The 138,380-nt window shown below is 44.5% G+C and overlaps 1 protein-coding gene across 8 annotated transcripts; it reads left to right on the top strand.

Moving 5' to 3' along the window:
* Nucleotides 1-19,144: 19,144 nt before the first annotated feature.
* On the top strand, nt 19,145-78,323 carry FAM53C (family with sequence similarity 53 member C). Of its 8 annotated transcripts, none has more exons than XM_069764321.1 (5): nt 19,206-19,306; nt 20,138-20,329; nt 60,811-60,868; nt 74,998-75,755; nt 75,855-78,323. In XM_069764321.1, exons 2-5 carry the CDS (start codon nt 20,252-20,254, stop codon nt 76,080-76,082), a joined length of 1,122 nt encoding a protein of 373 aa, XP_069620422.1. In that variant the 5' UTR covers nt 19,206-19,306; nt 20,138-20,251; the 3' UTR covers nt 76,083-78,323. The 8 variants fall into 8 exon arrangements, with proteins under 8 accessions (XP_069620425.1, XP_069620422.1, XP_069620428.1 ...); XM_069764323.1 differs by lacking the exon at nt 19,206-19,306 and adding an exon at nt 19,359-19,459; XM_069764322.1 differs by lacking the exon at nt 19,206-19,306 and adding an exon at nt 19,587-19,896.
* Nucleotides 78,324-138,380: the final 60,057 nt, after the last annotated feature.

Raw genomic sequence — 138,380 nt, 5'->3', positions numbered from 1 at the left:
ATACCTCTATTTCATCCTGACCCTGACACAGAGCCAGCAAATTCTTCTCTGCCTGATCCACAGAATTAGGCTCATCGTACAGCAATCCGAGCGCCAGGAAAAATGCATCGATATTACTTAATGCAGGATCTCCTGACGCAAGATAAAATGCCCAGTCCTGAGGATCGCCACGCAAAAAAGAAATAACGATCCTAACTTGTTGAACTGGGTCACCAGAGGAGCGAGGTTTCAAAGCCAGAAATAGTTTACAATTATTTTTGAAACTCAGAAATTTAGTTCTATCTCCAAAAAACAAATCAGGAATAGGAATTCTCGGTTCTAACATAGAATTCTGAACCACAAAGTCTTGAATACTTTGTACTCTTGCCGTGAGCTGATCCACACATGAAGACAGACCTTTAATGTCCATTGCTACACCTGTGTCCTGAACCACCCAAATGTCTAGGGGAAAAAAAAGGCAAAACACAGTGCAAAGAAAAAAAAATGGTCTCAGAACTTCTTTTTTCCCTCTATTGGGAATCATTAGTACTTTGGGCCTCCAGTACTGTTATGAAAGGTAATTCAGTACCACAATGGACATAGAGGTCAGCGCACATACAGTGACCTGGCAATAACCCAAAAAACAAGAACGAGCTCTGAGACGTGGGAACTCTGTTGACCGCAATCCCTAATCCTCTCCAACCACACTAAAGGCAGCCGTGGATTGCGCCTAACGCTCCCTATGCAACTCGGCACGGCCTGAGAAACTAGCTAGCCTGAAGATAGAAAATAAGCCTACCTTGCCTCAGAGAAATACCCCAAAGGAAAAGGCAGCCCCCACATATAATGACTGTGAGTTAAGATGAAAAGACAAACGTAGAGATGAAATAGATTTAGCAAAGTGAGGCCCAACTTTCTGAACAGAGCGAGGATAGGAAATGTAACTTTGTGGTCAACACAAAACCCTACAAAAACCATGCAAAGGGGGCAAAAAGACCCTCCGTACCGAACTAACGGCACGGAGGTACACCCTCTGCGTCCCAGAGCTTCCAGCAAGCAGTAAAAAACAAATTGACAAGCTGGACAGAAAAAAACAGCAAACAATAGCAAAGAGGAACTTAGCTATGCAGAGCAGCAGGCCACAGGAACGATCCAGGAGGAAACAGGTCCAATACTAGAACATTGACTGGAGGCCAGGATCAAAGCACTAGGTGGAGTTAAATAGAGCAGCACCTAACGACTTCACCACATCACCTGAGGAAGGAAACTCAGAAGCCGCAGTACCACTTTCCTCCACCAACGGAAGCTCACAGAGAGAACCAGCCGAAGTACCACTTGTAACCACAGGAGGGAGCTCTGCCACAGAATTCACAACAGTTTACCCTGGTTACCATCGTTAAAGAAAAAAAAACAAACACTACATGCTTACCTACCGCTGTCTGTTCCCGGCGCTGTGCTTCTCTGCTCTGGCGGTGAGCGCCGGGTAGCCGGAAAGCAGAGCGGTGACGTCACCGCTCTGCTTTCCGGCCGCTGTGCTCACAGCCAGTACAGAGAAGCACAGCGCCGGAGGACAGATAGCGGTAGGTAAGTATGTAGTGGTTGTTTTTTTTTCTTTAACGATGGTAACCAGGGTAAACATCGGGTTACTAAGCGCGGCCCTGCGCTTAGTAACCCGATGTTTACCCTGGTTACCGGCATCGTTGGTCGCTGGAGAGCGGTCTGTGTGACAGCTCTCCAGCGACCAAACAGCGACGCTGCAGCGATCCGGATCGTTGTCGGTATCGCTGCAGCGTCGCTTAGTGTGACGGTACCTTAAGATTTGTATTGGGCTTACATCGAGGGAATTGAGAGTGCATGTTCGGGAGCATGTGCGGGACATGTTATGAACTGGTGATTCAGAACCACAACAGACCTGGTGGTTAAGAGCACACAAAGTGACCTGATAGTTACTAATAACATAGGACGAGCTCTGAGACGTGGGAACTCTGCTGACCGCAATCCCTAATCCTATCACACCACACTAGAGGTAGCCGTGGAGCGCTCCTGACCAGACCTAGGCGTCTCGGGCACAGCCTGAGAAACTAGCTAGCCCTGAAGATAGAAAAATAAGCCTACCTTGCCTCAGAGAAATTCCCCAAAGGAAAAGGCAGCCCCCCACATATAATGACTGTGAGTAAAGATGAAAATACAAACACAGAGATGAAATAGATTTAAGCAAAGTGAGGCCCGACTTACTGAACAGACCGAGGATAGGAAAGATAGCTTTGCGGTCAGCACAAAAACCTACAAACAACCACGCAGAGGGCGCAAAAAGACCCTCCGCACCGACTAACGGTACGGAGGTGCTTCCTCTGCGTCCCAGAGCTTCCAGCAAGCAAGACAAACCAATATAGCAAGCTGGACAGAAAAAATAGCAAACAAAAAGTAACACAAGCAGAACTTAGCTTATGCAGGGCAGACAGGCCACAAGAACGATCCAGGAGAGAGCAAGACCAACACTGGAACATTGACTGGAGGCCAGGAACAAAGAACTAAGTGGAGTTAAATAGAGCAGCACCTAACGACTTAACCTCGTCACCTGAGGAAGGAGACTCAGAAGCCGCAGCCCCACTCACATCCACCAAAGGAAGCTCATGGACAGAACCAGCCGAAGTACCACTCATGACCACAGGATGGAGCTTGACCACAGAATTCACAACAGTACCCCCCCCTTGAGGAGGGGTCACCAAACCCTCACCAGAGCCCCCAGGCCGACCAGGATGAGCCAAATGAAAGGCACGAACCAGATCGGCAGCATAAACATCAGAGGCAAAGACCCAGGAATTATCTTCCTGACCATAACCCTTCCACTTAACCAGGTACTGGAGTTTCCGTCTCGAAATACGAGAATCCAAAATATTCTCCACTATATACTCCAACTCCCCCTCAACCAAGACCGGAGCAGGAGGATCAACGGATGGAACCACGGGTGCCATGTATCTCCGCAACAATGACCTATGGAATACATTATGAATGGAAAAAGAAGCTGGAAGGATCAAACGAAAAGACACAGGATTAAGAACCTCAGAAATCCTATACGGACCAATGAAACGAGGCTTAAACTTAGGAGAGGAAACTTTCATAGGAATATAACGAGACGACAACCAAACCAAATCCCCAACACGAAGTCGGGGACCCACACAGCGCCTGCGGTTAGCGAAACGTTGAGCCTTCTCCTGGGACAATGTCAAATTGTCCACTACATGAGTCCAAATCTGCTGCAACCTATCCACCACAGTATCCACACCAGGACAGTCCGAAGACTCAACCTGCCCTGAAGATAAACGAGGGTGGAAACCAGAATTGCAGAAAAACGGCGAAACCAAAGTAGCCGAGCTGGCCCGATTATTAAGGGCGAACTCAGCCAAAGGCAAAAAGGACACCCAATCATCCTGATCAGCAGAAACAAAGCATCTCAGATATGTTTCCAAGGTCTGATTGGTTCGTTCGGTTTGGCCATTTGTCTGAGGATGGAAAGCCGAGGAAAAAGACAAATCAATGCCCATCCTAGCACAAAAGGCTCGCCAAAACCTCGAAACAAACTGGGAACCTCTGTCCGAAACGATGTTCTCTGGAATGCCATGTAAACGAACCACATGCTGGAAAAACAATGGCAGCAAATCAGAGGAGGAAGGCAATTTAGACAAAGGTACCAAATGGACCTTCTTAGAGAAGCGATCACAAACCACCCAAATGACCGACATCTTTTGAGAGATGGGGAGATCCGAAATAAAATCCATAGAGATATGTGTCCAGGGCCTCTTCGGGACCGGCAAGGGCAAAAGCAACCCACTGGCACGAGAACAGCAGGGCTTAGTCCGAGCACAAATCTCACAGGACTGCACATACGAACGCACATCCCGCGACAGAGACGGCCACCAAAAGGATCTAGCCACCAAATCTCTGGTACCAAAGATTCCAGGATGACCAGCCAACACCGAACAATGAACCTCAGAGATAACTCTACTCGTCCATTTATCAGGGACAAACAGTTTCTCCGTTGGGCAACGGTCAGGTCTATTAGCCTGAAATTTTTGCAGCACCCGCCGCAAATCAGGGGAGATGGCAGACAAAATTACCCCCTCTTTGAGAATACCCACCGGCTCAGGCAAACCCGGAGAGTCGGGCACAAAACTCCTAGACAGGGCATCCGCCTTCACATTTTTAGAGCCCGGAAGGTACGAAACCACAAAGTCAAAACGGGAGAAAAACAGCGACCAACGAGCCTGTCTAGGATTCAACCGTTTGGCAGACTCGAGATAAGTCAAGTTCTTGTGATCAGTCAAGACCACCACGCGATGCTTAGCTCCTTCAAGCCAATGACGCCACTCCTCGAATGCCCACTTCATGGCCAGCAACTCTCGATTGCCAACATCATAATTACGCTCAGCAGGCGAAAACTTCCTGGAAAAGAAGGCGCATGGTTTCATCACCGAGCCATCAGAACTTCTTTGCGACAAAACAGCCCCTGCTCCAATTTCAGAAGCATCCACCTCGACCTGGAACGGGAGCGAAACATCTGGCTGGCACAACACAGGGGCAGAAGAAAAACGACGCTTCAACTCTTGAAAAGCCTCCACAGCAGCAGAAGACCAATTGACCACATCAGCACCCTTCTTGGTTAAATCAGTCAACGGTTTAGCAACACTAGAAAAATTATTGATGAAGCGACGATAAAAATTAGCAAAGCCCAGGAACTTTTGCAGACTCTTCAGAGATGTCGGCTGAGTCCAATCATAAATGGCCTGAACTTTAACAGGGTCCATCTCGATAGTAGAAGGGGAAAAAATGAAACCCAAAAATGAAACCTTCTGAACACCAAAGAGACACTTAGACCCATTCACAAACAAAGAATTCGCACGAAGGACCCTGAACACCATTCGGAACTGCTTCACATGAGACTCCCAATCATCCGAGAAGACCAAAATATCATCCAAGTATACAATCAGGAATTTATCCAGGTACTCTCGGAAGATGTCATGCATAAAGGACTGAAATACTGATGGAGCATTGGAAAGCCCGAATGGCATAACCAGGTACTCAAAATGGCCCTCGGGCGTATTAAATGCTGTTTTCCATTCATAGCCCTGTTTAATACGCACAAGATTATACGCACCACGAAGATCTATCCTGGTGAACCAACTAGCCCCCTTAATCCGAGCAAACAAATCAGACAGCAGCGGCAAGGGGTACTGAAATTTGACTGTGATTTTATTTAGAAGGCGGTAATCAATACAAGGTCTCAACGAACCATCCTTCTTGGCCACAAAAAAGAACCCTGCCCCCAATGGCGACGACGACGGGCGAATATGACCCTTCTCCAAGGATTCCTTTACGTAACTCCGCATAGCGGCGTGCTCAGGTACAGACAAATTAAACAGTCGACCCTTAGGAAACTTACTACCAGGAATCATATTGATAGCACAATCACAATCCCTATGCGGAGGTAGGGCATTGGACTTGGGCTCATCAAATACATATCTTGTAATCTTTCAAGAACTCTGGGACCTCAGAAGGGGTGGATGATGAAATAGACAGAAATGGAACATCACCATGTACCCCCTGACAACCCCAGCTGGACACAGACATAGATTTCCAATTCAATACTGGGTTATGGACTTGTAACCATGGCAACCCCAACACGACCACATCATGCAGATTCTGCAACACCAAAAAGCGAATATCCTCCTGATGCGCAGGAGCCATGCACATGGTCAGTTGGGTCCAATACTGAGGCTTATTCTTGGCCAAAGGCGTAGCATCAATTCCTCTCAATGGAATAGGATGCTGCAAGGGCTCCAAGAAAAACCCACAGCGCCTAGCAAACTCCAAGTCCATCAAATTCAGGGCAGCGCCTGAATCCACAAATGCCATGACAGAATAGGATGACAAAGAGCAGATCAAAGTAACGGACAAAAGAAATTTCGACTGTACCGTACCAATGGTGGCAGACCCAGCGAAACGCCTAGTGCGCTTAGGACAATCAGAGATAGCATGAGTGGAATCACCACAGTAAAAACACAGCCCATTCCGACGTCTGTGTTCTTCCCGTTCAGCTCTGGTCAAAGTCCTATTACATTGCATAGGCTCAGGTTTATGCTCAGATAATACCGCCAAATGGTGCACAGTTTTACGCTCACGTAAGCGTCGATCGATCTGAATGGCCAAAGACATAGACTCATTCAGACCAGCAGGCATAGGAAATCCCACCATGACATCCTTAAGGGCTTCAGAGAGACCCTTTCTGAAAATTGCTGCCAGAGCACATTCATTCCATTGAGTGAGCACAGACCACTTCCTAAACTTCTGACAATATATCTCTACCTCATCCTGACCCTGACACAGAGGCAGCAAGATTTTCTCTGCCTGATCCACTGAATTAGGTTCATCATAAAGTAACCCGAGCGCCAGAAAAAAACGCATCAATATCACATAATGCAGGATCTCCTGGCGCAAGGGAAAATGCCCAGTCCTGAGGGTCGCCACGTAATAAAGAAATAATGATCTTTACTTGTTGAACTGGGTCACCAGAGGAGCGGGGTTTCAAAGCCAGAAATAGTTTACAATTATTTTTGAAATTCAGAAACTTAGCTCTATCTCCAAAAATAACTCAGGAATAGGAATTTTAGGTTCTAACATAGGATTCTGAACCACTAAATCTTGAATGTTCTGTACACTTATAGCGAGATTATCCATCAAAGAGGACAGACCCTGAATGTCCATGTTTACACCTGTGTTCTGAACCACCCTGATGTAAAGGGGAAAGGAAAGACAAAACACAGTGCAAAGAAAAAAAAATGGTCTCAGAACCTTTCTTTTCCCTCTATTGAGAAGCATTGGTACTTTGGGCCTCCAGTACTGTTATGAACTGGTGATTCAGAACCACAATAGACCTGGTGGTTAAGAGCACACAAAGTGACCTGATAGTTACTAATAACATAGGACGAGCTCTGAGACGTGGGAACTCTGCTGACCACAATCCCTAATCCTATCACACCACACTAGAGGTAGCCGTGGAGCGCTCCTGACCAGACCTAGGCGCCTCGGGCACAGCCTGAGAAACTAGCTAGCCCTGAAGATAGAAAAATAAGCCTACCTTGCCTCAGAGAAATTCCCCAAAGGAAAAGGCAGCCCCCCACATATAATGACTGTGAGTAAAGATGAAAATACAAACACAAAGATGAAAAAGATTTAAGCAAAGTGAGGCCCGACTTACTGAACAGACCGAGGATAGGAAAGATAGCTTTGCGGTCAGCACAAAAACCTACAAACAACCACGCAGAGGGCGCAAAAAGACCCTCCGCACCGACTAACGGTACGGAGGTGCTTCCTCTGTGTCCCAGAGCTTCCAGCAAGCAAGAGAAACCAATATAGCAAGCTGGACAGAAAAAATAGCAAACAAAAAGTAACACAAGCAGAACTTAGCTTATGCAGGGCAGACAGGCCACAAGAACGATCCAGGAGAGAGCAAGACCAACACTGGAACATTGACTGGAGGCCAGGAACAAAGAACTAGGTGGAGTTAAATAGAGCAGCACCTAACGACTTAACCTCGTCACCTGAGGAAGGAGACTCAGAAGCCGCAGCCCCACTCACATCCACCAAAGGAAGCTCATGGACTGAACCAGCCGAAGTACCACTCATGACCACAGGAGGGAGCTTGACCACAGAATTCACAACAGGGACATTTGTGCGGCCAAGACAGTGACCGACCCTTACCTCCATAAATCTATTCGACGCCATTTTTGGCAATACCATGTGTGTGAACCATCTACATTTATGGTGAGAGGGATTGATGCCATCCACTTAGGGATCAGAGATGGCAATTATAAGAAGATTTTGGCACAAACAGAAGCAAAATGGATCGTGATGTTGGATACCATGACCCCTAAGGGGTTGAATGAATCCTTGTCATTTGCATCTTTTCTTTGATCTATTTTCCTTCCGTATGCTTGCATTTCTGATTTCCACATATAACCGTTTCTGGATACTATTTTGCATACATGTACAATTATTTTGCTTCTGTCCTCTATATACCCCTGTCCTTTTTTGTAGGGGTTCTTCTGTGGTTTTAATTTTTTATTTTTAATAGATTTTAATTAATTTTCACTTGTATATATTAGCTTTTCAGCAGGACTTTTTTTGGTCCCCCTATCCCTAATGTATGTTTATGACTGATGGCTGCAAGTCTCAACCTACTACTGGATATGCCCACTTATCAACGCTGGCTTCCTGCTGTATATATATATATATATATACATATGTACTGTCTCTTTATACTGTATGCTACCTGTGTTGGTTTATCTGTAATGTATATTTACCTGTTAAATATGACCTTATATATGTATATTTTATGTAAATAGTCCGATGTATGGTAATAGGGACTTTAATATAACAGTGGATGTGCCTATTCTCTTCTGATACAGTCATGGCCAAAAGTATTCACACCCCTGCAATCCTGTCAGATAATACTCAGTTTCTTCCTGAAAATGATTGCAAACAAAAATTATTTGGTATTATTATCTTCATTTAATTTGTCTTAAATTAAAAAACACAAAAGAGAATGAAGCAAAAAGCAAAACATTGATCATTTCACACAAAACTCCAAAAATGGACCAGACAAAAGTATTGGCACCCTCAGCCTAATACTAGGTTGCACAACCTTTAGCCAAAATAACTGCGACCAACCGCTTCTGGTAACCATCAATGAGTTTCTTAAAATGCTCTGCTGAAATTTTAGACCATTCTTCTTTGGCAAACTGCTCCAGGTCCCTGATATTTGAAGGGTGCCTTCTCCAAACTGCCATTTTTAGATCTCTCCACAGGTGTTCTATGGGATTCAGGTCTGGACTCATTGCTGGCCACCTTAGAAGTCTCCAGTGCTTTCTCTCAAACCATTTTCTAGTGCTTTTTGAAGTGTGTTTTGGGTCATTGTCCTGCTGGAAGACCCATGACCTCTGAGAAAGACCCAGCTTTCTCACACTGGGCCCTACATTATGCTGCAAAATTTGTTGGTAGTCTTCAGACTTCATAATGCCATGCACACGGTCAAGCAGTCCAGTGCCAGAGGCAGCAAAGCAACCCCAAAACATCAGGGAACCTCCACCATGTTTGACTGTAGGGACCGTTTTCTTTTCTTTGAATGCCTCTTTTTTTCTCCTGTAAACTCTATGTTGATGCCTTTGCACAAAAAGCTCTACTTTTATCTCATCTGACCAGAGAACATTCTTCCGAAACGTTTTAGGCCTTTTCAGGTAAGTTTTGGCAAACTCCAGCCTGGCATTTTTATGTCTCGGGGTAAGACGTGGGGTCTTCCTGGGTCTCCTACCATACAGTCCCTTTTCATTCAGATGCCGACGGATAGTACGGGTTGACACTGTTGTACCCTCGGACTGCAGGGCAGCTTGAACTTGTTTGGATGTTAGTCGATGTTCTTTATCCAACATCCGCACAATCTTGTGTTGAAATCTCTTGTCAATTTTTCTTTTCCGTCCACATCTAGGGAGGTTAGCCACAGTGCCATGGGCTTTAAACTTCTTGATGACACTGCGCACAGTAGACACAGGAACATTCAGGTCTTTGGAGATGGACTTGTAGCCTTGATATTGCTCATGCTTCCTCACAATTTGGTTCCTCAAGTCCTCAGACAGTTCTTTGGTCTACTTTCTTTTCTCCATGCTCGATGTGGTACACACAAGGACACAGGACAGAGGTTGAGTCAACTTTAATCCATGTCAACTGGCTGCAAGTGTGATTTAGTTATTGCCAACACCTGTTAGGTGCCACAGGTAAGTTACAGGTACTGTTAATTACACAAATTAGAGAAGCATCACATGATTTTTCGAACAGTGCCAATACTTTTATCCATCCCCTTTTTATGTTTGGTGTGGAATTATATCCAATTTGGCTTTAGGACAATTATTTTTGTGTTTTTTTCATTTAAGACAAATTAAATGAAGATAATAATACCAAATATTTTGTGTTTGCAATCATTTTCAGGAAGAAACTGAGTATAATCTGACAGAATTGCAGGGGTATGAAAAACACCAAAAAAGGACACATTCAAGAAAAAACACCAAAAACAGGCAAAGATGCTTACCTGTCTAAATAGGCCTCAATACAAATGCACAAGCAGGGTGCAGCGGACCCAAACAAAATAGCAAATGCACAGGTGCAATACCTAATGAAACAGCCAGCCTTCAATTAGGGTTTGGCCGTGTGGAACACCAATGCACCAAGATAAAATACTCTGTATGTGGCGTGTTCACACAAGGAATACAAAGCATCTGGCTACAGCCTATTAATAACGCCCTATGGCGGGCTGCCCAGTGCTAAAATGTATCCCGTGTGAACAGAGGCCACAGTGTACAGAACAATTTGGGCCCAGCTGCACCCTGCAAAAAATATACGTGCAAAAAAAAAAACCATATAAATATATGTAAGGTATTAGTTGATATTAGGGCCATAGTATGGAAGCTGGCAACCCACGCCAAGGGTCCTTACGTATTGCCAGTCCTACTCTAACATGAAAAACACCAAAAAAGGACACATTCAAGAAAAAAACACCAAAAACAGGCAAAGATGCTTACCTGTCTAAATAGGCCTCAATACAAATGCACAAGCAGGGTGCAGCGGACCCAAACAAAATAGCAAATATCTTAGTGCATTGGTGTACCACACGGCCAAACCCTTATTGAAGGCTGGCTGTTTCATTAGGTATTGCACCTATGCATTTGCTATTTTGTTTGGGTCCGCTGCACCCTGCATGTGCTAAATGTAGAGTGCATGTGCTGTGAGAAATCAGAAGCTGCAGTCACTTATATTGACTGCAGACTTTCATCTCCAACCTGGAGGCACCCTTTAATTATAAAATGAAGCCCTATAGCATGCCAATACTAACAGCATGTAATATCCTCACTGTCAGGATCCAGCTGTGCAAGTTCCAACAGTCATCACATGGCCGCGTCACTCATGCAATTTTCATACTTAACGCTCACATGACAACTAACTTCTCTTCCTGCTTCTATTGTTCACTGAATTAGGAAGAGCAGCTCATCGGCATGTGACTAAGTGTACACATCCCATATGTGCTGTGTGTGGGGGGGAGGGGTCACCAAAATCAGTTCTTGCCCCGGGTGCCAGAAAGCCTAGACAGTGGCGTAGGAAGGGGGGTGCGGGGGGCGGGCCGCCCCGGGCGGCACAATGCGGGGGGCGGCCGGCGCTGCAGGAGGAGGAAGAAAAAAAAAAAAAAAAAGACGCGGGCACTTTAACCCCTTCGCGACACGCGCCGTACTAGTACTGCGCTGCCGGCACTGCATTAGTGCCAGCAGCAGTACTAGTACGGCGCACCGATCACCGCGGTCTCGCGCTGAGCGCCGCGGTGATCGGGTGCGGGTGTCAGCTGTATATGACAGCTGACACCCCGCAGCAATGCCCACGATCGGCGCTATCGCCGATCGCGGGCATTTAACCCCTCTGATGCCGCTGTCAGTAGTGACAGCGGCATAGAGGGGGATCGCGCAGGGACGGGGGCTCCCTGCGCTCTCCCACCGGAGCAACGCAATGAGATCGCGTTGCTCCGGTGACCCGGAAGGAGTCCCCGGATCCAAGATGGCCGCCGGACTCCTTCCGGGTCATGAAGTGACCTGGCTAGCCGGCGCCTGCTGAGAGCAGGCGCTGGAAAGCCACCTAAACTGCCTGTCAGATCGTTGATCTGACAGTGTGCTATGCACAGTGTCAGATCAACGATCTGATCTAATACAGTGATGTCCCACCCTGGGACAATGTTAGAAAGTAAAAAAAAAAAAAAAAATAGAATGTGTAAAAAAAAATAAAAAAAAATCCCCAAATAAAAAAAAAACATTTCCCAATAAATCCATTTATTTATGTAAAAAAAAAAAAAAAAACAATAAATGTACACATATTTGGTATCGCCGCGTCCATAACGACCCGCTCTATAAAACTATCCCACTAGTTAACCCCTTCACTGTACACCGCAAAAAAAAAAAAAAAAACAAGGCAAAAAACAACGCTTTATTATCATACAGGCGAACAAAAAGTGGAATAACACGCGATCAAAACGACGGATATAAATAACCATGGTACCGCTGAAAACGTCATCTTGTCCCGCAAAAAAAAAGCCGCCATACAGCATCATCAGCAGAAAAATAAAAAAGTTATAGCTCTCAGAATAATGCGATGCAAAAACAATTATTTTTTTATATAAAATAGTTTTTATTGTGTAAAAGCGCCAAAACATAAAAAAAATTACATAAATGAGGTATCGCTGTAATCGTACTGACCCGAAGAATAAAACTGCTTTATCCATTTTACCACACGTGGAACGGTATAAACGCCCCCCCTAAAAGAAATTCAGGAATTGCTGGTTTTTGTTCATTCCGCCTCCCAAAAATGGGAATAAAAAGCGATCAAAAAATGTCATCTGCCCGAAAATGTTACCAATAAAAACGTCAACTCGTCCCGCAAAAAACAAGACCTCATATGACTCTGTGGGCCAAAATATGGATAAATTATAGCTCTCAAAATGTGGTGATGCAAAAACTATTTTTTGCAATAAAAAGCGTCTTTTAGTGTGTGACAGCTGCCAATCATAAAAATCCGCCAAAAAAACGCTATAAAAGTAAATCAAACCCCCCTTCATCACCCCCTTAGTTAGGGAAAAATAATAAAATGTAAAAAAATGTATTTATTTCCATTTTCCCATTAGTGCTAGGGTTAGGGCTAGGGTTAGGGCTAGGGTTAGGGCTAGGGTTAGGGTTAGGGCTAGGGTTAGGGCTAGGGTTAGGGTTAGGGTTAGGGTTTCAGTTATAATTGGGGGTTTCCACTGTTTAGGCACATCAGGGGCTCTCCAAACGCGACATGGCGTCCGATCTCAATTCCAGCCAATTCTGCTTTGAAAAAGTAAAACAGGGCTCCTTCCCTTCCGAGTTCTCCTGTGTGCCCAAACAGTGGTTCCCCCCAACATATGGGGTATCAGCGTTCTCAGGAAAAGTTGGACAACAACTTTTGGGGTCCAATTTGTCCTGTTACCCTTGGGAAAATAAAAACATAGGGGATAAAATATCATTTTCGTGGAAAAAAAATATTTTTTATTTTCACGGCTCTGCGATATAAACTGTAGTGAAACACTTGTTGGTTCAAAGCTCTCACAACACATCTAGATAAGTTCCTTGGGAGGTCTAGTTTCCAATATGGGGTCACTTGTGGGGGGTTTCTACTGTTTAGGTACATCAGGGGCTCTGCAAATGCAACATGACGCCTGCAGACCAATCCATCTAAGTCTGCATTTCAAATGGCGCTCCTTCCCTTTCGAGCTCTGCCGTGCACCCAAACAGTGGTTCCCCCCAACATATGGGGTATCAGCGTTCTCAGGACAAGTTGGACAACAACTTTTGGGGTCCAATTTGTCCTGTTACCCTTGGGAAAATAAAAACATAGGGGATAAAATATCATTTTCGTGGAAAAAAATTTTTTTTTATTTTCACGGCTCTGCGTTATAAACTGTAGTGAAACACTTGTTGGTTCAAAGCTCTCACAACACATCTAGATAAGTTCCTTGGGGGGTCTAGTTTCCAATATGGGGTCACTTGTGGGGGGTTTCTACTGTTTAGGTACATCAGGGGCTCTGCAAATGCAACATGACGCCTGCAGTCCATTCCATCTAAGTCTGCATTTCAAACGGTGCTCCTTCCCTTCCGAGCTCTGCCATGCACTCAAACGGTGGTTCCCCCCCACATGTGGGGTATCAGCGTACTCAGGACAAATTGGACAATAACATTTGTGGTCCAATTTCTCCTGTTACCCTTGGGAAAAAAAAAATTGCGGGCTAAAACATCATTTTGTGGAAAGAAAAAATGATTTTTTAATTTTCACAATGCTACATTCTAAACTTTAGTGAAACAATTGGGGGTTAAAAGTGCTCACCACACATCTAGATAAGTTCCTTAGGGGGTCTTCTTTCCAAAATGGGGTCACTTGTGGGGGGTTTCCACTGTTAAGGCACGTCAGGGGCTCTCCAAATGCGACATGGCGTCCGATCTCAATTCCAGCCAATTTTGCATTGAAAAGTCAAATGGCACTCCTTCCCTTCCGAGCTCTGCCATGCGCTCAAACAGAGGTTTATCCCCATATATGAAGTATCGACGTACTCAGGACAAATTGCACAACAACTTTTGGGGTCCAATTTATCCTTTTACCCTTGGGAAAATAAAAAATTTGGGGCAAAAAATAATTTTTTGTGAAAATTAATTAAAAATTTTTTTTTACGGCTCTACATTATAAACTTCTGTGAAGCACTTGGAGGTTCAAAGTGCTCACCACACATCTAGATTAGTTCCTTAGGGGGTCTACTTTCCAAAATGGTGTCACCTGTGGGGGTTTCCACTGTTTAGGCACATCAGGGGCTCTCCAATCGTGACATGGGCTCCGATCTCAATTCCAGCAAATCTTGCATTGAAAAGTCAAATAGCGCTCGTTCCCTTCCGAGCTCTGCCATGTGCCCAAACAGTGGTTTACCCCCACATATGGGGTATCGGCGTACTCAGGACAAATTGTACAACGACTTTTGTGGTCCAATTTCTCCTGTTACCCTTGGTAAAATGAAACAAATTGGACCTGAAGTAAAAATTTTGTGAAAAAAAAGTTAAATGTTCAATTTTTTTAAACATTCAAAAAATTCCTGTGAAGCACCTGAAGGGTTAATAAACTTTTTGAATGTGGTTTTGAGTACCTTGAGGGGTGCAGTTTTTAGAATGGTGTCACTTTTGGGCATTTTCTGTCATATAGACCCCTCAAAGTCACTTCAAGTGTGAGGTGGTCCGTAAAAAAATGGTTTTGCAAATTTTGTTGCAAAAATGAGAAATCGCTGGTCAACTTTTAACCCTTATAACGTCCTAACAAAAAAAAATTATGTTTCCAAAATTGTGCTGATGTAAAGCAGACATGTGGGAAATGTTGTTTATTAACTATATTATGTGATATAACTCTCTAATTTAAGGGCATAAAAACTAAGAGTTTGAAAATTGCTAAATTTTCACAATTTCCGACAAATTTTTGTTTTTTTCACAAATAAATGCAAGTCATATCGAAGAAGTTTTACCACTATCATGAAGTACAATATGTCACGAGAAAACAGTGTCAGAATCACCAGGATCCGTTGAAGCGTTTCGGAGTTATAACCTCATAAAGTGACAGTGGTCAGAATTGTAAAAATTGGCCCTGTCACTTAGGTGAAAACAGCCTTTGGGGTGAAGGGGTTAAATCTTCGGGCGGCGCTGTCCGCCGCCAAGACCAGGCTCCCCCCACCCCCGGCCCCCGCTCTAATACTCACCTCTCCTGGTTCCTGCGGCAGCTGCAGCGTCTTCAGCGCCCTCTGACTCTGCGACGTCTCAGGGCAGAGGGCGCGATGACGTCATCACTGTGCGCGCCGCTCAGCCTCTCTGTCCTGAGCGTTGCAGAGCTGGAGAGACGCTGACTGCACCGGACCTGCGCTAGGAACGGGAGAGGTGAGGATTTTTTTTTTTTTCTTTATATCTGACTCTGGGGGCAATGCTGGAGACACTGGGGCAATACTGGAGACCATGGGGCAGATTGCTGGACACACCGGGGCAATACTGGAGACCATGGGGCAGATTGCTGGACACACTGGGGCAATACTGGAGACCATGGGGCAGAATGCTGGACACACTGGGGCAATACAGGAGACCATGGGGCAGATTGCTGGACACACTGGGGCAATACTGGAGACCCTGGGGCAGATTTCTGGACATACTGGGGCAATGCTGGAGACCCTGGGGCAGATTTCTGGACACTGGGGCAGATTGCTGGACACGCTGGGGCAATGCTGTGCACGCTGGGGCAGATTGCTGTGCACGTTGGGGCAGATTGCTGTGCACGCTGGGGCAGATTGCTGTGCACGCTGGGGCAGATTGCTGTGCACGCTGGGGCAGATTGCTGTGCACGCTGGGGCAGATTGCTGTGCACGCTGGGGCAGATTGCTGTGCACACTGGGGGCAATGCTGGAGACCCTGGGGCAGATTTCTGGACACACTGGGGCAATGCTGGACACTGGGGCAGATTGCTGGACACTGGGGCAGATTGCTGGACACACTGGGGGCAATGCTGGACACACTGGGGCAATGCTGGACACACTGGGGCAATACTGGAGACCCTGGGACAGATTTCTGGACACATTGAGGCAATGCTGGAGACCCTGGGGCAGATTTCTGGACACACTGGGGCAGATTTCTGGATATACTGGGGCAATGCTGGAGACCCTGGGGCAGATTTCTGGACACTGGGGCAATACTGGACACTGGGGCAGATTGCTGGACACGCTGGGGCAATGCTGGACACTGTGGCAGATTGCTGTGCACACTGGGGCAGATTGCTGTGCACACTGGGGCAATGCTGGAGACCCTGGGGCAGATTTCTGGACATACTGGGGCAATGCTGGACACTGGGGCAGATTGCTGGACACACTGGGGGTAATATGCTGGACACACTGGGGCAATGCTGGACAACATGGGGGTAATATGCTGGACACACTGGGGGCAGGACTTGAGGCATGGGCAGAATGTAGATACGGGGCATGATTGGAGACACGGGGCAGGATTGGATCATGGGGCAGGATTGGATGATGGGGCAGGACGGATACGATGGAGGCTGGTGGGGCAGGATGGGGAGATCATATGGGGTAGAATGGATACTCATGAGGGCAGGATGCGAGAACATATGGCTGGAGCCAGGAATGAGATAAACGGGGCCAGGATGGGGAATATTATTACCATAGGGGGTAATTAAGGGATATTATTACTGCAGTGATGTATTTATTTTATTTTTTGAGTATACTGTTTTAAATGAGGGGGCGGTCCTGTTACTGTGCAGAGTGACACTATGTCACCTTTTTTTCTTCATGTGGTGTAATGTAGAAGTTGTGAAAAATTAAGTAATGTGTTCTGCAAGCGGAGCTCGAGATAACTGTGTTATTTCCTGCAGAAACGAGTCCTGGCTGGAAGGAATGATGGCGGTCTGTGCTGGATGAAAGATGAAGGACTTCACCTAGAGACGTCACTGGTGAGTCAGTGTTACCTATACACTGACACTATACACTGTATACTATATACAGAGCTCCTGTGTACAATGTCACCAGTGATCACTGTATTACCTCTACACAGACACTGCATACTAAGTACAGATCTCCTTTGAATACTGGCACTTATGGTGATAGTATTGTTTTTTTTTTTTTATTACTTATCAGTATTGTAGTATTCAGTCACTATGTGGTGGTAATATGTGGTCTGGAAATGGTGCGGTGGTATTTGTCCCTTGTATGTAGTATTATTCGGTCACTATGTGGTCTGGTCATGGTGTGGTGGTATTAAAGGGAACCTGTCACCTGAATTTGGCGGGACTGGTTTTGGGTCATATGGGCGGAGTTTTCGGGTGTTTGATTCACCCTTTCCTTACCCGCTGGCTGCATGCTGGCTGCAATATTGGATTGATGTTCATTCTCTGTCCTCCATAGTACACGCCTGCGCAAAGCAATCTTCCCCTGTGCAGGCGTGTACTATGGAGGACAGAGAATGAACATCAATCCAATATTGCAGCCAGCATGCAGCCAGCGGGTAAGGAAAGGGTGAATCAAACACCCGAAAACTCCGCCCATATGACCCAAAACCAGTCCCGCCAAATGCAGGTGACAGGTTCCCTTTAAGTCACAGGTTTGGCATGTGGGGGTGACACCATTAGGCCCTGTTTAAGTTCTACAAAACAGGAAAACCATTTTTGGTAACCTTTGTGTGTATTGAGCCGGGGGAGGGGGCGCCAAACTCGGGAACAGCCCTGGGCAGCAAAAGCTCTAGCTACGCCTCTGAGCCTAGATACACCTCTGGTCCCAGGATGGGACATCAGCGTATAGTGACAGATTGCTGATGTGATACTCTCCAATGTTTCTGCACTGCAGCGCATTGGATCAGCGTCTAACAGGCAGCTCGAGCTCTTAGCAGGCACTGACAAGCTATCTCACCTGAAGGACCCCGTGGCCATCTTGCAGCCGTGTTCACCATGGAGACCGTCGACACAACTTAATCGCATCACGTTGTCCTGATGGAAAAACACAGGGAGCTCACTCCATGTGCAATCTCCTGGATGTCACTATCACTATTGACAGTGGCATCAGAGGGGTTGAACGCTAGGACCAATCGTGAGCATTGCTTCAGGGTGTCAGCTATGACACAGAGCAGACACACGCACCCGATCGCTCAGCGTGAGCCCCTGCCATCGTGGCGCCGTTCATGTACTGATCTGTGGGAATTCAGTGCCATCTATGTACGGCGCATGTCAGGAACGGGCTAAAAATGAGATTCATACAAATCCCTGAGCGCCATAGACTGCAATGACGGCTTCCGGTAATGAGAACCTGTCAGTAGGATCGACCCTCCCAAGTCGTCTATATGGCATAGGGCATAGGAAGCTGAATAACATGATAACTGCGGTCTCCCACTGGTAACTCACCCTATTATAGGAGACTGATTCTCAGGAAGATCTATGTCTGGCCCGTAGATCTTAACAGCTCATTTACATATAGGACAATGAGGATTCTCTGGAATAAGACATCCAGGTCTCATGTTATTCAGCGTCCTGTCACCTACATGCCAGATAGACGGCTTAGGGGGGCTGATCCTACTGACAGTTTCTCTTTAAGTGAACCTTTTTTTTGGGGGGGGGGGAAGTGTCCGGTCTGTTCAGGTGGGCACACAAATATTGCACACCACACTTCTCTGCCCACCTGAGAAAAAAGACTTTCAGAAAATAAACACTGAGTTCACTAGAGCGGTGTGTGACTGGGAGCTCCTGCAGGCAGAGAGTCAGTGTGAGCAGGACCTTAGCACATCAGTGTGAGCAGGACCTTAGCACATCAATGTGAGCAGGACCTTAGCACATCACTATAGACGCTGCCGGCGGTCACCTCACACCGTGCACCCGGCAGCAGCTCAGGCCTGCAGCAGCCGCATACACAGGATAGCACGGCAGAGGACTACACTTCCCAGCAGCAGTAGCACGTCCCGCTCTCTCTCGCACGGACCCAGACGGCCGGTGGGGGAGTGTTCCTGGCCTGTGATGTGAGCGGCCAATCCCAGCATGCCGCACAGCCCGCGCTCCCCGCTACCGAGCCCGGGGCCGCTGCGCTGAGCTGTGGTGACAGCACCCGCCCGCTGACCGCGGTAGCAGCCAGGTGCAGGCTGACCGGAGACGGGGCGTCTATAGTGTAAGATGGTTTGTTCCGCACTGGGGACCAGGGCAGCCGACTAGTGTGTGGGGGACACGGAGACGGTCACGGCGCGTGTCTCCTGCCGCAGGATCGCCTTTACGCTTCAGACACCTGCCCGGGGCTGAGCAGCCATTCAGCCGAGCCCGCCCGGTACAAGATACAGAGGTTTCACGTCCCTTTGTACCTTGCTTTGTCGCTCCTTGACCCGGCCGATCTCCCTATAAAAGTGGTTCGGTCCAGACGGTATTTAAGGGCGCTGCAGGGCCGCTGGTGGCTCAGAGCTGCTCTGGGTCGTAGGGAGGGTCGTTGTCGGGGCAGGTAACGGTAGAGCAGGTGGGGGCGGCGGAGACAAGGTGAAGAGGAGGCGGCCTGAGGTGGGAGGCCTCGGCGGTGCGAGCGCTGTAGGATGCGGCCCGGGGAAGGCGCCATCTCCTGAGGAGGGAGATAAACAAGCCTTTAACTCTTCATGCTCCAGCGCTGCAGTCACTGGGGGCCTGTCACCGCTGCCCTCGGCGCAGCATCCTCTTCATGTGCGGGCAGAAGATGTCGCTGGGCACACAGGCCCGCCCCGCCGCCGCTCGGAGGTGGTGAGAGATGCTCAATAACCCGAGCCTGGGGCCCATAAGGTCAGCATGCCAGGCTGCCCCGTGGTGGTCATTGGTGGGCCCCAATCAGTGAGGTGGTGACTGGGATGCTCTGCAGGCCTTCTCCCACCAAGCGTGTGGGGTGGCGGGTAACCACTAGTTGAGCCACCATTGCCATCCAGATGTAATGTGTAGCTGCCATGTCTGATGCCGGGTGGAATGACTGTATGTTTATTTCATGCAGGATGGGGTCCTACTGATACCACCCTTGTTGGGCCCAGTGAAGGCTGGCACTGAGGTTGCCATCATGTCCCATACTTGTTACTGAGAAGACAAGTGCGACGCTGACCTAAGCATCATGATCTCCATGATTACGGAACAATTACAAAAACAAAGTCTGGAGGACCTGAAATGCAAATCGTTCAGTATAAGTCTGGTAAGGGCTTCCAAGCGTGGCGAGTTGGGTGGTTTTGTTATGCTGAGTCTGTATGTTGTGGGCCTACCAGCTAGACGTCGTGCCCGTCAGTGCATCGGGAGGACTGACAAGGGAACGTTCACGGACCTGGTGGTAAGGTGCCACAAACTTGGAATTCTCAAGGAAGCAGTGATCTTCCATGTGAAGGTTATTGATCCATACTATTTAGTAACGCCTTTTACATATACGTAGGAAAAACGGATGTGGTCTGTCATCCATGTGTCAATAAATAACACAAAAAAATGTAATCGTTGCGCTAGGCATCCTTCACTGTGCACCATTTAAAGTCTGAGTGAAATGATGAGATGAAGGCCTCCTTCAGTGGCTTTTCATTTGTAAAGTTTCTTTGCAAGTTTTGGTTGTGGGAACAAAATTATATATACTATTTTTTTTTTTTTTTTAATAATAATAATAAAATTATACATTTTTTCCCTATGCCCTCTGTAAATATTTTTGGGTGCCTCTGTATTGATGGCATATTATTAGGCTCTCTGTGTCTGGGCATTTCACTATCGGCATCCTGACTGTTCGCTGTTTCAAAGTGCCCCAGCACTTCGGCAAGCGGCATCATTGCTTTTACCTGCGTGACACACTTGGTAGCCACTGGGCTGGGTATTGTCGGCTCCTCTTATTCAAATAAAAGGCCGTAAATACATATTGAGCCCAGAAAAGCAATTTAATAAAAAAAAAAAATAAGCCCAAAACAGAGAAAATGTAAAAGGGGTGTGTATTATTAATTGTTATAGCGCCATTTATTCCATGGTGCTTTACATGTGAGGAGGGGTATACATAATAAAAACAAGTACAATAATCTTAAACAATACAAGTCATAACTGGTACAGGAGGAGAGAGGACCCTGCCCGCGAGGGCTCACAATCTACAAGGGATGGGTGAGGATACAGAAGGCGAGGGTAGTCGCTGGTCATGCAGCGGTTTGGTCGATCGGTGATTACTGCAGGTTATAGGCTTGTCGGAAGAGGTGGGTCTTCAGGCTCTTTTTGAAGGTTTTGATGGTAGGTGAGAGTCTAATATGTTGTGGTAGAGGGTTCCAGAGTAGGGGTGATGCGCGAGAGAAATCTTGTATACGATTGTGGGAAGAGGAGATAAGAGGGGAGTAGAGAAGGAGATCTTGTGAGGATCGGAGGTTGCGTGTAGGTAAGTACTGGGAGACGACGTCACAGATGGCTTTGTACGTCATGGTTAGGTTTTTGTACTGGAGTCTCTGGGCAACGGGGAGCCAGTGAGGGGAGAAGCTGGGGAATAGCGGGGGGACAGGTGGATTAGGCGAGCAGCAGAGTTTAGAGTAGATTGGAGGGGTGCGAAAGTGTTTGAGTGGAGGCCACAGAGCAGTAGGTTGCAGTAGACAAGGCGAGAGATGATGAGGGAATGGACTAGGGTTTTTGCAGATTCTTGGTTGAGGAATGAACGGATTCGTGAAATATTTTTGAGTTGAAGTCTGCAGGAAGTGGAAAGGGCTTGGATATGTGGTTTGAAGGAGAGATCAGCGTCAAGGATTACCCTGAGGCTGCGAGCTTGTGGGACTGGGGAGAGTGGGCAGCCATTTACTGTAATGGAAAGGTTCGTTGGGGGGGGTCGCGTGAGATGGGGGAAAGATGATGAATTCTGTTTTGTCCATGTTAAGTTTCAGAAATCTAGCGGAGAAGGATGAAATAGTGGACAGACATTGAGGGATTCTGGTTAGTACGGAGGTGATATCTGGTCCAGAGATGTAGATCTGTGTGTCATCAGCATAGAGATGATACTGAAAGCCATGAGATTCTATGAGCTGTCCCAGGCCAAAGGTGTAAATGGAGAAGAGCAGGGGCCCTAGGACTGAACCTTGTGGGTCTCCGACAGATGGGGGGCGAGGTGAGGAGGTGGTGTGTGAGTGGGAGACGCTGAATGTCCGGTCTGTTGGGTATGATGAGATCCAGGATAGGGCCAAGTCTGTGATGCCAAGGGATGAGAGGATCTGTAATAATAGGGAATGGTCCACTGTGTCAAAGGCAGCCGACAGGTCCAGGAGGAGGAGGAGGACAGAGTACTGTCGCTTGCTCTTGGTGGTTAAGAGGTCATTGGTGACCTTAGTTAGGGCAGTTTCAGTGGAGTGGTGTGGCCAGAAGCCAGATTGTAAGCGGTCGAAGAGGGAGCAAGAAGAGAGATGGGAGGACAGTTCAAGGTAGACGTGTTGTTCCAGTAGCTTGGAGGCATAGGGAAAAAGTGATATAGCGCGATAGCTAGATACAGAGGATCAGTCAAGAGAGGGCTTTTTGAGGATAGGTGTGATGGAGGCATGTTCAAAGCTTGAGCGGAAAACACCAGTTGTTAGTGATAGGTTGAAGAGATGGGTTAGGGTTGAGATGAAGACTGTGGTGAGGTTTGGGATGAAGTGGGATGGGATCAGGTCAAGTGCACAGGTGGTGAGATGTGATCTTGAGAGTAGAGTGGAGAGTCGATCTTCTGTAATGGTGGAGAAGTTGGTTTTGGAGGTGGAGGGCTGGGAAGTCGGGAGGAAGGGCTCTGGGGGTTGTTGACCAAAACTGTCTCTGATGTTATCAATCTTCTGCTTGAAAAATGAGGCAAAGTCTTCAGCTGAGATGAGTGGGGAGGGAGGAGGTGCTGGGGGACAGAGGAGAGAGTTGAAGGTGTTGAATAACTGTTTAGGGTTGTGAGACAGGGAGGAGATGAGATATTAGACTTCCCACCTCTGCTTGCTGTTTCATCTGCTGCAATAGATTCTTATGGTATAACTTCCCATGCTTGCTGTCTGCTGTGTCATCATCTGCTTTACCATCTAGAAAGCTATTTTAATCTGTCTGCTAATTCATTGGTAAAATTCATTTGGTGCATTGTACTTAAAACTCACTGTTGCATATCAACGACTGGGATCAGTGTAGATCTTATCTGGTGGAAGGTGTCAAAATAGGTGTTGCCAGGCTGAATGTCTTTGATCATCTAAAAAAAACAAAAATCCCTGGTGTGCTGGCCCCAGCTGCCAAATTATCCTCAACCAGTTCCCACAATCCTTCTCTTCTGACCCAGCAGTCTGGACTATAAATTTAGAACCATCCTTAGGGGTGCACACATGTGTGGGGTGCACGCGTCCCAGAAGCAAAGCGTCACGGAGCTAAGTGTCGTGATACAGCAGTTATTCTATGGCATTTAGTCAGGGCAGGAGTCAGGTAACCCACACTCTGCACTCCCCTCTATCCATGTGCTTTATTCCTATCCTCCTATGTTCCCTTGCAATCCACTTTCACCGCCCAATCCCCCCTCCTTCACGACTCATATACATGAGCTCCTCACTCCTTCCCTCTCCCATGTACAGCTCCCATGCACTTCTCACCTTTCTGAAAAACCTCAGCCCATCTTGCCCAAACTCTCTGCACAAAAAACTTCATACAATTCCAAAAACGACCTGCTTGTTATCTTCCTACTTCTACTGATTTCAGGGGACATCTCCCCCAACCCCGGTCCACTATCCACCAACCTCAACCCATACCCTACCTCACATAGAAACCTTAATAATCTTACTAATATTACTTGCACTCCTTCATCTCCTTTTAATTGTGCCCTTTGGAATCCACGGTCTGTATGCAACAAGCTTCCTTTCCTACACAATTACTTTCTGAAAAACTCTGAATCTGCTGGCCCTCACGGAAACCTGGATTCAGGATTCTGACACGGTCTCTCCTGCTGCCATTTCCCATGGTGGCTTACAATTCTCACATTCCCCGAGACTAACAAACAGACATGGTGGTGGAGTTGGCATACTTCTCTCCCCACAATGCACCTTCCAGGTCACCCCCCCAGCTCCATCACTCTCATTCCCTTCTTTTGAGGTCCACACCATCAGGCTCTTTCGTCCCCTCTCCCTCAGAGTAGCGGTCATATACCGGCCCCCAGGCTCACCCACCCACTTCCTCGACCATTTCTCTGCCTGGCTGCCGCACTTCATGTCCTCAGAACCACCAACCCTTATCCTGGGAGACTTCAACATCCCCATAAACAGCCCCACTTCCACATCTGCATCCCAGCTTCTATCACTAACCACTTCTCTAGGCCTCACAGCTCTCAACCTCTGAGACATACAAGGACGGTAACACCCTTGACCTGGTCTTCGCCCGGCTCTGCTCAATCTCCTACCTAGATAACTCGCCGCTTCCCCTCTGACCACACTCTCCTTCACACTCACAAATCCTCGCCCACCCCAGCACACTCCTACCTACCGCATATTCAGAAATCTACATGCCATTAACCCTCATACACTTTCAGACTCCCTACACTCATCATTGTCCCCAATCTCCTCTTTTTCCTGATCTGGCTGTACATCACTTCAATGACACTCTTAGAAGCACCTTTGACAAAGTAGCGCCCCTCACCCTCAGAACTTCCAAACACAGAGTGAAACAGCCCTGCATTTCCCCTGGCTCACTCTCCACATTCAATCCCATCACAGAAGAAGTCGTCTCCAAGCTCCTCTCTTCTTCTTGTCCGACTACATGCACCACTGACCCCATTCCCTCACACCTCCAGTCTCTCTCTCCAGCCATCACAACTCGTCTAACTACAATCTTTAATCTCTCCCTCTCCTCTGGCATTTTCCCCTCCTCTTTCAAACACTATCATTACTCCATTATTAAAGAAACCTGCTATTGACCCATCCTGCTCAAATAACTACAGTCCAGTCTCCAATCTCCCCTTCATCTCTAAACTCTTGGAGCGCCTGATATACTTCCGCCTTACCCGTTACCTCTCCACTCACTCCCTCCTAGACCGTTCAGTCTGGTTTCCGCCCCCTACATTCGACTGAAACTGCACTCATCAAAGTCACCAATGACCTGACAGCAAAACGTACGGTAACTGTGACCACTCTGCTCATTCTTCTTGACATTTCTGCAGCTTTCACCACTGTTGACCACCCTCTTCTACTCTCTAGGCTCCAGTCACTAGGCATTAGGGGCACTGCTCTCTCCTGGTTCTCTTCCTACCTTTCTGACCGCTCCTCTTCCTCTCACTGTCGGGGTACCTCAGGGCTCAGTCCATGGCCCCCTTCTCTTCTCCCTCTACATGGCCCCAATTGGACAGACCATCAGCAGATTTGGCTTTCAGTATAATCTTTATGCTGATGATACACGTCATCCCCTGACCTTACCCCAGCTGTACTACAGAACGCCACTGACTGTCTGCAGTCTCCAACATCATGTTTGCTCTCTATCTGAAACTCAACCTCTCCAAAACTGAACTTCTTCTGCTCCCGCCATCTACTAACCTCCCTAAATCTGACATTTCCCTCTCCGTGGGTGGCACCATAATAACACCCCGGCGCGCTGTCTGGGTGTTATGTTTGACTCTGATCTCTCCTTCACATCCCATATACAATCTCTTGCCCGCTCGTGCTGCTTACACCTAAAGAAAATCTCTAGAATCCGCCCTTTTCTCACCATGGAAACAAAACCCTCGCTGTCGCCCTGATCCACTCCCATCTGGACTACTGTAATGCTCTATTACCGTATATACTCGAGTATAAGCCGACCCGAGTATAAGCCGACCCCCCTAATTTTGCCACAAAAAACTGGGAAAACTTATTGACTCGAGTATAAGCCTAGGGTGGAAATGCAGCAACTACCGGTGAATTTCAAAAATAAAAATAGATCATTATTTCCCCATAGCTGTGCCATATAGTGCTCTGCACCGTTCATATTTCCCCATAGGTGTGAACCATATAGTGCTCTGCACCGTTCATTGTGCCCCCTAGCTGTGCCATATACGGTGCTCTGCACCGTTCATTGTGCCCCATAGATGTGCCATATATGGTGCTCTGCACCGTTCACTGTGCCCCATAGCTGTGCCATATACGGTGCTCTGCACCGTTCACTGTGCCCCATAGCTGTGCCATATACGGTGCTCTGCACCGTTCACTGTGCCCCATAGCTGTGCTGTGCCATATACGGTGCTCTGCACCGTTCACTGTGCCCCATAGCTGTGCTGTGCCATATACGGTGCTCTGCACCGTTCACTGTGCCCCATAGCTGTGCCATATACGGTGCTCTGCACCGTTCACTGTGCCCCATAGCTGTGCCATATACGGTGCTCTGCACCGTTCACTGTGCCCCATAGCTGTGCTGTGCCATATACGGTGCTCTGCACCGTTCACTGTGCCCCATAGCTGTGCTGTGCCATATCCGGTGCTCTGCACCGTTCACTGTGCCCCATAGCTGTGCTGTGCCATATCCGGTGCTCTGCACCGTTCACTGTGCCCCATAGCTGTGCTGTGCCATATACGGTGCTCTGCACCGTTCACTGTGCCCCATAGCTGTGCTGTGCCATATACGGTGCTCTGCACCGTTCACTGTGCCCCATAGCTGTGCTGTGCCATATACGGTGCTCTGCACCGTTCACTGTGCCCCATAGCTGTGCTGTGCCATATACGGTGCTCTGCACCGTTCACTGTGCCCCATAGCTGTGCTGTGCCATATCCGGTGCTCTGCACCGTTCACTGTACCCCATAGCTGTGCTGTGCCATATACGGTGCTCTGCACCGTTCACTGTGCCCCATAGCTGTGCTGTGCCATATACGGTGCTCTGCACCGTTCACTGTACCCCATAGCTGTGCTGTGCCATATACGGTGCTCTGCACCGTTCACTGTGCCCCATAGCTGTGCTGTGCCATATACGGTGCTCTGCACCGTTCACTGTACCCCATAGCTGTGCTGTGCCATATACGGTGCTCTGCACCGTTCACTGTGCCCCATAGCTGTGCTGTGCCATATACGGTGCTCTGCACCGTTCACTGTGCCCCATAGATGTTCCACATAAATTTGTGCCGCCGCTGCCGCAATAAAGAAAAAAAAACACATACTCACCTCCCTTGATTGCAGCTCCCGGCGTCTCGTTCCGGCGCCTCCATCTTCCCGGCGTCTCTGCTCTGACTGATCAGGCAGAAGGCGCCGCGCACACTATATGCGTCATCGCGCCCTCTGCCTGAACAGTCAGAGAGCAGAGACGCCGGGAAGATGGAGGCGCCGGCCGGGAAGATGGATCGGCGCCCGGCGGCTGGAACGAGGACAGGTGAATATGCTATACTCACCTAGTCCTGGCGATCCTCGCGCTGTCCCCTCCTGTCTTCGGCGCTGCAGCTTCTTTCTCTATCAGCGGTCACCGGCACCGCTGATTAGAGAAATGAATAAGCGGCTCCGCCTCTATGGGAGGTGGAGCCGCTTATTCATTTCTGTAATGAGCGGTCCCACGTGACCGCTGAAGAGAGGAAGAAACTGCAGCGCCGAAGCCCGTGGGACGGCAGGGACAGCGCGAGGATCGCTGGGACTAGGTAAGTATACCTCAGCGCCCTCACCCCCTCACCCGCCGACCCCACCGCTACCGTGACTCGAGTATAAGCCGAGGGGGGCACTTTCAGCCCAAAAATTTGGGCTGAAAATCTCGGCTTATACTCGAGTATATACGGTAATTGGCCTCCCCATCGCAACTTTCCCCTCTCCAGTCCATCCTTAATGCAGCAGCCAGGGTTGTCCATCTGGCTAATCGTTACTCGGAAGCGTCCGCTCTTCGCCAGTCATTGCACTGGCTGCCCATTCATTACAGGATACAATTCAAAGTACTTGTTCTCACCCACAAAGCTCTCCACAGTGCAGCACCCCCTTACATCTCCTCCCTCATTTCTGTCTATCAGCCTAACCGACAGCTGCGCTCTGCAAATGACTTTCGACTAACCTCTGCGCTAATCCGTACCTCCCGACTCCAAGACTTCTCCCGTGCTGCACCAATCCTCTGGAATGCTCTACCCCAAGATATTAGGACCATCCACAATTTGCATAGTTTTAGGCGCTGGCTCAAACACATTTGTTCAGAGCGGCCTACCACGGTCACTAATCAAACTCATTTTATGTTTGTGTGTGTGTGGCTCACTCACTATCCCCATCTATCCCCCACCCTCTGAAGATGGCTGGACCATCATTGTAAATACATCATTGTAAATACACACCTGTGCTTTGTATCTCCCCCATCTCATTGTAGATTGTAAGCTCTCACAAGCAGGGTCGTTTTATTTCGCTTCAATTATTGTATTGTTAACATTGTTACTTATGTCTGTTGTTTGATACTGTTAAAGGGACACTGTCACCTGAATTTGGAGGGAACAATCTTCAGCCATAGAGGCGGGGTTTTCGGGTGTTTGATTCACCCTTTCCTTACCCGCTGGCTGCATGCTGGCTGCAATATTGGATTGAAGGTCATTCTCTGTCCTCTGTAGTACATGCCTGCACAAGGCAATCGTGCCTTGCGCAGGCGTGTACTATGGAGGACAGAGAATGAACTTCAATCCAATATTGCAGCCAGCATGCAGCCAGCGGGTAAGGAAAGGGTGGATCAAAGACCCGAAAACCCCGCCTCTATGGCTGAAGATTGTTCCCTCCAAATTCAGGTGACAGTGTCCCTTTAAAGGGAACCTGTCACCCCGTTTTTTCAATATGAGCTAAAAATAGGGTTAAATAGGGCCTGAGCTGTGCATTACAATAGTGCCTTTATTGTCCCCAGAATCCCCACCTTTGCTGCCAAAATACCTTTAGTAAAATCGCCGTTTTCGCCTGTCAATTACGCTGGTCTGGTCAAATGGGCATTGTGAAATCACTGTTTCTCCCCCCACTCCTCGGCGTGTCTGACGTAAGTCGATCTGTGAATCGCACAGATTGCGCTTTTTTTTTTTTTTTTTTTTTTTTTTAAGTTACGCAGTGCATTCGGCTCTTGCGCCTGCGCAGTATGGTTTGCCCAACTGCGGGCAAAGCCGAAAACCATTAGTGCGCATGCGCCGTCGCAATATGTCCCGGAAGTATTTTGCTGTGTTGCGCAGGCGCAAGAGCCGAATGCACTGCGTAACTTAAAAAAAAAAACGCGATCTGTGTGATTCACAGATCGACTTGCGTCAGACACGCCGAGGAGTGGGAGGAGAAACGGTGATTTCACAACGCCCATTTGACCAGACCAGCGTGATTGACAGGCGAAAACGGCGACTTTACTAAGGTATTTTGGCAGCAAAGGTGGGGATTCTGGGGACAATAAAAGCACTACTGTAACGCACAGCTCAGGCCCTATTTAACCCTATTTTTAGCTCCTATTAAAAAAACAGGGTGACAAGTTCCCTTTAAACTGTAAAGCGCTGCGGAATATGTTGGCGCTATATAAATAAAGATTATTATAATGAGAAGTAGGTTTGTTTAGCTGTGGCGAGTGTGGTCTTGAAAGTAGTGAGGGACTGTTTGAATGCGATGAAGTGCTCGTTGGAGTAGGATCTTTTCCATCTGCACTCAGCAGCCCTGGAAGCTCGCCTCAGTTCTTTGGTCAGGCTGGTGTGCCAGGGCTGTCTGTTGATTTTGCGAGCTTTGGTATGTGTAAGTGGGGCAGCAGATTCCAAAGCTACAGCTATTGTGGTGTTATATAGAGCGGCAGCGTCATCCACTTTGTGTAAGGAACTTACCGTATATCTGTGAGAGGGAGGAGAGATTCAGAGAATGAGTGTAGGTCAAGATGTTTAAGATTTCTGCGAGGGTGTGAAAGTTTGTGGTGTGGGGATTGTAGACATGGAGTGGAGAGGGAAGAGAATGTGAGAAGGTTGTGGTCAGAGAGAGGAAGAGGTGAGTTAGAGAGGTTAGATAGGAAGCAGAGGCGGCTGAAGATGAGGTCGTTGTGGGTGGCTGCAGAACACCATTGAGTGAGGCCGAAGGAGGAAGTGAGAGATAGAAGTTTAGTGGCAGCTGAGAGGGAAGTGTCAATGGGGATGTTGAAGTCACCCATGATGATAGTAGGGATATCCGCGGAAAGGAAATAAGGTAGCCAGGTGGTGAAGTGGTCAAAGAAGGTGGTGGCAGGCGGTAGATGACAGCCAGTTGGAAGGGGAGTAGATGCGCACGGAGTACTCCTGAAAGGAATGGAGGGTGGCAGTGGGATTGGGGTAAAGGAGCAGATATCTGACAGGAGAAAACCAACTCCAACGCCATGTTTGCTGCTGGGGCGGGGAGTGTGAGAAAGGTGGAAGCCACCATACGAAAGTGCAGCAGGAGAGGCCGTGTCAGAAGGGGTGAGCCAGGTTTCGGTGATGGCGAGGAAGGAAAGTTTGGTAGTAACAAAAAGATCAAGGATGTAGGAAAGCTTGTTGCAGACAGAACGAGCGATCCACAGAGCACCTGTTAGTGGGACTGGGGAAGCGGGGGTTGGGCGAATGGGCATAAGGTTAGAGATGTTACAGAAGGTTGTGATAGAGCATGGATGGGAGGTAGAAATGACTGTGGGAATGTGGTGAGGAGGACCAGGATTTGGAGGGATATCACCAGCAGTGAGAAGGAGCAGAGAAAGTGTTAGCATGTGGGAGCAGGAGAGGGCATGAGGGGGCTGTCTGTGTTTGGAGATAGAGGATGGTAGGTTAAGGAACAGTTCTGAGGAGGAGGTGAGATTGATGGGGAGGATTCAAGAATAGATGAACAGTTCCTTACTTGGTGTAGGGATCAGGGGAGTTAGCAGAAAGTGAAGTATTATAGGGTTGAAAGTGAAAACACACAAACATTGTTTACAGTGTATATCTAATTTATTTTTTGTAAACGCTCCTCTTTTGTCGTAAATGCTGACTGCTGAGCCAATTGGTGTGGAACACTTGCTGTAGACTCCATTTTGGTTCTTAAATTCCAATGTAACAATCTTTTTGAACACGTGTGCTGCACAGGACCGGGTGTAGCACAGCCTATTTTGTGAAACATTTAATATTGGGTGAAAATGAGGCCCGTAAGGCTCCTTCTCTTTCTTTAGGACTTCATTTTAGGCTGTGTTCTCATCTATTCTAATAGCATCCTTTATAAACTGAATCTAAATGCTAATTTACAATAAAAAGAATATAGCAGCACAGCTGGTTATGATTCTCTCCAGTTATTTTCAACCCTATTCATTTTTTTATTTTTTACAAATATCTGGCAATAGTATAAAAAAGGAGTAATACTCTGCTTATCAATGTCTGCTGCTCTCATGTCAACATTTCTCTAGTCTGTTTACCAGGCTTCCTCGATGGTGACATGGCATCAACTGACCGCCTTAATTTATCACTTGCTGTGGCATTGACATCAGTGATTAGCTGCAGCGGTCACATCTTGACACACCAGACATTATGATTGGAGCTGGTTGAATGGAAACTAGCAGAAGGCCACAGAGGCCTCTGCTCAGGGCCACAGAATATGGTAGGATATTACTCTTTATGTTTGTATTTTACACTATTGTCAGGTATTTGTGGAAAAATAAACCATGGGGGTGGGAAACCCTCATTTCTTGGTCAACTGCAAAAGGCTTCCTATGGACTGCAAGCTTAAAACTGGCTCTATAGTGTTATAAAGTGATCCTGTAATGCAGTGAGACTTGAGTCTTACCTTGCATTACAACCCAGAGCTTCATTCATAATTCTGCTAGTTAACATTGAAAACAGCACACAAGTTGTTTTTTTTTTTGTTTTTTTTTTTTGTTTTAAAACCGAAAATGACAGTAGATTCATGTTGCCTGAACCACTGATTATCGGCACACACGTTTTACTCTGAAATGATTTTGCTATTCAGAGGAAACATACATTGAAATAATGTGACTTGTCCAAGGCACAACCCAGACAGCTTCTCCCTGTCCCACTCCTCTAGATTCATGCGTCGCTCCTTGTGTATGTGTCATACATACATACATGGTATAAAAAAAAAAAAAAGGAGAAACGGGAGCATATAGTACGTATATAAAACGAACAATCTTTATTGATACAAAAAGATTAAAATCGGTTATAGAACATCAATACGCGTAACAGTGTTAACCATGACATAACATGAAAAGGGGGAGAAAAACACCCCACATCCTGCCACCCCCACGTGGAGTAATTAGATGGTCGTGATGTGGCAATAAATGGTGAGCACCTATACAGGCGAGTATATAGGGACAGAATGAATGGGGTCACAATAGTGACTAGGTCCCACAAAAAGCGAGGACCAAATGCGCACTGGCAATAAAGGAAACCCCTGCAGCGGTGGTGATGCCTGACTCATAAGTAGTTAACCGTATGCAGAGCCTAGCAACGTGTCTATAATAACATGCATGGTAATCCCTATCACACCAATATGAACACAGCGTACCATATAGTGGGAGTACTATGGTGTGAGAGGGAGTCACCGCTGCACTAGCACCTAATGCAGAGTGTACAGCCAGTGTGCATGAGGGACCAAAACAGCCCCAATACCAACAGTACAAATTACATGATATGCTCACCTAATGCCCGTGGAGGGGGAGAGAGATGAGGGGGTCCCGCCGGTGAGTACGCCTTGGCGGGACCCCCTCATCTCTCTCCCCCTCCACGGGCATTAGGTGAGCATATCATGTAATTTGTACTGTTGGTATTGGTGCTGTTTTGGTCACTCATGCACACTGGCTGTACACTCTGCATTAGGTGCTAGTGCAGCGGTGACTCCCTCTCACACCATAGTACTCCCACTATATCAGTGGTCCCCAACTCCAGGCCTCGAGGGCCGCCAACAGTGCAGGTTTTCAGGATTTCCTTAGTATTGCATTGGTGGTAATGTGATCATCTGCACAGGTGATGATTCCAACCCCTGTGCAATACTAAGGAAATCCTGAAAACCTGCACTGTTGGCGGCCCTCGAGGCCTGGAGTTGGGGACCACTGCACTATATGGTACGCTGTGTTCATATTGGTGTGATAGGGATTACCATGCATGTTATTATAGACACGTTGCTAGGCTCTGCATACGGTTAACTACTTATGAGTCAGGCATCACCACCGCTGCAGGGGTTTCCTTTATTGCCAGTGCGCATTTGGTCCTCGCTTTTTGTGGGACCTAGTCACTATTGTGACCCCATTCATTCTGTCCCTATATACTCGCCTGTATAGGTGCTCACCATTTATTGCCACATCACGACCATCTAATTACTCCACGTGGGGGTGGCGAGATGTGGGGTGTTTTTATTCAGTCGCCATGACAGCACAACGAGAGAGGGGATCCGCCCTTCAGGGACAGGAAACCTCAGACATAAAAGGGCGGCACCTCACTCACCCGCCAGTTGGTTTCCTGTCCCTGACAGTGGAACCTCTTCAGACAGGCCCAGAGAAGAGGGTTGAAGATAGAAGCTATCCCACTCCTGACAGGCCGATGCAGGTAGCGGGGGTCCCCTACCTCGGCCTGATCAGGGGGATGGAAGCACCACACGGCAGGGGGACTGTCTGTGTAGGTGACAGCAGGAGGAAGCAGCCCTAAGCGGGGGGCTTGACTTCTGTGGTGCCGCTGTTCACCTGGTACGTGAGGCCCAATGGTGCGCATCTGCCGGAGCTCCTGGGGTCGGTCCGCCGCTGCTGCTGGGGTCTGCGGTGGCTAGGTGAGCGCTGCCGTCCTTGTTCGGCGCGTCTGCTCTCAGCGCCGCGGCCGCGTCCGGAAGGGGCGTGTCCTGATGACGCGGGTGCGGCGCGGGGCGATGACACGGCCGCGCATGCGCGATAGCGTCTTATCCTGGCTAATGGCGGCGCCCGGCGTCGCAGGGGGGGATTTTGGCCTCAGGGTGTCTGGCGCTCTACGGGCGCTAGCGGGGGCAGTACCAATTAGCGGTGCACCGAGGGATGTCCCTGCTGACCCCCCATCCGGGGGTGGTACCCAGGGGGATAGATTTAAACGCTGCACTGAGGCCTCAACATTGTTCCTGTCCACCATCTTGGAATGGAGTCTCTGGAAGCAACACCGCAGCTGGGCGGTGAGCAGCAGCAGTTACCTGAACAACCTTTGAGCAGCTCCCAGCGGCGTTCTAGTGGCAGTAGTCGCGCTGGTAGAGCCAAAGAAACTCAGAAGTCAACTAAGTCCTCTGGCCGTAAGGAATCTCCGGCTAAGAAGGACCCCCCGATCACGGTACCATTCACTGCAGGGATGGGTAAGTGAGCTTCGTGAAAGTACATTTCTGATAGCTGTCCCTCCTTGTATTCCCTCTCTCCTTATTAGGGGAGGAAATCTGTGTCCAAATCCAAACATAGAGAGTGTGCCATCTGTACGGAACCTCTTCCGGATGGACATAAAAAGAAATTGTGCAGCATCTGCATTCAACAATTAATGGAGGACGAGACCCCTGACCTTACGTCTACTCTTAGGGATCTGGTTAGACAGGAGGTCAGAGATTCCATAAGGTCTCAGAAGACAGTTTAAAAAAAGAGGAAGGAGATATTATCCCCAGCCTCGGATGTGGATTCAGACACGAGTGGTGTGAGTTCGGATTCTCATCCGTCATCATCATCAGAGGACGTGGAATCTAGTCGAACCTGTCTATCACTGGACAGGGTTAACCGCTTAGTCAAAGCTGTCAATAGCACTATGGGCATTGAAGAGACCCAGGCGGAATGTTCCATCCAGGATATAATGTTTAAAGGCATAGATCGCAAATCCAGAAGAGTATTTCCCGTAGTTGATAAAGTTAAGTCTCTGATTACGAGAGAATGGAAAAAACCCGAAAGGAAGGGGTCTCTCCCACCAGCGTTCAAAAGAAGATATCCCTTTGAGGAAGAAGCTTCTTCCTCCTGGGACAAGGTCCCGAAACTGGATGCGGCGGTGGCTAAAGCATGTAAAAAGACGTCTCTTCCGTTTGAGGATCTGGGGAGCCTAAAAGACCCGCTTGATAGGAAAGCTGAGGTATTCCTTAAAGGAGCTTGGGAAACATCAGCGGGTTCCCTGAGACCAGCGATTGCGGCCACCTGCACTGCCCGGTCGTTGATGGTATGGCTGGGTAATCTAGAAGACCAGCTCAAGGATAAGGTTCCTAGGAGCGAGATCCTATCATCTATGTCTATGATTCAGGATGCAGCAGCCTTCCTTGCGGATGCGTCAGCCGATTCTGTTAGGCTAGCGGCAAGGTCATCAGCACTGTCCAATGCGGCCCGTAGGGCTCTTTGGATAAAATGCTGGCCAGGAGACTTGCAGGCCAGATCAAAACTATGTGGCATCCCCTGTGAGGGGGTTCATTTGTTTGGCCCAGTGCTGGATGAGCTTCTAGAAAAAGCAGGTGACAGTAAGAAGCGATTCCCTCTCCTAACAAGACCCTTCTATAGACGGGACTATAATAGAGGAGGGCCATATCGCCGAAGATCGGACAGGGATTCAAATAGAGAATCGACCAGATACAACTCTTACAGGAGAAGAGGTAGAGGTTACATGTTTAACTCTTCTAGAGACTCTAAAAAGCATCAATGACTGGCGGCCCAGGTGGGCGGTAGGCTTTTGGCCTTCTACCCAGCCTGGGTAAAAATCACCAATAGTCCATGGATACTCAGTATCATTAAAGAGGGGCTAAAGTTCCAATTCCACCATACCCCCCTGGAAAAATTCAAATTAACTCCTATCCGTTCTTCTCCCGCAGAACAGTTGGCGTTGGAGTCAGAGGTTCGAGATCTCCAAAAAAAAAGGGGGTTCTCGTTAAAGTACCTACGGAGGAACAAGGTACGGGGTTTTACTCCCCTTTATTCCTGGTAAAGAAGCCAGATGGATCTTATCGTACCATCATCAATCTGAAGGGCCTGAATGTATTCCTGCTGGTCCCATCCTTTAAAATGGAATCTGTGAAGTCGGCAATAAAGCTTCTTTTTCACAATTGCTTCATGGTTGTCTTAGATCTGAAAGACGCCTATTATCATGTCCCGATACATGCAACTCATCAGCGCTTTCTCAGGGTGGCGATTTCTCTTGCCGGCACAGTGGAGCACTTTCAATATCGGGCACTCCCCTTTGGTGTTGCAGTCGCACCTCGGGTGTTCACTAAGATTATGGTGGAGGTTATGGCACACCTTCATGAGCAAAATATACTAATAATTCCCTATCTGGATGATTTATTGATCGTTGGGCGCTCAGAGGTACACTGTAAAGAACAGTTGGGGAAAGTGATGGCGGCGTTACACAACTTAGGATGGATTATCAATCTCAAAAAGTCGCGTCTTCAGCCCTCAACATCACAGCAGTTCTTGGGTCTTACTGTGGATTCAGCTCAGCAGGAATGTCGCCTGCCAGACTCAAAAGTTGATACTATTCACCGGCTGGCCTCCAGAGCAATTAGTAATCCCGTAGTTTCCCTAAGAAGAGCTATGTCACTCTTAGGTTCACTTACTTCTTGTTTTCCGGCAGTGATGTGGGCACAGTTTCACTCCAGGGCTCTGCAATGGGATGTTCTGCATAATTTTCGGCGTCTGGGCGCTAACCTTGACAAAAAATTTTCCCTATCTGTAGAGGCCACGGGTTCACTAAGGTGGTGGACACACATCCCTAATCTGCGTAAAGGGGTACCTTGGACATATCAGATATCACGGGTAATAACAACGGATGCTAGCCCCACGGGGTGGGGAGCACACTGGGAGGGCAATTGCATTCAGGGTCTGTGGTCCCATTCTGAGCGAGACACGTCCTCCAATCTGAAGGAATTGATGGCGGTGGAACGCGCCTTAGATAGGTTCCTTATACCTCTGCAGGGTAGACATGTTAGGATACTCTCTGACAACCAGGTGACCGATGCTTATGTGAACCACCAAGGAGGTACACGGTCTAGGTCATTAATGAACGTTACAAATCATATCTTTCAGATGGCCGAAAATCACCTGCTCTCCCTTACGGCCCTTCATATAAAGGGAAATCTAAATACCATGGCCGATTACTTAAGCCGCAACGAGCTCAAACAAGGGGACTGGTCTCTAAAACCGGCTGTCTTCAATCAGATCGTGCGGTTGTGGGGATGTCCAGAGATAGATCTGTTTGCCAGTCGAGGAAACAAGAAACTCCATCAATTCTGTTCCCTAGACCCAAGGGACAACCCGTACGCAGTCGACGCTCTTCTGATCCCCTGGAATTTCAATCTCGCCTACGCTTTCCCTCCTCTGAATCTCATTCCTATAGTTCTGAGGAAAATTCGCGAAGACGGAGCCCGAGTGGTTTTAATAGCCCCATTCTGGCCCAGAAGGTCTTGGTTCCCATGGTTGAGAAGCATGTCCATTTCCCAACCATGGATCCTCCCAGAAATACCGGACCTCCTTTCCCAGGGTCCAGTCTTCCATCCACGAGTAACCAACTTGCACCTGACAGCGTGGAACTTGAGAGGTCACTTCTGAAAGGAAAGGGATTCTCCCAGAATCTTGTAAATACTCTACTTAAAAGTAGGAAAGCCTCCACGACTAGCATTTATGTTAGGGTATGGAGGAAGTTCCTATCAAGTTCAGGAGCACAAATCGATCAAAAACCTGATATTGCTCAGATCCTAGAATTTTTACAGAAGGGCCTAGAGTTAGGCTTAGCCACCAGCACCCTTAGAGTTCAGGTTTCAGCTCTAGGGGCACTATATAATTCCAACATAGCCAGTAATCACTGGATAACAAGGTTTTTCAAAGCGGTCACCAGATCCAGGCCGGTTGTTAAACAGAGAATAGTTCCATGGGACCTAAATCTTGTGCTCTCAGCTCTAACATAAGCTCCGTTCGAGCCTATTGACTCTGTCCCGATCAAGATCCTGTCGGTCAAAACAGCCCTCTTAGTTGCTCTTACATCTGCAAGAAGGGTTAGTGATCTTCAGGCATTATCCAGGCAACGTCCATATATGCAATTTTTGGAAGATAGAGTGGTGATGAGGCCTGACCCTCTTTATCTTCCAAAGGTTGCCTCAAAATTTCATAGATCCCAGGAGGTGATCCTACCTTCATTTTGTCCTAATCCCTCTAACAATAAGGAGCAGAGATTTCATTGTTTGGACGTACGTAGGTGCCTTCTTAAATACATTTCAGTAACAGACACCTGGAAAAAAGACCACGCATTATTTTTATCCTACCAGGGGGTTAGGAAGGGACTTAGAGTATCAAAAAATACCCTAGCCAGATGGATTAGGGAGGCGATATCTCTTGCTTATACCGCAGGTGGCGTGGAGATTCCAGAAGGTATAAAGGCTCACTCCACTCGTGCGGTAGCCACATCCTGGGCTGAGAGAGCAGAAGTATCGATTGAGGACATCTGTAAGGCGGCCACATGGTCTTCTCCATCCACCTTTCTTAGACACTATAGATTAGATCTAGGTGGCTCCTCCGACCTCACGTTTGGGAGAAGGGTGCTGGAAGCTATTATCCCTCCCTAGTCACCTTTTCACTTCTCTGAAAGTCTCTCGTTGTGCTGTCATGGCGACTGAATAAATACGTACGCTACTCACCTGGTAGCAGTGTTTTTTCAGGAGCCATGACAGCACCCTTATATTCCCTACCCTCTTTGCTTATGGGTTCAACACTTCCTTTAGAAAATTCCTAAGTTTATTCACTGGGTGAATTGTACCATATATTAATATTGTTTATGTGCTACTAACCTAGAAGGTCCTTTCATACTCTGTAAACCAACTGGCGGGTGAGTGAGGTGCCGCCCTTTTATGTCTGAGGTTTCCTGTCCCTGAAGGGCGGATCCCCTCTCTCGTTGTGCTGTCATGGCTCCTGAAAAAACACTGCTACCAGGTGAGTAGCGTACGTATTTCTCCCCCTTTTCATGTTATGTCATGGTTTACACTGTTACGCATATTGATGTTCTACAACCGATTTTAAATCTTTTTGTATCAATTAAGATTGTTCGTTTTATATATGTACTATATGCTCCAGTTTCTCTTTTTTTTTTTTTTTTATATCTAGTATTTGGAGCAATTATATAGAATCTGGGGGACCACCATATATAGTTCGCTTTTCCCAGATTTCTGTTAATATGCAAACTGTATCCTGGTTGACATACATACATACATACATACATACATACATACATACATACATACATACATACATACATACATACATACATGTACATTCAGTGCCTTGCCTTGCGAAAGTATTCGGCTCCCTTTGAACTTTTCAACTTTTCCCACATATCAAAGATAAAGATACCAAATGTAAATTTTTGGTGTGAAGAATCAACAAGTGGAGCACAATTGTGAAGTTGAATGAAATTTATTGGTTATTTTCAATTTTTGTGGAAATTCTAAAACTGAAAAGTGGGGCGTGCAATATTATTCGGCCCCTTTACTTTCAGTGCAGCAAACTCACTCCAGAAGTTCATTGTGGATCTCTGAATGATCCAATGTTGTCCTAAATGCCTAATGATTATTAATATAATCCACCTGTGTGTAGTCAAGTCTTCGTATAAATGCACCTGCTCTGTGATGGTCTCAAGGTTCTATTTGAAGCACAGAGAGCATCATGAATACCAAGGAACACAACAGGCAGGTCCGTGATACTATTGTGGAGAAGTTTAAAGCTGGATTTGGATACAAAATGATTTCCAAAACTTTAAACATCCCAATGAGCACTGTGCAAGCGATCATATCAAAATGGAAGGAGTATAATACCACTACAAATCTACCAAGACCCGGCCGGCCCTCTAAACTTTCATCTCAAACAAGGAGAAGACTGATCAGAGATGCAGCCAAGAGGCCCATGATCACTCTGGATGAACTGCAGAGATCTACAGCTGAGGTGGGGCAGTCTGTCCATAGGACAACAATCAGTTGTACCCTGCACAAATCTGGCCTTTATGGAAGAGTGGCAAGAAGAAAGCCATTTATCAAAGATATCCATAAAAAGTGTTGTTTAAAGTTTGCAACAAGCCAGCTGGGAGACACACCAAACATGTGGAAGAAGGTGCTCTGGTCAGACGAAACCAAAATCGAACCCTTGGCAACAATGCCAAACGATATGTTTGGTGTCAAGGCAACACAGCTCATCACCCTGAACACACCATCCCCACTGTGACACATGGTGGTGGAAGCATAATGGTTTGGGCCTGCTTTTCTTCAGCAGGGACAGGGAAGATGTTTAAAATTGATGGGAAGATGGATGGAGCCAAATACAGGACCATTCTTGAACAAAACCTGTTGGAGTCTGCAAAAGACCTGAGACTGGGACGGAGATATGTCTTCCAACAAGACAATGATCCCAAGCAAAATCTACAATGGAATGGTTCACAAATAAACGTATCCGGGTGTTAGAATTGCCCAGTTAAAGTCCAGACCTCAATCCAATCGAGAATCTGTGGAAAGAGCTGAAAACTGGTGTTCACAAACGATCTCCATCAAACCTCACCGAGCTCGAGCTGTTTGCCAAGGAAGAATGGGCAAGAATTTCAGTCTCTCGATGTACAAAACTGATAGAGACATACCCCAAACGACTTGCAGGTGTAATCGCAGCAAAAGGCGGCCCAACAAAGTATTAAGTTAAAGGGGCCGAATAATATTGTACGCCCCACTTTTCAGTTTTTGAATTTCCACAAAAATTTTAAATAACCAATAAATTTTGTTCAACTTCACAATTTGTGTTCCACTTGTTGATTCTTCACCAAAAATTACATTTGGTATCCTTGTTTGAAGCATGATATGTGGGAAAAGGTTGAAAAGTTTCAGGGGGCCGAATACTTTCGCAAGGCACTGCATACATACATACTTGAGTATAAGCCGACCCCCCCCCCCCCACCACCTAATATTGCCACACAAAAAAAATGGGAAAACTTACTGACTCGAGTATAAGCCTAAAATGCAGCGGTTTACATTCCGCAGCATGTCAATTCTTTGTGCGGAATCCGCAGCTCCATAATAGAAAACCGCAGGTGTAAAACCGCAGTGGAATCCACACAAAAACCGCGGTAAATCCGCAGTAAAAAGGCACTGTTTTTGCCCTGCGGATTTATCAAATCCGCTGCAGAAAAATCTGCAGTGAACCATTCTACGTGTGCACATACCCTAAATGCATACATGCTTTCCACTAAGGCTTCGTCTTGGCTCCAGACGAAGCCTTAGGGTACCGTCACACTAAGCGACGCTGCAGCGATACCGACAACGATGTCGATCGCTGCAGCGTCGCTGTTTGGTCGCTGGAGAGCTGTCACACAGACAGCTCTCCAGCGACCAACGATCCCGAGGTCCCCGGTAACCAGGGTAAACATCGGGTTACTAAGCGCAGGGCCGCGCTTAGTAACCCGATGTTTACCCTGGTTACCAGCGTAAACGTTAAAAAAACAAACACTACATACTTACCTTCAGCTGTCTGTCCTCCGGCGCTCTGCTTTCCTCTGCACTGTCAGCGCCGGTCAGCCGGAAAGCAGAGCGGTGACGTCACCGCTCTGCTTTCCGGCTGGCCGGCGCTGACACAGGATGCAGGAGGAGTGCAGAGAAGCAGAGCGCCGGGGACAGAAAGCTGAAGTTAAGTATGTAGTGTTTGTTTTTTTATCGTTTAGCCCCCAGTTTTGTATTTTCCCGAGGGTAGCAGGAGAAATTGGACCCCAAAAGTTGTTGTCCAATTTGTCCTGAGTGCGCTGATACCCCATATGTGGGTTTGGACACATGGAAGGGCTCGGAAAGGAAGGAGCGCCATTTGGAATGCAGACTTAGATGGAATGGTGTGCAGGCGTCACATTGTGTTTGCAGAGCCCCTAATGTACCTAAACAGTAGAAACCCCAAGTGACCCCATTTTGGAAACTAGACCCCCCAAGGAACTTATCTAGATGTGTTGTAAGAACTTTGAACCCCCAAGTGTTTCACTACAGTTTATAACGCAGAACCGTGAAAATAAAAAATCTTTTTTTTCCCACAAAAATTTTTTAGCCCCCAGTTTTGTATTTTCCCAAGGGTAACAGGAGAAATTGGACCCCAAATGTTGTTGTCCTATTTGTCCTGAGTACGCTGATACCCCATATGTTGGGGTAAACCACTGTTTGGGCACACGGGAGAGCTCGGAAGGGAAAGAGCACTGTTTTACTTTTTCAACGCAGAATTGGCTGGAATTGAGATCAGACGCCATGTCGCGTTTGGAGCGCCCCTGATGTGCCTAAACAGTGGAAACCCCTCAATCATAACTGAAACCCTAATCCAAACACACCCCTAACCCTAATCCCAACAGTAACCCTAACCACACCTCTAACCCTGACACACCCCTAACCCCAATCCCAACCCTATTCCCAACCGTAAATGTAATCTAAACCCTAACCGTAACTTTAGCCCCAACCCTAACCCTAATGAGAAAATGGAAATAAATACATTTTTTTTATTTTTCCCCTAACTAAGGGGGTGATGAAGGGGGGTTTGATTTACTTTTATAGCGGGTTTTTTAGTGGATTTTTATGATTGGCAGCCGTCACACACTGAAAGACTCTTTTTATTGCAAAAAATATTTTTTGCGTTACCACATTTTGAGAGCTATAAATTTTCCATATTTTGGTCCACAGAGTCATGTGAGGTCTTGTTTTTTGCGGGACGAGTTGACGTTTTATTGGTAACATTTTTGGGCACGTCACATTTTTTGATCGCTTTTTATTCCGATTTTTGTGAGGCAGAATGACCAAAAACCAGCTATTCATGAATTTCTTTTGGGGGAGGCGTTTATACCTTTCTGCGTTTGGTAAAATTGATGAAGCAGTTTTATTCTTCGGGTCAGTACAATTACAGCGATACCTCATTTATATTTTTTTTTTATGTTTTGGCGGTTTTATACGATAAAAACTATTTTATAGAAAAAATAATTATTTTTGCATCGCTTTATTCTGAGGACTATACCTTTTTAATTTTTTTGCTGATCATGCTGTATGGCGGCTCGTTTTTTGCGGGACAAGATGACGGTTTCAGCGGTACCATGGTTATTTATATCTGTCTTTTTGATCGCGTGTTATTCCACTTTTTGTTCAGCGGTATGATAATAAAGTGGTGTTTTTTGCCTAGTTTTTTTTTTTTTTTTTTTTTGTTACGGTGTTTACTGAAGGGGTTAACTAGTGGGCCACTTTTATAGGTCGGGTCGTTACGGACGCGGCGATACTAAATGTGTACTTTTTATTTTTATTTTTATTTTTTTTATTTATTTATTTTTTTAAAGAAATGTATTTATGGGAATTTTTTTTTTTTTCATTATTTTGGAATTTTTTTTTTTTTTACTTTGCCCCAGGGGGGGACATCACAGATCGATGATCTGACAGTTTGCACAGCACTCTGTCAGATCACCGATCTGATAGAAGTGCAGGCTGCTTCACAGTGCCTGCTCTGAGCAGGCTCTGTGAAGCCACCTCCCTCCCACCTCCCTCCCTGCAGGACCCGGATGCCGCGGCCATATTAAATCCGGGTCTGGAGCAGGCAGGGAGGGAGGTAAGACCCTCGCAGCAACGCGATCACATCACGTTGCTGCCGGGGGCTCAGGGAAGCCCGCAGGGAGCCCCCTCCCTGCGGGAAGCTTCCCTATACCGCCGGCACATCGCGATCAGGTTTGATCGCTGTGTGCCGGGGGTTAATGTGCCGGGAGCAGTCCGTGACCGCTCCTGGCACATAGTGCCGGATGTCAGCTGCGATAGGCAGCTGACACTCAGCCGCGCTCCCCCCGTGAGCGCGGCCGATCGCATATGACGTACTATCCCGTCACTGGGAATTAAGTCCCAGGGCACCTCGACGGGATAGTACGTCATATGGGATTAAGGGGTTAAAATTCTGACCACTGACCCATTATGAGGTAATAACTCTGGAACGCTTGCATGGATCCCGGTGATTCTGACATTGTTTTCTCTTGATATATTGTTCTTCATGTTGGTGGCAAAATTTCCTTGACATTACTTGCGTTTATTTGAGAAAGAAACAGAAATTTGGCGAAAATTTCGCAATCCTTAAATCACAGAGATATGTCACACAAAATACTTAATAAGTAACATTTCCCACATGTCTACTTTACATCAGCACAATGTTGGAACTAAAATTTTTTTTTCTTTGTTAGGGAGTTATAAGGGTTAAAAGTTTGACCAGCAATTTCTCATTTTTACAACCCCCTTTTTTTTTTGGTGACAATTCTAAAAACTGCACCCCCTGCAACTGGTGCTGAAGCCGCCATTCATATCTTCTCTCCAGCAGCGTTCGCTAGAGAGAAGATATGAAAAATCCTTTTTTTTTCGTGTTTAACCCCTTTCTGCCAGCTGACGGAATAGTACGTCAGCTGGCAGATCCCCCGCTTTGAGGTGGGCTCCGGCGGTGAGCCCACCTCAAAGCCGCGACATGTCAGCTGTTTTGCACAGCTGACATGTGCGCGCGAGCGGAATCTCGATCCGCCCGTTAACTAGTTAAATGCCGCCGTCAAGCGCTGACAGCGGCATTTAACTAGCGCTCGCGGCCGGAAGTGCCCGCACCGCTGACCCCCGTCACATGATCGGGGGTTAGCGGTGCATTGCCATAACAACCAGAGGTCTCCTTGAGACCTCTATGGTTGTTGATGGCCGTTTGCTTTGATCGCCACCCTGTGGTCGGCGTTCAAAGTACACCTGCCTTTCTGCTACATAGAGGTGATCTGTACTTCACCTCTATTTAGCAGCCGATCGTGTTCTGCAGTGGTCCCCAACTCCAGGCCTCTAGTGCCGCCAACAGTGCAGGTTTTCAGGATTTCCTAAAGGTACCGTCACACATAGCGACGCTGCAGCGATACCGACAACGATCCGGATCGCTGCAGCGTCGCTGTTTGGTCGCTGGAGAGCTGTCACACAGACAGCTCTCCAGCGACCAACGATCCCGAGGTCCCCGGTAACCAGGGTAAACATCGGGTAACTAAGCGCAGGGCCGCGCTTAGTAACCCGATGTTTACCCTGGTTACCATCCTAAAAAGTAAAAAAACAAACGCTACATACTTACCTACCGCTGTCTGTCCTCGGCGCTCTGCTTCTCTGGTCTGGCTGTGAGCGCCGGGCAGCCAGAAAGCAGAGCGGTGACGTCACCGCTCTGCTTTCCGGCTGACCGACGCTCACAGCCAGAGCAGGAGGAGTGCAGAGCACAGCGCTGGAGGACAGACGGCTGTAGGTAAGTATGTACTGTTTGTTTTTTTACTTTTAGGATGGTAACCAGGGTAAACATCGGGTTACTAAGCGCGGCCCTGCGCTTAGTTACCCGATGTTTACCCTGGTTACCAGCAAAGACATCGCTGAATCGGTGTCACACACGCCGATTCAGCGATGTCTACGGGGAGTCCAGCGACGAAATAAAGTTCTGGACTTTCTTCCCCGACCAGCGATCTCCCAGCAGGGGCCTGATCGCTGCTGCCTGTCACACTGGACGATATCGCTAGCGAGGACGCTGCAACGTCACGGATCGCTAGCGATATCGTCTAGTGTGACAGTACCTTTAGTATTGCACAGGCGTTGGAATCATCACCTGTGCAGATGATCACATTACCACCGATGCAATACTAAAGAAATCCTGAAAACCTGCACTGTTGGCGGCCCTCGAGGCCTGGAGTTGGGGACCCCTGGTGTAGTGCATGCTTCTAGCCTCCTATGGAGGCTATTGAAGCATGCCAAAATTAAAAAAAAAGTGTTTAAAAATATATAAAAGTTCAAATCGCCCCCTTTCGTCCCAATCAAAATAAAACAAAAAAATCAAAAATACACATATTTGGTATCGCCGCGTTCAGAATCGCCCGATCAATAAAAACAAAGGATTAACCTGATTGCTAAATGGCATAGCGAAAAAAAAATCAAAACGCGAAAATTACGTTTTTTTTTGTCGCCGCAACATTGCATTAAAATGCAGTAACAGGCGATCAAAAGAACGTATCTTCACCAAAATGGTATCATTAAAAACGCCAGCTCGGCACGCAAAAAATAAGCCCTCACCTGACCCCAGATCACGAAAATTGGAGACGCTACGGGTATCAGAAAATCGCGCAAATTTTTTTTTTTTTTTTTAGCAAACTTTGGAATTTTTTTTTCACCAATTAGATAAAAAAAAATCTAGACATGTTAGGTGTCTATGAACTCGTAATACATTTCAAAAACCTGACCGGCACATCCAAACATAGACTAAGTGTGAACAGGTGCTAAACCTAGAGTCGCCAACTCGTATATAGTTAAGTAAATAAGGCAGCACACTGCAGTGCTGAAACATGCAAACTTGAAACACGAAATTTCAACTGCATTACTGCACTAGAAATATGAAAAATGAGAGTGTTTAGCGCATAAAAATGGCCAATTTTATGTGTACCTGGTAGCCCCTTTACGGCATCTCTCTTATACCAGGTCCTACACTTGCCTTACCTCGCTGAGAATAAACGTCTCCATCTGAATGGGTACATGTTTGGATGTGCCGGTCAGGTTTTTGAAATGTATTATTTAGCCTTCTGATCGTGCACTCCGCCTCCTAGCCACAGGTGTTTTAATTACAGCAGGTCCAATACCCCTCCATAGAGAGAGAGAATTTGTCTAGGAAGAGGTTTCACATGTACCCATTCAGATGGAGACGTTTATTCTCAGCGAGGTAAGGCAAGTGTAGGACCTGGTATAAGAGAGATGCCGTAAAGGGGCTACCAGGTACACATAAAATTGGCCATTTTTATGCGCTAAACACTCTCATTTTTCATATTTCTAGTGCAGTAATGCAGTTCAAATTTCGTGTTTCAAGTTTGCATGTTTCAGCGCTGCAGTGTGCTGCCTTATTTACTTAACTATGAACTCATAATGACCTGGAGAATCATAATGGCAGGTCAGTTTTAGCATTTGGTGAACCTAGCAAAAAAGCCAAACAAAAAACAAGTGTGATATTGCACTTTTTTTGCAATTTCATCACACTTGGAATTTTTTTCCCGTTTTCTGTTACACGGCATGGTAAAACCAATGATGTCGTTCAAAAGTACAACTCGCCCTGCAAAAAATAAGCCCTCACATGGCCATATTGACGGAAAAATAAAAAAGTTATGGCTCTGGGAAGGAGGGGAGCGAAAAACTAAAAAAGCTCCGGGTGTGAAGGGGTTAAAATGAAGATCCCTGTCCCCACCCCCTGTGCGCCCGGCCGCTGTTACTAAAATACTCACCCGGCTCCCTCGAAGCGTCCTCTCCGCGCCGCACCTTCTCCTGTATGAGCGGTCACGTGGTGCCGCCCATTAGTCATGAATGTGCGGCTCCACCCTGTAAAGCTGCAGTAGCTTCGTACGCAGTGAAGAAGCGGTGACCCACAAATTCAAACACAAAAGTCCCTTTTCATGTGTTTCTTCACAGCATTAAAGTCCACTTCACATAAATGCATATAACTTCAGTGATCAGTTTACACCAGTTCAAAGTAATGCATATCACATGGCTTTAGATTTGCGGTCCCTAAACAGGCCAGACTTCCCTTGTCCAGTTTCCCTGGGCGACCGCACGCCATCTCAGTTTCTATACGTCTCCATACACACAGCCTCATATGTTGCAGACACTACACACGCCAGCTCTCCTCTGACTAGTTCTCGTGGGTGTCCTGCATCGCTGTATCACAGTCTCTTTACAGACTCTTTACTCACACAGTCGTACACAGTTCAGGATATCCTCAGGATAGCAGCCGGGCACCATATCCACCTGTTTGCAATCTTTGCACATGCTAGTCCTCTTTCGGGTACAGGACATCCACCTCCGGGCATAGGACTGTCCACATCCGAGACCAGTACCATGGACGACTTGCATCTGTGTACGCTGCGGGTGCCAGGCTATTCAGCTGCCCTGGGTGCTGGCTCTGCTGGCCTCCATGCACTCTGCAGATCAGCACACACCAGACTGACACTGACGTGCCCCTCGCACACCTGGCCAGACACCTGACACACCCATACCCCTTACTGCAGGGCTTTTAAATACACACAAACCTGTGGCCTTCAGCCACCTGGAAAACCCGGACCGGAAATCCATGACTCTCATGCACACCTATGGACTTCATCCATCTGCATACACATTCTGGGGAGAACAAACAGCGCCCCCTAGCTGTATCAGAGGCCACAGCCTCACAACCCTTATGGGAGGTGGAGCCGCATATTCATGACTGTAATCGGCGGCACCATGTGACCGCTCATACAGGAGAAGCTGGCGCTGAGGACGCTGCGAGGGAGCCGGGTGAGTATTTTATTAACAGCGGGCGTGCGCACAGGGGGTGGGAGGGGGGAGGGGACAGGGATCTTTATTTTAAACACGAGAAAAAAAAAAAAAAGGATTTTTTCATATCTTCTCTCCAGTGAACGCTGCTGGAAAGAAGATATGAATGGCGGCTTCAGCACCACGCTGGGGGGACAGCGCTTACTGTAGCTCTGTCTCCTGCACGGCACACGGACTGCACACGGACAGCGTCCGTGTGCGGTACGTGTTTTACACGGACTCATTGACTTTAATGGGTCCGTGTAATCCGTGCGCTCCCACGAACACTGACATGTCTCCGTGTTTTGCACATGGACACACGGTCCGTGAAAATACGCTGACGTGCAGAGACACATTGATTTCAATGTGTCTACGTGAGTCAGTGTCTCCGGAACGTGAGGAAACTGTCACCTCACGTACCGGAGCCACTGACGTGTGAAATCGGCCTAAACAGTACAAACCCCCAACAAGTGACCCCATATTGGAAACTAGACTCCCTAAGGAACTTATCTAGATATGTTGTGAGAACTTTGAGTCCCCAAGTGTTTCACTACAGTTTATAACACAGAGCCGTGAAAATAAAAAAAAAATAATTTTTTCCCCCCACACAAATTATTTTTTTTTAGCCCCCAAATTTTTATTTTTGCAAGGGTGACAAGAGAAATTGGACCCCAAAAGTTGTTGTCCAATTTGTCCTGAGTATGCTGATATCCTATTTGTTGGAGTAAGCCCCTGCTTGGGTGTACCGCAGAGCTCGGAAGGGAAGGAGCACTGTTTGACTTTTTCAACGCAGAATTGGCTGGAATTGAGATTGGACGCCATGTTGCATTTGGAGAGGCCCTGATGTGCCTAAACAGTGGAAACCCCCAATTCTAACCCTAATCGCAACCACACCCCTAACCAGAACACACCCCTAATCCCAACCACACCACTAATCCCAACCGTAAATGTAATCCAAACCCTAATTTTAGCCCTAACAGGAAAATAGAAATAAATACATTTTTTTTAATTTTATTATGTTTCCTTAACTAGGGGGGTGATGAAGGGGGGTTTGATTTACTTTTATAGCGGGTTTTTTAGCGGATTTTTACGATTGTCAGCCGTCACACACTGAAAGACTCTTTTTTATTGCAAAAAAAATAGTTTTTGCATTACCACATTTTGAGAGCTATAATTTTTCCATATTTTGGTCTACAGAGTCATGTGAGGTCTTGTTTTTTGCGGGACGAGTTGACGTTTTTATTGGTACCATTTTTGTGCACCTGACATTTTTTGATCGCTTTTTATTCCAATTTTTGATAGGCAGAATGACCAAAAACCAGCTATTCATTAATTTCTTTTGGGGGGAGGTGTTTTATACCGTTCCGCATTTGGTAAAATTGATAAAGCAGTTTTAACCCCTTAGTGACAGAGCCAATTTGGTACTTAATGACCAGGCCAATTTTTGCAATTCTGACCACTGTCACTTTATGAGGTTATAACTCTGGAACGCTTCAACGGATCCCGCTGATTCTGAGATTGTTTTTTCATGACATATTGTACTTCATGTTAGTGGTAACATTTCTTCGATATTACTTGCGATTATTTATGAAAAAAACGGAAATATGGCAAATTTTTAAAATTTTGCAATTTTCAAACTTTGTATTTTTATGCCCTTAAATCAGAGAGATATGTCATAAAAAATAGTTAATAAATAACATTTCCCACATGTCTACTTTACATCAGCACACTTTTGGAAACAAAATTTTTTTTTGTTAGGGAGTTATAAGGGTTAAAAGTTGACCAGCAATTTCTCATTTTTACAACACCATTTTTTTTTAGGGACCACATCACATTTGAAGTCATTTTGAGGGGTCTATATGATAGAAAATAATGAAGTGTGACACCATTCTAAAAACTACACCCCTCAAGGTTCTCAAAACCACATTCAAGAAGTTTATTAACCCTTTACGTGCTTCACAGGAACTGAAACAATGTGGAAGGAAAAAATGAACATTTAACTTTTTTTTGCAAACATCTTAATTCAGAACCATTTTTTTTATTTTCACAAGTGTAAAAACAGAAATGTAACCATAAATTTTGTTATGCAATTTCTCCTGAATACGCCAATACCCCATATGTGGGGGTAAACCACTGTTAGGGCGCACCGCAGAGCTTGGAAGTGAAGGAGCGCCGTTTGACTTTTTCAATGCAGAATTGGCTGGAATTGAGATCAGACGCCATGTCACGTTTCGAGAGCCCCTGATGTACCTAAACAGTGGAAACTCCCCACAAGTGACACCATTTTGGAAACTAGACCCCTTAAGGAACTTATCTAGATGTGTGGTGAGCACTTTGAACCCCCAAGTGCTTCACAGAAGTTTATAACGTAGAGCCGTGAAAAAAAAAATTGCATTTTTTCTACAAAAATTATCTTTTTGCCCACAAATTTTTATTTTCACAAGGGTAACAGGAGAAATTAGACCACAAAAGTTGTTGTGCAATTTCTCCTGAGTACGTCGATACCCAATATGTGGGGGTAAACCACTGTTTGGGCGCACCGCAGAGCTTGGAAGAGAAAGAGTGCCGTTTTACTTTTTCAATGTAGAATTGGCTGGAATTGAGATCGGACGCCATGTCGCGTTTGGAGAGCCCCTGATGTGCCTAAACAGTAGAAATCCCCCACAAGTGACCCCATTTTGGAAACTAGACCCCCCATGGAACTTATCTAGATGTGTGGTGAGAACCTTGAATGCCCAAGTGCTTCACAGAAGTTTATAATGCAGAGCCGTGAAAATAAAAAATATTTTTTTTTTTTCCACAAAAAAGATATTGTAACCCCCAAGTTTTTATTTTCGCAAGGGTAACAGGAGAAATTGGACTGCAATAGTTGTTGTCCAATTTATCCCGAGTACGCTGATGCGCCATATGTGGCGGTAAACCACTGTTTGGGCGCACGGCAGAGCTCGGAAGAGAAGGAGCGCCTTTTTGGAATGCAGACTTTGATAGAATGGTCTGTGGGCATTATGTTGCGATTGCAGAGCCCCTGATGTACCTAAACTGTAGTAACCCCCCACAAGTGACCCCATTTTGGAAACTAGACCCCCCAAGGAACTTATCTAGATGTGTGGTGAGAACTTTGAATGCCCAAGTGCTTCACAGAAGTTTAGAATGCAGAGTCGTGAAAATAAAAAATATTTTTTTTTTCACAAAAAAGATTTTGTAGCCCCCAAGTTTTTATTTTCACAAGGGTAACAAGAGAAATTGGACCCCAGAAGTTGTTGTCCAATTTATCCCGAGTACGCTGATGCCCCATATGTGGGGGTAACCCACTGTTTGGGCGCACGGCAGAGCTCAGAAGGGAGGGAGCACCATTTGACTTTTTGAGCGCAAAATTGGCTGTCGTGTTTGGAGACCCCCTGATGTACCTAAACAGTGGAAACCCCCCAATTCTAGCTCCAACCCTAACCCCAACACACCCCTAACCCTAATCCCAACCTCATCCATAATCCTAATCACTAACCCTAACCATAATCACAACCCTTACCCCAAAACAACCCTAATGTCAACCCTAACCATAACCCTAATCAAAACCCTAAATCCAACACACCCCTAATCCTAATCTCAACCCTAACCTCAAACCTAACCCTAATCCCAATACACCCCTAATCACAACCCTAACCTTAACCCTAATCACAACCCTAACCTTAACCCTAATCCCAAACCTAACCCTAATGCCAACCCTAACCCTAATACGAACCCTAATCCAAACCCTAACCCTAATCCCAGCTCTAACCCTAACTTTAGCCCCAACCCTAGCCCTAGCTTTAGCCCCAACCCTAACCCTAGCCCTAGGGCTACTTTCACACTTGCGTCGTTTGGCATTCCGTCGCAATCCGTCGTTTTGGACAAGAAACGGATCCTGCAAATGTGCCCGCAGGATGCGTTTTTTGCCCATAGACTTGTATTGCCGATGGATCGTGACGGATGGCCACACGTCGCGTCCGTCGTGCACTGGATCAGTTGTGTTTTGGCGGAGCGTCGGCACAAAAAAACGTTCAATGAAACGTTTTTTTGTACGTCGCATCCGCCATTTCTGACCGCGCATGCGTGGCCGTAACTCCGCCCCCTCCTCCCCAGGACATAGATTGGGCAGCGGATGTGTTGAAAAACTACAGCTGCTGCCCACGTTGTGCACAATTTTCACAACGTGCGTCGGTATGTCGGGCCGACGCATTGCGACGGCCCCGTACCGACGTAAGTGTGAAAGAAGCCTAACCCTAAGTTTAGCCCCAACCCTAACCCTAAATTTAGCCCCAACCCTAACCCTAAATTTAGCCCCAACCCTAGCCCTAACCCTACCCCTAACCCTACCCCTAACCTACCCCTAACCTACCCCTAACCCTACCCCTAACCCTACCCCTAACCCTACCCCTAACCTAACCCTAACCCTACCCCTAACCTAACCCTACCCCTAACCCTAACCCTACCCCTAATTTTAGCCCCAACTGCTGTTCTCCTGCCGGCCGGCAGATGGAGACAGATGGCGGGCGCACTGGGCATGCGTCCGCCATGTTCTGCTGCCGGCGGCCAGGAGGAGCAGCAAGAGGATCCAGGGACCTAGGTGAGTATGCTAGGGTCCCCGAATCCCCCTATTTCTCTGTCCTCTGATGTGCGATCACATCAGAGGACAGAGAATTACACTTTACTTTTTTTTTTTTTGCGGTCGCCGGTAAACAGTTAATTACCGGCGATCGCAAAACAGGGGTCGGTAATACCGACCCCGATCGTGCTCTTTGGGGTCTTGGCTACCCCCGGCAGCCGAGACCCCAAAGATTCTCCCGGTGCCGGCCGGCGGGCGCACTGCGCATGCGCCCGCCATTTTGAAGATGGCGGCGCCCACCGGGAGACACGAGGAGCATCGGGGGAGCTAGGTGAGTATTGGGGGGCCACCTGGGACCCCTTTTCTCTGTCCTCCGATGTGCGATCACATCGGAGGACAGAGAAATTAAAAAGAGATCGCTTTTTTTTTTTTTTTTTTTTTGCGATCGCCGGTAAACGGTTAATTAACGGCGATCGCAAATGCGGGGAGGGTTAAAAACCCCCCGAATCATGTTCTCTGGGGTCTCGGCTACCCTCGGCAGCCGAGACCCCGGAGAAAATCGGCCTCTGGGGGGCGCTATGGACTTTTTCCACAGCGCCGTTAATTAACGGCGCTGTGGTTTAAGTACCCTTAGCGGCCGCCGTTAAAAGGCGTATCGGCGGTCGCTAAGGGGTTAATCTTCTTGTCAGTACGATTACAGCGATACCTCATTTAAAACATTTCTTTTTTAAATGTTTTGGCGCCTTTATACAATTAAAACTATTTTATAGAAATAATTATTTTTGTATCGCTTTATTCTGAGGGCTATAACTTTTTTTTATTTTTTTCGCTAATGATGCTGTATGGTGGTTCGTTTTTTGCGGGACAAGATGATGATTTTAGCGGTACCGTGGTTATTTAGATCCGTCTTTTTGATCGCGTGTTATTCCACTTTTTGTTCGTCGGTATGATGATAAAGCATTGCTTTTTTTGCCTCGTGTGTGTGTTTTTTTTTTTTTTTTTTTTTAAATTTTTTTTTATTTAGCCTTAAGGTACCGTCACATTTAGCGACGCTGCAGCCATATAGACAACGATGCCGATCGCTGTTTAGGTCGCTAGGAGACGTCAATCAAAGCAGCTCCAGAACGATGCAGGAGCGATCCAGTGACGTACTTATCGTTCTCGCTGGTTGTTCGCTCCATTAAAAACCATTGCAGGCATCGTTGCTTTTGCTGTCAAACGTGACGAATCACGCCGACCTGACGACCAAATAAAGTTCCAGACTTTCAGCAACGACCAGCGATGTCACAGCAGGATCCTGATCGCTGCTGCGTGTCAAACACAACGAGATCGCTATCCAGGACGCTGCAACGTCATGGATCGTTGTCGTTCTCGTTGTAAAGTTGCTCAGTGTGAAGGTACCTTTATTGTGGATGCCTTGAGATAATAGCTGGCTGACTGTCTACTGCCCCTTAGGACTATGTAATCTGAGGGCAACATGATGTAGCGACTGCACCTAAAGGTACCTTCACACTGAGCGACTTCTGAACGATAACGATAGCGATCCGTGATGTTGCAGCGTCCTGGATAGCGATATCGTTGTTTGACACGCAGCAGCGATCAGGATCCTGCTGTGACATCGCTGGTCGGAGCTAGAAGGCCAGAACTTTATTTCATCGCTGGATCACCCGCTGACATCGCTGAATCGGCGTGTGTGACGCCGATTCAGCGATGTCTTCACTTGTAACCAGGGTAAACATCGGGTTACTAAGCGCAGGGCCGCGCTTAGTAACCCGATATTTACTCTGGTTACCTAAAAAAAAAAAAAACACTACATACTTACATTCCGGTGTCTGTCGCGTCCCTCGCAGTCAGCTTCCCGCACTGACTGTGAGCGCCGGCCGGCCGTAAAGCACAGCGGTGACGTCACCGCTGTGCTCTGCTTTACGGCCGGCCGGCGCTCACAGTCAATCCGGGAAGCTGACTGCGAGGGGCGCGACAGACACCGGAATGTAAGTATGTAGTGTTTTTTTTTTTTTTTTTTTTTTTAGGTAACCAGAGTAAACATCGGGTTACTAGGCGCGGCCCTGCACTTAGTAACCCGATGTTTACCCTGGTTACCCGGGGACCTCGTCATCGTTGGTCGCTGGAGAGCTGTCTGTGTGACAGCTCTCCAGCGACCACACAGCGATGCTGCAGTGATTGGCATCGTTGTCTATATCGCTGCAGCGTCGCTTAATGTGACGGTACCCTAAGTGACACATCGCTGAAATCAGTGTCTGTGTGCTGTTGTTTCAATACAATGAGTGTTTTATCAGCAGCAGAAGATTATTACTGACAGATTAGCTCCTGCCTGCCAAGTGGTCTATCTCCACCACCACTGATTAGCAGCTTACTGTCTCTATAAAATGTACCCAAAAGCTATGTTGTGTACGGGATTAGCTTTCTCCACTCTGCTTCGTGCTACATCTAAAAACTCCTATTGTTGAATAGCTGCATCACTTGTGCTATATTGTTGGAATCGGGGTCTCTTTCCCTACATTGTGCTGCTCTCAGATGAGGTAGCAAAACCCTGGTGACAGATTCCCTTTATCCAGTTAATAATGTAGTGGTATTTGTGATCTGACATCACAATACTGTATTTTGCCTAGTGCAGAAGCTACACCTTCAGGATTGCCAATCATTTGAGCAAACTTTGTTCAGATGTTGTGACTGTAAGGAATGCTGGGTGATCTCCGCTCTGACGTCTGAAGAATTGTTAATGCAGTTCTGGGCTGTAAGACAGGCTGTAACCCATGCGGTTCTTCCAAAGTGGAGGGGCTCTTGGAACCTGTCAGGTGAACGTGTGTTTGAGACCGTTTACCTTTTAAATGAGAAGCCATGTGCCCCAGAAAAGTTTAGGAGCATTTCCGAATTAGGAGTTCATGAGTTAGTAATGCCCGTGTGTACGATTATTGTCAAATCTTGGTGTGCTATAACAGGGGCTGATTAGTAATTTTCAATTTGTAGACTAGCTGGACACCAAACCAAAGGATTTCAAACAATACATTGGTGGCTTTAGTAAATGAAATACATATGGTGGAAGGAAAGTGACCTAATCTTACACACACCTCTGCTCTTGATGTCATTTCTTTATTTAACTCTTTTATAAAGTGCCATTAATTCCGCAGCACTTTGCTGACATCATCACTGTCCCCATTGGGGCTCACAATCTTAATTCCCTATCGGTATGTCTTTGGGAGAATGGGAAAAAACCAAAGTACCTAGAGAGAACCCCCCACAGTGATGGGGAGAACATACAAACTCCTTGCAGATGTTGTCCTTGGGGGGGATTTGAACTCGGGCCCCGAGTGCTGTAAGCCATCGTGCTGCCCACTAAATGGCTTCATGTGTAAACATCACTTTGTTTTTGTTGCTTGTTGAACAAATACCGTACATATAACTGCTATATAACCGAACATGTTACATGTCCAATAGTTCTCAGATCATTGTTCAAGTAGGTAGCACTTGAGGTTGGAGAGATCAGTATGAAGGAAAATCTATTCAATAGTACAGTCATGGACAAAAATTTTGAGAATGAGACAAATATTAATTTTTCCAAAGTCTACTGCTTCATTTTTTCTAATGGTAATTTGCATATACTCCTGAATGTCAGAGTGATCAGCTTAACTGCAATTACTGTACTTGCAAAGTCAATATTTGCCCAGAAAATGAACTTTAACCCTCAAAACACATTTCAACATCATTGCAGTCCTGCCTTAAAAGGAGCAGCTAACATCGTTTTAGTGATTGATCCATTAACACAGGTGTGGGTGTTGATGAGGACAGGGCTGGCGATCAATCAGTCATGATTAAGTAAGAATGACATCACTGGACACTTTAAAAGGAGGCTGGTGCTTGGTATCATTGTTTCTCTTCAGTTAACCATGGTTATCTCTAAAGAAACACGTGCAGCCATCATTGCACTGCACAAAAATGGCCTAACAGGGAAGAGTATCGCAGCTACAAAGATTGCACTTCAGTCAACAATCTATCGCATCATCAAGAACTTCAAGGAGAGAGCTTCCATTGTTGTCAAAAAGGCTCCAGGGCACCCAAGAAAGACCAGCAAGCGCCAGGACCGTATCAGACCCGTTTCAGCTGCGGGATCAGACTACCAGCAGTGCCGAGCTTGCTCAGGAATGGCAGCAGGCTGGTGTGAGTGCTTCTGCACGCACTGTGAGGCGGAGACTCTTTGAGCAAGGCCTGGGCAGCAAAGAAGCCACTTCTCTCCAGAAAAAACATCAGGGACCGACTGATATTCTGCAAAAGGTACAGGGAGTGGACTGCTGAGGACTGGGGCAAAGTCATTTTCTCTGATGAATCCCCTTTTTGATTGTTTGGGACATCTGGAAAACAGCTTATTCGGAGAAGAAGAGGTGAGCGCTACCACCAGTCTTGTCTCATGCCAACTGTAAAGCATCCTGAAACCATTCATGTGTGGGGTTGCTTCTCAGCCAAGGGAATCGGCTCACTCATAGTCTTGCCTAAAAACACAGCCATGCATAAAGAATGGTACCAGAATGTCCTCCAAGAGCAACTTCTCCCAGCGGTCCAAGAGCAGTTTGGCGCCCAACAATGCCTTTTCCAGCATGATGGAGCACCTTGCCATAAAGCAAAGGTGATAACTAAATGGCTCATGGAACAAAACATAGAGATTTTGGGTCCATGGCCTGGAAACTCCCCAGATCTTAATCCCATTGAGAACTTGTGGTCAATCATCAAGAGACGGGTGGACAAACAAAAACCAACAAATTCTGGCAAAATGCAAGCATAGATTATGCAAGAATGGACTGCTATCATTCAGGATTTGGTCCAGAAGTTGATTGAGAGCATGTCAGGGAGAATTGCAGAGATCTTGAAGAAGGGTCAACACTGCAAATATTGACTTGCTGCATTAACTCATTCTAACTGTCAATATAACCTATTGGTACTCATAATATGATTGCAATTATATTTCTGTATGTGATATAAACATCAGACAAACACTAATAAAAACCAGAGGGCAGCAGATCATGTGAAAATATAATTTTGGTGTCATTCTAAAAACTTTTGGCCATGACTGTATATAGGCTCCTGAATTCTGTCAGCAATGAGAAAACACTTGTGCTCATGGCACCTACATGTAGTGTTTTTTAGATGGACAGGTGAAGTACTTGCCGTAGTTTGTTTTGCCTGTTTAAAGTAGCACTCCTCCTCCCATCAAAGTTTTGTCCTATTAATATATTATAATGATCATATTATAAAGCACTGTGTAGTTACAATTGCTCATTTTGCCTTTCTGCCCATTAATTCTTATGTTTTCCATTAGTTTTATGACCTCACGTGATTAAATACTGACTAGCTTGAATCCTTCTAAGCTCTATGCCGAAATAAGAGGTCAATTTTTGCCTTCATGAATCTTCATCAGGGAAGAGTCAGATGGCCATATAACTCTGACAAGAATCGCAACGCAATTCTCAGACTGGCCGGCGGCTCTCGCAACCAAAGTGTGACGGCATTCATTTCTATGCAGCTATCTTTCTAGGGTCAGGAAAGCCGCCAGCCTTTCTAAGCATTGCGTTGCGATCCCTTTTCGACTTATACAGCCGTCGGATTCTTTTCTTAGAATTCCAATTCTACATCGCTGCTAAGTCCTTGGCAGCCCTGCTTCATCCCCTCTTCAACTCCTGAACCAGGTACTCCGCTCCTCGCGCCTATGAAGGACTTTGCAATGATGTAGAATTGTAGTTCTAATGATTACTCATGCAGGGTAAAGAGACTTCCTGTTCCCACCTCTTACCTGCCAGTATCTGTAGCCTTTTTTTTTTTTCTTTTTTATCAGTAGGCCTTGCACTATATCAGTTGGGGTGTGACACACAAGTAATTATGCATTAGGTCGGCTACTCAAATGAGAAGCTGCAGGTAAGGTGCTGTTCTCACAGCTAGGCCGGGATCACACATGCGAGAAATATGTCCGTGTCTCGCATGTGAAATCCAAGCTCTGGCACCGGCACTCCAGAGCGGAGCGTTCGGCTCCATGTGTTACTATGCGGCCGCACGCTCCGCTCTGGAGTGCCGGCGCCAGAGCTTTGTTTCCACATGCGAGACACGGACGTGTTTCTCGCATGTGTGATCCCGGCCCTACTGTCATGTCAGTAAATCAGCCTGCGCTCATTGATTCGCACCAACCATAGTGATAAATATTCATTAGGGAGTGTGTAAGGGCCGCCCTAGAGCTCTCACTGTTCTCCCCCCTTCTAAATGCTTGCCTAATTCGCCTAGCCTAATTATTTTTTAATGTTCCTAAAATGAATAGTTGTCAGCAGTAGGCGATATTTTCCAGTGTGAATACTAGAAGTTTCTGTGATTGTTCCCGATCATCTGAATGTTACTCTTCCCAGTCAGATGGCTAGTTGATTTTCAACTACAGAATACCGCCCTAATGGAAAGGCTGAAGTGGGCTCACTCCAGGAGCCATGTGCCATCACCAGCTGATTATTTTTTTTTTTCCGTGTGCATGAAGCAATATTTTGAAGTTGTTATTGATCTCATTAATTCTTCAGTGTATCCTCAAAACTTTCTGTTCAGCTTCTGATCCAAAAAGTTGTTTGAACATTACAGCCAAGTACATCGCTCTGTCTCACTGACAAAACGCTGTGTTGGATAACTATTCTAACATGCTTTGTTTAATGGCCATTTTAGCTGCAAAATTTACACGTATGAAATGCAGAATTTACTGCCAACTTCACCCTGGCAATGAATGGGGTGAAAATCTGCAACTGAGATTAAAATGCTGACTATTTTTTATGTTGCACACAGAAATTTTTTTTAAAAAAATGGTTTTCAGATAGGATTTGTGAGGATCTCCTTCACATGATGGGTGCTGTAATCTGATTTTTTTATTGTATATCTATTTTACCTTAAATTTGGTAGGTGGAAGTAGGTAATGGATTTTTATTTTCAGGAATAAAGAAATTCTAATATTTATGTACTGCTGTTGCCTTTTTAATGGATCAGGATACAATGGTCCAATACTTTAAGGGGTTCTCGTTTTTTGTGTTCATTTACGTCTGTTGCTACAAGGGTTAAAAGACATGGGGATCTGTTATGTACTGTGAGTAATCAAGATGATTCTCGAAGGGCTTATTCAGACGTCCGCTTTTCTCGTTTGAGTTCTATCAATGTTTTTTATGGACCCTTGATAGTCTATGGGGAAGTTCACATGTCTGTATTTGTGTTGTGGGTTTTTTTTTTTGTCTTTTTTTTTTTTTTTTTTTTGTTTGTCGTTTTTTTTTTTTTTTTTTTTTTTTTTCTCTTTGTACCAAGTGGTCTGCACAAACCATTGAAGATCTATTGATAAGGGTGTCTCAAATTGGCTAATGCAAGTCTATGACTCCCTGAAAAAAAACTAAACCAAAAAACTGACAGCATCTGACAGATGCCATCCGTGTGTTGTCCGTTTTACGTGGACTGTTTGATTGGAAGTGCTTGAGAACCCTCCGTCAGTGGTGTTTTTTTTTGTTTGTTTGTTTTTTTTTTGTTTTTGTTTTTTTCTGAGAAAAACTGATGAAACTCTCATGAACCTAACCTAGAGCTTTTTTTTTTTTTTTTTGTTCGGGGATGAGTCTCTTGACGTGTGAAAGAGCCCTTAGGATCTAGGAATATGTCAAGCTTGCACATGTCTGCAGGCCTAGAGGGGAAGAGCCTGTTAACCCTGTGGATAGTAGTACATGTCTGATAATGATGTGCCAGCCGTGTCATGACCAGATCTTTGCTTTAGAACTGGATGTGATATAGGACGGCGCCTGAAAACGATCCTATAACCCCCAGTTGTAGGAGAATCCCTTTTAATACATTGTGGAGACGCGTTTGGATTGTGAAAACTTTGCAACAGCTCTCACTTATGTTTGTGTCTCTCGTAGCCACTGCCTGATCATCCAGACCCTGAGGGGTGCAGCAGTCCGTACCATTTTGTGACAGGTAAATGAATGTTTGTGACGGTGCAGTGGGCGTTCCTTTCATTTGCCACTTTCCATGAATGATTGTACTATCACAGTGGGCAGATGTTTGCATGTGCTCCCCCGAAGAATGGCTGATCTAATTACTGGGCCTCTAAATGGAAAGATTACTTTGGACTGTATGTAAAATACCCCACAAGGTGCAGGCTGCACTCCCCTCACACTGCATAATATTGGAGATGGGGGGCAAATCCCACTGGAGCTGATCTCCACTGTCCAGGCACTATATATGTTTCAAGCACTCAGTTTTCTTTATCCACGGTTCTCACAACATTTAGATGGCATACACTTGAGAGCAGTGATATTTTGGGTACTTGACCCTTCATTAGGTAATTTAACGTTATGAAGAATCCAAGGTTAAGGGTTGGGTTTCCCAACGGCAGACCATCCGGTTGGTGTTACCGTTCTGTCAGCCGGTGTTCCCGACTGTCCAATGACTGGTAAAGGGTCAGTTTCCTAAAGCGTCACAGTAGTCAAGTGTATGACATCTAAATGTGAAGCGAACTTGAGGTATGAAAAATCATTCAGAAAACTGAGTGTTTGAAGCACATCAGTGCTAATTAGTGTGCAGTTCCTTTTTGAAAAGTATTGAGTTTTGAATGTCAAGTATGACTTCTAGTCTTTTTTTTTTTTTACATTAGTAAATAGAATCCAAAAATAATAGGGCAAAAATCCTATTAATTGCCACTCCAGGTTATATCAGTCTGCATGGATGTATCCTGATGCACAACGCCCCCTTCAGTGTTCCTGTTGATTTGTGTGTGCCATTCTGCAGCTTTTACTTTAGTGTATGTATGGACATCTAATCATATAGATGTGAATTTATACTATGTGTGACAGAAGGTAGTTACTGTCTGATATGTGGCCATTTCTGAAGCTTTTCATATTAAAAGGAACCTGTCACCCAGAAATTCGCGGGTGAGGTAAGCTCACCGTCATCAGGGGCTTATCTGCAGCATTCTGTAATGCTGTAGATAAGCCCCCGATGTTACCTGAAAAAGGAGAAAAAGACGTTATTTTATACTCACCCAGGGGCGGTCCCGCTGCTGGTCCGGTCAAACGGGCGTCTCTGGTCCGCTGCGGCGCCTCCCATCTTCGTTACAAGACGTCCTCTTCTGATCTTCAGCTCCGGCTCCGGCGTACTTTGCTCTGCCCCCCCCCCCCCCATGTTGTGATGATATTGCATTTATTTAACTTTTTGCTAAATTTCTACAGAACTATGCAATTTAGCAAAAAATAAGCTGCGCAACCCCCCCACCAAGGTGTATAATTAGTATTGCATATATCTGCTGTACGAGAGGCTTCCTCTCCATACTAAAGACTGGGAAGAGGATGGGCCAATAAAGATTGGTTGCCAAGACGTAGTAAATTAAAAAAAAAATAATGTAAAAAGTACTTGAAGGTGGTTGTCAAGGGCTTGGCTATTGATGACCCATCTCAAGAATAGGTCATCAATGTCAGATCGCTGCAGTCTAGCCCCTCAGCAGTTTAAAGCTCCCGCGAAGGCTGGATGTACTCATTTAAAACCTACAGAAAAAGGCAATAATAAATGCTAGAAATAAATTTCATGGCACCAAAGCATGTGTACGACAACCAAACCAAATAGAATCTATGATTCTATTCTCCTTCAATTGAAGTCTTCAAACAGAGGCTGGACAGACATCTGTCTGAGATGGGTTAGTGAATCCTGCATTGAGCAGGGGGTTGGACACATGACCCTGGAGGCCCCTTCCAATTCTAACATCCTATGATTCAAACCGATACCATTTAACCTGTACTCGGTAATAAACACAACAGGTAACGTGATGTCATGTGTCGTGCCACAACATTGACGTTGTACCAATAAAAAGGAAAGTTGTGGATGCCAGAAGGTAGGAGTCTATCCTCAGGACTACTATCCAGCAACCAGTCAGTAGTGACCTGGCCACTGGACTGGATACTGCAAATCCGTTTGCACCAACTCTATCAGTAGTACATTATACCAACCCAGCTTATGGTTTAAACCTCAGAAATGTTATGGGATAAATATATATTGATGATATATTTGAACCAAATCCATCCAATAATGGATAAAAATACGTATCTGGTAGCATATGTCGAATGCAACCAGCAGTGTGTGCTGTTAATATAGAAAAAGCATGGTGCTTGGTAACTAAGGACAGGACTTACGGACAAGCTGTGAGGCTGGATACTCAAGAGGCCCAAGGTCAAAAACCAAGATGATGCTTCATAGAGGGGTGAAATAAAGGTGTAGTCGGGAAACAGTCCGAGGTCAGAATTCCAAGAAGGTCGCAGATCACGACAAAAGGGCCAAGCAAATTGATGGTCAAGACGAATTCAAGGTCAAGCAGCAAAGATCAGAATACCAGACCGCTCGCAGAGCAAACACACACCTCTTCAGCAAAGCTACAATTGACAATGACCTAACATTACAAGCCAGTTAAATAGCCTTGGAATTTTCTGGAAAGGAAAACACCTGGAAGAAACCCGAACACTACACTGACAGCCTTAGACACCCTTGCTAGTCATAGGGTGCCCTAGATGTCACTCACAGCATCCCTAGGACACCATAAGTGGCGGGATCATGACAGCCAGAACATTACTGACCTAGGTTAATTGTGTCATTAGGAAGTACTCCTGCCGCCCATACTTAGATGCAGATCAGAGCCATATTGGAAGGGCTTTGTTCAATATACAAATCCCTTATTGATGAGTTTGGTTTGATATTATTATTATTAATAATCATAAATCTTCTGACATGTACGAACTAATTTGCTGTGGGATAGATGGAGATCTATATATGTATATATTTTTCCCATTGATGGTCATACATATCACATTTCCATTGTTTTTTTTACTTTGTGTCTTTTGTATGTCTTCAAATGTCTGTGTAACCATTTATATAGATGGAACGATTTATCTATTTTACCAGTGTAATTACCGTATATACTCGAGTATAAGCCGACCCCCCCCCCCCCTAAGTTTGCCACAAAAAAACTGGGAAAACTTAATGACTCCAGTATAAGCCTAGGGTGGGAAATGCAGCAGCTACCGGTAAATGTCAAAAGTAAAAATGGATACCAATAAAATTAATTGAGACATCAGTAGGTTAAGTGTTTTTGAATATCCATATTGAATCAGGAGCCCCATATAATGCTCCATAAAGTTTATGATGGCCCCATAAGATGCTCCATATTAAAATATGCCCCATATAATCCTGCATAAAGGTTAATAATGGCCCCATAAGATGCTCCATAGACACATTTGCCCCATATAACGCTGCACAAATGCTGATTATGGCCCCATAAGATGCTCCATAAAGATATTTGCCCCATATAGTGCTGCCCAAACGTTGATTATGGCCCCATACAGACACTTGCCCCATATAGTGCTGCACAAACGTTATGGCCCCATACAGTGCTGCACAAACGTTATGGCCCCATATAGACACTTGCCCCATACAGTGCTGCACAAACGTTATGGCCCCATATAGACACTTGCTCCATACAGTGCTGCACAAACGTTATGGCCCCATACAGTGCTGCACAAACGTTATGGCCCCATATAGACACTTGCCCCATACAGTGCTGCACAAACGTTATGGCCCCATACAGTGCTGCACAAACGTTATGGCCCCATATAGACACTTGCTCCATACAGTGCTGCACAAACGTTATGGCCCCATACAGTGCTGCACAAACGTTATGGCCCCATATAGACACTTGCCCCATACAGTGCTGCACAAACGTTATGGCCCCATACAGTGCTGCACAAACGTTATGGTCCCATAGATGCTCCATACAGACACTTGCCCCATTTGCTGTGATAAAAAAATCACATGCTCACCTCTCCGTCGCTCAGGCCGCTGGCACTTTCAATATTCACGTGCTCCTCGTTCCGGCGCCACTCCATCTTCAGCACTGGCGTTCAGGCAGAGGGCGTGCACTAATCACGTCACCGCGCCCTCTGACCTGAGCGCCACTGCTGAAGATGGAGCGGCGCCGAAACGAGGAGCAGGTGAGTATCGCACAGCGCTCCCCCTCCCCTTTATACATACCTGCTCCTGGTGCTGTGCAGTCCCTTCTTCCCCGGCACTGCAGCTTCTTTCTGTAGTGAGCGGTCACCGTTACCGCTCATTACAGTAATGAATATGCGGCTCCACCTCTATGGGAGGTGGAGCCACATATTCATTACTGTAATGAGCGGTACCATGCGACCGCTCAGTACAAGAGGAAGCTGGCGGCGCCGAGAAGCCAGGGATCTGCAGGGACCGCGCCAGGAGCAGGTAAGTATAATTAGACAGCCCCCGCTCCCCCTCACCTGCTGACCCCCTGGGTATGACTCGAGTTTAAGCCGAGAGGGGGACTTTCAGCCCAAAAAAGTGGGCTGAAAATCTCGGCTTATACTCGAGTATATATGGTACTTAGCTTGTGCACATATCCTTACTATCTTATTTGCTGCAGACATTGTGTGCAGACACCCAGCTTCCCTTCGTAACCGGACATGCGGTGCGTCTTTCCAGACTGCAGCATGTCTAATTATCTTGCGGAAAAGCTTTGTCTCCACAAGATAAATAACCCAGTCTATGAATACGATGCGGTGATTCCGGAAGTGTTCATTGAACACTTCCGCAATCACCACGCAAACAGGGGGCGGAGCGGGGTATCTGCTGTGTCCAAAGTGCAGGGAATCCTGACCGTGGAAACATACCCTTAGGATGGGTGAAAACCGCTGATAGAACTGACATGCTTCAGGTTTTCAATAATGGGCAACATGTGCGTGAGGTTTCAGAAATCTCATTCACTTTGCTGGGACCGTAAAATGCTGCATCTTTCGCAGCATAAAAACTGACGTGTGAACATGCCCTAATGCAGTGTTCCTTAACTCCAGTCCTCAAGAGCCATCAACAGGTCATGTTTTCAGGTTTTCCCTAATATGGCCCAGGTGATGGAATTATTGCCTGTGCAGATGATGCAATTATCTCACCTATGCAATTATCACCTAAGGAAATCCTGAAAATGTGACCTGATGGGGAACACTGCCCAAATGGTAAATTGTGCGCATGCAAATGGCTGCCCAGGTACAGGGCTGGAACTGCACAGCTCCATGCACTGGAAGGGCTGTTTTTTTGAGAGCTTCCATTCATCTGTCATTGAACTTAGTCAGCTGAGTTGCAGTACCTGAGAATAGCCACTAGTCAGGAGAACGATGCACAGATGCTGTTACTGCTTTCTTTTTAATTGGAAATGTCAGGTGTTTAACTAAAAAGGGTGCAAAGGTATCATTATCACCTGGACCTGGTGCCTTTTGCATTGGGGATGAGGAGCTTGAAGTTGCCATTTTATAGTCCGGTATTAGCCATAAGGCCCAGACTTGCTCTTTGGTCTCCTGACGTGAACTTACTCTTAAGATCAGGAGACCCTTCATGAGTTCAAGCATTGCAGTTAGATTGTAAAATGCGTCTGTCTGAACTTCTCCTTATTCCTCTGGTCTTTTGTGCTCTTTTTCTTGATTGACAGCTCCAGTGGTCTTCTGTTTCATATCTCATCTTATCCAGCAGGAGTCTGCTGGAGCTGTAAATCAAGTACAGGTGGATAGGCTGTGAAAGATATGCACCCAAGAATAAAATGGGCGGACTTTAACTTCTAAAATATATTACAAATTGGGTACACCAGTTAAATGCAGGATGTGCTATAAAAAAATGTTTTCACAATTTGGGAAAGTTATGAAATGTCCTATAAATGTCTGCTCTGTTCCTGATCTAATGATCTTGGCTTTTAGTTGAGATGAATCTGTGCTGCACTTTATGCACATGCTCAGTAGTGACCAGTGCTGTGGAGTCTGAGTCAGGGAAATTGAGGAGTCGGAGGTTTGGCTTACACAGCCCTGGTTACCAACACCTTTTGTGCTATCAGTAAGGTTGAGTCCCCCTAGATTTCTATTAATAGATGATAGACTTGAGTAGGGTCTTGGTTTTTGGTGAGTTGAAGCTTTTATTGGTAGCATTTTGGGGTACATCATAATTTGGATGACTTTTTTTTAAGATCCTGTTGACATTTATTTTGTTCTCTACGTTGAGCACTTACATTGGGATCACCATATAAAGCTCCAAAACACGTGATTCAGACAGAACTATTCACTATAATATGGCAGGCAGAGTTACTCAGCACTCCGGCCTCTGTTCAGCGGTGTCTGTCTTTTCAGTGGTGCATAAGAGTGATTGACCCTGATTTTTGTGCATAGCTTTAGGCTAGGTTCAGATTGTGTTAGTGCAATCCGTTTAGCGCCTAGCGCTAGCGGATTGCGCTAACGCAATGTTTTAAAAGGGGTCGCGTTAAACGTCCCCGCTCTCGCAGAGCGGGGAACGGACCTCGGGCGCGCCTCGGACGCTGCAAGCAGCGTCCGCGGCGCGCCACAAAACACCGGCACATCGCTAGCGCGTGACGAAAATGGCACGCGCTAGTGATGCGCGTCCCCATTGCTGGGAATGGGCACACTAACGGACGCGTTGCACGGCGTTAATTTCGCCGTGCAACGCTGTGCGTTAGCGCGATCCCATTAATGCAATGGGAACCTAGCCTAAAAGATGGGCACCACTAGATGGAGCCAAAAGTGTAGCAATCTATCTCCTTACAATGAATCTTCCATCGGTGGCTTAGTCTTGCCACAAACTGTGTGTGTGTGTGTATATATATATATATATATATATATATATATATATATAATATATATATATATATATATATATATATATATATATATATATATATGCCCCGTATATACTCGAGTATAAGCTGAGATTTTCATCCCCCAAAAAAATGGGCTGAAAGTTCCCCTCTCGGCTTATACTCGAGTCATGGAAGGCGGGAGGGTCGGCGGGTGAGGGGGAGCGACGTCTGTCAAATACTCACCTGCTCCTGGCGCGGTCCCCGCATGTCCCACGGTCTTCGGGCGTGGCAGCTTCTTCCCCTGTTCAGCGGTCACTGGTACCGCTCATTAAAGTTATGAATATGGACTCCACTCCCGTAGGGGTGGTGCTGCATATTCATTACTGTAATGAGCAGTGCCACATGACCGCTCATTACAGGAAGAAGCTCCCGGAGACATGGGACATGCAGGGACCGCGTCAGAAGCGCCGGAAGCAGATGAGTATTTCATATTCACCTTTCCTTGTTCCACCGCTGCCCTGTCTTCCGCATCCTCTGCAGGGACTGTTCAGGTCAGAGGACGCGATGACGTGTTAGTGTGCGCGCTGCCCTCTGCCTGAACAGTTAGTGCGGAGAGAAGGAACGTTGAGGAGCAGCGACGAGAGGCGAGTATGATATATATATATTTAGTGCAGCAGCAGCCTTACACGTGGCACAATGCTATATGGAGCATCTATGGGGCCATAAAGAACTGCATGGAGCATTCTATGGGGCCATAAAGAACTGCATGGAGCATTATATGGGGCATCTATGGGGCCATAATGAACTGCATGGAGCATTACATGGGGCCATAAAGAACTGCATGGAGCATATTATGGGGCCATAATGAACTGCATGGAGCATTATATGGGGCATAAAGAACTGCATGGAGCATTATATGGGGCATATCTGTATATGGAGCATCTTATGGGGCCGTAATGAACTGTATGGAGCATTATATGGGGCCATAAAGAACTGCATGGAGCATATTATGGGGCATCTATGGGGCCATAATGAACTGCATGGAGCATTACATGGGGCCATAAAGAACTGCATGGAGCATATTATGGGGCATCTATGGGGCCATAATGAAATGCGTGGAGCATTACATTGGGCCATAAAGACCTGCATGGATCATTATATGGAGCATCTATGGGGCCATAAAGAACTGCATGGAGCATATTATGGGGCATCTATGGGGCCATAATGAACTGCGTGGAGCATTACATTGGGCCATAAAGACATGCATGGATCATTATATGGAGCATCTATGGGGCCATAAAGAACTGCATGGAGCATTATATGGGGCATCTATGAGGCCATAAAGAACTGCATGGAGCATTATATGGGGCATAAAGAACTGCATGGAGCATTATATGGGGCATATCTGTATATGGAGCATCTTATGGGGCCATAATGAACTGTATGGAGCATTACATGGGGCTCCTGATTCAATATGGATATTCAAAAACACTTAACCTACTGATGTCTCAATTAATTTTACTTTTATTGGTATCTATTTTTATTTTTGACATTTACCGGTAGCTGCTGCATTTTCCACCCTAGGCTTATACTCGAGTCAATAAGTTTTCCCAGTTTTTTTGTTGCAAAATTAAGGGGGTCGGCTTATACTCGAGTATATATACCGCTTATAACATCAGAGCAATTACATAATAGCAAATTTCAGTTTTCCTTCTTTTACACATGACCCTATGTCATGGGTTTACTGCAACAGAGAGGAGCCAGAAGACCAAAGTGTCTGATTCCACATACTCCTGCACTGATTAGAAGCACTTCACCATCATATTAAACAGTGCAGCAGCGCAGGAGTTAAATCTGTTCAGTTGAGTCTGACTCTTTCCTGCCTTGATTCAGCTGTTCAGTGATGGCTACTCCCTTTACTATATACAGTGTATGTGTATATATGTGTGTGTATATATACATACATACATACATACATACATACATACATACATACATACATACATACATACATACATACATGGGTTGGACTAAATAATAAAAACGTCAACAAAAGTTAGTTTAATATGGTGTAGGTCCACCTTTTGCGGCGATTACAGTCTCAATTCCCCGAGGTATGGATTCATACAAGGTGTGAATTTTTTCCATAGGAATTTTAGCCCATTCTGCAGTTAAAATCGGCCATAAATGATCAATAATGTTGAGGTCTGGGGATTGTGGGGGCCAGATGAGATGCTCAACTTCATTAGAATGTTCCTCGTGCCATGCTTTAACGATTCTAGCTGTATGAATTGGTGCATTATCATCCTGAAAGATGGCATTCCCCTCCGGCAACAGTGCTTCAACCATTGGATGCACTTGGTCGCCCAAAATACCTAAATAATCTCGGCTGTTAATTCTTCCATGAAGGGTATCATTGGTCCGGTGGATCTCCACGAAATAGCACCCCAGATCATCACAGAACCTCCACCATGTTTTAAGGTTGGGAGAAGGCAGTCTGGATGGAATGCTTCTTTCGGCTGTCTCCAAACGTACAGCCAGCTGGAGGTCGGAAATAGGGTAAATGATGATTCGTCTGAGAATCACGTGTTTCCACTGCTCGAGGGACCAATTCTGGAGGTTTCTACACCACTCTAAACGCTTGGAAACATTTGTCATTGAAAGCAGCGGTTTTCTAATTGCAGTTCCCCGACGAACAGTTTTCGTGGAAACTGAGTTCTGTAGGTGTTCATTGAGCTCAGCAGTGATTTTCGGAGCCGTGGTCTTGCGATCCTCTCACAATTTGCTTTAGAGTCCGACGGTGTCTCTGTCAACTTCGACTTTCGGCCGGACCAGTGCTTTGCTGCGGAAGTTTTTCCTTCTTTCAAATGCAGTCATTACTTTGGAGACAGTACCTCTTGACACGCCAAGCATTCGGGCACTTTGTTACACTAGCGCCTGCCATACGAGCACCAACAATTTGGCCTCTTAGAAAATCCGAGAGGTCTGCCATTGGTATCATGTTATCATCAATGTTCTTACAATTCTGCAAAACAAACAGTTAATTTACATACACATATCACATAACACAAATAATCAACTACAAAACATTACCATATGTCACGGTTTGCATGTTTATAAGATGTTCGAAGATTATGATGCCAAAACGTTAGGTGTTTCCATTATTTTGTCCAACCCCTGTATATACATGTACACATATATGCACATTCTCTCCCCAGCATTCAGAATTGCCAGTGTTAGTTTTATACTGCCTGGTGTGGAATTAGAGATGTTTGTTGGGAGTGTTGTTCTAAAGCAGGGATGGGGAACCTCAGGGCCATTTACGGCCGTTGATTACCTTTGCAGGCCCCGAACAGATTCTTAAGGACCGCATTCTTGGGCAGGGAGCTGTATTTTGATTACAACCAGCTCATTAATTTCTTGCCTTGTTAGCACACACACAGTGTCTTCTACTGAACACTGAAGGGCATGCAATGAAAGATTACATCCTGAAACCAGTGCCAGTCAGGATGTACTTTGTGGGCAGAGTTTGTACAGCCCTCCGAAGGATGGAATAAATATCCAAATGGCCCTTGGCAGAAAAAAATGATTCCCCACCCCTCTTCTAAAGACTGTTGCTTGGTGACTGTCTGTGTGCATATCCTCATCTCCTATTTGGGTGTTCCTTCCTTTTTAGTTCCTGGTGTTCCACTCTGCTGTTTGTGAGTGTATGATTGGTATTTTCATTTTATCCCTGTATGTCTTCCCTTGTTAGTCTGCTTGAGTATTCTTAAATATAGTAACTCTCCACTTCCCTGAGTGAGGGAGGTTACAGATGAGGGATGATTCAGGAACTCAACAAGGTACTGGGCCCCAACATCTCCATCATTAGTAGTATTTCAGGGAGCAGGGAAAGCTAGAGCGCCTCTAGATTTAAGGATTGAGAAGAAGCTCTTTGCATGACGAGATGATGTTTTCAAGGATGGGACTTTTTTTTTCCAGGGAACTAGTCTAATTGCTGTATTTGATGTCATGAATGAATTCTCCCTAGTATATGGCATTTGGCAATTGCCTCATGGGGTTTTTGCCTTCCTTTTGGCTCAACATGTTAGAGCATAGGTTTAACTCGATTGACTTATGTTCACTTTCAACGTTAAAAACTACCACTCGGTGTTTTACAGTCCTGCCGACCCCCCATCACCCACCCCCCCCACCCCCCTTTTTATTTTTTTTTTTATTTCTCAAGTCTTTGGAAATCTGCCCAAGCATGCTGGTTTCTGTTAACAATTCTACATGTTAGTAACCAATTCTGGCCTGGTTGTTTGTCCACAAGCAGGGGTGTAACTACAACAGTTGAATGGGTTGCAATCGCACCTGGGGCCTAGGGGGCCCAAAAAGTCCCTTTGGCCTATAGAAAAGGACTGTTGCTATTAAAGATTTAAAATATTTGGGGGCCCTGTTGGTCCTTTTGCATCGGGGCCCAAGACTTTTAAGTTACTCCACTGTCCACCTGTATTCTGAGACGTGAGAGGTTTTTACTGACATTCAGGTCTGTGGAGTGTCTTGTCCATGGATCGAAAATGTCAATGTTTTGTTCACTGAGCCACTTGGCTATCACTTATGCCTTGACATAGTCTCCATCATGCTGGGGAAACCTTTGTTCATCATCAAATTGTTCCTAGATTGTTGTGAGAAGTTTCTCTTGAAGTATGCTTGGATACCATTCTTTGGTTTTAGCCAAAACGGTGAGTGAGCCCACTCACCTGGATGAAAAGCCTCTCACACACATGAATTGTCTCGGGATGCTTCACTGTTAGAATGATACAGAACTCATGGTAGTGCTCACCTTTCTAAATCTCGTATCTAAGCATCTTTTAAGAGCAACTTCTCCCAATGACCAGGAGCAATTTGATGATGGACTATGCTTTTCCAGCCCTATGGAGAACCATGTCACAAGACAAAAGTGATAAATAAGTGACTCTGAGAACAAAACATTCAACTTTTGGGTCCAATACAAGGAAATTCCACAGATCTCTATCCCATTGAGGACCTGTAGCCACAGATCTCTATCCCATTGAGGACCTGTAGCCAATCTTCAAAAAGCAGGTAGACAAACAAACACAATTAGTGTTAAACTCCAAGAACTGTCAAGACAAGATTGGGTTGTCAACAGTCAGGATTTGTCCCAGAGCCCGTTAGCCACAATGCCAGGGTGAATTACAGAGGTCTTGAAAATAAAGGTCAACACTTTAAATATTGAGTCTTTTGCATAAACTTAATGTATTTGTTAACAAAAGTTTAAGAAATGCTGATAATTTTACTTCAGTGACCATAGAAACGCTAACTAAAATATCTAACACTGAAGCTGCAAACTTTGGGAACTAAAATTTGTGTCAGTCTCAAAACGTTTGACCACAACTGTATACTTTCCATTCATGCTCAAACTTCATTCTTCACATGCATAATGTCACAACCAAAATAGAAATGTTGCAACTTTTCTTTATTTTTTCATTTCTTTATTATACTTACTCTCTGAAGAGGGGCGGGTGATGAAGAATATAAAGGACAGTAAAGAATTGGACAGGGGGAGACACTGTTTATGTAGAACTTTTTAACAAGTCTTTTACCTCAATCCAGCTCAGTATTGCAGTATAATGTCCCCCAGATTGTTACTGCCTCTTACTGTTTAAAAAAGCAAAAAAAAAAAACACAGGAATCCACTGGTTTGTGTATGTGAAAGATCACTGCAGTTAGTCATCTCTCAACAACTCGAGTGGAATTTGTAGAAGAGGTGGCAACTGGTGAAAGTGGAGCATAGAAGTCCTATAATGGCCAGCTATAGGGTTATCCCTCTTGTACTTTGAAGACATTTTTCAGAATAATCCTTCCTGTGTGTACTAGTCTAGTACACACAGGAAGGATTATTCTGAAAAATGTCTTCAAAGTGCAAGAGGGATAACCCTATAGCTAGTCTAAGTGACTAATATCACAATTCTAACCATCCACAGAATAATATACGGTAGGTAAGGTACTCCTGAATAGTATAAATAAACAGGAATATAGAGGTAGCTTATAGGGTCATGAAGGACCAACGGTGATAATAAGAAAGCTATATAGTATTTACCTCAGATATAAAGCTTATAGATAGAAATAAAGCAAGTATTTGGAGCTTTCGCATACTTAAATAGATGAGCAGGAGACCACCTAAGTGATGGATGGGGGAGCCGTCAGCACAGTCCACATCACCCTGACGCGCGTTTCGGCAGAGCCTTCGTCAGGGGCCATTATATAGGTATACACCGCATACTACACTGGAATAATTCCTCTAAGCACTCTAATGGGCCTTTTTTTTCTGTTGCCCTCACTTATATAATTTTTCCAAGGGGTTGCGGCTAATGGTGTAATACAGAGCTTCCTTTTGTAAAGACATGACTCCAGAGAATCTTGTGGGTAACGCCTCCTTGGTAAAGACCATCAAAATTTACACTAAAAAGGCCCATGTGTCTGGAAGTAGGTAGCAGATTTTATAAAACCAAAAAGCAGAATATATAGCTGAGTAGCAAAAATAAAATAAAGGCAACATCTGACCACTTTTGACCTAGCAAGAGAGCACTAAGGCTTATAATTGGGAATGAGGGTTCTTCAGAACATTTGTTCGCTGACTTGCAGTCAGGTATATTTTATTGCTCTGAAACAATTTGGAAAGCTGGCCAGGGGGTCTATAGTGAGACACTTTACTAGTCCAACATGGCTCCCTAGCCGGCTTCCTCCCATCTATTGTTGATTGACAGTTCTCTCCTGTCAAGAGACTTGTTAGTCAGCCATCGGTCCTCTGAAATGCCACAAGCAGACCTGGTTTCATGCTGCCCGTGGTTCCCTTTAGTTAGCAGGCAATTCAGAGCCCTATCTGTGCCTTTGGATGTTATATGCTGCTTCTGTCAAAGCAAGTAATTTGCCATAGAAAAGTATAAAAATAGAATAAATAACTATATCCCTAGAATGTCTTGGGAGTGTTATAGGGGATGTTTAGTAAAGGAATTTAATTTTTTTTTGCAAAAATCTTTTTTTTTTTTATAGCTTTATAAAAAAAAAAAAATTAGAAGTGATTCTTTCTTGCTCTTCACTTGTCTTTTCTTCCGTGTCCTGTCTTGACATGCCCAAATTGCTCAAAAATGCCCTCGTAGCTGCAGATAAAAGGTGTTATTTGCTGGATAACCATTTTAATTTACTGCCCACAAATCTAGAGGGAAGATCTGTGGCATATAGTGTGTGTGTGTTGTAAAAGTCCTAGAACTTTAGCTCTAACATACCAGAAGACTATTTGTGTTTTTGATCTTTGCCTCGTGTCCATGAAGACAGTCTTCTTTAAACCATATAATGTACTACAACGCGTGTAGGTCTCCTGTTGTGGCATCTAACCTAACACTGTATTCCTTTTCTACAGAAGACCGCTCCTGGGGGCTTGTCAGTCATTGTCCGCAGATTGAACTTGAAGACGGAATCCGACCTGGTTGCCATCATCTTTCCAGTCTGAGTCTCCATTTTCCTGTTCTTAGTAGAGAGAACTCCCCAAACGGCAGGAGCCCTTCACAAGCACCTGAGGAAGGGAATTCTGCAACACCTCCAGCCCCACCTACAAAAAGACACTGCCGCTCCTTATCAGTGCCAGAGGACCTATCACGCTGGAGGCCTATTTGGAGGCCTAGTGGTTCTAAAGTGTGGACTCCTGTTAAGAGGAGATGTAATAGTGGTGGGGTTGGAGCAGGACTGGGAGTGCAGACTCAAAGTCCATCCCAAGGGGTCTCCAGTCTCAGGTTCCAAAATGACCCCAGTGCCTCTTTTCGCTGCATCCAAGCCAACAGCCCTCCCTTCTTTAGCCTGGCTCTGTGCCGGGAATCGCCGTGTCCCTACACCCTTTCTCCAACCACTATATTCTGGGAGAACACAGAAGGGCCAAGCTGCTTTCCGTTGCAGCGCCGGTTTTCCCTCTCTCCTGTACACATCAAGGATGCAGGACGGTTCCTTCCTTCAGCCAGCAGCTCCCCACCTTCCACACCAGAGCTGGTCCGGCGACAGCAATGTTTGCCCCGCAGCCAATCGCAGCCTTGTGACCTTGACACAAGGAAATGTGGAATCAAGCGAAGGCACGAGGAAGATACACGGTGGCATCGTCCTTCTCTGGACTTCTACAAGATGAACCAGGTAACGTGTTTTTTTTGTTTTTTTTTTAAAACAGTCATGACTTTTCTTAAAGTCAGTGTATCCAACTTTTTCATCAACTAATGCTTTTTTTATTTGCAGAATGCTGGTGCTATGTGTTTCTTGGATAACTTTGATGAAGGCAGCTCTTCTCCTTTTATGGCTTGTCATGGGGAATCTCCTTGCACTTCTGGAAGTCCTGTTACAACTTGCACATTGGCACTTAGTGAAGAAGATATGACTAGGAGGGATCACTCGTCCTGCTCCCAGGCAATGCTCTTCCAGCACGATTTTGCGGACCTGGATTTAAATCTAATTGAAGAGAATTAGCACTCTCAGGAAACATCATACTACAAACGGAGTTCTGTTCGTGAGGTGGACGTATGAATGAGAGTGTCTGGGTGCCTGTTTCAGGCCACCATCAGCAGACTTGCACCAAGAGCATTCCACTAACCTTCATGACAGATAGGAATTGTTTGGGGGAGTAGGGTGTAAGGGGGAGAGCCAAAAGTTCCAATCTATTGCTGAAGGATTAGCCTGAGGCAGGATCATTCGTACTCCCAATCTCTCATTTCCCAGTGATTCTGCTGGAGTTGGGATCTCATTACCGTGTTACAAACCTTTACATAAAGGGTGCTGTGGGATTGCTTTATTTTTATATTGATGGCTTTTGGAAGGATGTGTTCTGCACTGCCCCAAGGGGATCACATGTAGATAGAGGCATGTGATTAATTCTTGTCTAAGGTGACTATTGGGGGTGGGGGGGAGATATTAGTCAAACTAACCAAGGTGGCAAATCTGGTCATGCACAAAGGCTGAGACCTTGTTTTGAAACGAATGCCCCAAGACATGAGCCCAGAGCGTCACAATAGGGGAACCCAATCCTGTGTGTTCCATAATGGACACCTTTTTAGTTCTCCAATGTATCCTGAGGAAGGCTGACAACACAACAAAAAAATGTTGTTTCAACTGTTGTAGGTGTTTGTATATTTTTCTTTTTCTTGTTTCGTATGAATATTCGCCTGTGGCAAATATTCTAGAAGCGGTATTATTGAATTTTTTTCTTTTAAATTGCTGGCCAGTTAAAAGGGAGCTTCCAGGTCATCCTGAGCATATTTGTTGTCTGCACTGCCATCCAAGTCTTGCATAAAGTGATCACCCCAATACCTCAGACAGGTGTAAAACCTTTGTCCTGCACATCCCAAATCCTCCTGTACCTCCCATCTAAATGCTTTTCACTCTTCAGGAATGCGTTGTTTTATTTTTTATTATTTACGTGTAACGAAATGTGGGTGGTTGTTTCAGCCTTCATGATGCCTTTTCTCCCCATGACACTGAGCAGTGTGCTGCAGATCCCTTCAGAGAAAATAGTCAGGTTATGATAAATTATTTTGAATGTTGTATGAGAGCCATATGAGTATTTCAGTGTACAGCACGGTTTGCTGTACCTTACGAACAGAAAACTGCCTACTTGAGTCTGCAGAAAGTTGTCAAATATGTAAAACCACTACTTATTAATTATTTTTGTCAATGTGCAGTTCCAAAATTTATGGTAAAAATCCTGTTGCATCTAGAATTTCTGTAACTGAAAACTTTGCAAAGCAGTGCCACCGTCTATATTGCAATATTCCACCCTACATGGAGAACTAGTTATACACCCCTTTAACAGTCTGGTACCTCTAGAGCACTAAGAGATGAAAACCTGGTAAAAATGGATATAGGAAACATTCATAAAACAAGTTTCTATTTAAGAATGTTAAAGAAAAAAAAATACAAAACTTTTATTTCAGCTTTTTATTTTTTTATTTTTTTTCCCCCCTCTTTACTTTCCATAGAATTCAAACTAGGGAAGAAATCCTAAACATTCGCTGGAAACCTTGTGCAGAAATAAATGATTAAAGAGAACGTGTCATGTTGTACATGACTCCGATCTGTGGACAACATGGTAAACAGAAGGAGAAGCTGAACGGAATGATATGTAGGTTAGTGGGAAAAGACGTGGTATAACTTGTGATTTATGCATTGAAATCTCTGGTGGTTGTATGTATGAGTCCAGTGGGTGGTCCTACTCAGTGATAGACTTTCCTGTGTCAATCATTAAATAAGACCGCCCACTGGACTGTTTTGCATAGAAACACCCGAATTTCCATGAATAAAATGGCAGTTTTATCGACACTTTTCCTATAAAAAAAAAAAAAGTATACCAATCTGATCAGCTCCTCCTGCTCGATAACATCCTGGCTGCAAATCAGATGCCATTTTCAACACGACAGGTTCCCTTTTTTATAATTCTGCTCACAGGTGACAGCTGGCTTCCACTGAGAGGTGTGGGCATAGCCCATACCCTTTTGCCTCAGACTTATCAAGGCTGTGTGACATTGGGTTAAAGTAGTGAAGTGGTAGAATCATTTGTTCTTCTCAACTTCACCTTTTTCATCCTGAGTCGGATGACGCAGCTTAGGGACAGTGTAAAACCTAACCTATGGCCTGGAATTCCAAACCATTTTTCAGTAGTGTATTAAATGTATAAGTGACTCTTTGAGCATTTTTCATAAATGACCCATCCTGGATAAAAAAAAAAAAAAAATATTCCCCAAAATCAAATTTGACTGGTTTGATGCATTGCACATTAGGGAAATGAAGTTTGCTTTTTATTGTTTTCTACCCTCTAGAAGCAGGGAATAGCAGTCTTAAATGCACTTTTTGTTTAAAAAACTGTTCCCTTGTATACAAGATAATTTGTACAGCATGTATGGATGGTGTTAACTTTTTTTTCCCAGTGAAGGGCAAATTATGGTAACTTTAAAGGCGCATTATGCTAATCTCTATAAACGATGAACCCACTTATTTCTCGGTACCGTGCAGTTGTTAGTGGGTCGAGTAACTCCGTTCCCCTTCTAGTAAGTTGGAGAAAACTAAGGGAACACATAGCTGCAACCTCCTTCATTCTCTGGATTGTTGGGGGTCAGAACCTGCCCATCCCCCAGAAAACCTGATGCCATTGCTTACTGAGATGGGAAGGACTTTGTGTACACTCCCTGACAGAAGTTATGTCGCTTATCCATGTTATGTAAATAAAACCTTATAACCTGATGTTAAATTCATCCATTGGTTGTATAAATTATTATTCTTTTGAAAGCTGAAACCCTCCGAAATGTGGTTTAGGTTAAGAAAATAAACTGGCATCAATGCAGAAATATTGATCAGTTAATGGACACAGAATGGGCAGATTTTTGCAAGACAAAAGTTTTGTCGCCCACAGAAAGTAATGTGATATTTAAACAAATAGCTTAAAATACAAATATATGTTGCATAACATTGGTGAATGAAGTTGTGGTGCTATTAGTCATATTTAGTATTTTGTGCGTCTTCCATGAGCTTGAAGGACTGAACAATGATTCATACAATTTATTAATGAAGTCATCAGGAATAGCAAAGAATGCAGCCTTACATTCCTCCCAGAGTTCATCTAGATTCTTTTGTTTTGTCTTCCAAGCTTCCTCTTTCATTCTACCCCAAACATGCTAAGTGATGTGCATGTCTGGTGACTGAGCTGGCCAGTCCTTGAGTACATTGATCTTTTTTACCTGTAGGAACTTTGTTGTAGAGATGGATGAGATGGCGCACCATCCTGCTGCAGAATTTGACCCCTTTTATGATTTGGAATATAAGAGGTAGCTAATACTTCTTGATATTTTAGGCTATTGATTATTGCCTTCCACCTTGCAAATGTTTCGCAAACCCCTTATGCTGAATGTAACCCCAGACCATGATCTTTCCACCACCTAATGTAACTGTTTTCTGGGTGTATTTTGGATCCATACAGGCTCCAGTAGCTCTCCTGCAGTATTTGCGGCTGCTATGCTGTAATTCTACTGAAGATTCATCAGAGAAATCCACCTTCTGCCACTTTTCCAGCGTCCATCTGTTTAGCAGGCTGTGAGACTTTGCAAATGCCACACGGTTTTTTTTTATTTGACTTTTGTTTAGTGCTGGCTTCTTGGCACTGATTCGACCATGGAGGACATTTCGAGCCAGAATCCTACAAACTGTTCTAGTTGACACAGGGACTTGAGGTGACCAGGCCTGTTGAAGCTCTGCTGCAGTGGAAGAGGGTCTTGCTTTGGATTTTCTAACCAACAAACGTTCTTCCTGGGCTTGTCAAACACATCTCCAGTCTCTTCAAAAAAATGTTTTAATTCTTTGTACTTGACGCTGAGACACATTAAAGATACCAGCCACCTCTGCAGTGGATTTGGTCTTCAGCTTCTTGATAACCCAGGCTTTGGTCACAGGGTGGATTTTTGGCATGTTGTCAGAGCTCAAGTTGCAGTTCAAGTGAAGGTCTGGGGTGCTGGGTTTCTTTTTATACACACAATAATTAACCGATCATTTACTGAGCACAGGTGAGGATGTAAACTAGGATTGGGTGCATTACATGACCAGGCGACAAAACTTTTGTATTGCCAAAATCTGACCATTCTGTGTCCATTAACTGATCAATATTTCTGCATTGATGCCAATTTATTTTCTTAACCTAAACCACATTTCGGAGGGTTTCAGCTTTCAAAAGAATAATTTATACAACCATTGGATGAATTTAACATCAGGTCATAAGCTTTTATTTACATAACATGGATAAGCGACATAACTTCTATCGGAGTGTAGTCTGATTCTGTTATTTTTTGGTTCTTGCTAACCTAACCTGTACACCTAGGTTTCTCTTTTTTTTTTTTTTTTTGTTTGATTTCTTTTTTGCCTTCTGTAGTTATCCATATAAGAGTTCTGAGTATTTTATGTTTTCAAACTGAGTGCCCATACACAATACGACATATACTATTTCCTCCATTTAGCTTGTCGGAGGAATCTGCAGCCATTCCATTATGAAGGGGGGGAGGAGGGATCATGTTTTTGTTTATTTTTTTGTGTTTGTTTTTTAACCTCTTCCCCCCCCCCCCCAAATCATATTTGATAGGTTAGAATAATAAACTCGGGTGTTATTCTCCCTCCCCAAGTCTAGTGCTGCATCTCTGCTGCATGGATCTTTACTGATGTGCTGCAGTGGTGACACAGCCATGGCAACGAACATAAACTCTGCAGCCAATCACTGGACTCAGCAGCTCTGTTGATTATAGATAGCGTAGTCCACTCAGCCTAGTGATTTAGCTGTTGACTAAAGCGGTGCCAGACCTGAGGAAGGTGAGGAACACCAAAGTTATTTTTACCTAGCAGAAGCTATTGGGGATAAAAAAATGTAAAAAAAAAAATTGTGCACCAAAAAAGGATGAAAATGTACATCATGGCCGGCTGTCGGTTCCACCTGCAAGATCAGCAGTCTCTTCTCCTTATAACCCTTTAGCGGCTTAGATTGTGGGGTGTCTATGGGTCATCATGGCAGCGAGTGGCCTCTTTGATCAGACATGGATGAAATAATTCGTAATGCAATGGAATGCCCAAGAACTATAGCAGCAATTAAACAGTTCCTTGTTCCTCCGCAAAATAGAAAATCAAACAAGTGCAATAAAATAAATCCCAAGATATTATTATTATTATTATTATTATTAAAACACTGTTTGATTTAGCAAAACTATTAAAAAATGAACTTAAAAAGTATCCATGTCTTGAGAGCCTCAAATAGGCTTCCTTGACACTATTACGCTATGGACACTTTTCTGACCTGTCTTAATTGCCATTTCGTACAGCAACCATAAGAAAATACTCCCTCTTATGCTAGTCTACACATGCAGGATAGATGTGTACCTATAACATGGGAGCACCTCTACTGCTATGTTCCTCTTACAGATTTTGAATTAAACTAACCTTGAATTCATAATCCATTCCTTTTAATTTAAGGGTAACCATTTTAATTTCCATTTCATCCATAGTACACTTGAAAATAAGCAACTTTGTAATATATCCTATTTGCACATAATTTGAAAAAATAACTGGAAAATGGGGCTTTCTTGGCCCACAGTTGAAGATGATGCAGGGACTTCTGTTAGGGTTGGCTTTAGTTTTGCACATTAGCGCTAGTTTTCTGTCATTTTTCTCCCACTAATTCATTTGAAGCACCAAGCTGAAGTGATGAAAATAAGAATGGAAAACTACTTGTGATGTGTAAGGCTTCAATGACCCGTAAAGTATTGCAAAGCCCAAAGGGGAGTAGTTGTGTATTTTGCACTTTGTGCATTTGGGTACTTGGAGACCAAAGTGGCAGCAAACTCTGTGCTCTACTAAAAAGCAGTTATCTAGTCCCAAACGTAAATGATGAAGCTTCATCAAGGATGATCATGGTCTCTTTAGTATTTCATGATATTGTCCCTTTTTTTTTTTTTCTTATTTATTTTAAACTTGGGTAAAAACTGCCCAGGTTCTCCTTTTTACCCAGAAGTCAAAGGGAAAAGGTTATTCTTAGGCTTATTTATGTTTGAATGATTTTTGGAATCTCTGTTTTGGGTAACCCCATTTCGGGATCATTTATGAATTCTCGCCTGAATGAATGCTAGTAACATTTAAGGTGTGTTGTTGTTTGTGTTTGTTTTTTTTTTTGTTTTCACTCCAGAGAAATAGGTCTGTTTTTTTTTTGTTTTTTTTTTTGTTTTTTTTTTAAGTTTTAGTGTGCCCAATATATATATTTTTTTTATAGTCCTTTGTAAAGGGGTGTTTTTCACAGGGTAATTGTGCAGTGCAGCTTAAGGAGGATCTATCAGCTTGTTTTTGCTGCTTCATCTGAGGGCAGCTTAATGTAGGTAAAGATAAGCTGAATCCAACGATATATCCCTTAAATTACTGAGTGCAGCCGTTCTCACACAATCAGAGCTTTTAGATTTTAGAATGAAGCAGAGCTGAGAAAGCTAGCCCCGCCCACACCAGGCTCTGTATGTACAATGTCCATAGACAGTGAGGTGCTTATCACAGGAGGGGGAGGAGTCGGACTAGTCCCGCAAAGTTTCTCTTAGAGATAAATCCTTCACTGTTAGTGAACAATAGCACATACTTAGAGCCTGAAACATCTGTCACTTGTCAATCTCCTGCTGTCTTCAGATTACATAGCAAAAACCTGCTGACAGATTCCCTTTTAAAGACCTGGCCACAGAAGATCCTGTGAACAACGCCTCAGAAAAAAAATCTGCTGTACTTGCCAATATTGAGTCAAAATACACTACAGGACGCAGCAGGCCCCTATGATAAACGGTGGCAGCACAGGTGGAAAATACTGATAAAACAACCACTTGCACACCTACCATTCATGAGAAGGGTTTGCTGCCTAGTATTTTAAATGCTCCAGGGAAAGGCTTGTGTAGAGCACCAGTCACACCGATACACGTAGCGTACCATGCCAGCTTCCTGTCCATTAGTGCCACCTATACTGTAAGATCAGGCGGGCTGCCCAGCACTCTATAGAAGTGCACCCCACCTACATTATAGTACCTGGCTGCATCCTGCAGAAAATGGGGGGGGGGGGGGGGGGGAAATGCATGAAGCAATTGATATTTAATCCAAAATATGCAAGCTTGCTACCCGTGTCCAGCCCTCATTGACTTGCGAGTCCTTATACTGAAATTTAAAGCAATTTACTGAAAAGGATAAAAATCATGAAGGGGAAAAAAGCAGCCAGACCGGGTCTCCATACTAGTGCACTTCAGGGTGCAGCAGACCCCCATGATATAAGTCTGAGGTAATACAGGTGCAAAATCCCGATGGATCAACCATTCACGCCTACCAATCATGGGGGGAGGGGGATTGCCTAGGATTATTGATGCACACGGATAAGAGTAAAAATTAACTTATTGAAAAAACTTACTAAAAAGCACTATATGGCAGGCTTTGACATCACAAGGGAGCATTAGTAACAATGGCAAGAAGTGTTCCCTGGTGACAGGTCCTCTTTTTATAGAATGGCATCTGCAGTTACTTTTTTTTTTTTTTTTTTTTAAATATGCTTGAGAATGGCTCTCCATGGGCCAAAATGAAAAAAAAATTATATGTGTGTGTGTATATATATATATATATATATATATATATATATATATATATATATATATATATATATATATATAATTTTTTTTTTTTATTGGATGCCAGCAGCAGAACCTAAAAAGCTGTAGCCACTACTTGAATTAAAATTTTCAGACTTTTTTTTTTCTAATGTTAAGTCTGCCTCATTCAGCCATACTCCTACTTGGGTGGGGAAGATGATCATGTCTGTACCGTCAGATACTTTATCTTCTGGGGCTGAACAGTCTTTCTGTTCATAAATCCACTGGCCTGAGCGGACTGCCATATGTAAATGCTATGACGCCACTGTGACCAGTACTGACCTCTGCTCTGACCTGCAGGGAACCCATGACTATCCTTTTGAGTGTACATATCATTGCCATCACTTTTATTTTATTTTTTTCTGTTCTAATTTGTTTGGGGTCTGAATTTAAGTCCTTACTTTTGGTATTTCTATGTTTTATTTAATACCACTTGATGTGGTGATGAAGTGCAGCATTATGTGATTTCTACCGACTTCTTGCTTGATATACTTTTCCTGAAGCCATTTTACAAAACTGTGATGTGTCATTCTTGGACATCATGGCAGCATTAATGAAAAAGCTTTCAACGCCTAAGTACTATGTATATTTTATTTCAATTTAAATAGGTCTAAAATTGTCGTTGTTTTCTTACTAACAAAGCTCTGATGCTATAAAGATGAATTTTGATACAGACACAAAGGTCATGGTTCAGTGAAGCAATTATTCCAGAATTCTGAGGATAATTGCTTAGAAAAGTTGCAAAATTTTTCACAACACTGAACTTCGCAAAAATGTTGTTTGGAGTTGTCATGCCAGTTTTGCCAAGATAGGTGGGATGCCACAGCTTGTCGAATTCATAACGACCTGTAGTGTACCTTACTCCAGTACCTGACTAGAGTAAGATTTATATTGATCATAAGCGTCTGACTCCAACACGCTCCCTTCTCAAGTCCGGTGTTGTTCTGTTCTGATGAATCTAGGCCTAAAAAATGTTCTGCATACACAGAGATAAAAAAATACCTGTATTAACCACTAGGGGAAAACCATGCAAAACTGATTAATTATGGTCAATCTATGCATTGTATGCAGTAAGCTCCCCCTAGTGGTGGTTAGAAGCAGCCAGAATGTGAACTGTTAACTCTTATTTGCTTAGGTGATGTAAAGGTGTTTGGCCAGGAAGGCATGGCAGCACATCTGGTATGGAGAGACTCCTTTGCATCCTGGGCTGCAAATATTCAGCAATTACTGTGCAAGGGGGTCTATAAATCAGAATAGGACCTGTGCACAATATTTGCTGGCTTTTTTTGATGCCTTGGCAAATGTACCTTGTAGCGTGCAGCCGGCTCTTTATTTTTCAACATTCGATCAGATGAGGGTATGACTGCATTCCATTGTACGGTAACCTAATTTTTTTTTTTATAAATAAAACTGGTTTCTACTATTGTGAAGACATAAAAATAACCTGTGCAGTGTATTGGATCTAAAAAAAGAAAGACTTCTATAAAAGGTGGACATTAACTAGTTAAGCATGCAGACATGGATTTCGCTATGCCTTTATAGTGATAGATCTGTCATTTAGTGGCAACTGGCGTAACGGCATAGGACAGATCCAATAAAAACCTCATTTATTGACTTGTGGCAGAAAAGCAACTTTCTGAAGAAGACCATTGTGTATCTTGCAAATGTCAATTTTTTTTTTCTGTTCCACATTATTTTTAGAATATGGAAATTAATTTTTGTTAATTTCATGTTTTGGAGTTAATGACTTTTCAGATTAACATCTTAAAAAGTAACTGAATTTTGTTACTCACTATATATATATATATATATATATATATATATATATATATATATATATATATATATATATATATATATATATATATTATAGCAGGCACTTGAATTGGCTGCTGATCATTGGGGTTCTGAGACTTCTCTGGGCTGTTTGCAAGATCAGACGGGTCTAGTGCACTGAGTATGGTTCCAATAGCCTATGCTCCTGTCTGCTGAGGTGCATAGTTCTTGAGGGTCTATTGTGGGATTGGTAGGGGTCCGGGTTCTGTTTGCAGGCAGTTTAGGTGCCGGCTAAATATGAAAAATCAGTAAGCAACAACCCTATGCTTTCTGTTGGGTCCATACTTAGGGCTGCGTGCCACACTGAGACAGGAGCCATGCCCACTTCTCACTTGGAAGGCCTGGACCCTCACAGATCTGCAGACAATTGATGAGCCTGCCAACTCTGAAAAATCAATGACACTGGTTAGTGTTGTTAGTTTTTTTTTTTTTTTTTCTGCTTTCATCTCTATCCAGCAGTAAGTAGTAATATCTAAGTTTGTTACAAAGGCAACACCTTCTTGTACTGATAAATCAGCCAAAGTGTGTCCATTATTGCTGTTGACCTGTCTTTTTTTTTTTTAAATGGTTACTGAAGAAAGTTACCATTTCAACACCTTTTACTTGGAGTAAGTGTTACTCCAGAAGCAGTACTGTTAAAGTTTATCGATTTTTACCTAAACAAGTGGAGGCTTCGAGTCACTATGAAATATGAGTTTGCAATGAATTGATAAGCTGTATGCTGGCATTGCCTGTGTTATGAACTCTCACAGGTGTTTGGTCAACTTAATGGTGCGATGGAAGAGGGCATCCCCTCTGAATCAAAAGCCTAACCTGGGCTCAAGGTGCTGCTGAATCACTAAGGTGGAATTGTTTCACTTTTTTGACCAAGAACTAGATTTTTGGCTGTGCTAAGCTTGGTATGATATTTTGTTTTAAAATTGTTCCCTGGGACCATCAGATGCAGTTAAGGGCAACTTGACTCTGGGTTTTCCCAATAGAAATTATGGCCACCATTTTTACTGCCACTTTTAACAGCAGTCTAGCAAGCTGTTAAGAAGTTCCACAGGCCTTGTGCATTGCCCCCAAAAAACCTTTTATTACCCCTCCATACGGTCCAGTCTCATCTGAGGGACGTCACCGATCTTGCTTCGGTTCCTCCTCGCAATTACCGTCCTCCTGCCTTGCTTCATGTGGCTGGCGTGACCAAAGTCATCCATACCGTGTCCTCCAATCACACCCCTGCGCAGGTGTACTTTGCCCCGTTGAGGGAATGGAAAAGTACTGTAGTGCGCATGTGTTTACTTCTGGGTACTTGCCGCTCTTTGGCCTCTTCCAGGACTTTGCTCTGCCTTCGGCAGGGCAGAGTGAAGCGTGCGATGGAGGACACTGTGTGGATGGCGTAGAAAAAGCTATCCACACAAAGCCAAGAAGAACGGCGATTGTGAGGAGTGAGCAGGTGCTGAAGGAAGACCAGAGATACCCAACCAACTGGACCGTGTCGAATGGGGAGTTAAGAGAATATACATGCATGCATGTATGTGTGTGTAAAAAAAAAAAAAAAAAAAAAAATATATATATATATATATATATATATATATATATATATATATATATATATATATATATATATATATATATATATATATATATATATAATTTTATTATTATTATTTATATATTTTTTTTATATTTTTTTTTACAAGAAAGATATATATCTTGGTACCGTGTTAGCCAGTAGATAGAAAAATATTTAGAATTGAGAGTCCTCAGTGGTTGATACCTTTTTAATGGCTAACTGAAAAGATGGTAACAAATTGCAAGCTTTCGAGACTACACAGGTCTCTTAATCAGGCAAAGACTAAAACAAATTCTGAGGAATCACATATTTATGCACAACATAGCACAGAAAAAGAAAAAAAACAGGGAAAACCATGGACAAGACAGGTGACATGAAGCAGAATTACCATGAGTGATAAACAGTTATGTCCATAAATATTGGGCCAGCTCTTAGATAAGGATTGTTTTATTGTCCTCTGATTAGGGTCTCTGTTGTGATGACCCCTCGTAGTCTGAGGGGCAAGTTCCTTAGTTGATGTAAAATGACATAAATCCATGCGACACATTCATTCCTGCGTTAAGACTGTCAAAGGTCGTCATCAGTTTATATTCCCAGACTCTTCTGTCTCTGAGATTTGAAGCTACCTTTTAACACAAGTAATTTCATGTCCATTTTGGGAGACAGAAATGTATTGCCACAGGTAGATCCATTATTTTTTCTCTTATTGTATGGCGGTGAGAGTTCTTTTCAGTTAGCCATTAAAAGGTATATGAACTCTCAACAATCCTTATCTAAGAGCTGGCCCAATATTTATGGACATAACTGTTTATCACTCGTGGTAATTCTGCTTCATGTCACCTGTCTTATCCATGGTTTTCCCTTTTTTTTTTTTTTTTTTTTCTTTTTTAGTAATTCTAAGGGTCTGTGGGACTTCTATTCAGCTTGCTAGACTGATGTTGTAGAGGCGGTGGATGAAGTTCATATTGTGAAAAACTGGCAGACAGGTTCCCTTTAACTGAACTGCGCACATATATATACTGATTAATTCCCAGAGAACCAATCCCAGACGCCATGTATTTAGGTGCTCCTGTATGTGTTTACATGGGACATGTCCTAGGAATTGCATACCTAGAATCTGGGGATCCGTTGAATAAATTGCTTTTGTTATTCCTGGAGAATCTCTTCATGTTCTTGTTTTCATCTGGAGAAGCCCATTTCTAGCCTTTCGCAGTCGACGTCTATTCAGAATGCCTAGTGTCAAACCAGGTATAAGCTTCAAAATATTATACTTTATGTAGCTTTGGTGTTACCATGATAGTATTGTAAATGTAACTTCCTATTTTTATATTTCAAATGTCAACTTTATATGTAACTTGACTTTTTTTTTGTTTTTAAGAGAATGTCAAAATATATTAAATCGGTGGCAGACCAGCTATGTGTCTAATCAAGGTACAGGTTTCTGCTAATGATATAATGTTGTGACAAGAAATTATTATTGGGAAAAATATACCATAGTATTTTGACCCTACAAATCGGACAGAAAGAAGCCGGTAATATTGCATTTACGAAAATATATTTTATTTTATTACTAAAAGTTTAAGGTGGTGATTGCTAAAAACTGTCCAACCTACACTGGTCAACCATTTGAACTGATGAATGACTTTTCAGCTGTTCTTACATAGCAGCAAGTCGTTAACTTATAATATTTTATTTTTATTTTTTTTTTCAGAGTGCATTACAGATTCATTTTATGTGTATATTGAGAGCTCTCTATAAATGTCCCTAATGTGTTTCCCTCCAAATTATTGGCCTAGATATAATAAGGAATAAAACCAAGATGAATTGAGAAACTGGAGAGTATTTGCTTTAATGAAAATGTTCATTGTAAAATTGGGGCATTTACGGCCCTCACTGTTTAATGAAATAAATTGTTCACTTTATTTGCTAGATTCTTTTTACACTCCTAGGTGACCAACAGTCAGTCTTTTGTTATTCAATCTGTATTTTGTTTGGGGTGTCTTTACATATGGCTGATTGTGTTGTAAAAATCACTGCAAGCGGGAATCTAAATGGGCCGATTCTTCAGAAATCACATCATTTTGTAGAATATTGTCTTTATAGAAAAACTGCATGAAATGGACCTGCCCTCAGCTCCTTCCTAAAAACCTTAGTAACTGGAGACTGGTGGCCAGGGGCAATATGGCGTGGCATCCACATGTAAAAGGCGGTATTAGTTTGTATCACTGTGCAAATACTTTAGGTCCTGATAGTGAACGGTTTACTTCTTCTTTTTTTTTTTTTTTTTTTTTTTTTTTATTCTTTAGACTCATGAACACCATGACAATGGATATGAAACAAAGCCATTATTAAGTTGTGATTTGAAGTTTAGACTTTCAGGTTTAATACTTCTCTTCAATATATGTGGTTGGTGTCATAATATTAGCAAATGCAACAAATTAGAAATGTAGTATAGTTCTTCTGATTAGCTATGTCACTTACCCCATGTGCATTGCAGTAGCAGTAGCTTAGGCATCCATAGTTACGACCACTAACTGTCACTTTGAGCGGTCGTAACCATGTATATCTAAACTACTGCAATGTCCTGCACATGGAGTAAGTGACATAGCTTATCAGAAGAACTATACCACATTTCTAATTGGAGGTGTTTGCTAGTATTATTACATCTACATATTGGGGTAGGATCTTGAAGATGAGAATACTTTTTTTTTTTTTTTTTTAAGAAATATTTTTGTAAAACTTTGAATTAATCAATTTTTACATAGTGACTCCATTTCCACAAGATCGAATGTAATTGGATAACCTATAATATTTATTATTATTGTCCCTGGATACACTCACTTAATTTGTAGTAATTGGGACGGTTTCATCAAAGCTTTTTTCCAGTATCCTTGTGTAAAAAGCTTTGAAAAGTCGTCTAATTTCGGTGAAACTTGACTCTGTGCTAAAATGTTGTGACCTTTGGCGCTCTTACCCCATTTAGCTAGGACAGGGGCTTTAACTGCCACTCATCAAATTCATGAGTGGCGGGGTTCACTGCACCACAAATCTTCCTCCGATACAAGACGCTGGGAAAAAGGTCTTTGTTTTTTTCGTTGTCAAGTGTATCAATGAGAATTCCAAAGATTGTTGGTAAAAGGAGCAGAAACCAGGATGATGGAAAATGCGTCAACAACAAATCACATTCTAAGTATAATGAACTTCTCCCTCAAGAAAAACCACAAATCTTTCTCCATCGGGGACTGAAGCAGGATTTCTGGCAAGGTGCACACGACTCGTCCAATACTCCTGACTCATGAAGAGACGTGCAGGGGCGGCACTGGTCTCTGCTGATTCATTCTCTTACAATGTGCCATGACGGGGAGCTCTGTTGCCGGCTCATCGCTTCTGGTCATTGTCTCTGTGCACTGAGAAGAACGGAGACATCCATTCCATCCTCTAGTGCCATCTTCCTCTTCACCATGGTGTTTAAGAGCAACGATGTGTCAAATGAACCCCTGTAGCTGGGGGTCTGTTTTGCAGCCCCCTGTCTTACAAAAGCTTTGCGTAGTTGTTTAACACCTCAGGCCTATTATAGGACATCTAATTTTAATTTGCAGTACAGAATGGATCACTGCCATTCTTTGGATTTGACCAGGCCACATGGGCAATGCTATAAATGGAGTTGTCCAGTCTAAAGTAAGCCGGGAACAGCAGTGATGTATGCGATGTGCATACACCTGGGCAGAAGACTTCTAGTGGGCACAGCCATGCCCGCTAGATGGCCGTGCCCTCGCGCCATACTCTTTTGGATATACGAGCAAGGCTGTGCCCGTTAAACTGCTTTTGCCTGGGAGTATGCATATCGCATACAGCACTGGTGTTGCATTGATTTGGCTGTGGTAACAGTATTTATGCAAAGTGTCCCCATGAGCCATTTTTTTAACACCACACCAGCTCGCTGTGCTTTTGTGACTAGCCTGCAGGACCACCGGACTTGTCTGTCATCTAGCACATCTCAATGGGAGATGAGCTTGGCCTCTCCCATTGGTCACCAGATGCATTCAGAATGGCAGAACAATCCAATATTGGTAGCATGCAGGTGTGTAAATGCATGTATTTCTGTGCATAGGAGTAAAAGCCTTGGGCATAAAATGCAGAGCACCACATAGAGGAATAGTGTAAAGGTTAAATGGGTGGTCTAAAAATGAAGATTGTCATGCTAAATGTCTACAATGAATCTAATATAATTAAGTGCTTTTCTAATATACATTTAATAACTGTTTTTTTTAACTTCTGTTTTGGATGGAGTTTTATTTCAGAATCCCTAGTCCAGGCTGGGGTAGTCATATGGGTTTTTAGCTGGGGAGGCAGCTGATTTCCCCACCCTGAATTTGCACAAAGTTTTTTCTGTTTCAGGGGCAGGGCTAGTCCCTGGTCTGAGCATATGTTGGTTGACAATTCAACTTGGTATGATCTCACTTTGCGATATTACTTTTCAATACACAGTGACCGTGCACTCTCACCGGCTGTCACAACTTTGTTGTCGGAATACCTGGGGCTCCTTCCCTGTCCCTATCACTAGTGTTCTGGACTGACCAGGTTTGTAGTAGTGATATTGCAACCACTAGGGGCAGCATTGGCAGGTAGCATTGGCAGGGATAGCCAAGGAGTAGGTACACAGGAACAGCAATGTAGTTTGAAAGAATAACCAGGAATTGTAGTCAGGAAAGCCAGAGGTTTTCACCAAGAGCAGCAATGTCGTTTGAAGGAGTAAGCGGGAATTGTAGTCAGGAAAGCCAGTGGTCAATATCATGAGCAGCAGTGTTGTATGAAGAAGCAGCAGGTGGAAGTAAGCTTGACTAGAGGCTGGTAGTTCAATAATCACGCAAGGAAAGGAGAGCAAGGCCAGGTTTAAATAGGGTGTGCAACCAGGATGAGCCAATCAGAAACTCTGGGTGGTAACAAACAAAAAACTCAGGGTGGAGACATCAGCAACAACATAGGTACAAGTATTTGGGTTAGCACGGAAGTGTCCAGCGAGCTGAATAGCTCAGAGGGAAGAGCTGCTGTCTTCTGCACAGGAGCTGCTGGGTTTGAATCCTGACAGCTAGGGATGCCCTAGCTATCCCTGCCCCCCGGATTACTTCTGATGGTGAAGTCGCTGGGGCCATGTACCTTGCTGAACTCCTGAATCAGCCCTAGATCTTTCCCCCACCACCACCCACTGAAGAGGGGAGTAATGGTGTATGTATATACACAAACCAAACTAACAAGGGAGGATGTACAGGGATAAGTAAAAATGCCAAACATGCAAATATTCACTCACTGACAACAGAGAGGAACACCAGGGAGAAAAAGAAGGCAAATCCAAACAGGAGAGGATTAGGATTTGTGCACAGCTGAAACACCAACAAACAGTCACAGATCAACACTCTAAACTCCTCTACCACCAACCGAACCGACTCCTCCACACCATTCAGTACCAGACTAACTAACACTGGCAAACTGGATTACCAGAGGTTAGTATATATAGGAGAGGAGTGATCAAAACTAAACGGCTGAGATCATCTGAGCAGAAAGACTCTAAGCTGAACAGTTTGACCCCTGCACTGCTAACAGTAACTTGCACCGTTTAATATGAAGGAGACGTGCTTCTCATCAGTGCAGGAGTACGTGATTTCTGACGCTGTGGTCTTATGGCCCCTTTCTGTTGCGGTAAACATGTGACACCGGCTCTAAAGAGATGTGACAAGCCAGCAAGAGTGCGTTTCGCATTAGTGCAAGTTGAAAAGGAGAGAACATTGCGAGCAGAGACCAGACCAACCCCAAAACAGACGGAGTTGCATCACAGGTTGGTAGGGGTGGGGTATATGGACACCTGAACTAACTGTTTGGCTGGATCATAGCACATAAATGCCTCTGTCAGTAATTGACAGTGGCATTTAATAGGTTAACGGTGATCCGAGATATTCCCTACTGAATAAATGTAGCTGTTTTGAAAATTGTTTCCATTTTTCATCACTTGCATATCATTAACCCCTTTACCCCCAAGGGTGGTTTGCACGTCAATGACCAGGCCAATTTTTACAATTCTGACCACTGTCCCTTTATGAGGTTATAACTCCGAAACGCTTCAACGGATCCTGGTGATTCTGACATTGTTTTCTCGAGACATATTGTACTTCATGATAGTGGTAAAATTTCTTTGATAGTACCTGCGTTTATTTGTGAAAAAAACGGAAATTTGGCGAAAATTTTGAAAATTTCGCAATTTTCAAACTTTGAATTTTTATGCAATTAAATCACAGAGAGATGTCACACAAAATACTTAATAAGTAACATTTCCCACATGTCTCCTTTACATCAGCATAATTTTGGAACCAATTTTTTTTTTTGTTAGGGAGTTATAAGGGTTAAAAGTTGACCAGCAATTTCTCATTTTTACAACACCATTTTTTTTTAGGGACCACGTCTCATTTGAAGTCATTTTGAGGGGTCTATATGATAGAAAATGCCCAAGTGTGACACCATTCTAAAAACTGCACCCCTCAAGGTGCTCAAAACCACATTCAAGAAGTTTATTAACCCTTCAGGTGTTTAATAGGAATTTTTGGAATGTTTAAATAAAAATGAACATTTAACTTTTTTACACAAAAAATTTACTTCAGCTCCAATTTGTTTTATTTTACCAAGGGTAACCGGAGAAATTGGACCCAAAAAGTTGTTGTCCAATTTGTCCTGAGTACGCTGATACCCCATATGTGGCAGTAAACCACTGTTTGGGCGCATGGGAGAGCTCGGAAGGGAAGGAGCGCTATTTGACTTTTCAATGCAAAATTGACAGGAATTGAGATGGGACGCAATGTTGCGTTTGGAGAGCCACTGATGTGCCTAAACATTGAAACCCCCCACAAGTGACACCATTTTGGAAAGTAGACCCCCTAAGGAACTTATCTGGATGTGTGGTGAGCACTTTGACCCACCAAGTGCTTCACAGAAGTTTATAATGCAGAACCGTAAAAATAAAAATCATATTTTTTCACAAAAATTATATTTTTGCCCCCAATTTTTTATTTTTCCAAGGGTAAGAGAAGAAATTGGACCTCAAAAGTTGTTGTCCAATTTGTCCTGAGTACGCTGATACCCCTTATGTGGCAGTAAACCACTGTTTGGGCGCATGGGAGAGCTCGGAAGGGAAGGAGCGCAGTTTGACTTTTCAATGCAAAATTGACAGAAATTGAGATGGGACGCCATGTTGCGTTTGGAGAGCCACTGATGTGCCTAAACATTGAAACCCCCCACAAGTGACACCATTTTGGAAAGTAGACCCCCTAAGGAACTTATCTAGAGGTGTGGTGAGCACTTTGACCCACCAAGGGCTTCACAGAAGTTTATAATGCAGAGCCATAAAAATAAAACAAAATTTTTTTCCCACAAAAATTATTTTTTAGCCCCCAGTTTTGTATTTTCCCTAGGGTAACAGGAGAAATTGGACCCCAAAAGTTGTTGTCCAATTTGTCCTGAGTACGCTGATACCCCATATGTGGGGGGAACCACCGTTTGGGCGCATGGGAGGGCTCGGAAGGGAAGGAGCATCATTTGGAATGCAGACTTAGATGGATTGGTCTGCAGGCGTCACATTGCGTTTGCAGAGCCCCTAATGTACCTAAACAGTAGAAACCCCCCACAAGTGACCCCATATTGGAAACTAGACCCCTCAATGAACTTATCTAGATGTGTTGTGAGAACTTTGAACCCCCAAGTGTTTCACTACAGTTTATAACGCAGAGCCGTGAAAATAAAAAATCTTTTTGTTTTCCCACAAAAATTATTTTTTAGCCCCCAGTTTTGTATTTTCCCTAGGGTAACAGGAGAAATTGGTCCACAAAAGTTGTTGTCCAATTTGTCCTGAGTACGCTGATACCCCATATGTTGGGGTAAACCCTTGTTTGGGCACACGGGAGAGCTCGGAAGGGAAGGAGCACTGTTTTACTTTTTCAACGCAGAATTGGCTGGAATTGAGATCGGACGCCATGTCGTGTTTGGAGAGCCCCTGATGTGCCGAAACAGTGGAAACCCCCCAATTATAACTGAAACCCTAATCTAAACACACCCCTAACCCTAATTCCAACGGTAACCCTAACCACACCTCTAACCCTGACACACCCCTAACCCTAATCCCAACCCTATTCCCAACTGTAAATGTAATCTAAACCCTAACTTTAGCCCCAACCCTAACTGTAGCCCCAACCCTAGCCCTAACCCTAGCCCTAATGGGAAAATGGAAATAAATACATTTTTTTTTATTTTTCCCTAACTAAGGGGGTGATGAAGGGGGGTTTGATTTACTTTTATAGCGAGTTTTTTAGCGGATTTTTTTGATTGGCATCCGTCACACACTGAAAGACCCTTTTTATTGCAAAAAATATTTTTTGCAATACCACATTTTGAGAGCTATAATTTTTCCATATTTTGGTCCACAGAGTCATGTGAGGTCTTGTTTTTTGCGGGACGAGTTGACGTTTTTATTGAAAACATTTTTGGGCACGTGACATTTTTTGATCACTTTTTATTCCGATTTTTGTGAGGAAGAATGACCAAAAGCCAGCTATTCATGAATTTCTATTGGGGGAGGCGTTTATACCGTTCCGCATTTGGTAAAATTGATAAATCAGTTTTATTCTTCGGGTCAGTACAATTACAGCGATACCTCATTTATATCATTTTTTTATGGTTTGGCGCTTTTATACGATAAAAACTATTTTACAGAAAAAATAATTATTTTTGCATCGCTTTATTCTCAGGACTATAACTTTTTTATTTTTTTGCTGATGATGCTGTATGGCGGCTCTTTTTTTGCGGGACAATATGACGCTTTCAGCGGTACCATGGTTATTTATATCTGTCCTTTTGATCGCGTGTTATTCCACTTTTTGTTCGGCGGTATGATAATAAAGCGTTGTTTTTTGCCTCGTTTTTTTTTTTTTTTTTCTTACGGTGTTTACTGAAGGGGTTAACTAGTGGGACAGTTTTATAGGTCGGGTCGTTACGGACGCGGCGATACTAAATATGTGTACTTTTATTGTTTTTTTTTTTTTTATTTAGATGAAGAAATGTATTTATGGGAATAATATATATATTTTTTTTCATTATTTTGGAATATTTTTTTTTATTTTTTTTACACATTTGGAAATTTTTTTTTTTACTTTTTTACTTTGTCCCAGGGGGGGACATCACAGATCAGTGATCTGACAGTTTGCACAGCACTCTGTCAGATCACTGATCTGACATGCAGCGCTGCAGGCTTCACAGTGCCTGCTCTGAGCAGGCTCTGTGAAGCCACCTCCCTCCCTGCAGGACCCGGATCCGCGGCCATCTTGGATCCGGGGCTGGAGGGAGCAGGGAGGGAGGTGAGACCCTCGCAGCAACGCGATCACATCGCGTTGCTCCGGGGGTCTCAGGGAAGCCCGCAGGGAGCCCCCTCCCTGCGCGGTGCTTCCCTGCACCGCCGGCACATCGCGATCATCTTTGATCGCGGTGTGCCAGGGGTTAATGTGCCGGGGGCGGTCCGTGACCGCTCCTGGCACATAGTGCCGGATGTCAGCTGTGATAAGCAGCTGACACCCGGCCGCGATCGGCCGCGCTCCCCCCGTGAGCGCGGCCGATCGGCTATGACGTACTATCCCGTCCAGGGTCAGATAAGCCCAGGGCACCTCGACGGGATAGTACGTCTAAGGTCACAGAGGGGTTAATATCGATCCTGCAATTTTCATAGTTCCATGACTTTTCCTTCTTGGTGTTTATAATTTCAAGGTAGAGGAGCACATCTTAACCCCTGAGTGACAGAGCCAATTTGGTACTTAACCCCTTTCTGACATCTGACGTACTATCCCGTCGAGGTTGGGTGGGCCCGTATGACCACCGTCAGGGGGAGCGCGGCCGATCGCGGCCGGGTGTCAGCTGCCTATCGCGGCACGGACCGCTCCCGGCACACCGCGATCAAACATGATTGCGATGTGCCAGCGGTACAGGGAAGCATCGTGCAGGGAGGGGGCTCCCTGCATGCTTCCCTGAGACCCCCGGAGCCCTCCGAAGATCTCTTACCTCCTTCCTCGCTGCAGGCCCCGGATCCAAAATGGCCGCGGCATCCGGGTCCTGCAGGGAGGGAGGTGACTTCACAGCGCCTGCTCAGAGCAGGCACTGTGAAGCCTGCAGCTGTGTATGTCAGATCGCTGATCTGACACCGTGCACAGCAAAGTGTCAGATCAGTGATCTTGCACTATAACATGATGCCCCCCCACGGGGCAATGTTCTAGTGTAAAAAAAAATAGTTCCTATAAATACATTTCTTTATCTAAATTTAAAAAAATCAATAAAAGTACACACATTTAGTATCGCCACAACCGTAACGACCCCACCTATAAAACTGTCCCGCTAATTAACCCCTTCAGTGAACGCGGTTAAAAAAAAAAGGCAAAAAACAACGCTTTATTATCATACCGCCAAACAAAAAGTGGAATAACACGCGATCAAAAAGACGGATATAAATAACCATGGTACCGCTGAAAATGTCTTGTCATGCAAAAAACGAGCCGTCATACAGCATCATCAGCGAAAAAATTAAAAAGTTATAGTCCTCAGAATAAAGCGATGCAAAAATATTTTTTCTATAAAATAGTTTTTATCGTATAAAAGCGCCAAAACCCAAAAAAATGAATGATATAAATGAGGAATCGCTGTAATCGTACTGACCCGAAGAATTAAACTGCTTTATCCATTTTACCAAACGCGGAACGGTATAAATGCCTCCCCCAAAAGAAATTCATGAATAGTTGGTTTTTGGTCATTCTGCCTCACAAAAATCGGAATAAAAAGTGAACAAAAATTGTCACGTGCCCGAAAATGTTACCAATAAAAACGTCAACTCGTCCCGCAAAAAACAAGACCTCACATGACTCTGTGGACCAAAATATGTAAAAATTATAGCTCTCAAAATGTGGTAACGCAAAAAATATTTTTTGCAATAAAAAGCGTCTTTCAGTGTGTTACGGCTGCCAATCATAAAAATCCGCTAAAAAAAACCTGCTATAAAAGTAAATCTAACCCCCCTTCATCACCCCCTTAGTTAGGGGAAAAATTAAAAAATGTATTTATTTCCATTTTCCCGTTAGGGTTGGGGCTAGGGTTAAGGCTACAGTTAGGGTTGGGGCTAAAGTTAGGGTTGGGGCTAAAGTTAGGGTTTGGATTACATTTACGGTTGGGATTAGGGTTAGGGGTGTGTTTAGGGTTACCATTGAGATTAGGGTTAGGGGTGTGTTTGGATTAGGGTTTCAGTTATAATTGGGGGGGTTTCCACTGTTTAGGCACATCAGGGGCTCGCCAAACGCGACATGGCGTCCGATCTCAATTCCAGCTAATTCTGCGTTGAAAAAGTAAAACAGTGCTCCTTCCCTTCCGAGCTCTCCCGTGTACCCAAACAGGGGTTTACCCCAACATATGGGGTATCAGCGTACTCAGGACATATTGGACAACAACCTTTGGGGTCCAATTTCTCCTCTTACCCTCGGGAAAATACAAAACTGGGGCCTAAAAAATAATTTTGGGGGAAATTTTTTATTTTTTTTATTTTCACGGCTCTGCGTTATAAACTGTAGTGAAACACTTGGGGGTTCAAAGTTCTTACAACACATCTAGATAAGTTCCTTGGGGGGTCTAGTTTCCAATATGGGGTCACTTGTGAGGGGTTTCTACTGTTTAGGTACATTAGGGGCTCTGCAAACGCAATGTGACGCCTGCAGACCAATCCATCTAAGTCTGCATTCCAAATGATGCTCCTTCCCTTCCGAGCTCTGCCATGCGCTCAAACGGTGGTTCCCCCCCACATATCAGGGATTGGTGTACTCAGGACAAATTGGACAACAATATTTAGGGTCCAATGTCTCCTGTTACCCTTGGAAAAATACAAAACTGGGGGCTAAAAAATAATTTTTGTGGAAAAAAAAAATTTTTTTATTTGCACGGCTCTGCGTTCTAAACTGTAGTGAAACACTTGGGGGTTCAAAGCTGTCACAACACATCTACATAAGTTCCTTAGGGGGTCTACTTTCCAAAATGGTGTCACTTGTGGGGGGTTTCCACTGTTTAGGTACATAATGGGCTCTGCAAAAGCAATGTGACGCCTGCAGACCATTCCATCTAAGTCTGCATTCCAAATGGCACTCCTTCCTTTCCGAGCCCTCCCATGCGCCCAAACGGTGGTTGCCCTTCCCACATATGGAGTATCAGCGTACACAGAACAAATAGGACAACAACTTTTTGGGTCTAATTTCTCCTGTTAACCTTGGGAAAATACAAAACTTGGGGGCTAAAAAATATTTTTTGTGGGAAAAAATGTGTTTTATTTTTACGGCTCTGCATTATAAACTTCTGTGAAGCACTTGGTGGGTCAAAGTGCTCACCACATCTCTAGATAAGTTCCTTAGGGGGTCTACTTTCCATAATGGTGTCACTTGTGGGGGGTTTCAATGTTTAGGCACATCAGTGGCTCTCCAAACGCAACATGGCGTCCCATCTCAATTCCTGACAATTTTGCACTGAAAGTCAAATGGCGCTCCTTCCTTTCCGAGCTCTCCCATGCACCCAAACAGTGGTTTACCCCCACATATGGGGTATGAGCGTACTCAGGACAAATTGTACAACAACTTTTGGGGTCCATTTTATCCTGTTACCCTTGGTGAAATAAAAATGAACATTTAACTTTTTTTCACAAAAAATTTAATTCAGCTCCAATTTGTTTTATTTAAACATTCCAAAAATTCCTGTGAAGCACCAGAAGGGTTAATAAGCTTCTTGAATGTGGTTTTGAGCACGTTGAGGGGTGCAGTTTTTAGAATGGTGTCACACTTGCGGTGTCACACTTGCGTATTTTCTATCATATAGACCCATCAAAATTACTTCAAATGAGATGTGGTCCCTAAAAAAAAAATGGTGTTGTAAAAATGAGAAATTGCTGGTCAACTTTTAACCCTTATAACTCCCTAACAAATAAAAAATTTGGTTCCAAAATTGTGCTGATGTAAAGTAGACATGTGGGAAATGTTACTTATTAAGTATTTTGTGTGACATATCTCTACATACATTTTTATGCAATTAAATCACAAAGTTGGAAAATTGCGAAAATTTTCGCCAAACTTCTGTTTTTTTCACAAATAAACGCAGGTAATATCAAAGAAATTTTACCACTATCATGAAGTACAATATGTCACGAGAAAACAATGTCAGAATCACTGGGATCCGTTGAAGCGTTCCAGAGTTATAACCTCATAAAGGGACAGTGGTCAGAATTGTAAAAATTGGCCTGGTCATTAACGTGCAAACCACCCTTGGGGCTAAAGGGGTTAATGTCCGAGCCAATTTTTACAATTCTGACCACTGTCACTTTATGAGGTTATAACTCTGGAACGCTTTAACGGATCCCGCTGATTCTGAGATTGTTTTTTCGTGACATATTGTACTTCATGTTAGTGGTAACATTTCTCCGATATTACTTTCGACTTATTTATGAAAAAAATGGAAATATGACAAATTTTTAACATTTTGCAATTTTCAAACTTTGTATTTTTATGCCCTTAAATCAGAGAAATATGTCATGAAAAATAGTTAATAAATAACATTTTCCACATGTTTACTTTACATCAGCACAATTTTGGAAACAAAATTTTTTTTGTTAGGGAGTTATAAGGGTTAAAAGTTGACCAGCAATTTCTCATTTTTACAACACCATTTTTTTTTAGGGATCACATTTGAAGTCCTTTTGAGGGGTCTATATGATAGAAAATACCCAAGTGTGACACAATTCTAAAAACTGCACCCATCAAGGTTCTCAAAATCACATTCAAGAAGTTTATTAACCCTTTACGTGCTTCACAGGAACTGAAAAAATGTGGAAGGAAAAAAATGAACATTTAACTTTTTTTGCAAACATTTTACTTCAGAATCATTTTTTTTTATTTTCACAAGTGTAAACAGAAATTAAACCATAAATTTTGTTGTGCAATTTCTCCTGAATACGCCGATACCACATATGTGGGGGTAAACCACTGTTTGGGCGTACCGCAGAGCTTGGCTCTATAACGTAGAGCCGTGAAAATAAAAAATAGCATTTTTTTCTACAAAAATGATCTTTTTGCCCCCAAATTTTTATTTTCACAAGGGTAACAGCAGAAATTACACCACAAAAGTTGTAGTGCAATTTCTCCTGAGTACGTCAATACCCCATATGTGGGGGTAAACCACTGTTTGGGCGCACCGCAGAGCTTGGAAGAGAAGGTGTTTTACTTTTTCAATGTAGAATTGGCTGGAAATGAGATCGGACGCCATGTTGCTTTTGGAGAGCCCCTGATGTGCCTAAACAGTGGAAACCCCCCACAAGTGACACCATTTTGGAAACTAGACCCCTTAAGGAACTTATCTAGATGTGTGGTGAGCACTCTAAACCCCCAGGTGCTTCACAGAAGTTTATAATGCAGAGTCGTGAAAATAAAAAATATATTTTTTTTTCACAAAAAATATTTTTTAGCCCCCAATTTTTTATTTTCACAAGGGTAACAAGAGAAATTGGACTGTAACAGTTGTTGTTCAATTTGTCCTGAGTATGCTGGTACCCCATATGTGGGGGTAAACCACTGTTTGGGCGCACGGCAGAGCTCAGAAGGGAGGGAGCACCATTTGAGTTTTTGAGCGCAAAATTGGCTGTCGTGTTTGGAGACCCCCTGATGTACCTAAACAGTGGAAACCCCCCAATTCTAACTCCAACCCTAACCCCAACATACCCCTAACACTAATCCCAACCCGATCCATAATCCTAATCACAACCCTAACAATAATCACAACCCTAACCCCAAAACAACCCTAATCAAAACCCTAAATCCAACACACCCCTATTCCTAATCTCAACCCTAACCTCAAACCTAACCCTAATCCCAATACACCCCTAATCCCAACCCTTAACCCTAATCCCAAACCTAACCCTAATCCCAAGCGTAACCTTAATGCCAACCCTAACCCTAATACCAACCCTAATCCAAACCCTAGCCCTAACTTTAGCCCTAAGGCTACTTTCACACTAGCGTTTTTTTAAATCCGTCATAATGTGTCGTTTTGCAGAAAAAACGCATCCTGCAAAAGTGCTTGCAGGATGCGTTTTTTCCCATAGACTTCTATTGACGACACATTTGCGACGGATTGGCATACTTCGCATCCGTCTTGCGACGGATGCGTCATGCTTTGGCGGACCGTCGGGAGAAAAAAACCCCTACATGTAAAGTTTTTTTCTCCCGACGGACCGCTTTTTCCGACCGCGCATGCGCGGCCGGAACAACGCCCCCACCTCCCGCCCCCACCTCACAATGGGGCAGCGGATGCGCCGGAAAAATGCATCCGCTGCACCCATTGTGCATTGCAGCAAACGCTAGCGTCGGAATCTCTCCCTGACGCATTGCGACGGGAAGATTCCGACCCTAGTGTGAAAGAAGCCTAAGGCTACTTTCACACTTGCGTCGTTTGGCATCCGTCGCAATCCGTCGTTTTGGACAAAAAACGGATCCTGCAAATGTGCCCGCAGGATGCGTTTTTTTGCCCATAGACTTGTATTGCCGACGGATCGCGACGGATGGCCACACGTTGCGTCCGTTGTGCACTGGATCAGTTGTGTTGTGGCGGACCGTTGGCACAAAAAAAAGTTCAATGAAACTTTTTTGTACGTCGCATCCGCCATTTCCGACCGCGCATGCGTGGCCGTAACTCCGCCCCCTCCTCCCCAGGACATAGACTGGGCTGCGGATGAATTGAAAAACTGCATCCGCTGCCCACATTGTGCACAATTTTCACAACGTGCGTCGGTATGTCGGGCCGATGCATTGCGACGGCCCCGTACCGACGCAAGTGTGAAAGAAGCCTAACCCTAAATTTAGCCCCAACCCTAACCCCAATTTTAGCCCGAACTACTCCACCTGCTGGCCGGCAAAATATGGCGGGCGCACTCTGCATGCGCCCGCCATTTTCTTACCAGATGAAGAAGCCGGCGGGCAGGAGAGGACGCAGGGGGACCCAGGGACACCGGTAAGTATAATAGGGTCCCCGAATCCCCCTACTTCTCTGTCCTCAGATGTGCGATCACATCAGAGGATAGAGAATTACATTGCTTTTTTTTTTGTGCGATCGCTGGTAAACAGTTAATTACCGGCGATCGCAAAACAGGGGTCGGTAAAAACCGACCCCGATCATGTTCTTTGGGGTCTCGGCTACCCCCGGCAGCCGAGACCCCAAAGATCCTCCGGGTGCCGGCCGGCGGGCGCACTGCGCATGCGCCCGCCATTTTTTGGCTGGAACAAGATGGCGGCGACTATCGGGAGCCACGAGGCGCATCGGGGGAGACAGGTGAGTATCGGGGGGCTATTGGGGACCCCATTTCTCTGTCCTCTGATGTGTGATCACATCGGAGGACAGAGAAATTAAATGGGAAATCACGTGGTTTTTTTTTTTTAGATCGCCGGTAAACTGTTAATTACCGGCGATTGCAACCCAGGGGTCGGTAAAACACCCCTCCCCCCCCCCAATCATGTTCTCTGGGGTCTCGGCTACCCCCGGCAACCGAGACCCCAGAGAAAATCCGACTCTGGGGGGCGCTATTCACTTTTACCACAGCGCCGTTAATTAACTGCCGCCGTTAAAAGGCATATCTGCGCTCGTTAAGGGGTTAATCCCATTTCTTTTCTTTTTTTTAAATTCGTTTATTAAACACAAAATAAAATATACAATATACACATTTGTATTCATTATTATTAAGCATGATATAGAGCACATATACTTAGTCATGGCCAAAAGTATTCACATCCCTGCAATTCTGTCAGATAATACTCAGTTTCTTCCTGAAAATGATTGCAAACACAAATTATTTGGTATTATTATCTTCATTTAATTTGCCTTAAATGAAAAAACACAAAAAGAATTGTCCTAAAGCCAAATTGGATATAATTCCACACCAAACATAAAAAAAGGGGTGGACAAAAGTATTGGCACTGTTCGAAAAATCATGTGATGCTTCTCTAATTTGTGTAATTAACAGCACCTGTAACTTACCTGTGGCACCTAACAGGTGTTGGCAATAACTAAATCACACTTGCAGCCAGTTGACATGGATTAAAGTTGACTCAACCTCTGTCCTGTGTCCTTGTGTGTACCACATTGAGCATGGAGAAAAGAAAGAAGACCAAAGAACTGTTTGAGGACTTGAGAAACCAAATTGTGAGGAAGCATGAGCAATCTCAAGGCTACAAGTCCGTCTCCAAAGACCTGAATGTTCCTGTGTCTACCGTGTGCAGTGTCATCAAGAAGTTTAAAGCCCATGGCACTGTGGCTAACCTCCCTAGATGTGGACGGAAAAGAAAAATTGACAAGAGATTTCAACGCAAGATTGTGCGGATGTTGGATAAAAAACCTCGACTAACATCTAAACAAGATCAAGCTGCCCTGCAGTCCGAGGGTACAACAGTGTCAACCCGTACTATCCATCGGCGTCTGAATGAAAAGGCACTGTATGGTAGGAGACCCAGGAAGACCCCACTTCTTACCCCGAGACATAAAAAAGCCAGGCTGGAGTTTGCCAAAACTTACCTGAAAAAGCCTAAAATGTTTTGGAAGAATGTTCTCTGGTCAGATGAGACAAAAGTAGAGCTTTTTGGGCAAAGGCATCAACATAGAGTTTACAGGAGAAAAAAAGGCATTCAAAGAAAAGAACACTGTCCCTACAGTCAAACATGGCGGAGGTTCCCTGATGTTTTGGGGTTGCTTTCTGCCTCTGGCACTGGACTGCTTGACCGTGTGCATGGCATTATGAAGTCTGAAGACTACCAACAAATTTTGCAACATTATGTAGGGCCCAGTGTGAAAAAGCTGGATCTCCCTCAGAGGTCATGGGTCTTCCAGCAGGACACTGACCCAAAACACACTTCAAAAAGCACTAGAAAATGGTTTGAGAGAAAGCACTGGAGACTTCTAAGGTGGCCAGCAATGAGTCCAGACCTGAATCCCATAGAACACCTGTGGAGAGATCTAAAAATGGCAGTTTGGAGAAGGCACCCTTCAAATATCAGGGACCTGGAGCAGTTTGCCAAAGAAGAATGGTCTAAAATTCCAGCAGAGCATTGTAAGAAACTTATTGATGGTTACCGGAAGCGGTTGGTCGCAGTTATTTTGGCTAAAGGTTGTGCAACCAAATATTAGGCTGAGGGTGCCAATACTTTTGTCTGGCCCATTTTTGGAGCTTTGTGTGAAATGATCAGTGTTTTGCTTTTTGCTTCATTCTCTTTTGTGTTTTTTCATTTAAGACAAATTAAATGAAGATAATAATACCAAAGAATTAGTGATTGCAATCATTTTCAGGAAGAAATTGAGTATTATCTGACAGAATTGCAGGGGTGTGAATACTTTTGGCCATGACTGTATATACATTATTACACATAGAATGCGTACTCTTATTTATATCTAAGATACTTTTGTAATCTACAGAGCATTTTCAAAAGGACAGCAAGTTGTGTATACCAAATCATTTATATCATGTAAATTATACATGTCCTTATGTAATAGTATAAGTGATAATCCCATTAAGACTAGGTTCACATTGCGTTAGTGGGTGTCCGCTAACTGACTCCGTTACATGGCGCAATTGACGCTATGTAACGGATCCATTAATGCACCCATTGACCGCAATGTGCTAACGGATCGCTAACGTATGCCATTTTTGGCATGCGTCGGCGATGTCCCGTTATTTTCGGATGGACCTCGAACGCTGCTTGCAAACGCGATCATTTTTTGGACATTGCGTTAGCGCATTCCGTTAGCGTATGCGCTAAACTGATTGCACTAACGCAATGTGAACCTAGCCTAACAGAGAAACATGGAACAGTGGCTATACAGGGTTCCTAAACTACAACTATAGTAACTATTTTGCAGCTTAATACTTTGCACTGTGTTTTTCTCTGTGATGCCCCCAAAACAAGAAACCTGACTCCTTACACCGATTTCAAATCATTATGGATTTATAGAGTAAGATGGGAAGAGTTCGTTCCATCTATCCCAAATTTATCAAGTTTACCCGGACATCCTCTGTTCTGATACAATGTGCGCTTATATGGGATAACTGAGTTCACCAATTCAATCCAGGCTCTAAGGGAGGGACATGAGCCCCCCATCCACCATAATGCCAATACCTTTCATGCCATTAAAAGCGTCTCCCATAAAAAAAAAATTCCAACATAATGATCCCAAGTCTCCTCATCCCATACACCAAACAAACAGATCAGCGGTTCAAGAGGAACAGGAGTTTGTACCAGGGATGTTAATAATGACGTCACCTCTTTCAAGTAGTGAAGGATGATAGGACACTTCCATACCATATGAATAAAATCTGCATCTGATGAGTGACATCGCAAACATTCTGATGATTGGAATCGACCCATCCTAAAAAGTTGTGTCAGAGTCAAGTATGATTGATATACATAACTGGGTCATCCTGTTATTAATCGATGGGGACACCCTGATCGGAGACTCTAGAATCTCTTCCCATTCCTCTTCTTGCACATCAGGGATGAGCCCCTCCCACTTCCCCTTGATAGATCTTATAGCAGATTCAGCTCCCAGAGCATATAGGTATTCAAGGAGGAGATGAGGACCCTGCAAGTTAAGAATTCCTATCAAAGGTAGAGATGAGATAGCACGGCCCGCACCCATACATCTTCTATGCGACTGAAAGGCTGATCTTTAGCTGTAAGTAATGAAAAAATTGGGATCTCAGGATACCACATTTAGCCTGTAGTTATAATAATAATAATCTTTATATTATCTTTATAATCTTTATATTACGCAGCGCTTTACAGTTTTTCACACATTATCATCACTGTCCCCCGATGGGGCTCACAATCTAGAATCCCTATCAGTATGTCTTTGAAATGTGGGAGGAAACCGGAGTGCCCGGAGGAAACCCACGCAAACACGGAGAGAACATACAAACTCTTTGCAGTTGTTGTCCTGGGTGGGATTAGAACCCAGGACCCCAGCGCTGCAAGGCTGCAGTGCTAACCACTGCGCCACCGTGCCGCCCTTCATTAAGGTCCCATGGTCATACAAGTCACCTACCAAGGAGACATTCTATAAAATCCAGAAGTCAGTGGATAGATGGTTCAACAGCACTGGAAAATAATTGTTGTTTCACAAGGGCATTTCAGCTATGATGTCTTCAAATCTAACTTTTTAATTTGCCTCCAAACTGATCGTGCTAGTTGAAGCAGGGGCAACAGACGAGGGACATTAATTTTTTCCAACTCCAGGAAACCCAATGGGCAGTCAATCCGTGCAGAATGAAGCAAATTACAGAATTGGGACGATAATAATCAGGCATCCATTTACTTAGGGCTTTAGCCTGTCTGGCTAAATAATACAGAAAAAAAATACGGTAGCGCCGCCCCACCCCCCTGTTGAGGTCTCTGTAGGGCAGATAGCCTGAGTTTGGGTCTAGTTTTCCCCCCATATAAAAGGCGTGATTTGGGAATTTAAATTTGCACAGAGGGATTTAGGTATTAGCACAGCACTGTGGTGAAGGGAATAGCTGAGTTTAGGGAGCAATATCATTTTGATAATTCGACCGGCTACGGATAGCGGGAGTTTACTCCAAGTTGCAAATTTAGATTTGACTAGCTCTAGCAGCGGATAAACATTAAGTTGTAAGTCAAATTTACTGTATTGACATATGTGGATACCTGAATATTTGAAATTAGATACAATAGGTAGCGAGGGAAAGGGTCTCAAGGCGGGACATCGGGGCATGGGAGAGAGGCAATATAGCAGACTTTTCCCAGAGTGTGTATTTGTGTGTGTGTGTGTATGTGTATGTATGTATATGTGTATATATATATATATATATATATATATATATATATATATATATATATTACATACACACTAGATGGTGGCCCGATTCTAACGCATCGAGTATTCTAGAATATGTATATATGTATATAGCAGCCGTATAGTATATAGTACATGCCACGTAGTATATAGGAGTACTACGTGGCCTGTGCTATATACTATGTGGCTGGTATATACATACATATTGTAGAATACCCGATGCGTTAATATAGGCCACGCAATATATAACAGTGGCCACGCAGTATATAGCACAGGCCAAGCAGTATATTACACAGCCCACGCAGTATATAGCAGCCACGCAGTATATAACAGGTGACGTACTATATAACACTGCCCACGCAGTATATAACAGTGGGCACGTAATAGATAACATGGCCCACGCAGTATATAACAGCCCACGTAGTATATAGCAGTGTGGGCACTATATCCCTGTAAAAAAAATATTTGAAATAAAAAATAGTTGTATACTCACCCGTCGGGATCCAGCGAAGCTCTGGCGATGCTCGCGTGGCTGCCGCCATGTTCCGTTCCCAGGATGCATTGCAAAATTACCCAGATGACTTAGCGGTCTCGCGAGACTGCTAAGTCTTCTGGGTTATTTTGCAATGCATATCTGGGAACGGAAGCTGGTGGAGGCCACGCGCGGCTCAGCGGACTACGGAAGGTGAGAATTGCAGGTTTTTTGTTTTTTTTTATTATTTTTAACTTTACGTCTTTTTACTATTGATGCTGCATAGGCAGCATCAATAGTAAAACATTGGGGACATACAGGGTTAATAGCAGCGGTAACGGAGTGCGTTACCCATGGCATAACGCAGTCCGTTACCGCTGGCATTAACCCAGTGTGAGCGGTGACTGGAGGGGAGTATGCGGGCGCCGGGCACTGACTGCAGGGGAGTAGGGAGGGACTAATCGGACTGTGCCCGTCGCTGATTGGTCGCGGCAGCCATGACAGGCAGCTGGCGAGACCAATCAGCGACGCAGGATTTCCGTTACGGAAGTTACAGACAGACAGAAGTACCCCTTAGACAAAATATATATATATATATATATATATATATATATATACACAGTACAGACCAAAAGTTTGGACACACCTCATTTAAAGATTTTTCTGCATTTTCATGACTATGAAAATTGTAAATTCATACTGAAGGCATCAACACTATGAATTAACACGTGTGGAGTTATATACTTAACAAAAAAGTGTGAAACAACTGAAATTATGCCTTATATTCTAGGTTCTTCAAAGTAGCCACCTTTTGCTTTGATGTGTGCTTTGCACACTCTTGGCATTCTCTTGATAAGCTTCAAGAGGTAGTCATCAGGAATGGCTGGGAAAATATTCTGAAAAGTTCCCATGCTCGAGGTCATATGAGGACAACCAGCAGAGGGCGCATCGACGTGAATGAAGGTAACTACAGGTCATTGACCTACTTTCCATTCATTCGCTGGGGTTTTACAGGCAGGAGCACAGCTGCATTATAGCAGAGCTCCTGCTTGTAAAAAAATTTAACCCCTTCAGATGGATTTACATCGTGGGACGTGACAGATCATTGGAAGGTATGAGATATTGTTGTTTTTTTATTTTTCCTTTGTTACAGAGCGAGGGTCTTCAGGTGGATTACCAGGATAATAAAATATTCCAACAACCTGTATTTTTATTTCATTAAAAGACTTTGTAATAATGTGTGTGTGTGTGTTTTAACCATTTCATACAATTGGATTAATAATCGATAGGTGTCATAATTGACGCCTCTCCATTATTAATCTGGCTTAATGTAACCTTACAATAGCAAGGTGGCATTAACCCTTCATTACCCCATATCCCACAGCTACACGGGAATGGGAAGAGAGTGGCCAAGTGCCAAAATAGGCGCATCTTCCAGATGTGCCTTTTCTGGGGTGGCTGGGGGCAGATGTTTTTAGCCAGGGGGGGGGGCCAATAACCATGGACCCTCTCCAGGCTATTAATATCTGCCCTTAGTCACTGGTTTTACTACTCTGGCGGAGAAAATTGCGTGGGAGCCCACGCCAATTTTTTCCGCCATTTAACTCTTTAATAGAGCGCCCAAATTTTGCACATACACACTACTAACAGTAGTGTGGAATATGCAAAAAAAATGTGGATATGAGCTGGTTTACTGTATGTAAACCATATCTCATATCATGTCGGGTTTAGGAAGGAGATAGCAAAAGCCGGCAATTGAATTACCGGCTTTAAAGCTATCTCGTGCTGGATGAAATATTAATATATATACATATATGTGTCTACTGACATATATATATATATATATGTGTGTGTACAGTATATATGTTACGATTTTTTGAGCACATGGATCTATTGTATGTCCATATGTCGGTTTTGCGAGCCTGCGAGAAAATCTCGCAGTACGGATGCCATACGGATTACATACCGAGGATGCCATGCGCAAAATACGCTGACACACCCTGCCTACGGAGGAGATACGGACCACTATTTTGGGGACTTTTCTGCGTATTACGGCCGTAAATTACGGACCATATTGTCTTACCTCGAGTGTGACGCCGGCCTTAAAAGGAGACTTTGTGCAGCAGGCCTTCGTGGTAAAATAGCTGCTAGGAAACCACTGCTAAGGACAGGCAACAAGCAGAAAAGACTTGTTTGGGCTATAGAACACACGGAATGGACATTAGACCAGTGGAAATCTGCTTTGGTCTGATGAGTCCAAATTTGAGATCTTTGGTTCCAACCACCATGTCTTTGTGCGACGCAGAAAAGGTGAACGGATGGACTCTACATGCCTGGTTCCCACCGTGAAGCATGGAGAAGGAGATGTGGGGGTGCTTTGCTGGTGACACTGTTAGGGATTTATTCAAAATTGAAGGCATACTGAACCAGCATGGCTACCACAGCATTTTGCAGCGGCATGCTATTCTATCCAGTTTGCGTTCAGTTGGACCATCATTTATTTTTCAACGGGACAATGACCCCAAACACATCTCCAGGCTGTGTAAGGGCTATTTGACCAAGAAGGAGAGTGATGGGGTGCTACGCCAAACCTGAACCCAATCGAGATGGTTTGGGGTGAGCTGGACCACAGAGTGAAGACAAAAGAGCCAACAAGTGCTAAGCACCTCTGGGAACTCCTTTAACCTCTTTCTGACCTCGGTCGGGATAGTACGTCCGAGGTCAGTTACCGCGCTTTGATGCAGGGCTCCGGCGGTGAGCCCGCATCAAAGCCCGGACATGTCAGCTGTTTTGAACAGCTGACATGTGCCCGCAATAGCGGCGGGTGAAATTGCGATTCACCCGCCGCTATTAACTAGTTAAATGCCGCTGTCAAACGCTGACAGCGGCATTTAACCGCCGCTTCCGGTTGGGCGGCTGGAAATGAGCGCATCGCTGGCCCCCGTCACATGATCGGGGGTCAGTGATGTTTCTGCATTTTAACCATAGAGGTCTTTGAGACCTCTATGGTTACTGATGCTGGCCTGCTGTGAGCGCCACCCTGTGGTCGACGCTCATAGCACACCTGCATTTCTGCTGCATAGCAGCGATCTGATGATTGCTGCTATGTTGCAGAGGAGATCGAGTTGTGCCAGCTTCTAGCCTCCTATGGAGGCTATTGAAGCATGGCAAAAGTTTAAAAAAAATGTGTAAAAAATATAAATGTTTAAATCACCCCCCTTTCGTCCCATTCAAAATAAATCAAAAAAAAAATCAAACCTACACATATTTGGTATCGCCGCTTTCAAAATCGCCCAATCTATCAATAAAAAAAAGGATTAACCTGATCGCTAAACGGCATAGCGAGAAAAAAATTTGAAACGCCAGAATTACGTTTTTTCGGTCGCAGCGACATTGCATTAAAATGCAATAACGGGCGATCAAAAGAACGTATCTGCACCAAAATGCTATCATTAAAAACACCAGCTCAGCACGCAAAAAATAAGCCCTCACCCGACCCCAGATCATGAAAAATGGAGTCGCTACGGGTATCGGAAAATGGCGCAATTTTTTTTTTCTTTTTTCTAGCAAAGTTTGGAATTTTTTTTCACCACTTATATAAAAGAGAACCTAGACATGTTTGGTGTCTATGAACTCTAAGGGTATGTGTCCACGTACAGGATTGCATCAGGATTTGGTCAGGATTTTTCATCAGTATTTGTAAGCCAAAACCAGGAGTGGAACAATTAGCGGAAAAGTATAATAGAAACATATGCACAACTTCTGTATTTATCATCCACTCCTGGTTTTGGCTTACAAAAACTGATGGAAAATCCTGACCAAATCCTGATACAATCCTGAACGTGGACACATACCCTTACTGACCTGTAGAATCATAATGGCAGGTCAGTTTTACCATTTAGTGAACCTAGGGAAAAAGCCAATCAATAAACAAGTGGGGGATTGCACTTTTTTTGCAATTTAACCGCACTTGGAATTTTTTTCGCGTTTTCTAGTACACGACATGCTAAATCCAATGATGTTCAAAAGTACAACTTGTTTTGCCAAAAATAAGCCCCCTTATGGCCATATTGATGGAAAAAAAAAAAAAGTTATGGCTCTGGGAAGAAGGGGAGAAAAAAACGAACACGAAAAAACGGAAAATCGCAACGTCATGAAGGGGTTAAAACTGTTAGAAGACCATTTCCGGTGACTACCTCTTGAAGCTCATCTAGAGAATGCCAAGGGTGTGCAAAGCACACATCAAAGCAAAAGGTGGCTACTTTGAAGAACGTAGAATATAAGACATATTTTCAGTTGTGCACGCTTTTTTGTTAAGTATATAATTCCACATGTGTTAATTCATAGTTTTGATGCCTTCAGTGTGAATGTACAATTTTCATAGTCATGAAAATACAGAAAAATCTTTAAATGAGGTGTGTCCAAACTTTTGGTCTGTACTGTATGTACTGTATGTGTGTGTATGTATATATGTGTATATATATATATATACAGGGTGGAGCGCAGTAATTTGCTGATTTGGGAATGAAATAAAAAAATTATGATCATTAGAAAAATTTATTTTATATTTTAATTATACTGAACAGTAATGGAATTTTTAAATTACATGGTTTTAAATAGTGTATCTGGCAAATGTCGACCTTCGCTATCCACACACTGCTGCATACGTTTTCTGAAGTTTTCATGAACTCTAACAAGCATGTCCACTGGTATTCTGCCAATTTCAGCTTCAATATTGTTCCTTAGGTCTTCAAGGTGTTGGGACGGTTGATATACACCTTAGACTTCAGGTAACCCCAAAGGAAAAAATCGCATGGGGCTAAATCTGGTGAGCGTGCTGGCCAGTTCACATCTCCCCTCAAAGAGATAAGCCGTCCAGGAAACATTTGCCTCAAACAATTCATGGTAACCCTCGCTGTGTGTGCAGTGGCACCATCCTGTTGGAACCATGTATCCTCTAGTTCCATTGCCTCAAGAGCAGGCTGAAAATAATCCTGTATCATAGACAAGTACCGTTCGGAGTTCACAGTTATGGCACGACCATTATCCTGAAAAAAGTAAGGACCAATGATGCCTACTCGTGATATGGCGCACCACACAGTGAAAATGAGGTGAAAATGTGCCTCATCAGAAAAAAACACAATTGCGTCACGGGGTATCGTTGCTAACATGTCTTCACAAGAGGTCCGCCGTGTCAAATAGTCCCATGCTGACAAATGTTGGACCACGCACATTTTATACGGGTGAAAATTCAGTTCATCATGAAGAATCCGGTGGAGAGAACGTCTTGAAATGCCAAGAGCAAATGATTGCTTCCGAGCAGAGCGTTTCGGAGATTGCAGTACTGCTGCTCTAACTCTCTCGATGTTTTGTGGTGTTGTAATCCTTCTCTCAGGTCCCCTTCGTACACATGACACATTCCCTGCTGTTCTGAATGCATTCACCCAATTTACAATTGATTGCCGTCCAGGAACACGTCCGCGCGGAGGAACAGCGAATTGTAAACGAAAAGCACGCTGCACTGCAATGATCGAGTGGGCATTTGAAAAATACGCTTCAACACAAAATGACCTCTCCTCACGTGTCCACTGCATGATGGCAACTGAAAGGCAGAGGAATACAAATCTCCCATCAGCCACTGTAAGCCACACCCACTCTCCCATCTCTTCGACCGACAGTGCCGCCACAGCATGCAGTGCAAAAAAGCAAATTACCGCGCTCCACCCTGTATATATATATATATATATATACTAGATTGTGGCCCGATTCTAACGCATCGGGTATTCTAGAATATGCATGTCCCCGTAGTATATGGACAATGATGATTCCAGAATTCGCGGCAGACTGTGCCTGTCGCTGATTGGTCGAGGCAACCTTTATGATATCATTGTCGCCATGGCAACCATTATGACATCTACGTCGATACTGTGCCTGTCGCTGAATCAGAAACGTGGGATTTCTACATCCTTTATGACATCATCGTCGCTGTGCCCGTTGCTGATTGGTCGAGGCCTGGCGGCCTCGACCAATCAGAGACGCGGGATTTCTACGTCGATACTGTGCCCGTCGCTGATTGGTCGAGGCCTGGCGGCATCGACCAATCAGAGACGCGGGATTTCCAGGACAGACAGACAGACGGAAAAACCCTTAGACAATTATATATATAGATATATACCTGAGAATTTACTGAATTTATCTATAGTGGCAATCACCTGTCAGTGTTTCCTCCGCCCTAGCCATAAATATCACCATGTCGTCGGCATATAAACCGATGGTATCCACACGACCTGCTATATCTATACCCCTAATTTCAGGGGAAGACCTGATGTGTATTGCCAACGCCTCGATCGCAAGGGCAAAGAGGGCCGGGGAAAGGGGCACCCCTGACCGGTACCCCTATATAATGAGAAGGACTCAGAAATGGAATTATTTACAATTATACAGGCTTAGGGTTTCATATATAGTATACCAACCCATTTTAAGAATTTATCACCAAAACCATATCTTTGCAAACATGCAGACAGGAAAGGCCACTCAAGAGAGTCAAAGGCCTTGGCCGCGTCCAGCGACGCCAATGCCCAATTATTGTCTTGTATCAAAGAACTATATTGGACTACCGACTGGACTCGCCTGATGTTAATAGAAGTGCTCTTACCAGGCATAAAGCCAGTTTGGTCTGGATGTATAAGGTCCAGTATGATCAAATTCAGTCTGGTGGTTAGGACTTTAGTAAAGATTTTATAGTCTACATTTACTAACGAAATGGGGCGATTAAGATCCACATTCCAAAGGGTCCTTTCCCTCCTTCCTAAGTACAATAATATTTGCCTCGTAAAAGGATTCTGGCATAGATTCTCCCTCCCAAATCCCCCAAAACACCCTCAACAGAAGTGGTGCTAGTATATCCCGGTATTTCCTGTATAACGCAATGGGAAACCTGTCTGGCCCAGGCGCCTTCCCGGAGGCCATGTCTGCCATAGCATACAGTATCTCCTCCAAAGTAAAACTCAGCATCCATAAAGGCCCGCTGGGCAGGGCTTAATGTGGGAAATGTTATATCTGATAGATAGTCTAGACATTGCAAAATATCAAAGCCGCTCTTAGATTTATAGTAATCATGAAAACAAAGAAGTATTTCTTCAGTCGAGGATACAAATGAGCGAATGTGGTGCGCAAATCTGTAGTATTGTATCAGATGTGTTGGCGCACCAGGAAGGCCAAAAAGTTACTTACTTGGTTTCCTAATTAAACATAGGATTGACGAGTGAAGAATAATTTACGTTTAGATTTAGTATCTGTATGCTGGTTACAGGGCTGGACTGGGACTAAAATTCAGCCCTGGCATTTGAAGTTACACAGGCCCACTTGTCACATGGTGACTGTATAATATCTTTGTACACTTGTAGGCAGGACCGGTTTTAGGCAAAGTGGGGCCTACGCCTAGGCAAAGTTTAAAATGGTGCCCCAAATGCTAACATATTACATAGTTACATAGTTATTAAGGTTGAAGGAAGACTATAAGTCCATCTAGTTCAACCCATAGCCTAACCTAACATGCCCTAACATGTTGATCCAGAGGAAGGCAAAAAAAAACCATGTGGCAAAGAGCAAGCACCACATTGGGGGAAAAAAATTCCTTCCCGACTCCACATACGGCAATCAGACTAGTTCCCTGGATCAATGCCCTATCAAGGAATCTAGTGTATATACCCTGTAACATTATACTTTTCCAGAAAGGTATCCAGTCCCCTCTTAAATTTAAGTAATGAATCACTCATTACAGCATCATACGGCAGAGAGTTCCATAGTCTCACTGCTCTTACAGTAAAGAATCCACGTCTGTTATTATGCTTAAACCTTTTTTCCTCCAAACGCAGAGGATGCCCCCTTGTCCCGGTTTCAGGTCTATGATTAAAAAGATCATCAGAAAGGTCCTTGTACTGTCCCCTCATATATTTATACATTAACATAAGATCACCCTTTAGTCTTCGTTTTTCCAAACTAAATAGCCCCAAGTGTAATAACCTATCTTGGTATTGCAGACCCCCCAGTCCTCTAATAACCTTGGTCGCTCTTCTCTGCACCCGCTCTAGTTCAGCTATGTCTTTCTTATACACCGGAGACCAGAACTGTGCACAGTATTCTAAGTGTGGTCGAACTAGTGACTTGTATAGAGGTAAAATTATGTTCTCCTCATGAGCATCTATGCCTCTTTTAATGCATCCCATTATTTTATTTGCCTTTGTAGCAGCTGCCTGACACTGGCCACTGAATATGAGTTTGTCATCCACCCATACACCCAGGTCTTTTTCATTGACGGTTTTGCCCAGAGTTTTAGAATTAAGCACATAATTGTACATCTTATTTCTTCTACCCAAATGCATGACCTTACATTTATCCCCATTAAAGCTCATTTGCCATTTATCAGCCCAAGCTTCTAGTTTACATAAATCATCCTGTAATATAAAATTGTCCTCCTCTGTATTGATTACCCTGCTGAGTTTAGTGTCATCTGCAAATATTGAAATTCTACTCTGAATGCCCCCTACAAGGTCATTAATAAATATGTTAAAAAGAAGAGGGCCCAATACTGACCCCTGTGGTACCCCACTGCTAACCGCAACCCAGTCTGAGTGTGCTCCATTAATAACCACCCTTTGTTTCCTATCCCTGAGCCAGCTCTCAACCCACTTACACATATTTTCCCCTATCCCCATTATTCTCATTTTATGTATCAACCTTTTGTGTGGCACCGTATCAAAAGCTTTTGAAAAGTCCATATACACTACATCCACTGGGTTCCCTTGGTCCAGTCCGGAACTTACCTCTTCATAGAAGCGGATGAGATTAGTCTGACATGAACGGTCCCTAGTAAACCCGTGCTGATACTGGGTCATGAGGTTATTCCTGTTCAGATACTCCAGTATAGCATCCCTTAGAATGCCCTCCAGGATTTTACCCACAGTAGAGGTTAAGCTTACTGGCCTATAATTTCCGAGTTCAGTTTTTGTCCCCTTTTTTAATATTGGCACCACATTTGCTATACGCCAGTCCTGTGGTACAGACCGTTATTATGGAGTCTTTAAAGATTAAAAATAATGGTCTATCAGTGATTGTACTTAATTCCTGCAGTACTCGAGGGTGTATCTCATCCGGGCCCGGAGATTTGTCAATTGTAGTGATTTTTAGACGCCGCCGCACTTTCTGCTGGGTTAAGCAGGTGACATTTAATGGGGAATTTTTATCACTAGTCATTTTGTCTGCCATGGGATTTTCTTGTGTAAATACTGATGAAAAAAAGTCATTTAGCATATTGGCTTTTTCGTCATCCTCATCCACCATTTCACCCAGACTATTTTTAAGGAGGCCAACACTATCATTTTTTAGTTTCTTACTATTTATGTAGTTAAAGAATATTTTAGGATTATTTTTACTCTCTCTGGTAATGAGTCTCTCTGTCTCAATCTTTGCTGCCTTGATTTGCTTTTTACAGAATTTATTTAATTTTTTGTATTTATTTAATGCCTCCTCACTACCTACTTCCTTTAATTCTCTAAATGCTTTCTTTTTGTCACTTATTGCGCCCCTTACAGCTCGATTTAGCCATATTGGTTTCCTCCTATTTTTAGTATGTTTATTCCCATACGGTATATACTGTGCACAGGTCCTTTCCAGGATGCTAATAAATGTCTCCCATTTTCTTTGTGTATTTTTGTGTCTCAGGATATCGTCCCAGTTAATTGCACCAAGATCCTCTCTCATCCGTTGGAAATTTGCCCTCCTGAAGTTTAGTGTCTGTGTAACCCCTCTATTACACATCTTTTTAAATGATACATGAAAACTTATTATTTTGTGATCGCTATTACCCAAGTGACCCCCAACCCTTATATTTGATATGCGGTCTGGCCTATTGGTTAATATTAGGTCTAGCAGTGCCCCCCTTCTTGTTGGGTCCTGAACCAGTTGTGAAAGGTAATTGTCTCTCATAGTTGTCAAAAACCGATTACCTTTGCTGGAACTGCAGGTTTCTGTTCCCCAATCTATTTCAGGGTAGTTGAAGTCCCCCATAATAATGACTTCTCCTTGAGTCACAGCTTCATCTATTTGCTTTACGAGGATATTCTCCATTGCTTCCATTATTTTTGGAGATTTATAACAAACCTCTATTGCACATCACACCAAAAGCATTTCGGTTGTATTTACATGCGCTGAGTTCAGGCCGCTAAATGAGTTTGATCAACAATACTGAAGTTGTTCAACGCTTGTTTCCCGGCCTTGTTTTGTGGAAATGAAATATAATTGTTAATTTGGAAGTTACAGGATAAAACAACGCGTTTCAAAATTCAACAATGCATGATTCAGTCGGCATTATTGAGCAAACTTTTTCAACCACACCATTTTGGACCTTTGGGAAATAAAGTCTGGAGTTGCTAAATCCAAAAAGATTCTTTCCTATTCAGCACTTGATTACGATTCAATACATTTTCAGGGATGGATTCTACCGGAATGACTAATATAACATTTTTTTTTCGATGTTTAATTAATAAATGTCTAGATAAACTGTGTTGGACAAAACCAATTTTAGTATTATGACGATGACCATTTATTCTAGCTCTTAGCGTTTGGATCCTACGGCCGACATATTGCAGGCCACATGAACAGATGACTACATAAATAGCTCTGTTGTGCATTAAAACAGTAGTTTTCCTCCACGTATAGGGTATCAGCGTACTAAGGAGAAATTGCACAAGTTGTGTGGTCCAATTACTCTTGTTACCCTTATGAAAATGGAAATTTGGAGCTAAAAATCATTTTTATAGGAAAAATTTGACGCTCCTTCCCTTCCGAGCCCTGCTGTGCGTTGCAAAGAGTCTTTTTCCCCACAGCATGTTCTGGAGAAATAGCTCAGCAAATTGTATGGTCCATTTTCTCCTGCTACCCTTGTGAAAAATATTAAGTCAAAGGAAAATATTTGTGAAACAAAGTTGAATGTTTATTTTTTCCTTCCATATTCCATTAATTCCTGAAGAGTTAATAAACTTCTTGAATGTTGTTTTCAGCACCTTGAAAGGTGCACTTTTTAGAATGTTGCCACTGTTGTTTTCTTACGTCATATAGGCCCTTCAAAGTCACTTCAAATGTGATGTCGTCCCCAAAAAATGGTTTTGTACATTTTGTTGTAAAAATGACAAATCGCTGGTCAAGTTTTAACCCTTCTGACATTCTAACACACAAAAAAATATGTTGAAAAATTGTGCTGATGTACAGTAAACATGTGGAAATGTTATGTATTGCTATTTTGTGTGACATGACTCTGATTTAACCCCTTCGTGACATGCGCCGTACTAGTACTTCGCTGCCGGCACTGCATTTGTGCCAGCAGCAGTACTAGTACGGCGCACCGATCACCGCGGACTCGCGCTGGGTGCCGCGGTGATCGGGTGCGGGTGTCAGCTGTATATGACAGCTGACACCCCGCAGCAATGCCCACGATCGGCGGTAGCGCCGATCGCGGGCATTTAACCTCTCTGATGCCGCTGTCAGTAGTGACAGCGGCATAGAGGGGGATCGCGCAGGGACGGGGGCTCCCTGCGCTCTCCCACCGGAGAAACGCGGTGAGATCGCGTTGCTCCGGTGACCCGGAAGGAGTCCCCGGATCCAAGATGGCTGCAGGACTCCTTCCGGGTCATGCTGAGAGTTGCTGAGAGCAGGCGCCGGAAAGCCTCCTGAACTTGCCTGTCAGATCGTTGATCTGACAGAGTGCTATGCACAGTCAGATCAACGATCTGATCTAATACAGTGATGTCCCACCCTGGGACAATGGTAGAAAGTGAAAAAAAATAAATAAATCCCCAAATAAAGAAAAAAAAAACATTTCCCAGTAAATCCATTTATTTATGTAAATTAAAAAAAAACAATAAAAGTACACATATTTGGTATCGCCGCGTCCGTAACGACCCGCTCTATAAAACTATCCCACTAGTTAACCCCTTCAGTGAACACCGCAAAAATAAAAAACAAGGCAAAAAACATTGCTTTATTATCATGCAGGCGAACAAAAAGTGGAATAACACGCGATCAAAACGACGGATATAAATAACCATGGTACCGCTGAAAACGTCATCTTGTCTCGCAAAAAAAAAGCTGCCATACAGCATCAGCAGAAAAATAAAAAAGTTATAGCTCTCAGAATAAAGCGATGCAAAAACAATTATTTTTTTTATATAAAATAGTTTTTTATTGTGTAAAAGCGCCAAAACATAAAAAAAACTAGGTATCGCTGTAATTGTACTGACCTGAAGAATAAAGCTGCTTTATCAATTTTACCACACGTGGAACGGTATAAACGCCCCCCCTAAAAGAATTTCAGGAATTGCTGGTTTTTATTCATTCCCCCTCACAAAAATCGGAATAAAAAGCGATCAAAAAATGTCATCTGCCCGAAAAGGATACCAATAAAAACGTCAACTCGTCCCGCAAAAAACAAGATCTCACATGACTCTGTGGGCCAAAATATGGATAAATTATAGCTCTCAAAATGTGGTGATGCAAAAACTATTTTTTGCAATAAAAAGCGTCTTTTAGTGTGTGACAGCTGCCAACCCTAAAAATCCGCCAAAAAAACGCTATAAAAGTAGATCAAACCCCCCTTCATCACCCCCTTAGTTAGGGAAAAATAATAAAATGTAAAAAAATGTATTTATTTCCATTTTCCCATTAGGGTTAGGGCTAGGGTTAGGACTAGGGTTGGGGTTGGGGCTATGCTTAGGGTTGGGGTTAGGGTTACCATTGGGATTAGGGTTAGGGGTGTGTTTGGATTAGGGTTTCAGTTAGAATTGGGGAGTTTCCACTGTTTCGGCACATCAGGGGCTCTCCAAACGCGACATGGCGTCCGATCTCAATTCCAGCCAATTCTGCTTTGAAAAACTAAAACCGTGCTCCTTCCCTTCCGAGTTCTCCTGTGCGCCCAAACATTGGTTCCCCCAACATATGGGGTATCAGCGTTCTCAGGACAAGTTGGGCAACAACTTTTGGGGTCCAATTTGTCCTGTTACCCTTGGGAAAATAAAAACGTGGGGGCTAAAATATCATTTTCGTGGAAAAAAAAATATTTTTTATTTTCACGGCTCTGCGTTATAAACTGTAGTGAAACACTTGTTGGTTCAAAGTTCTCACAACACATCTAGATAAGTTCCTTGGAGGGTCTAGTTTCCAATATGGGGTCACTTGTGGGGGGTTTCTACTGTTTAGGTACATCAGGGGCTCTGCAAATGCAACGTGACGCCTGAAGACCAATCCATCTAAGTGTGCATTTCAAACGGCGCTCCTTCCCTTCCGAGCTCTGCCATGCACTCAAACGGTGGTTCCCCCCCACATATGGGGTATCAGCGTACTCAGGACAAATTGGACAATAACTTTTCTGGTCCAATTTCTCCTGTTACCCTTGGGGAAAAAAAATTGCGGGCTAAAACATCATTTTGTGGAAAGAAAAAATGATTTTTTAATTTTCACACCGCTACATTCTAAACTTTAGTGAAACAATTGGGGGTTAAAAGTGCTCACCACACATCTAGATAAGTTCCTTAGGGGGTCTTCTTTCCAAAATGGGGTCACTTGTGGGGGGTTTCCACTGTTAAGGCACGTCAGGGGCTCTCCAAATGCGACATGGGTTCCGATCTCAATTCCAGCCAATTTTGCATTGAAAAGTCAAATGGCGCTCCTTCTCTTCCGAGCTCTGCCATGCGCTCAAACAGTGGTTTATCCCCATATATGAAGTATCAGCGTACTCAGGACAAATTGCACAACAACTTTTTGGGTCCAATTTATCCTGTTACCCTTGGGAAAAAAAATTTGGGGCAAAAAGATCATTTTTTGTGAAAATTAATATGAATTTTTTTTTACGGCTCTACATTATAAACTTCTGTGAAGCACTTGGAGGTTCAAAGTGCTCACCACACATCTAGATTAGTTCCTTAGAGGGTCTACTTTCCAAAATGGTGTCACTTGTGGGGGTTTCCACTGTTTAGGCACGTCAAGGGCTCTCCAATCGTGACATGGGCTCCGATCTCAATTCCAGCAAATCTTGCATTGAAAAGTCAAATGGCGCTCCTTCCCTTCCGAGCTCTGCCATGTGCCCAAACATTGGTTTACCCCCACATATGGGGTATCGGCGTACTCAGGACAAATTGTACAACGACTTTTGTGGTCCAATTTCTCCTGTTACCCTTGGTAAAATGAAACAAATTGGACCTGAAGTAAAAATTTTGTGAAAAAAAAAGTTAAATGTTCAATTTTTTTTAAACATTCAAAAAATTCCTGTGAAGCACCTGAAGGGTTAATAAACTTTTTGAATGTGGTTTTGAGTACCTTGAGGGGTGCAGTTTTTAGAATGGTGTCACTTTTGGGCATTTTCTGTCATATAGACACCTCAAAGTCACTTCAAGTGTGAGGTGGTCCGTAAAAAAAATGGTTTTGCAAATTTTGTTGCAAAAATGAGAAATCGCTGGTCAACTTTTAACAATTATAACTCCCTAACAAAAAAAAATTATGTTTCCAAAATTGTGCTGATGTAAAGTAGACATGTGGGAAATGTTGTTTATTAACTATATTATTTGATATAACTCTCTAATTTAAGGGCATAAAAACTAAAAGATTGAAAATTGCTAAATTTTCATAATTTCCGACAAATTTTTGTTTTTTTCACAAATAAATGCAAGTCATATTGAAGACGTTTTACCACTATCATGAAGTACAATATGTCACGAGAAAACAATGTCAGAATCACCAGGATCCGTTTCAGCGTTTCAGAGTTATGACCTCATAAAATGACAGTGGTCAGAATTGTAAAAATTGGCCCTGTCACTTAGGTGAAAACAGGCTTTGGTGTGAAGGGGTTAAGGGCATAAAAATAAAAACTTTAAAAATTGCAAAAATTTTCCACATTTTCGCTCAATTTCCTATTTTTGCACAAGTAAACGTAAATCATATCAAAGACATTTTACCACTATCATGAAGTACAATATGTAATGAAAAAACATTCTCAGAATCAGTGGGATCTGTTGGAGCGTTCCTGAGTTTTGACCTCATAAAGCGATAGTGGTCAGAATTGTAAAAATTGACCTGGTCAGGAAGGTGAGAACAGGCTTCGGGGTGAAAGGGGTTGTCCCACAAACAAAGTTTATTTTTATTAATAAATCTTTGAATAATAATAATTTGCACAATTGGATGTGGGTCGCCCCGTCAGGGCAAGGGGGTATTCGGTACCGGGTCCAGTGTTCACAGGGGGATGTCACGGTGGCTGCGACCCGGTCCGTGGCCCTGGGACGTCCGTGTAATAGGGAAGGGTCTTTAAAGGGATAAGGTTTATGTTCGTGATGCCATCTGTGGTATTCGGTCAGGGTGACCGACGCTGCTTTAAGGGGTCCGCTGGGGTGATGTTATGGCAGCTAGATGGTATACCTTCCCACAGGTGAAGTATATCCCCAGGGCTTCCCAGTGTGTAGATGGTAGAATGGTGAGAGGTGTAGTGAAGAGCGAGGACACAGGATTGCAGTCTCTTTACCTTGTTTACTGTTGGTTTAAGCAGCCACTGTCCAGGGCACCAGATCATAGGACAGGTAGAGTCCGGCCGGTTTGGAGGCAAGTCCAGAGTCCCCTTGTCGAGGTGAAAATCAATAGCCTTCCCTTGCGCTGTAGTGGTGTAGTCCCTTACTGCATAAGCTTCAAATAAGGTTCTCACAGATGTGGTGTTCCTCTCTCTGTCCCCCGTAGTCGGATAGGACAAAGCCCGTATGACTGGTGGCTTGAGGCGGTTTATAGAGTCTTTAGCATGTCCCAGCCTCTGAAGGGTGCCACCGTGCCTCCTGGGTGTAGGTGCGGACAGGTAACGTGCAATTAGCTGTCCTGAGGGTGTCTGAAGTAGGGGGTAGAGGTCCTTACAACCTCTGTGTTCCGGCTACCGGTGTTATCTGCGCCTCAGAAGGAGTTAGCCTGCTCGGAGCTGATCCCCTTCTGGTATCCTCTCCTGTGCTTTGCTTTCCTGCACGCTCACTGCAACATATTCTGCTTTCTGAAAGGTCTCCTTCTGGGAGCTGCAGCTCTTAGGGCATGCACAGCTCCGTGGACCCTCTGTCCTCCTCAGACGGATTCCTGGAACTAACTAACTTTCCCTACAGACTACCAGATTATATATATAGTTATATATATATATATATATATATATATATATATAGTGTCACCTAGTATAAAGGATCAAAAGCTCCCCCTGGTGGCCTGGAGTATGAATGTGTTGCATGCTTGTGGTACCTGGATGCAGTTATCCTTTCTTGCCTCCAAATGTAACATCACTCTCCCCTGGAGGACAGCAATGCCACTGTGACGACCAGGACCCTGGGGCACCACAGATGTGTTTAACCCTTATCCGGCTGAATAGGTACAATTGTAACTATTCCGTTTTAAAATTGCAATAACTTTTTTTTGAAAAGACGTAGAGGGCTGAAATTTCGTGACATCTCTACATTTTTGGTCCAGAATATATTGGCCAAATTTCAATAAAATATCTCCACCCGCTTCCGAGATAAGGGGTCGAGATCTTTTTGCATCCATAACAAGCTGCATAGGTACAAATGTACCTCATATATTTTGAATGAAGATAATGCAAGGGAAAAAGCATAAATTTTTTTTTAATGATAATGCTATTTAACTATTATAAACAAGTAAAAAACTGTTCATTTACATTATAAAAGAAAATGTAAGAAACTTTTTTTTATTGATTTTCTTTGCAAGTAATGCATGTTGGCTTTGCTACAGAGTGTTCATCGCAAATGGGTTTCACACAAACCACACAAGACTTTCTAGTCTTGCGTTGTTTTCGCCTCAGGTCTCTGCAGACATAGCAACTACCAACAACAGGGGAGGGTCCACGACTACCATGAGGTATTTTGGGGCCAGCTGCTGGCTGCGATGCTACCACAATGCATCGTCCAAGCACCATTTCTACTGCACCTCGAAGAAAATGGTTTCTCATTATCATTTTGTTTGTACTACGATCTTCAATTGCAATCATACACAGCTGATTTGCGAGATCTTTCAGGAACTTTCTTCGTTGATCCTTTGCCCTGAAGCTTGGATTGTGTTCTCTGTAGATGATGTAGGATGCTAACCCACTGACATCAATCATATTGTAGAAAAATGCCAAAGTCCAACGTGATGTTCGTCGTTTCACAGTGTACTCTCCCAACATTTTATCCATAACATCAACGCCACCTTTTGTTATGTTGTAGTATTTTATTATCTCTGGCTTGGCTGCTAGTGTCTCTTCAACTTCTCCCGTCATGTGCATAGATGATAGAAGCACGACTGATTTGTTCTTCTTTGGTACATATGAACAGACTGTTGCATCATGATTGTAGGCAAAATTTGTCGAGTATACAGGCCTTTCTTTGGCAGGCTGCATGTTGTTAGGTAGGAACCTTTTGTTTTTTCTCACTGTACCAACTAGTGTCATGTTCCAGGAGTTCAATACCTTAGCTAGTTCCATGGTTGTAAAGAAGTTATCGGTGGTGACATTTCTTCCAGAGCCTTTATACGAGCTCACTAGGTCCAATACTGTTCGTTCTCCAATGTTTACTTGTCGAGGACCATCAGTTGGTTTCCCAGTGTAGAGCTGACCTTGTAAAGGGTAGGCATTTGATGAGTCACAAGCCCAGAAAATCTTTATGCCATATTTAGCTGGTTTTGAAGGTATATACTGGGTAAATTTAGTATGACCTCTAAATGGAAATAATTGCTCGTCGACGGTGATACAATGATATGGCTTGTAGGCTCTCTCCAGATTACTGTTCAGCATTGTCCAGATGTCCCGTATTGGTGCAGCTTTATCTGTTTGCACACGTTCTGCACGTGTATTTTCGTTGTCAAACCTGATAAATCTGAGTATCATCTTGAAGCGGTCACGAGACATGGCTGCACGTATAAGAGGCAGAGCAGCAACATTCCACATTTCCTCCAGATTCTCTTTGTTGGCTCTGTGCACACCAGCAGCAATCAGTATGCCCAAAAATGCATGAAGTTCAGTTTCAGTAAATTGCTTGAATGTTTTTTGTGGTGGCCGTTTGGAAGAATCAGGAAAACGTTGTACCAGTTCGTTGTTGTAAGCATCACAAACTCTCTTGGCCTTTCGATTCGTTTCCCGTAATATGATGTCACACATCTCGGGAGTCATGATGGACTTGAATAGCTCTTTTGCTGTATATAGGTTGCTGATTGCTGCAGGGCCACCTCTTTGTCGTAGGACATTACGAGATTTTGTTTGTGCATTTGGCAGTGGATTACTGCACCATTGAGTTTCATCCTTAGCAGTCCAAATGTCGCCTGCACTTTGAGGCACAGAATCATCCTCAACACTTTCGTCTGATTCGTATTCATTTTCATGCTCTATGACCATTTCTTGTTCAATGTCTGAATCTTCTTCAGTAACATCCACTTGTGGTACATAGTTTTCATCATCAGATGGAACATATGGTTCATCCTCATGCTCAGAATCAGATTCTTCTAGCATTCGCATTATTTCGTCAGACGTAAATCTGTAAATATGAAAAAATGTAAAATAAATAATTTTCCGAAATACTACATTATTGGCTTTTCACAAAATTATACTAACCTGCAAACACGTTTTCTTGGATTATGGCGGAAACTAGATCCAGCATTACTATCACTCATGATGACTTGCTAGATGAATTTTGGCTTCGTATTTTGTGCTGAATATAAATAAAACATCGTAAAACAATATGTAGATACTAATTATTATCCATTTTTCGTATAAAAATTATACCTATAGTGATAAGTTTCATACAAAATATATGTAAGCCAAGTCCAGGCTGAAAGACAATTTGACTGTTCTGTCCCCACATAATGAGAATAAAGGTATAACTGGCTGTTAGATGCTGTGAGACTTTCCTACCTTCGTTTCCAAGAAATTGAAGACTTCACAAGCCTAGAAATGTGTGCTCACAGCAATGAGATGAACAGCAAAATGGCTAATGAGAGGAGGGAGGCAGGAAGACAAGTAGAAGCCACTCCCAGTTTGAATTAACTTAATTGACAGCAACATAAGTGACCAGTAACAACACTGAACAATAGATATCAGCATAACATTTGTAGCTGAATGAACGTTAGTTTCTGAAACCAAGTAAAGTCTTCCCACAGTGGAGGTATATGTGAAGGTACAATTGTACCTATGCAGCCTGTTAAGGTTGTAAAATTATGCAGCCTGACAAGGGTTAAAAGAAAATGTTCCTGTGCTGAGATAATCTTGTAAATGTGCCCCTGCTGTGTACTGTGTAATGGTTGCGACTGAACTGTACAGGTACATGGTCTGATCATACATGGTCTGGCAGCTTTCAAGCACTGCAGACAGGCCCAGAAACTGGGGCCCTGTGCCTGAGAGGAAGGGATATATTGGAGGTTTGAAGTTATGGCACAGTTGTGCCGATATTGAGGTGTGATTGGGAGAAATGAGACTCCCTTCCTACCACGGTGGTATTCCCCACATGAGAATAGCTGCTGGGTTCTGTGGCTGTGGAGAGGATGATGGCTGCAGCTAAGATGGCGACCCGGCTGCAACGAGGAGATGGCGTGACGAAGATGGCGACCCGGCTACAGAGAGATGTGTCACGGGGCTGCCAAGAGAGACTAAGGCTGGTTACCCGGGCCCCTGCGTTATCCCTCAGACTAGGGGAAACCCTGTCTGTCCCTCTCCCAGAATTTACACTGATGGTGTGCTTGTCTGGGCCGCCAGGCCTGGCCCTAACTCCTGTTTCAGCCCTATGCTGAAACCACCACCCACCACCCAGTGAAGAGACCACACACCAATCCCCCACAGAAGCACAGACAGGGAAAACTAAAAACGCACCACGCGCAAGCACACAGGAAAACACGATAATGTGCACAGGGCAAAATAAGTACAAATATAGGATGGAGAAATATAACAACGGATCATACACCACCAGATACGATAATACTTCTCCAAAACCACCACTCCAGACCAGAATCACTAGGCACAAGCTATAATCGGCGACGCCCAAAGTCCAGCAAGACTATTTAAAGGCCATGGGCGTAACCCAACCTCCAATCCGATTACCAACTAAATTAACGCCGAGAAACCTGAATAAAGTCTAGCCGGCGCCACTGAGCGTATAGTGGTCGTAAATGGAATTACCGCTGTCTGTCGGACACCCTAGTGTGAATAGCGTCCGACATGACAGTACCTCGCCTTCTACGAGGGACCTCAGGGCCCTCACGACTTATAGGACCCGGCTTGTCCGGATGACGGCGGTGAAACATACTAACCAGCCGGTCCGCATGTATGTCCGAGACTGGTACCCAGGACCTCTCCTCCGGTCCATAACCACGCCAGTGTACCAGATACTGTAATGTGCGATGCACTACTCGAGAGTCAACCACCTTGGAGACTTCAAATTCCAAATTGCCATCCACCAAGACTGGAGATGGCATCGGCGCCGTGTCCACGGAACCCACCACCTTTTTTAATAACGATCTGTGAAACACGTTGTGTATCTTATATACCGTAGGAAGCTCCAATTGGTAGGCTACCGGGTTGATGATGGCGGCGATCCTAAATGGACCAATAAACCTTGGACTCAATTTCAAAGATGGTATTTTGAGTTTTATGTTTTTTGGACAACCACACCCAGTCACCCACATTCAGGTCCGGACCTGGCACACGTCTGCTGTCAGCCACACGTTTGTACTTTGCATTCATGCTTAGCAAGCGCTGTTTCACTCTCCTCCAGACGGATGACAGTTGTGCTCCCAGCTGGTCCTCCGGAACGCCAGCAGAGCCTCCCTGACGTAAAGTACAAAATTGAGGATGGTGCCCGTAAACACAAAAGAACGGGGACACCCCAGATGATTCCTGGCGGTGATTATTTATGGCAAACTCAGCCAAAGGAAGGAACGTCGACCACTCCTGGTTGTCAGAAACAAAGCAGCGTAAATACTGCTCCAAATTTTGGTTCATACGCTCGGTCTGACCATTTGACTGAGGATGAAACGCCGAAGAATGCGACAACTTGATCCCCAACCGTAAGCAAAATGCCTTCCAAAATTTTGCCACAAACTGAGTACCCCTATCAGACACGATGTCAGACGGGACCCCGTGAAGTCTGACCACCTCCTGCACAAATACCTGAGCCAGAGTCTTAGCATTAGGCAACGAAGGCAAGGACACAAAGTGCGACATCTTTGAGAACCGATCAACAACCACCAAAATGACCGTGTTCCCAGCCGAGGAGGGCAAATCTGTGATAAAATCCATAGAAATCTCCGTCCATGGTCTACTGGGTACCCCGAGAGGATGGAGTGTGCCAGCAGGAAAGGAACGGGGCATCTTAGCCCTAGCGCACGTGGTGCATGCTGACACATACGAGACCATGTCCTGTCGGATTTTAGGCCACCAAAACCGACGCGACACCAACTCCAAGGTACCCCTCACCCCCGGATGGCCGGCCAGAACAGCATCATGATGCTCACCCAACACCTTTGGGCAAAGATGGAGTGGTACAAATGATTTGTTAAGGGAAATCCCTGGTGGTACCCTCTCCTGAGCCTCAGCAATCTCAGCCTCAACCTTGGTCGTGAGAGCCGAGACCACTACACCCTTTTGGAAGATAGGTACCGGATCTTCCCGAGGTTCTCCCCCTGGAAAACACCTGGATAAGGCGTCCGCCTTAGTGTTTTTAGACCCAGGTCGGTAAGTAACAACAAAGTTGAAACGTGTGAAAAACAATGCCCAACGAGCCTGCCTGGGGGACAAAAGCTTGGCTGACTCCAAATAAAGTAGATTTTTATGGTCAGTGAAAACTGTAACCTGGTGGACCGATCCAAGAAGTGACGCCATTCTTCAAAAGCTAAACAACTCCCTGTTGCCGATATCGTAATTATGTTCGGTGGACGACAGCTTCTTGGAGAAGTAGGCGCATGGACGCAACTCGCCCAATGATGAGCCTTGTGATAACACTGCCCCCACTCCAACCTCAGACGCATTGACTTCCACGATAAATGGTTTCGATACGTCCGGTTGCACCAGAATGGGGGCCGAAGCAAAACAGTTCTTCAGAAATTCGAATGCGCGCACAGCAGCCTCCGGCGAGGCGGAGAAATTGGTTCCCTTTTTTGTCATGTCAGTAAACGGTTTAGCAACGGTAGAAAAATCTTTGATACATTTTCTATAGTAGTTAGAAAACCCAAGGAACCGCTGGAGTGCTTTTAGGTTATCAGGCCATTCCCATTGCAGCACCGCTTGCACCTTAGCGGCGTCGATTTTAAACCCTGAAGCAGACACAATATAACCCCAGAAAGGCAACTCCTGAACCGAAAAAAAGCACATTTCTCAAGTTTTGCATAGAGCTTATTTTCTCTGATTAACTGTAACCCCTGCCTCACATGCTCTAAATGAGTATCACAGTCGCATGAATAAATGAGAATGTCATCTAGGTACACAATAACGAATTTCCCCAGTACATGCGAAAATACATCATTTATGAAATGTTGGAATACAGCAGGCGCGTTTGTCAATCCAAATGGCATAACCAAATTTTCAAAATGACCCTCAGGAGTATTAAAAGCCGTCTTCCACTCATCACCTTGACGGACTCTTATGAGGTTGTATGCCCCCCTGAGGTCAAGCTTGGAAAACCACTTAGCACCAGCCACCTGTTTGAACAAATCAGGTATCAGTGGTATAGGATATGGATCACGAACCGTAATCTGGTTTAACTCCCTGAAATCCAGACACGGGCTTAGTCCGCCATCTTTCTTCTTAACGAAGAAGAACCCCGCTGCCACCTGTGAGGATGAAGGCCTGATATGCCCTTTGCTCAGACTCTCAGCAATGTAGTCCTTTAGGGCTTGCCTCTCAGGACCAGAGATGTTAAACATTCTAGCTTTCGGCAATTTGGCCTCTGGTTTAAACCTAATAGTACAGTCGTAGGGTCGATGTGGTGGCAATTCAGAGCAACCCTTCTCAGAGAACACATCTGCAAAATCCAGCAGTGACTCAGGAAGGCTAGGAGACACAGCGGATACACATGTGGCCAGGCAATTCTCCTGGCAGAATTCGCTCCACTGAATAATATCCTCAGTTTTCCAGTCAATCACCGGGTTGTGCATAGACAACCATGGAAAACCCAGAACCATTTGTGCAGGAAGATTACTGAGCACCCTACATGTGACTTGCTCAGAATGTAGGACCCCAATGTGGAGTTTAACCTCAGCCACAAACTCAGTAATCTCCCCCTGTGGGAGTGGAGTAGCATTGATGGTGACCACCCAGACAGGATGAGGCAGTTTATCCACCGTGAACCCGGCCGTGCGCGCAAACTCTGCATCAATGAGATTAGTGGCGACCCACTATCCACAAAAACAGTGATTGGCAGCTCTCTGCCAGCGATCGTAACTCTTGCAGGGAGCATACATTGAGAGACCCCCATTGAGGATATGCATAAGCTCAGATTGGCCTCCTCCACACCCTCTGAGCTTAGAAGTTTTCCGCCGTTGAGCTTTTCTTAGAAAACAGAGGACAAGCATTTACATAATGCCCTTTTTTACCACAGCAAAAACAGGCTGCCCGCTTCCTGAGTGAGGAGGCAAGATGATGTGATACCCCTGCGATTTGCATAGGCTCCGTGGGCTCACCTGCAGCAACCACACGTACACCTACGCCTTCCCCCATAGGCGGCGTCTCTTGCGCCCCCTGACGCAAACGGCGATCAATGCGGACAACAAGACTCATGGCAGACTCTAGAGAAGCAGGATTCTCATACATAAGGAGGGCTTGTTTAACCCTTCTCGAAACCCCATGTACAAATCGACTCTGCAACGCAGGGTCATTCCATTGTGTGTCCACCGCCCAGCGGCGAAATTGAGAACAGTAATCCTCCGCCATTCGCTCCCCCTGGCGGAGAGCGCGTATTTTAGACTCTGCTAGAGCCAGTCTGTCAGGGTCATCATAGATGAGTCCAAGAGCAGGAAAAAAAAATCACTGAGTTAAATGCAGCTGAATCAGATGGTAGTGAAAACGCCCATGCTAGGGGGTCGCCGTTCAATAATGACAATACCAGGCCCACACGCTGAGCCTCATTACCTGAGGAAACCAGGAGCATACGAAAATACAATTTGCAAGCTTCACGAAAAACAACAAATTTACTGCGTTCCCCAGCAATTGATGGAATATAGGCTGAACTGGATGGACAAATGTCTTTTTTCGGCCTTACTAACTATGTTACTATGTTACCTCTCAGGTAAAGGGATCTTTGGCTCTGCGACTCTACCTGCAGTTTCAGCTTGCACATTAGATACTACAAGACCTTGTTGTTGGACTGCTCCCTTCAACTCAGTGACCTGTAAGGACAGCGCCTCCAACTGGCGGGTTATGGAAGTCATGGGATCCATGGCATCCAAAATTTATTTAGGCCGATTATAATGTCACGGGGCTGCCAAGAGAGACTAAGGCTTGTTATCCGGGCCCCTGCGTTATCCCTCAGACTAGGGGAAACCCTGTCTGTCCCTCTCCCAGAATTAAAGGGACTCTGTCACCTGAACTTGGAGGGAACAATCTTCAGCCATAGGGGCGGGGTTTTTGGGTGTTTGATTCACCCTTTCCTTACCCGCTGGCTGCATGCTGGCTGCAATATTGGATTGAAGTTCATTCTCTGTCCTCCATAGTACACGCCTGCGCAAAGCAAGATTGCACCTTGTGCAGGCATGTACTACGGAGGACAGAGAATGAACTTCAATCCAATATTGCAGCCAGCATGCAGCCAGCGGGTAAGGAAAGGGTGAATCAAACACCTGAAAACCCCGCCCTATGGCTGAAGATTGTTCCCTCCAAATTCAGGTGACAGAGTCCCTTTAACAATGATGGTGTGCTTGTCTGGGCCGCCAGGCCTGGCCCTAACTCCTGTTTCACCCCTATACTGAAACCACCACCCGCCACCCAGTGAAGAGACCACACACCAATCCCCCACAGAAAGCACAGACAGGGAAAACTAAAAACGCACCACACCGCAAGCACACAGGAAAATACGATAATGTGCACAGGGCAAAATAAGTACAAATATAGGAAGGAGAAATATAACAACGGATCATACACCATCAGATATGATAATACTTCTCCAAGACCACCACTCCAGACCAGAATCACAAGGCACAAGCTATAATCGGCGACGCCCAAAGTCCAGCAAGACTATTTAAAGGCCATGGGCGTAACCCAACCTCCAATCCGATTACCAACTAAATTAACCCCGAGAAACCTGAATAAAGTCTAGCCGGCGCCACTAAGCGTATAGTGGTCGTAAATGGAATTACCGCTGTCTGTCGGACGCCCTAGTGTGAATAGCGTCCGACATGACAAGATGGCTGTGCTGAAGATGGTGACCCGGCTACAGAGAGGAGATGGCTGTGCTGAAGATGGTGACCCGGCTACAGAGAGGAGATGACTGTAGCGAAGATGGCGACCTAGCTGCAGAGAGGAGATGGCTGTGGTGAAGATGGTGACGCAGCTGCAAAGAGGAGATGGCTTTGGTGAAGATGGTGACGCGGCTGCAGAGAGGAGATGACTGTGGCGAATGTGGTGACCTGGCTACAGAGAGGAGATGGCTGTAGCAAAGATCGTGACAAGGCTGCAGGTAGGAGATGGCTGTGGTGAAGATGGCGACCCAGCTGCAGAAATGAGATGTCTGTGGTGAAGATGGCGACCATGCTGCAGAGAGGAGATGGCTGTTGCAAAGATGGCGACCCGGCTGCAGAGAGGATATGGCTGTGGCAAAGATGGAGACCCAGCTGGAGAAAGGAGATGGCTGTGGCGAATATGGCGACCTGGCTGCAGAGAGGAGATGGCTGTAGAGAAGTTGGCGATCCGGCTGCAGAGAGGAAATAGCTGTGGTGAAGATGGTGATGCGGCTGCAGAGAGGATATGACTGTGGCAAATGTGGCTACCCAGCTACAGAGAAGAAATGGCTATAGTGAAGATGGCGACTCGGCTGCAGAGAGGACATGGCTGTGGCGAAGATGGCAACCCGGCTGCAGAGAGGAGATGGCTGTGGTGAAGATAGTGACCCAGTTGCAGAGAGGAGATGACTGTGGTGAGGATGGTGACCATGGTTCAAAGAGGAGATGGCTGTGGCGAAGATGGCAACCATGCTGCAGAGAGGAGATGGCTGTGGAGAAGATGGTGACGCAGCTGCAAAGAGGAGATGGCTATGAAGATAGTTAAGTAAATAAGGCAGCACACTGCAGCGCTAAAACATGCAAACTTGAAACACGAAATTTGAACTGCATTACTGCACTAGAAATATGAAAAATGAGAGCGTTTAGCGCATAAAAATGGCCAATTTTACGTGTACCTGGTAGCCCCTTTACGGCATCTCTCTTATACCAGGTCCTAAACTTGCCTTACCTCGCTGAGAATAAACGTCTCCATCTGAATGGGTACATGTGAAACCTCTTCCTAGACTAAAATTCTCTCTCTGTGGAGGGGTATTGGACCTGCTGTAATTAAAACACCTGAGGCTAGGAGGCGGAGTGCACGATCAGAAGGCTAAAGAATACATTTCAAAAAGTTTAGGACCTGGTATAAGAGAGATGCCGTAAAGGGGCTACCAGGTACACATAAAATTGGCCATTTTTATGCGCTAAACGCTCTCATTTTTCATATTTCTAGTGCAGTAATGCAGTTCAAATTTTGTGTTTCAAGTTTGCAGGTTTTAGCGCTGCAGTGTGCTGCCTTATTTACTTAACTATATATGAGTTGGCGACTCTAGGTTCAGCACCTGTTCACACTTAGTCTATATTTGGATGTGCCGGTCAGGTTTTGAAAAGGCTATGAAGATAGTAACACGGCTGCAGACAGGAGATGACTGTGGCGAAGATGGCGACCCGGCTGCAAAGTGGAGATGGCTGTGGCGAAGATGGCAACCCAGCTGCAGGGAGGAAATGGCTGTGGCGAAGATGGCAACGCGGCTGTAGCAAAGATGGCGACTCGACTGCAGAGAGGAGATGACTGTGGCGATTGTGACGACCCGGCAACAGAGAGGACATGCCTGTGGTGAAGATGGCAACCCGGCTGCAGAGAGGAGATGGCTGTGGCCAAGATGACGACCCGGCTGCAAAAAGATGGCTATGAAGATAGTAACGCGGCTGCAGACAGGAGATGACTGTGGCCAAGATGACGACCCGGCTGCAAAGTGGAGATGGCTGTGGCGAAAATGGCAACCCAGCTGCAGGGAGGAAATGGCTGTGGTGAAGATGGCGACCCAGCTGCAGAGAGGAGATGGCTGTGGTGCAGATGGCGACTATACTGCAGAGAGGATATGGCAGTGGAGAAGATGGCGACCATGCTGCAGAGAGGAGATGGCTGTGGTGAAGATGGTGGCGCGGCTGCAAAGAAGAGATGGCTGTGGTGAAGATGGTAACCCGGTTGCAGAGAGGAGATGACTATGGCGAATGTGGCGACCCGGCTACAGAGAGGATATGGCAGTGGAGAAGATGGCGACCATGCTGCAGAGAGGAGATGGTTGTGGTGAAGATGATGCTGCGGCTGCAAAGAGGAGATGGCTGTGGTGAAGATGGTGATGCAGATGCAGAGAGGAGATGACTGTGGCGAATGTGGCTAATTAAGTTAAGTAAATAAGGCAGCACACTGCAGCGCTAGAACATACAAACTTGAAAAACGAAATTTGAACTGCATTACTGCACTAGAAATATGAAAAATGAGAGCTTTTAGCGCATAAAAATGGCCAATTTTATGTGTACCTGGTAGCCCCGTTACGGCATCTCTCTTATACCAGGTCCTAAACTTGCCTTACCTCGCTGAGAATAAACGTCTGCATCTGAATGGGTACATGTGAAAACCTCTTACTAGACTAAAATTCTCTCTCTCTGTGGAGGGGTTGTTGTGAATTCTGTTTTCGAACTCCCTCCTGTGGTCATGAATGGTACTTCGGCGAGTTCTGTTCATGGACTCCCTCTGGTGGCTGTGAGTGGAGCTGCTGCTTCTGAGGTTCCTTCCACAGGTGACGTAGTTTATTCTTTGGCTGGCTGTTCTATTTAACTCCACTCAGATCGTTACTCCATGCCAGCTGTCAATGTTCTTGTACTGGTTCAGTTCGCTCTTGGATCTTTCTGGTGACCTGTCTACTCCAGCAGAAGCTAAGTCCCTGCTAGTTATTATTTGTTCATTGTTTCCTTGTCCAGTTGGCTATCATGATTTTGTCTTGCTAGCTGGAAGCTCTGGGATGCAGAGTGGCACCTCCGCACCTAGAGTCGGTGCGGAGGTCTTTTTGCACACTCTGCGTGGTCTTTTGTAGTTTTTTGTGCTGACCGCAAAGTTACCTTTCCTATCCTCAGTCTGTTTAGTAAGTCTGGCCTCCCTTTGCTGAAACCTGTTTCATTTCTGTGTTTGTGACTTTCATCTTAACTCACAGTCAATATATGTGGGGGGCTGCCTTTTCCTTTGGGGAATTTCTCTGAGGCAAGGTAGGCTTTATTTTCTATCTTCAGGGCTAGTTAGCTCTTAGGCTGTGAAGAGGCGTCTAGGTCATGTTAGATACGCTCCACGGCTATTTCTAGTTGTGTGATAGGATTAGGGGTTGCGGTCAGCAGAGCTCCCACTTCCCAGAGCTTGTCCTGTGGTAGTTTAACCATCAGGTCATTCCGGGTGCTCCTAACCACAAGGTCCATAACAGTACAGCTGGCCCAAAGTATTAATGCATCTCAATAGAGGGATAAGAGAAGTTCTGAGACCATTTTTTTTCTCTGCAGTGTTTTTGTCTTTCTTTTCCCCTTAACCTCTGGGTGGTTCTGGACACAGGTGTAGATATGGACATTCAAGGTCTGTCCTCTTGTGTGGATCATCTCACTGCAAGGGTACAAAACATTCAAGATTTTGTGGTTCAGAATCCGATATTAGAGCCTAGAATTCCAATTACTGATTTGTTTTCTGGGGATAGATCTAAGTTCCTGAATTTCAAAAATAATTGTAAACTGTTTCTAGCTTTGAAACCCCGCTCCTCTGGTGACCCCGTTCAACAAGTAAAAATCATTATTTCTTTGTTGCGTGGTGACCCTCAAGACTGGGCATTTTCCCTTGCGCCAGGAGATCCTGCATTGTGTGATGTAGATGCGTTTTTTCTGGCGCTTGGATTGCTTCATGATGAACCAAATTCAGTGGATCAGGCAGAGAAAATCTTGCTGACTTTGTGTCAGGGTCAGGATGAAGCGGAGGTGTACTGTCAGAAGTTTAGAAAGTGGTCTGTGCTTACTCAGTGGAATGAGTGTGCCCTGGCGGCTATTTTCAGAAAGGGTCTTTCTGAAGCCCTTAAGGATGTCATGGGATTTCCCACGCCTGCTGGTCTGAATGAGTCTATGTCCTTGGCCATTCAGATCGATCGGCGCTTGCGTGAGCGCAAAGCTGTGCACCATTTGGCGGTATTCTCTGAGCATAGGCCTGAGCCTATGCAATGTGATAGGACTTTGACCAGAGCTGAACGGCAAGAACACAGACGTCGGAATGGGCTGTGTTTTTACTGTGGTGATTACACTCATGCTATCTCCGATTGTCCTAAGCGCACTAAGCGGTTCGCTAGGTCTGCCACCATTGGTACGGTACAGTCTAAATTTCTTTTGTCCGTTACTCTGATTTGCTCTCTGTCATCGTATTCTGTTATGGCATTTGTGGATTCAGGCGCTGCCCTGAATTTGAT

The sequence above is a fragment of the Ranitomeya imitator genome, chromosome 4 (assembly GCF_032444005.1).
Source record: "Ranitomeya imitator isolate aRanImi1 chromosome 4, aRanImi1.pri, whole genome shotgun sequence".
Classification (NCBI taxonomy): Eukaryota; Metazoa; Chordata; class Amphibia; order Anura; family Dendrobatidae; genus Ranitomeya; species Ranitomeya imitator.
The sequence above is the reverse complement of the archived record's forward strand: the minus strand, read 5'-3'. Positions and strand labels throughout refer to the sequence as shown.

What these genes read in the sequence shown, in the direction of transcription:
- FAM53C (XM_069764321.1), top strand. Translation starts at nt 20,252, where the DNA reads ATGATCTCCATGATTACGGAACAATTACAAAAACAAAGTCTGGAGGAC. An exon ending in TCCGTACCATTTTGTGACAG is followed by an intron (nt 60,869 to 74,997) that starts GTAAATGAATGT and finishes CCTTTTCTACAG; the next exon opens with AAGACCGCTCCTGGGGGCTT. An exon ending in ACTTCTACAAGATGAACCAG is followed by an intron (nt 75,756 to 75,854) that starts GTAACGTGTTTT and finishes TTTTATTTGCAG; the next exon opens with AATGCTGGTGCTATGTGTTT.